At 42.7% G+C, this 144,179-nt stretch overlaps 1 protein-coding gene across 1 annotated transcript; it reads right to left on the reverse strand.

The window, feature by feature from the left end:
- Positions 1–5,771: 5,771 nt before the first annotated feature.
- On the reverse strand, positions 5,772–83,770 carry LOC124804964. Its single transcript, XM_047265355.1, has 11 exons — positions 83,729–83,770; positions 73,173–73,373; positions 67,258–67,322; positions 42,502–42,618; positions 41,747–42,468; positions 17,150–18,101; positions 14,782–17,098; positions 9,246–9,371; positions 8,871–9,131; positions 6,005–6,428; positions 5,772–5,959 (listed from the first exon to the last, which is right to left on the reverse strand). Exons 1-11 carry the CDS (start codon positions 83,768–83,770, stop codon positions 5,772–5,774), a joined length of 5,415 nt encoding a protein of 1,804 aa, XP_047121311.1.
- Between the last annotated feature and the right edge of the window lie 60,409 nt (positions 83,771–144,179).

Genomic DNA, 144,179 nt, shown 5'->3' on the forward strand with positions numbered 1-144,179 from the left:
AGCGTTCACATGTCAAGAATAGTAACTCTTCTCGACCACATGTTTCCGTGTTTCATTTCACAGACTCTCTTCAACAATGTGGAGAAATGTTTCGAATATGTAGACAAGATAACATGAAAAGAAATGAGTTTTATATAGCAGCCGGCAGCAAACTCCACTCCTTTCTACGATAGTTTTCATTATGCGTATTGAACAGATGTAAGAACGTTCAACCAGTGTAGGATTAGAGACGAAGCTATGCAGAAGCGGGCCATTATATTTGTTACCGGTAGGTTTGAACAACACGCGAGTATTACGGAGATGCATCAGGAACTCAAATGGGAATTCCTGCAGGGAAGCCGATGTTCTTTTCGAGGAACACTATGAGAAAATATAGAGATTCGGCACATGAAGATCACTGCAGAACAATTCCAACTGCCGCCAACGTACATTTCGAAAAATTCAAATGTATGTGAAATCTTATGGGACTTAACTGCCAAGGTCATCAGTCCCTAAGCTTACACACTACTTTACCTAAATTATCCTAAGGACAAATACACACAGCCATTCCCGAGGGAGGACTCGAACCTCCGCCGGGACCAGCCGCACAGTCCATGACTGCAGCGCCTCAGACCGCTCGACTAATCCCGCGCGGCATACATTACGCCTGAGGCACACTAAGATAAGATAAATTAGGGCTCGTCCTGAGGCATACAGAGAGTCGCTTTTCCCTTGCTCTCTGCTGCGAGTGTAACAGGAAAGTAAATGACTAGTTGTGGTATAGGGTACACTCCGTCACGGATAGTACTGTGTCGTGTGGAGTATTTATGTACATACGTAGATGTGTCTGCATACATACTCCGTAGACGTGGGGGGTCAGGGTAACCGAAAGATGAGAAGGCGTCTCTCTCTCTCTCTCTCTCTCTCTCTCTCTCTTTCACTCTCTCTCTCTCTGTGTGTGTGTGTTTTTGTTAAGAATTGACAAGAGTTTTGGATGCTTCTCGAACATTTTCCCTTAGATCTTCCTGTGTTTCGGACACTCTTTCACAGACCTGAAGAAATGTTACGTACTGCTCTATTCATTATAGGAGAGAAGCGTTCTTATTAGACTCTGAGCAACGTTATACGGTCTAAATAACTTGTTAAATTACTCACGGCGTAACGTCTTATACAGTGATTATTTCGATGTTGCGATATCAGTAATCTTTTCCTTTACAAGAACGCAACTTGTTTTGGTCAACTACACTACTTTACTTTTGCATTGTAATACTTCCCTTCTTATCGGAAACTGTGAGAAAGGAAATAGAAAATAAAATAAATGAAGGTAACTCAGTCAACTTACCCATTTCCTCGACCGCCACTTTCACTGCCAACTCCCGCTCCATTCTAGGGGTGGAAGGAAAGGGAAAGGGACAAAAACGAATATATTAGTAACGTTATTGACATATACATAAATATTTTGAGAACGACATGTGACCGTGTGACGGATACGCTTAGGGAAAGACAATTATTTAAAACAACAATTGATTTCGTGTCAGGCTTTGAGTCAGCCGTTGAATTTCCGCAAGTGTCTTAGTCCCTGAGATCTCCGTCACACTGGCCACTTACACACAACAGACATCAAAATGACACAGACAGCAGTTCTATAGCAGCTAGTTATAAGCAGTTGTTTGAGCAACCAATACAATGTCTTGCCTTGATATGTATACTATACAAATTGCCGCCAAGAAAATACACACATACAGTTATAAAACTTGTACAAAATAATCTAAAACTAGTTTTCTATTATAAACAGTACTGAGTAGAGGTGTACATGTAAGTTACAAGAAGCGTATATCAAGTAGTATTATTAGCATACTGTCTAATAATTCAGTTTCCTGAGATGGTAACAAACATACTGACATTTCAGCGCATTGCTCTATGATGGAAGGAATGTATAGACACAACACGAACAGTTCCTGTGGAAAACATGGTTTAAAGAGACGGTTTCATGTAAGGACTTATAATTTAAGGAAGTAAGTCATCATTGGAAGTTTATAGAAAGTAAATCCTTACCCTGATAAATTGCTTCAATGTATGGCAACGCTACTTATAATAAAAACCTTAGAAAAATCACAACCTACTGATAAACTTGATATCTCACTGCTATTCCTTTGCGCGGAATATTTATATAAAACGATTTGAAACTGCCTACTTTGAGCTTTTTATTAACAGTAAAAAGCCACTGGAGGGGACTTGAACGTTTCTTCGCTGAATTTTACGCCACGTTCCAAAACTCTTAGTGGCACTATGAGATTGAAATAGTTACGTTTAATGAAAAAAAGTGTTTACTTTCAGCTTACCCACCGTGTAAAAGTGTAATTAGCTATGTCCGTGACTTTAAAAATAAGTAAGAGATTACGAAAATGTTTCTTGTATTCAACTATGTTGTTCAAGTACGAATAGCGGCAAATATGTGCGTAGGTGACAACCTTGTTTTTGGAAGTTACGTATTAAAGAGGCGTGCCGACGGTTAAATATCGTTTTGTATAAACTCCGAGCTACTTATGAAACAAGGGCTGGTTCCATTCACCCAGTTCAATTCGAACACGAGATAAGTAAAGAATTACGCCTGTTCTCTCCTGAGCTGTAGAAGCCATATTTAAACAGAAAAAGAAGTCTCAGGTTGCACTGCATATGAAAAGAAGTTTAATATTTTTCTGTCGAGGGGTTGTGCAAATTTACCATTCCTATATTTAGACACATTGTGAATATTGAAATGAAAGCATACTGCGACTTACTTTTAAAACACCAAATATTATGTCCTACAGGTTCTACTTAATCAAGCATGCTACATTCTACTCCCATTTATTACACTCATGCTATGTAACACTACAAGATCGTTGTTTTGAGAATGACTAGCACACATGGATACATTGTTATTAACTTTATAAGGCTACATTAATTGGCTTTGTTTTCCTATGTGAATCTCCCTTCGTCTCCTGTGCAGATCTGAAACAACGTTTACAGCGGTTAAACTGTCTTGGCATAATTATTAAATTAACAAAGGACACATTTTACAGCATTAGTTCGGCTATATAACCAGGTACGTTGCACTATAAGCTAAACATCTGTATTAGGCACACGAAACTCTCAAAAACTTAAGTCTAAAAATAGAACACTGCAGTAAAAAATTTGCACAACTTGACAGAGCACCATCAATAAATAGCGAAGCATGAAACAAATGAATGCATTTTTTAAGAACACTGGCTCTGCTTAGAGCATTTCTATTTGCATATGGGATCTATTTCATCAAATACGATACTAATTTTTGTATTAGAACATTTGTACGACTCACCGTTTTGTACATCCTCAGTAAAATACGACACTAAGACGCAAAGGGCTGTGTACGAAGCTTTGGAAATTCGGAGTTTAATTCCCGTATACATGGTGTGCGACTATTCGACCGCATTCGATGTCAATATTAACGTAAAAAACACTGATGGAAACAATCTGTATTTCACTACGTTGCTCTTTATTGACATTACGGCTAAAAGCGTGGACAGAGTTCTCAGGAACGTGCGACATTTAATGGCGTGGCAACTGCGAAGAGTGAGTTCTTTCTACTCAGCGCTGTTGTCGAGGAAGACAAGAGTGTTTTGCACCTAGCGGCATAGCTATGTACAAACCCACGGAGCGAACTCGTATCTTGATTCCACTTGGTGTTCTGCCGCCCACTCTGTGTGACGGCACTGTGGTGTGGTGGCGAGCACCAGCTAGCGGCTGCGTGCACTGCTCACGGGCAAACACGCCACCTAGCCTCTGTCCTTCCACGTAGTTCCCTCAGAGAATGCCGTCTGTTATTCTCTCTCACCAAAGTCGGTACAAAAAAGAATCAACAAGTCTGCAGGGTACGTAAAATACTGAAACTTGTGGACAGTTTGTGCCAATATTGAAATACTTAAAATACGGTGTTTTACTATAGGTATCACATATAATATTATTAGTACTAGATACATGAGGATAGCAGGAAGCACCTGCGGATATTAGTGAGATATGTATAACATCACAGTTCATTGATTTTTTTAGAAGACATAAGTAAATTATTCACGTACAGTGACGCCTAGAAGAACGGAAGCATTTCTATCACAAATAATAAGTTATGTTTTATTCTTTATAGATATGTTTCCCGGCATTCCCCATTAAAAGGACATATTGAGCGTCATGAGGTGGTGGTGGTGGTTAGTGTTTAACGTCCCGTCGACAACGAGGTCATTAGAGACGGAGCGCAAGCTCGGGTTAGGGAAGGATTGGGAAGGAAATCGGCCGTGCCCTATCAAAGGAACCATCTCGGCATTCGCCTGAAACGATTTAGGGAAATCACGGAAAACCTAAATCAGGATGGTCGGAGACGGGATTGAACCGTCGTCCTCCCGAATGCGAGTCCAGTGTGCTAACCACTGCGCCACCTCGCTCGGTGCATCATGAGGAATAGCGGTGACCATCATTTCAGTTTCCCTTGAAACAGCGTGTTTCAAGGTATTTGCTTGTTTCTCGCGTCTTCTTCAGAAGCTAGCAATTAAAATTCATTAGAGACTTGGCGAACTATGTTGCCATGTTTCCAAAAACGACGCATTTACATCTTTCAAACATCACTTCTAATAACCAATCCTAGTGGTACACTGACGGCTTTCAGCAGCGTCTGTTACGATTTACGTAGCCGTCGAGGTAAAACTGTATTACGATCTAAAAAGTCATATCTTTACAAGCCAGAGCTTCTCGGTTGTCCGGTAACATTACCCATTTTATTCTTTTAAACTAAAAAATTAGGATGTTATTTTGTTAGCGAGCTCTGGAAGAGTCTTTCTACGCGCTAAAACAAGGTACTAAAAGCAATTCTACGTCACTGGTGCTTGCGTTTTTCCTAGCGAGGCTAATGTTCTGCACTATAGGCAAGAGCGCAGTAAGACTTAAATATTTACCCCTTCGGTCGTATCGAAACCCCCCTGAGTACCATGATGGTGTTTGGGAACCTCTGCTATTTCCAGTGAGGGCTCCGCTGTCGCTTCGCGACCCTCTGTGGAGTCCTGCAATTGTTCAGATTCTCTTACATTCTCCACATGCACTTGAAAGCAACAGTCATCTCAAATGTATACTGCATTAGGCCTATGTTTACCGTGTTACAGAACCGTTTATATAACTACGCCTCTAAACAAACCACAGCGTCTTAGTACGTCGCACGATTGCCACATTCAGGGTGCATGCACTGTACACGGGCTCAAACTTCCTGGCTGCCGGCGGCAGACAGAAAGAACATCAATACACAGAAAACATTTACCTAGACATGACAATAACATATACATTATGTACTAACAACGCCAATACAGTGATACAAAGTTTTACGTGAAATATATGCGAGTACACAAGGAATTTCGTTAAATGCAAATGTTTTGAACTCCACTGCTCAGTGTGCAACGACATATTAATACCGTGCTGGCCACCAACAACGTATCTGTTTACGTAGTTTGGCTACTGTATCGTAATGAAACATTGGAAATTATGGTCTGGCCCACAGTCCTTGTCACGGAAAGAGCTTTGTAAGATTGAACAGCTTCGGTGGAGAACTGCTTGCGATGGCACAGGAGGAGTGCCACATGAAATCTTACCAAAAGCGAACAGTAGCCTAGTTTTGGATGTCAAGGACTTGTACTGCGATCCATTTTTATCTGGCCTGTTATTTGCAAAAGAGACAGACCCCGGTGGTGAGGCATCCACGGGCTGTTTGTGGAGGGCCCGTGACGAAAGCGGCCACTTCACAGGCGCTGGGCGGCAGCAATGCCGACGGCGCTCGGCCCGAACCTACTTACAGAAGCGGCCGTGCTGGCGCACGTGCTGGCGCCCGGGGTCGCCGCGGCGGCCGCTTCGTGTATCTTCTCCTCCGCCTTGCGCTCCTTGAGCGCCTTCAGCAGCTTCCACTTGCTGCCGGGACCTCCCGCCCCCGCTGCCGCCACCGCGGCCACCTCCTCCGCGCCGTCAGCCGCTGCTGGAGGCGGCGCCACCGCCGCTGGGGTGGCGGCAGAATCGTCCACCAGCTGCTCGCGGTCTCGGTCGGCCGCCGTCGGCCCCTCGTACTCCTGTACAGAGACAGGGCCGCGCTCCGCCTCCCTCATTTCGTCGTACAGCATGTCGTCCTCGTCGGGGCTATCGGGGCCACTCGTCTCCCCCGACGAAGACTCTTCGTCGGAGGATCGGCGCCTCTCATCGGCCGCGACTGCAGCTGCCCCTGTGGGCGGCACCTCCAGTTGGTCCTCTTCTTCGGGTCCCCATAGGTCGGAGGCTCTGACCCTGCGAGGTTGCTCGTCTGCCTCCACGAGGCGCGTCTTGAGCCGCAGCTCCTGCAGGACGAAGGACATCTGCTCCTTGATGTCCTCGCCCGGCTCGAACGATGGTGGCTCCGGCTCGAGAAGCACCTGACATGGCCGCCCGCAGAAAACAGAAATTTCAGTGACGCGCTTAGCCCCTCCTCCACATCCTTCCTGCCAATGTCAGCTTATGCTCCTCTGTGTGTGTGTGTGTGTGTGTGTGTGTGTGTGTGTGTGTGTGTGGTACACGCGTGCGTATGTGTGCGCGTGTGCGTGCAAATTTCTGTGTGTCTGTGTATATTCCTCGTTACTGTGCGCTACCACAAAGATTAGAGATATTCACAAATTACTGACAGACAGAGAAGACTTACAGTCAAGATATAATTCTGAATCTTAAAATACAGCCGCCTACTTGAAGAAGCGCATTAAAAAAAAGAAATAAACTCATCCTTGTGTAAGAAGCACCAGACATAAGCATAAATTAAAGCGACTGATTGCCAGAAGCACAATATCCTTTCCCCCCAGGTACCCATAGTTTCAGGATTTCATTAGTCGCTTGCATGTCACAGCAAGTAACTGGCAGACTTGCTATGTGGCTGCCTGCTTAATTAACGTGTTAACACAGTACATGTATGACAAAACACAGTGGCCGTAATCTGGCAGTGAATTATAGATGGTAGTGAACATCCTAAGTGCCTTAGGATACCACTTGGACTTAAAGACAGGAGAATAAAGCGAGATATAATGATGTACTCACTGAAGATGTTACCAATAGAGGGCGGTGAATGAAACAGTGAGTTATTTATTCCCACGTGTTGCCTTCGATGCAACAGAGAACTGAATGAATAAAGTACTACCAAAAGACTAGAATCATTGCTTAAGACAGTGGTATTCGAATCAGAAGACTCATGTAAGAAGAAAACAAGAAATGCAGCTTTCAGGGACGTAGAGGATTTTCATTTCAAAGTAATAAGCAACGTGCATCACCGAGCCAGAAATTTGTTTCTTCGACATGCGAAACATGCTGAAACATGTGTGAATTTCGTATAGTAGGTGGATACAAAGTGTTATCTATTGCACCACAATTTTTTCATTGCAACCAAAACGCCTGGGACAGGTTCCAGTCACAGCAGTTTTTAATGTAAACATAATCATTTACTGAACCCAGTGAAGAACATTTATAACGACACGCAATGTGTTCAGTATGTGTGCAGTACTCTTTTAATGTGTTTGATGAAATGTTGTTTGTAACATAACTTGTTTAAAATATCCATTGTACATGTGATGGGTTAGTAAGTATGTTTTTATTCAGAGATAATATGATATATTGTGAGTTAAGATTTTAGATCTCTTGTTTGAAATATATATAGTTTCATAGTTTACTACGGAGGGTTTCTGTCAGCTCCGTGTCTTCACTCCTTGTATGAGTGACAATGATTGTAGGAAAGAAGGCTGAAGTAATACTCTATCTTTGGTAATGTGCAGTAAATTACTCAGATAATGAGAAACGGGTTGTGCACTATGGCTTAACTAGCTGTAACTTTTGAAAAAGCGATTAAACGATGCGAAGTTATATCGAATATAAATGTGTCAGGAAGGATTTTATGAAGTTATTTGTGTGGAGTGGATCCTAGTATAGTAGTGACTTGCGGACGATAAACAGCTGAGACGAAAAGAGTACAAGTTTTTGAAAGGTGATGCTGCAGATAATTGTTCTAGATTAAATGAGTATATCGGAGAACTAATAAAGAGATGCTAAACCGATTTGGGAAAAAATGAAATTTAATGCACGACTATAATATGTGATCGGTTCGCAAGCAACTGACTGAGGCGTCCAGGGAACGCCAGTGTGGTACAGGAGGGGAGTGTGAGAAGTGACGACGGTAAAGGAAGACAAAAGCTTGTCTGCAACAAGCTGGCTCAAAAGGATACATGTTGCAGTAATTACGGAGAGATGAAGAGACTTGCACAATATAGACTAGATTGGAGACCTGCAACATACTAGGTAGATCGAATAATGAGGAGATGCTGAAACGAACTGCGGAGGAATGAAATTGGTGGCACAACCTGACAAAAGGAAGGTTTTTTTTGACCGGACATATCCCGATGGACCAAGTTATAGTCATTTAGTATTAAAGGGAAGAATAGGGGTTGGGAGGAGGGGGGGGGGAGGGAGGGCGAGCGGTCACGGAAGACAGGAGATGATGAGAGTCGCATTGACTACACTCGCTCTAAAAGCTGTATCAAACAAGTCTTCGCACGGAACACCACAACATCGACAAGGCGACGTCGACAAACAGTACGTGGGCTGGAAAAGGTGTCGACGGTAGAGAGCGAAGCCTGCAAGGGTGGGAAAATATGCAGAGCTTTACACTCCCCAGGAGGCCAGAAGTGAGAAGTGACGGAGCTGTGAGATGAGAGTACGAGCGGATAGTGAGAAACGTGCGAGAGTGTCTCCTAGAGTGTGGTGACCCTAGGCTGCGAGTGTGCGAGGCGGGCCTGGGGCGGCCGTGTCACCTGCTGGTCGAAGCTGTCGCGCCGGCCGGCGACGCCGGTCTCTACGCGGCGCTCCAGCTCCTCGAGCTTGCGCAGCTCGTAGCAGTACCACTCGTCCTCGCTGTCTATGCTGTCCTCGGTGCTCTGTCGGCGCGACGACACGCGCGACGCGCTCCGCCACGAGTGCGTGCTGCGCACGTCGTCGTCCTGCGCCTGCGGCAGGTCGCGGCCCCACGGCACCTCGAGGCTCTGCCGCGGCTGCGGAGGGGGGCCCCCTGGCGTCACGCCCCGCACGCCGGACTGCGAGGGGCTTCCCTCAGCAGAGGGCAACGCCGGCAGCTGCTGGTGGGGTGCTGGCTGCGGCGGCGGCGGCGGCTGCGGCTGCGGCTGCGGCGGCTGCTGCGGTTGCTGTTGCCACTCTGGCTCCGTCCGGGGGGCCGGCTGCGGGGCTGGCTCGTTTCCCTCCTGCATCGCTTTCACTTTCCGCTCCACTTCCGTCTCCTGCTGCTGCTGCTGCTGGTCCTCCAACTCCTCGTCCTCCTCTTCCGAGAACATCTGTCCGACAAACACAACAGACAGACCAATCAAGTTCTGGGAGGGTGCAGTGCGTCTATCGAGGAAATGGCATACAATATCCGGTCAGAAGTATCGAGTCAACCGTATATACACTGAGGCAACAAAAGTCACGGGATACCTCCTAATATCGTGTCCGACATCATTTCACCGGTCTAGCACAGCAACTCGATGTGGCACGAACTTAACACGTCCTTCGAAGCCTCTGCAGAAGTAATGAGCAACGATGCCTCGACAGCCGTCCATAATTGCGAAAGTGTTGCCGGAGCTGGATTTTGTGCACGAATTGACATCTCGATTATGTCCCATAATTGTTTATCTTAATCTTGCCGCTCTGGGTGGCCAAACTATTCGCTAAAATTGTCCGGAATTTTCCTCAAGCACATCGTGAGCTGGTGTGGCCTGTTGACGTGGTGCATTGTCATTCATAAAAATGAAGTCCACGAATATGGACCCCAAGTAGCCGAACATTACTATTTCGGGTCAATGGTCTAGTTGGACCAGAGGAGCCAGTCAATTCCGTGTACAGACAGACCACCCATTGTGGAGCCACCACTATCTTGCACGGTGCCTTGTTGACACTTAGGTCCGCGGCTTCGTGGGGTCTGAGTCACACTCCTACTCTGCCATCAGCTCTTACCAACTGAAATCGGGGCTCATCTGACTAGGCCACGGTTCTCCAGTCGTCTAGGGTCCAGCCGATATGCTCACGAGCCCAGGAGAGGTGCTGCAGGCGATATCGTGCAATTAGGAAATGTATTCGCGTCGGTCATCTGCTGCAATAGCGCATTAAAGCAAACTTTCACCGCACCATTCTAACGGATACATTCATCGTATATATCACATTGATTTCTGGAGTTATTTCCCACAGTATTGCTCGTTTGTTAGCAGAGACCACTCCGTGAAAACGCCGCTGCTCTCGATCGTTAAGTGAAGGCCATCGGCCACTACTTTGACCTTGGTGAGAGGTAATACCTCAAATTTGGTATTCTCAGCCCAGTCTTGACACTATTTGTCTCGGAATGTTGTATTTCCTAAGAGTTTCGGAAATGAAATGTCCCATGCGTCTGGGTCCAACTTCCGCTCAGCCTTCAAAGTCTGTTACGTCCTGTCGTGCGGCCTTAATCACGTCGGAAACCCTTTCACACGAATCAGCTGAGTACAAACGAGAGCTCCGCCAATACATTGTCCTTTTGTATCTTGTAGACGGGATGCTGCTGCCATCGATATATGTTCGTATCGCTTTCCCTCCACTTTTGTCACCTCAGTGTCATGCGAAAATGACGGCTGGATGTGAAGAAAGGCGGACCCCGCAGTATGAGAGTAGGGAGGGAGTTTTGTCAGCAGGGAAGCAGCAACAGCAGAGTGGGCTGGTTAGGGGAGCTCAGTGACTTCACACGCGGACGTCATTTGTGTGCCAATGCGTAACAAATCCACCTGTGCCAGATTACCCCGAGCCCCAGGTACCAGATTAAGTGGGGCAGGGTGAGCCATGTTGCAGTTCTATTTCATTCTAGTGACGATCAGAGGTATTCGATATACTTGCTGTCTCCAGTCGCCGTGTAGATACCGGGAGCGTGCCAGGAAGCAGGTACTCAGCGCCGGCCGCGCTTGCGCAGAAAGTGTTGGCCGTTTCTCGTTTAGGACACTGGACGGCAGTTGGTGGAGTTACACACGGCTGGTCAACAATGTGTGGCTAGCAACTCCACTTCCTTGACGTGAGACAAACTATTGCTTGGACGATTACATGAAACTTCCGGGCCCAAGTCACTCCTGAGTGCGCAGTACGTTTCGTGACAGGTAATCTATGGTCGCTGGTAAGAAGGTGTTCTGGAGTGTTACATGCTGGATTTATGCAGCTGTAACCTGTCTCTGGAAAATATTATGACTGTGTTCACACTAGGATGTTCTTGTAATTTCCCTGGTCGTGCTCTAACATTTATTTCCTCCATGCTAGTTTGCTTACCGAGTAAATTAAAGAATACATTTGATGGCTGGAAAGGAGTTAATTGTTACCAGTATTTCACTGTTTTATGACAATACCTCCAGCAGTCAGTTTCTGAATTCGTGTTATGCTTCACCTACCTTTTAATGCCAATTGTACGGGAACCTGTTAATATTTTATTGTCTACTTCACTTCAGCAATTCCACTACACCACAGTATCTATGGTGAGCTGTGAATACCGTTCTGGTAACTTGCTCTATTTTTTCATGTGTTGCAGTAAGCCGAAAAGATCGCGTGATTCGTTGTCTGTATTAAGCTGGATCCCAGTAACGGGAGGACGAGCGCGTAGGCTGCAAGCAGCGCGGCGCCAATCCTCCTCTTAGTGCTTAACCGATGTGGTTAATGTATTTCTTATTATCAAATTTTCTCCATGTTAATTACATCAAACGTGTGTGTAAGTATTTCTTAAAATCAACTGAAGGTAATGTTTTTCTGGTCTTAAGTCTTATCTGGTTAATTAAGGTTATGTAAATTATTATTGAATATTGAAAGATTCGCCGGCCGCAGTGGCCGAGCGGTTCTAGGCGCTCCAGTCTGGAACCGCGCGACCGCTACGGTCGCAGGTTCGAGTCCTGCCTCGGGCATGGATGTGCGTGATGTCCTTAGGTTAAGTTAGGTGTAAGTAGTTCTAAGTTCTAGGGCACTGATGACCTCAGAAGTTAAGTCCCATAGTGCTCAGAGGCATTATTGAAAGATTCACTAATGCCCATTTGCGTTAAAACACGCTAGAATTTCTTAATTCTATCTTTTGTTTTAGTTGAAAACTTTTGTTTCAAATTAAGATAAAAGCAGTAACAACTGAGCTAAGTACAGTGGTTCATTTAATTATTGCTAACGATGAGTTAATTTTATATCAGTGTTACCATTGTTCCAAATTTCCTTCTATGAAAAGAAACAGGAGAGAAGAATTAAAACGACTCTGAGAAATAAATGTGTTTCAGTTTGACAAAAATATTTCTTTTCTGCCACTTCCACATCCACACGTTTGCTATCCAGGCGCAATTCAATTTCAGCTCTTCTACAGCTGCCGTATACAGCTGTGGGTGATGTGACTTGGTTGCAGAAGCGCGAAGGAACAACCGGAGCCTAGCCAACACCAGACAGACCGGCTGTCTCATATGTGACAGGCAGGGCAGGCAGCACAGTGCGTTAAGCCACGTATCCCTGTAGTCACAGCTAACCGACACTCGAGTCTGACGCCAATGGCCAGTGGATGACTGGAAACGAGTAATTTGGACTGGTGAATCATGCTGTGCCCCAAGGGAGGGTTTGGATTTGGTGAATGCTTGTCAACAGTGAAATAGAGATGATGGCGGGGGGGGGGGGGGGGGGTTCGTGATTAGGTTACGATTACCTTACTGCGCTCGAGAAAACGCTAAATGCAGAAGGATGCGAACACGTTTTGCAACACTGTGTACTGCGTACAGTAGAGTGACAGCGCCGTGACGATGACAGTGCATCCTGGCGTAAGGCTGCGTCTGTGAGGTAATGGTTTGTGGACAGTAACACTCCCGAAATGGGTTGGCCTCAACAGAGAGCCGACCTGAGCCCAATGGAACACCTGTGGGAGTCAGAACGTCGACTTGGTTCCACACCTCGGCGTCCAGCACCACTACCTTCCGTGGATTCAGTTCTGAGGGAAGAATGGACTGTCGTTGAAAGAGTGTCCAGCACTGTTTAAGCCTTCATAATGGCGATGGGTGCACACACACCATGGTAGTACCCACTAATGTTTCTCGGGGATACTTTTGATCAGGTAGTGCACAAGATGGTAATATGTCGAATTTTGAAATATTAAGGTGTTTGGTGTTCTTGTTAAGCAGGCATGACAACAGACGCCGAAACAATTCAGAGACGCACTGCTAGGATCTAATAGTTTGCTATAGCCCACATGAAAGTGTAACTGGAAGACTCGAGGAACTTATATGTTAATATGGTTTTTATTTGCGACCACAGACCTGTAGTACTTAGAAATTACGTCATTTTCTGCCTAGACATTTATTAAATATATTTATTCACCATATCGGTTTCAGCCTGTTGTGCCATGCTCAAGTGCTCACTATGAATTGCGTAAGTGCACAATCTTACCTTTCGATAGGATACTGTCCTCGCATCAACAATATTTACATAATCATATGCATAATAAGAAAGCAGTCTTCGTCATCAATATAAAAAGGACGTAGCATTCTGTGTAACAATTCCTATCCGATTAATATCCATACTACACTCTAAATGTCGACTGTGTGTCCACCAGGTGCGACATTTATTAACAAAACTAAAAAAAATGTTTAAGAGGGCAGCGTGACATGATCGTGATAAGAATTGTTACATCAAGTGCTACGTCCTTTAATAGTCAAAGGTTCTTCCTGGTAGCAGAAATTTTGACACCAATAAATCGCAATAAGCAGCCAGTTTCACTGCAAACGGTACAGTTTTCATTCCTTCCATGGCTGCGAACCAGAATATTTAAATGAGATCATGTTCGCCAACGACTATCCTATTTATTATAATGTCCACAATTACAGTTTCCAGGTTTAAGTCATTTTCAACTAGTTAGTGGGCTGCAAACATCAGTTTCTAACTTAAGTAAAATCTGTGTGAGCCTATATGGCTCATGCCAGCATTCGTCACATACATCACCGGTATATAACAGATGGAAAAAAATCTCGTGGAATTTAATGATGGTTTCTACACACGTCAGTAACGTACATCATGCTCAGAGATTTTTTCCAACAGTTATATACGGATAGTGTATGTGACAATGCTGACATGAGAGATATTAGCTCATACACGTCTCATTTTTTTCCCTGATGTTGACAGCCGCTGTGTTTTCTTCAACCTAAACATTTGAAAATAAGCTAAAAGTCGAAACTGCTATTTTTGAAATTATGATGATTAGTACAGTCGGTGATGCTCATGATGTGAGGATGTTTATCTTGGTAGTATGTCACTTGTCCTCCAGGCTGTGTCACGGTGGAACTTTACGTGTGGAGTAATCCAGATGCATCAATAAGATGTTTTTCGGCAGAGCTTCGTGAACCTCTGTGGACATTTATATCAGATTTGGTAGCATGAATACTCTGTGAGTATTCGCCATTAAAAATGTCGCCGAATGTTGTATAGCTAATGAACAAATGATCATGGACAGCCAAGCAAAGGCTGAGGAATTTGTTTACTTGACCTGGAGTGACTTTTCAAAACCTCCACCACGAATGGGTGGGTGGGTGGGTAGGGGGAGGGACAGAGAGAGAGATAGGGGAGGAGGGGGCGGAGGAGCGAGATGTCACTGCAGTGAAACGAAAACTATCTTCAGCTCAATTGTACCATGATGTTTTCTGAATCTGTGCGACTTTGGGGAAGTAAATAAGTGTGCCGGTAACCACAAACCTGCGACTGGCTGTCGTCGGCCATCTTGTTGGCACCAGTGCCGACAGCGTCCTCGGCCCCCGTCTGGTCCTCAGACACGGTGGAGGACTGCCTCTGGCGGTACTTGCCGAGCGCCCGCGAGACGGCAAACTCGCGCGACGCGCCTCCGATGGCCCCTGGCGGCAGGTGGATCTTGTCGGCGGGCGGCGGCGCGCCGTCCTCCGGAGTGGTCGCCGGCTGCGTCGGGGCCGAACTGCGTTTCACGTCGCCCACCGTCGCGAACAGCGACGCCGACTCGGCCAGGTCGATCGGCTTGCTGCTGCTTTTCGGTATCTCCGCCTTGGGTTCCGGCTGCGCAGCCGCCAAGTTGGACTCTTCTATTTTCAACTGCAGCTGCTGCTTCTCGATCTGCTGTTGCTGTTTGTCGATTTGTTGCTGTTGCTTCTCGATCTGCTGCTGTTGCTTCTGCAGTACCTGCTGCTGTTGCTGGAGGGACAGCTGTTCCTGGTCCATAAGTTGCTGTTGCTGTTGTTGAATTAGTATCGCCTGCTCCTGCAGGTACTGCTGATGTTGCTGTTGCTGTTGTTGCTGCTGTTGTTGTTGTTGTTGTTGCTGCTGCTGCTGCTGCTGCTGTTGTTGTTGTTGCTGCTGCTGTTGTTGTTGTTGTTGTTGTTGTTGCTGCTGCTGTTGTCGTTGCACTTTGACGAATACAGGACCGTGTTCTGGCGTCGCAGCATCGGAGAAGACGCTATCCTCGCTGTCGGATACGACGCTGGTTCGTCCGCTCCACTCCGTTTCCGACTGTTCCGGATCTGACAGCGAGTGGGCGCCACTGCTGCCCTTACGTTTGGCCTTCTGCAAGATGCCCGAGACCGTAGAAACCAGAGGGTTCTTCTTCTTTTTGCGGGGCAGCGTGCTGACGTACTGTTGTTTGGAGGCGGCGTTTGTGCGACTGGTCGCCTTGCCTCCCATCGCCAGATCTTCGCGGCGCACGCCAGCCGGCAGTGAATGGGAGCGGTGTCGCTTGCTAGACAAGTGCAAGTCTGGCAGCCAGCTGCTGACTGAGCTCATGGCAGATTTCAGCTTTCCCCTCTTGCTCGACCGCTCCTCCACTGCGTAGGTTGGATCTTTGATATCGGCTGCTATGGAGATGTAACCAGACTGGGAGACTATCACACTGCTCGGATCGAAGTACTCTGGACCGTCTTGTATGAGGTGGTGGTGCTCGGGAAGGTTCCTATTGCGTAGATCTAGCTCTAAATCTGACCGCTGGCTCCAGGTGTACTCGCGTGGACCACCGTAATCTTCTCGTCTATCCGACGTAGCGTCCTGCTGCCGTCTCGGGTCATACTGTGCCATCATATATGCGTGATCCTGCTGTTGCTGCTGCGTCGTCTCGACAGACCTAATCGAACTTGACGTGTGGTCACGTTTCATAGTCATTCCTGCAACACTGATACTCTGTTGTTGATCCAGTGGTGCCCACTGCTGGGCATAGTTACCGCCTTGTATTTGCTGTTGTTGCTGCTGCTGCATCATTACATTATTGTCATAGCGATTGCTTGTGGGATAATAAGAAAGAGCGTCAGTAATATTGCCGGTGGGGAACATAGTCCTGTACATGGCCGTCTTGTAGCCCTCCATATTGGAAACACCCTGGCTGGGAACAGAGCCCGTCGAATGGCCGCGCTGGAGGGACTTTTTGCTAGGATACTGCTGACCGACGGGAGCGGACGTAGTGGGGTAAACGCTCGTCGATAGACTCCTGGTGGGTGGCTGCCCTCGTGGCTCGGCCATGTAGCGGTAAGAGCTCGGCGTTTCGTTGTCGGGGTAGTACCGATACACCGGCTGGTGCTGCTGCTGATATTTGCGGTCACTGCTGCTTCCTCGGTCGTTGTAACGGTAATTATTTTGCTGCTGTTGAAGGTCGTCTCGGTAGCTGCGGTAGCCGCCGACTAGATTGTTTTGTTCGTTGTTGTTGCACGGTTCGACGAGGTCGGGGAATCCCCCTACGGTAGGCTTGTAACTAGCCGTACCGCTAGTGTAGACCGAAGTGTAGGCCTGTTGTTGGCGGTTGCTGCCCGCTACGGAGTATATGGCCGGCTGCTCGCTGCGGTACAGGAAGTCGCCGTAGGAACTGGTGTGCGGACGGGGGCTGATGTCGCCCGGCTGCGGGAACGCATCCGTCTTCCCCAGCATCAGCGCTTCCGCCGCCGTCGCGTACGAGGAAGGCGGGGTCTTGTTGGACGAGCTCTTGGGCGACCCGGGTGACTTTTCGACACTCGACCAACCGCTCATAGACGACAGCCCCGAATCCGATTTGGCGGTACATATGTTACTCGTCGCCGACACTGCCGCAGCCGCTACCATCGCTTGCGCGGCCGACGACGAAGACGAAGACAACTTGAGCACATTTTTTGGAGACATTCGCGGCGACTTCGGGGAGTGCGGCGTCCTCGGACTGAGCCTACCCTGCTGCTGCTGCTGCAGCTCGGAAGAGAGAGAAGTAATTGACGCAGATTTGGGAGCCGCGAACGGCGCCGGGCTCCCGGGTGGAGGCGGTCTGGAGGACGCGGCGGAAGATAGGGTGTCTTTGCCGGGCAGAGGGAAGTGGTCCGGCGGCGCTGGCGGTGGCGGGCTCGAAGGCGACGGGCTGGGCGTCGCCGACAGGTCCAGGTCCAGCTGTCCGCGCTGGCCCGACGGCGCCGGCGGCGGAGGGGGCGGCGGCGGCGTCGACCCGCCCACGTAGCCGTCCTGCCGCGTGCGCAGGCTGCCCGCCGGCGACGGCAGCTTGTCGTAGTCGTACCGCGGCGGCGCCACGTCGGAGTAGAGGCGGCGGTGCGGCCGGGGCGAGGCCCGCGGCGAGGGCGCGGACCCGGGGGCGGCGCCGGCCGAGCGCAGCGCAGCCGCCACCTCCGGGTCGGTGGTGCCACTGTCGGTGGAGAGGCGCGAGCTGGAGCGCGACTTGCCCAGGTCGGACAGGCAGCTCCAGCCGTCCAGGTCGGCGTCCACGTAGATCTGGCGCAGCTGCTGGTCGATGACGCTGGTGTCGCCGGCGGCGGCGGCGGCGGCGGCGGCGGCGGCCTTCTCCTCGGCGAGCGCCGACCCGGCCGGCGTGTCCAGCAGCAGGCGGTCCTGCAGCTCGCGCAGGTCCCGCGAGTCTCTCTGCAGCTTCGACGTCAGCCGGTCCAGCTCCTGCAGCTTCTCCAGCGCGACCTGGTCGATGGCGCTCAGCCGCGCCAGGTCCTGCTCGCTCACGCAAGGGGAGTCCCCGCGGTAGTCCTTGTAGTCGAGCGCGCTGTACACCTCCACCTCTTCCTCGGCGTCGCCCACGCTGCTACCTATTGCACAGAAACGAGTACGAATCAGAGTAACGACGGACATTTCTGCACTTTCGTGTAACCGCTCGAAACAAAAATTTTCGGTAATTACATCTGTAGAGCAACTGGAGTCACCATCTACATCTACAATGTGTAAACGACAACTGTTTCCGACGTACCGCGGTGGTGTAGGTCGAGTCGAGACGAACGCATCGATACCGGCGAATAAATGCTTCTATCGGAACACAAAATATGCGAATATGTTCCTCTTTATTTAAAAGACTCTGAGTGAAAAGTGGGGTACCAGCTGCCTCATCCTACATTCCTCGGCACCGTTGAAAATTTTCCCAGAAATTTTGACACGCGAACATATTCGCGCTCTTTATAAGATGCAACTCGTGCGTCACTCACACGAGCTTACCCTAACTGTAACTCACTCACAATCAGTAGTCCATCGGTCTTAGTCGTTAGTAACCGGCCACTACCAGTTTCCCTTTCTCCCTCACTCATTAGGCCCAACTCACTATCATTATCCCTCTGTGTCTCTCTGTTATTGTCTCCCGTGTCACAATCACACACCCCTTCGTTCTGTCCTCTTACAGCATCCTCCCACTGTCGCTGTCTCTCTCCTGCTCTCTCTTACTGCTAATATCTCATTCCTTCCTTCCTACAGCTGCCGTCTCTCTTCACTGTCACTATCTCTCTCCGATTCGTTGTGATTGTCATATATTCTGTCTCTCAGTATCACTGACTCCCACCCACTTCCACTTTCTCTGTCTTTTTCTGTTTGTACTTCAACCCACCTCCCGGCACTCCTGCTATCACTCTTTTTCTAGTACTGTTCTGTCACTGTCAGCTATGTTCGACTGCCATTGTGTACCTCTTATTTACCCATATTGAAATCAACGCCTCCTTCGCTCTTTCTATAACACAACTACTGTCTGCTACCGTCATAGGGTTTGTCGACCTGGAAAAAGATTTCGACAATGTCAGATTGTGCAACATGTTCGAAATTCTGAGGAAAATGGGGATGAGCTATAGCAGAAGACGAGTAATGTACAACATGTACAAAAGCCGAGAGGGGATAATAAGAGTGGGAGACCGAGAACGAAGTGCTCGGATTAAAAAGGGTGTAAGACAGGGATCTAACCTTTCGCTCATACTATTTAATCTATACGTTGAAGAAGCAATGGTGGAAATAAAAGAAAGGTTCGAGAGGGGAATTAAAATTCAACGTGAAATAATATTAATGATAGGATCTGCTGATGAGATTTATATCCTCAGTGAAAGTGAAGAAGAATCGTAGGATCTGCTGAATGGAATCAACAGTCTAATGAGTACAGAATATGCACTGAGAGTAAATCGAAGAAAGACGAAAGTAATAAGGTGCAGCAGAAATGAGAAAAGCGAGAATCTTAACACGAGGGTGGGTGTTCACGAAGTAGACGAAGGTACGCGAGGCAGCAAAATAACCCGTGACAGCCGTAGCAAGGACGACATAAAAAGCAGACTATCATCGGCAGAAAGGGAATTCCTGGCCAAGAGAAGTCTACCAGGATCAAACATAAGTCTTAATCTGAGGAGGAAATTTCTGAGAATGTACGTTTGGATCACAGTCTTGTATGGTTGTGAAACACAGACTGTGGGAAGATAGGATCAGAAGGCAATCGAAGCATTTGAGATGTGGTACTACAGACGGCTGTTGAAAATTAGGTGGTCTGAAAGGTAAGGAATGAGAAGGTTCTGCGCAGAATCGGAGAGAAAAGGTATTTATGGAAAACACTAACAAAAAGAAGGGGCAGGATGATAGGACATCTGTTAAGGCATCAGGAAATAACTTTCATGGCACTAGAGGGAACTGTAGAGGGTAAAAACTGTAGAGGAAAGCAGAGATAATTATGAAGAAAAGAAAGAGAAAAGCCTTCTCGGTAACCGCGGCTGAGTTTTGCTATCCAAAAAACAAATTTTTGGGGTGTTTCTCGATAACGGATAAAGTGTTGAACAATTTGCTGCGGTTATTTATTATATACATTTCGCGACAAACCGGATTTTACATATAGAAGTAGGGTAACTTTGAACCTCTGAATCTTGGAAATGGATAAAGATATCAAGAAAATTTTCAAGATTCTTTGAGACCGGGATATTATAAAAACTTTCAGCCATTCGCTGTGCATAACCGTATGCAACCATCGCCTGGGTATTGATCATCTGATGACGGCGAAAATATAGTAAAACAGGCCTCTTCTGCGGTTTTCCACCCATGAACTAATGGCGCCTCCATACGTCCTATCAAGACCGGCGTAGACAACATAAAATGCTGAAAGAACCAACTGATTTGCTCCATTTGCCTAAGCAATTTGTATAAAATTCACGCTTTGACCCTCAGGATAGTGATACTAAGACGATCCTTCTGTTGGGTATACAAAAGGTCCCTAGCCCAAGGGCTATCGAAAACACTTTTATCACCAATAGAACCAGCATCGGAAAATCCCGTTTTTAGGCGCGGCGTTTTTGGACGTATTAGGTACGTATGCTGTCGCATGCTTACCGCTAAGACACTTATGGTTTATCAAGGCAAGTAGACAGCCTCAAACTGGCCTACAAAAGGCCTAAAATCGCCCTTGTATATTACAAATTCCTTGTTCTCGCATTTACAGAAGGTAAAGTTGACGCTTGCGGAAAATTACCTCAAAATATTTTGAATTTTACCTGTGTAGAATTAACAATTAAGTCATTTTGTTTGGCTGTCGTTCTTAATGGGCAACTACGGTGCTTCTTAAGGGTTAAGCTCAGTCGATACGGGCGGCTGGCGGAAGACGTGAAGGCTGCTGACCTTGCTCGCGGGTTGCAAGTGGAGCTTGCAATTTACAGCAGCGTTCCCGAATTGATACAGCCCCTTGGGTTGGAGCCGAGTGAAGGGTCTCAACCAGACTCCGTCGATTCTGTGACGTTCTTGGCTGCAGATTTCTGGACCTGCGTTATAGAATGAAGAATTGTAGCACTCCCCCTTATAGGTCAGACACGCACTACAACCGGCCCGCGACGGGTTTCTACCGCGGCCGGCGGACGAAAAGTGTAAAGTCACTCCTAATCATTTGTCGACTAGGGTTGCCTATCTCTTGGTTGTATTTTGTTTTTGTATTATTTTTCTTATTAATATTAGTAAATAGGTCTTGTGCGTATCAGAATACTGCAACTGTTGAAACTGAAGGTAATTTATAATGAATTAACTGCAATTAATTGCTTTCGTTGGGGTTCATTTTTCCATGATGACATTCAGGGTATGTTACTGCGCACCTTCAGATATCAGTATTTATTTACGTGTCGTGAACAGTGTTTCTTTTTTATCAGGTTTGTAAAATTTTGCAACGGAAATGTTTCAGGCAGTTATTATAAAACGTAGTAAGTAAGGATACAATGTTCATGACGCGTAAATAAATATAAACATTAGTAGGTGGGGTGAAAATAGAATGAATGTTCTCTCAAACACGTATGTTTTGAGGCATAATTTGTTGCCGTGTTGTGCTGGGAAAGGGCTGCCATTCGCATCAGTGCGTTACCCCATAAACATTAACATTACGAAAGATATAGTTGTGACTTTATGCGCAGGGAGCGTTGTGGTCCGCGAACTTAAGTGCGTGAAAGCTAGCCAGTCAGTACGCAGAGACTGAAATGAGACCGCGTGCAAAATAAAGACATTTTGACTGTCAAAATGTTATCAGTAAATTGTCGAAGTATTAGTAACGAAGTTCCTAAGCTTACTGTCCTCCAGGGAAATTGTCGCGCTGAAATTACTCTCAGACCCGAGAGCTGGCTGAAACAAGAAGCAGATGGCTCCCAAATATTTAGTAAGGTACTGAATGTATTCCGAAAAGACAGATTAGACGCCACAGAGAATGTTCATTGAAACCGACAAAAATATTGTGTCTATCGAGGTCGAAATTGACTGACTGTGAATTTATACGGACGCTTTTAACGGGTCCAGATGAGCTCAAGTGAATCATCGGATTCCGCCGCAGTAGTTTTACAATCATTCAAAGAAAAACTGTGTTCAGTAGCGCAGAAATACCCAGATCATGCAATATTAATTGGAGGCGACTTTAACCTACCGAGTATAGTATACTCAGACGTCTATGGAATCACTGTAGGTGGTACGGGCAGGCAGTCTTGTGAAGTATTGTTGAACACGATCCCCGCGAACTGTGTAAATATTTTAGCCTTGTAGTTGCGAAAAGGGCCTCACCATGCTTACTAAAGTTTTAAATCCAAGAAGAAGGCTAGGAGAGAATTTTTGCTGGAAAAATCAGCTAAGCACTTGCTGTCGTGCCAGTTAGGCAATGAATGGACATAATTTATCCCAATAAACTGCCTATTGGCTTCTGTCTCGGGTTCTTCGGCCGACGTTCATCTAATTGCCGGCAATGGAGGGTGAAGCTTTGACAATGCCAGCCACTCGTGCTGGCGAAACGGCAGAAAAATCATTAGATGAACGTCGGCCGAAGAACCCGAGACAGAAGCCAATAGGCAATTTGTCAACAAGTGGCCACGAAAGCCTTAACAATTTTGTATTATCCCAATAAGATGGACGTAGAGGAATTATGGCAAAGTTTAAACGAATTGTAAATCGCACTCTGTAGTAGTACGTGCCGAGTAAGTGGATATGGTTTAAAGGGCCTTACAAATAACGACCGACATAAGTTGGCAGAAATCTTTGCGTCTGCAAAAAGATCTGTGCACGACCCGGACAACTACCACCGATCATACCTTACCAAACGATCTTGCCGAGAACCTGAGGAAATTCTGGTCCATTTAAAATCACTAAGCTGGTCGAAGGATTTTATCCTGCCATCCGTGGCCAGGCTGGTGTGACTGTAAAAGGTAGCAAAAGGAAAACTGAAGCTTTAAATGAAATTGTTCACATAGGCAGATAGTGCAAAGATACCGTCGTTTGACTTCGCAAAGACCCCCATATGAAGAATATAGTAACAGGCATCCCTGGCGCAGAGAAGTAACTGAAAGAGCTGGAAACGAGTAAGTCGTCAGATTCGGATGAAAACCCAGTGCGGTTTGATAGAGAGTATTACGCAGCGTTGGACCCTTGCTTAGCTTCCATTTATCGCCAATTTATCATCTAAAGCCAAGTCCCAAGAGAATCGAAGGCGACTCCTGTATATAAGAAGGATAAAACGACGACCCGCAAAATTATAGACTGATGTCTTTAACTTCGGTTTGCTGCGGAACTCTGGAACATTTTATCATTTCGAATATAATGCATTTCCTTGAAGCAGAAAAGTTTCTGTTCGCAATTAGCATCGATTTGGAAAGCATCGTTCCGTGCGAAACTCAGATTGCACTCTCTTTTCTCGTATGATACCCTGCCAATCATGGATGTAGGGGAACAGAAAAATTCCATATTCCTAGATTTCCGGAAAGCGTTTGACACGTTCCGCCACTGCAAATTGTTAACGAAGGTCCGAGCGTACGGATTAGGTTTTCAGACACGTGAGTGGCACGAAGCCTTCTAGACAACGGTGTCCTCAGGACTGTCACAGGGAAGAGTAATACGATCGTTCTTATTCTCTAAATACATAAATGGCTTGACGAATAGCGTCTGCGGCTTTTTGCTGTTGACGCTGTGGTGTACGGGGCGTGTCGTCATTGAGTGACCGTAGGATGATAGAAGACGAACTGGACAAAATTTCTAGGCGGTGTGATGAATGGCAGCTTACTCTAAATGTACAAAATCTAGGCGTAACATTGCACAGCGATATGAAACAAGATGAGCATGTAAGAAGTGTAGTAGGGAAACCGAATAGTCGAGTCTGAGAGAGATTCAAGAAAGTGTGATACATCTGTAAAGGGGACCACGTATGGAATACTAGTGAGACCATTTCTTGAGTACTATTCGACTGTTTGGAATCGCCATCTGGGCGGATTAAAGGAAGACATCGAAGCAATTGAGAGACGTGCTGCTAGATTTGTTACCGGTAGGTTCGATCTACAGCGAGTATTGCGGAAATGCTTCGTACACACCAATGGCAATCCGTGGAGGGAAGACGACATCCTTTTCGCGAAACACTATTGAGAAAATTTAGTGAACCGGCATTTAAAGTTGATTGCAGAATGATCCTACTACCACTAACATATATTTCACGTAAGGACCTCGCAGATAAGATAAATTAGGGCTCACATGGAGGCATATAAACCATCGTCTTTTTGTCGCTCTATCTACGAGAGGAACAGGAACGGGAATGACTAGTAGTGATACAAGGTACCCTCTGCCATGCACCATATGGTGCCTTGCGGGGTATGTCTGTATATGTAGATGTAAATGTAATTATTTTGTGCATAACGTCTACAAAAGTCTTTTGCTTTCATTACTTTCACTGGAAAGTTAAAATCAATAATGTTAACGAAATGACGTAAAAAAGCGAGTGGACATTGAAAATCTCGCACGGCATGCAGGCGCCGTAGTTAAGTTGCTTTTGTAGACTAACTTGACGTTATTTCCCCTATTTGATAGATCCAAGTGATCTTTATCAAACTGATCGTTTCGACTACACATAGACCACTGTGGTACGTTGTAAACGGTTTCGTTTACATATTGCATACTTCGCAGGCCACGTTTCGGTGTGTAACCGAGCGAGGTAGGGCAGTGGTTAGAACTCTGAACGCGCGTTCGAGAGGATGAAGGTTCAAATCCGCGTTCTACTATGCTGAATAAGCTGATCTGTGACTTCCTTAATCACTTAAAGCAAATGCTGTGATGGTTCCTTTCAGCTGATTTCCTTCCTCATCCTTCTTTAATCCGAGTTTATGCTCTGTCTCTAATGATATCGTTGTCGACGGGGTGTTAAGCTCTGTTCTTCCTTCCTTCCTTCTTTCATTGTGTTGCGAAGGATACTTTCGTACAACGATTCGTGGTACTCTCTAATCTTACCTTTGTAACGGTCCAGTTGTTTCATGTAATCGGCAAAGAATGTCCGAGACGGGTTCCATGTTGTATGCCGAGGAGGCGCAGTAAAATGGCCTAAATCGAACGAACACGCCACTCGTTGTTGTCCCGGAGAAATAAAAAAATCGTGTCATTTTGAGTCATTCCTTGCCTCCTAATCGTCCTGGACAGACCGATATATGTTTTCGCTAGAGCTAGTACAGTTGTAATTTATTTATTTTTAAAGATTGCTCGTAAGTTTTACGTACTACGATGAGTAGTGCCTGTAGCGTTATTGGAAGAGTATACAACAGTTTGTTATTAATCCAGTGGTCAGTCGTTTCCTGTACAAAATGAACTAAAAAGAAACTATTTTAGTTTCAGTCAATTCACAGTATGTGCAGCCCTTTTAATTACTGTGTGAAGCTGAGACATTATTTTGCTTTGTTTCGTTATTTGGCGTTCTTTGGTCGTTAGCGGCTGCCGGAGCACTCAGCCAGATGCATACTCTGGGGAACCAATTATGAGTCTTAATTTAAATTTACCTGCTAATTTTTTTCAGGGCCTTATAGCGGTGGTTCACCAGAGGCAAATTATAAGTCGCATGGAAACGAAAATTATACAGATGCAAAAAGGTAAGTACACTGTTTACATTTCAAAAGTAATCGCAATCTCGGTCAATAAATTTATTCTACTGCGAGACAAGACTGTCAATGCATTCATGGAGAAATGTTTGCATTTACCTGCGGAGCTATGACGTACACCAAGATTTCGATAACGCTGCAGAAGTTTCGCTGGGAAAGCCTTGCGCGTTCTCCACACAGTCCCGATCTCTCCCCACGCGATTTTCACATTTTCGAAGCCCTGAAGCAGACATTCGTGGCCGTCGATTTGCTTCGGACGAAGAGGTGCACGCCTGGGGTACTGCCGTGGTTTCATAGGCAGCCGCAAACGTTCTCCGTGGTTCTTTTCCGAGATACATGTAGGTGAATGCAAGTTATTGGTTGACTCTTCTACGATTGTACGCTCTCAGAACTTTAGGAACAAACCACACAGTGAACGCCTCTTTTGCAGTGTCTGTCACTGGAATTGAATTAGCAGTCTGTGACGTTTTCGCGATTGCTAAACGAACCTGTGACAAAATGCGCTGCTCCTTCTCGGATATTCTCTATTTCCTATATCAATCCTCTCTGATAGGACTTCATGGCCTGTTCAGGCGGAGTTTAGTTTTTAGCTGCCCAACGTCGATCGTCTGCATGTCTTAATACATTTCGCTACAATTTTCTAGCATTGTTACGGTTTTATAAAACTCTGTTGGGGCGTGACAGAACCTGTTTTTTGCGTCTGAAAATTTCTCTTCGTTAAGAACAACACACTGTGCTCTGTTTGCTAGGAACTCTTCAAGTCAGTCGTAGAACTGTTCTGATATTATGTACTCAAGTAAATTGTACATTATGCCACTCTGCAGATCTCTGTCGAATGCCTTCAAAGAACACGGCATCTATCTTGTCGGCGGTATCAACTGGCATCCGTGTCTCGTGGACAAAACAACGAACCGTGTTTAACGCTACCGTTCTATGCAGAATCGTTGTTGATTTCAACTGATGAGATTTTCGGTCTCCAGAAAGGTCACAATATGCCAGCATAGAACGTGTTGAAATACTGTACACCAGACTAACGTCAGCATGGACTGCGCAAGTAGACGGACAACCTATGCGTCAAGACACGCTGCATTGTTGCCAAATTTATTCAAGATGGCGGCGATGACATCATCCAAGATGGCGGCATGTAGCCTTGGCAACATCGCATGACGTTATCCAAGATGGCGGCTTTTGGCGTGAAAATAGGCCAATTGTGCTACATCCACTAACCTAACCTCAAGAAAAAATGGCGTGAAGTTTGAATTCCAACAGGGTAATGCATGCAAAAACCGTACTTATCTTTATTATGATATTGATTATCATTCATTAACATTCATTATCGTTTATTATTGTTTATGACCATTTATTATAATTTATTATTATTATTTATTATTATTGACCTGCCTCCACTAGAAAATTCCATCCAAATTCAAATTCCAATACGATAATGGCTGCAAAACCTTACTTTTATTTATTATTATTCATTATCATTTACTAACATTCATTACCATTCATTGTCATTTATTATCATTCATTATCATTTATTATTTATTATTATTATTATTATTATTATTATTATTATTATTATTATTATTATTTATTATAGGCCTGCATCCACAAGAAAATTGCGCCAAATTCAAATTCCAACACGATAATGTCTCGAAAACTGTACTTCTATGTATTATTATCATTTATAATTTATTCAAGATGGCCCATTTTCTCGGCGAGGAAGCCATTTTTCTTACATCCATAACAAAAATCTATCACAAGTTCAAATCCCAACACCATAATTGATCACACGTACGAACGTTCTCCCTCACTTATGTTTTGTCACTGGTAGTCTATCATAATCACGTCAAATAATAATCTGCTCTTATAGTAACGTAAGTCACGTCCTTCGATTTTGCAGGGGGAAAGGGACTGAAGACTTTATTTCGAGCAGTACGTTCATCACTTGTTCTCCAACACAGTCAGCACACACATCTTTGATATCGCAGTGCAGTCACCACGACGTCCGCGCTCCAACTGAATTACTTCAAATCCTCGCCACCCCTGGCCAGCGCGCGGAGACACTGCCTATGCCTGTCACTTGAGGCGGCCAGCCACTAGCGCAGGGGGCGAGCCCAGCTATCGCTCCCACGTCGTAAACATGTTTTCGCTGGACACGCTAGAACATGTCGTGTTTGACGTCACAGCGGCCGTTGTCGGCTCACCACGTGTATTCGTCGCCTCCGCACGTTTCGCGCAAAAACTGTCTCCCTCGGAGCTGAATCACACGACGGTCGACCGTTCGCTGCCACACTTTTGGCGCCACGTTCAAACCTGTTGACGCCGACCACTCACCGACCATCACGTGTCCCTGTGCGAGCGTGAACGCAGTGCTACACTTTTGACGGCAAAGTTTGCTCGACAGTGGGATCCGCCATGACTATATAACAGCACGTTTGAACCGCACTAGAATGCCCTCTGATTGACTCGCTCTCAAACGCGCGTAATAACTGTACAATCGCTGCACCGCCGTCCCGCTTACGTCACACACCCTCCATACATGCGACGGACATAGCCTTCTGTAAATACATGTAAAATGACTATTTCAGGCACTACGGGCATGCAGGTGTGTCCCAACTGACGTCTCCAAGCTCACACAGCGAAACTCCAGAGCGCAGCTGACGTACGCGCGGCCGGCTGAGCCCGCTTCATCGGCAGCTTCCTGGCGGCTGACGTCTAGCAACCAGCAGTGCCCGCACACTCCCACGTCCAGCGCGCTAGGTAGGCGGCGAGCGCCGCCTCAGGGATGACTTGTAATTTTCACATGTTGGACGCTGCTGTTATACGTATCTGTTTGCTTGTAGGATGTACCAGCTGCTAATAACTATCATTTTTTATATAGACCTGGTGGAGTAATAGTATTATTTCTGACTCGTGATCTGTTGTGATCATTGGGCACTAGACGTCTCCACAGGGCTATATTGGGCTCGTATCATAGAAAGGAATAGTTTTACGATTGGGGTAGAGATAGCTCAGCGTAGGGTGACCGGGGAGAAGGATGTACGTCTGACAGGACGGAAAAGTAAGCGATCTAAGGTTATTGCCCGTTTTTAAGTGCTGAACGTTCCAGTCTTAGGAGTGTATGTGTGGTTATGTTCTCTCTCTCTCTCTCTCTCTCTCTCCTACCGAAACCTTCGATGCACCGATCATGGACTCTAGAATAATACTTTACGCGTGATAGATTGGATGATTGGTTTAAAAATCTGTCGAACTACGTGGTGAATAAATATCGCTCCGTTCTTGTTCTTCTTCTAAACTGTATGCTATTAAATTAAGGCACTTTGAGATCTGTTACTATAGATCGATATGGTGTGCTAAGCTCCAAGACTTGGTTACATTTCGAGAAATGAGGTGCACTTGGATGGGTTTGGACTAGAAAAGCTCTACTCAGTCAAGAGAGGTGGAGTATAGCTGTATTCGTCTGCTCGGTTGAGGAATAATTGGGTAGCGATGTTGCGGGGTAGGTGGGTCAGTGCCGAGGTGAGGATGGTCTTTTAACGTAAGAGGACTAGATAGCTCTGTGACCGCCATATGCAGAGGGATTGATAGAGTACTATGTGTGAGGTCTTAGAAATATGTATAGCGTTGTCTGGTATAATTTAATCGTCTTTATGTGTTCGACAATTAAGTGTGAATGGACGTGCTGAGCAGTCATCTATGAATGGTCGCAATGATACTTGCAGAGTAGAGGATGTATGGTTTAGCTATGATACCGAAATTAAGAAAACAAGCTGTCACATGATTGGCCAGTGTTGGACTGTAAAATTTTTCGCGATATCAGCTGTGATGGCTAATATTACTGTAGATCGGTGGTGTCTTATCCATCGCATCTGTGCATTGGGTATGACGTAATGATTGACTGACAATGCTTACTTGAGTTGGGGGACAAATTTTGGTTGATGGACCGCAACTTCTGGGGTTGCTAGCACCAAAAATGTCCAATCACTAGAAATGGAATGCAGAGTTATAAACTATTCGGTCACTGCGACATATGAGTTTAAATGTAGAGGTGGTCAATCGCTTTCGAGGGAAGTCGCTACAGCGCCAGCAGGCTCTTATATTTTCCTTGTGTTGTGGCTGTCCTTTATTTAAAATCATCCAATGTTACGCTATCGACTGTAAGACTGTGATTTACAACGTGCAAGTTATAGTTTCCTGTGAGAGGCCGTGCATCAGTCCGTGTTAATGTCTGTTTAGAATCAGACAATGACTTCGAAGTCGCGGCAGAAAGACGAAATGCTCAGCAGTGTGCAAAAGCGTGTTAGAAAACACTATTTGAACAAGGGCCAGAGGCAGCTTCTCATTCGCTTAGAGTATGGGTGATCAAACTTTAAAGGGGTCTCTGCAGTGTGTGTGTATATTTAATATGATCTTGTTCATATAGGCATCTGTAGTTTGAGGTGTTGGATTTGGCGAGCTGTTAGGAATTCTTGGGTGGTTGCGCTCTTGAGTTATTCGGGAGGAGTATTGTGAATTCCGTTTGTCCACGCTGGAGGTGGATCGCATTGGTGCCTTCGTAACTTTTTCACTGTTTGATGGTAGAGGATAAAGATGATAGGGTGTTGAGGATCTGTTGTACTTGTACCTAGTTTGAGGCGTACAACATTGCGCGCATTTCCGGCGAATGATCAAAACAAGGTCCTGTTGTACTAACTGAGATCGTTCTGTTTGTAGACGGGTTTCAGAAGGTAATAGATATTTCTCTGACTTAAATTGCAGAGATCAGATGGGTGAAGATAAATGCATACTCATCTATGCTTAGAAAGGGAGAATGCTTTTTTATTATTAAGTGAGTTTTGGCAGGAGTGAATATGATTTTATATATGCGAGTGGAAATTCTGAGCGAAGGGTGAATGACGTCAGGTTTGCTGGCTGGGGGAGACACTGTTTACATGTCCTGCAGGAGATGCAAGGGGGAGATAGAGATCTGCGCTATTCAGGAATCCATTTGTGCACTGTATGTCGTTATACAATAGCTGGAGAGCAGGTATAGGGAGAGCCCACTTCAGCATTCTGGTCCTGGGGCTGAGTGGACAGCTGTTTGGATGGACAGCTGTGTGGCTTTGACATGCCGCCGGCGGCACTCGGACACTCGCTTTGTGAGGCGCTATGGGATTAGTTTGAGCATTTAGTACTTGTTTCGGTGGTTATTGGATTAAGAACTGTAATATTGAAGGTCATGTCCTCAGCGGGACCTCTATGTAATTGAGTAAGTGTTTTTACATATTTGAAGATATGTTTGCCGGCCGCGGTGGTCTAGCAGTTCTAGGCGCGCAGTCCGGAACCGCGCGACTGCTACGGTCGCAGGTTCGAATCCTGCCTCGGGCATGGATGTGTGTGATGTCCTTAGGTTAGTTAGGTTTAAGTAGTTCTAAGTTCTAGGGGACTGATGACCACAGTAGTTAAGTCCCATAGTGCTCAGAGCCATTTGAACCATTTTGAAGATATGTTTCGCGAATTGTGATGTTAAGTTGATGGCGCAGTTTAGCTACCACTGTAAAAAAAATTAGCTGTCTGCTGCTGAAAGAAAGAAAGAAAGAAAGAAAGAAAGAAAGGGATGACCTTGCCCCCAGACCTGATGGATGAGTTATTGATAGCTGAATGATGCTATGTGTTCGGCTATAGGTGTCTCTAAATGGCAGGGCGAGATTTTTTTTAATGTGGAAATTTATGCAAGCTATAGATAGTGATATTCGAGTGCTAGTGACAACAGTTAAGAGCGGAAAAATAGGTACAAATCGAGCGCTGGCAGAATGTTGCGGCAATGGTAATAATATCTAATTAAAGGTGGAAAAGGTGGTAAATATGGACCAGGCTTTGAATATTGGTGTGAGTGTCGTATGTGCTTGATGCTCTGTATAAAAGTTTAACTCTTTAATTACGTTTGACATTTCTGGGTGTGTGTAAAATTAATTTTGCTGTTGAAAGTGCGAGAAAGATGAGTTGATTGGTGTTTAGATAGAGGCTACGTTTCTAATTCGAAAAGAGGGGATGAGAATGGAAAATTGTTTGATGGGCATGGTTTGTGGGTCGATATATGAGTGTCAAGATAGGGTTGAGGACGTTTGCGTATGTTGATGGTGGGACGGGTGTGAGGTTAGATGCGGTGGGAGGTGTAAATTAGATCTTATTTAAAAAAAAAATGTTGTAAAGTAAGAATAATATTGAGAAGGGTTTAGATGGCTGGTCACGCGACGAGGCGAGAGCAGGGATGTGTAGTTATGTTTAGTTAAAGGGCGGTGTAATGTCTTGTGAGGAGCAATGCGCAGTGTGCTACAGTGTCATAGGAGGTAAAGACATGTGCTGCTATGATGTGCCTAGCGTGTAGAGGCTGCGCTTTGGAATTATGCTACGTTGATATAAAGTTGACTTTCACCAGCGTTCGGTGGTCGCGGCTCGGAATCGCAGTCCTGGACGGACGTATGTGTGTGCTTTGACCACTGACGAGCGTGTTGACCGCGCCAACTCACGCTTGCAGAAGCCGAGTAGGGGCTGTGCGAGGCCTGAAATCAGACGGATGGGTGACTTGACGATCCTTTGGGCAGGCTGCGGAGTGGGGGTACCTACGCTCGTCTGCTGAGTTATTTTGCGAGCGGATCTGCAGGCTCTGCTATGCGTTATTAGGATAGTTTACGAGTACTGAGCGTATCTACACATCTTGGCTCTGAGCACTATGCGACTTAACTTCTGAGGGCATCAGTCGCCTATAACTTAGAACTAATTAAACCTAACTAACCTAAGGACGTCACACACATCCATGCCCGAGGCAGGATTCGAACCTGCGACCGTAGCAGTCGCTCGGCTCCAGACTGTAGCGCCTAGAACCGCACGGTCACTCCGGCCAGCTATCTACACATCTGTGTGATGTATTATTTAGTAGCAGTTTGCTACAGTGTGTACTGAAATTATGATTGGGTGCATGTCTGTGGGCTGTGCAACATGGGCCAGGGCACATCTGGGATTGGTGTTTTGTGATAGCGTGATAGATATCCTGTATGATTAAATAAGTTGTTCGAAGAAATAAATAGAGTGTTCTCAGTGAATACACGCGGCTGCAGCGCACCATCTCGGTTGCATGCGAGTAGTGAATGTTTTCCCAGCCTTGTTAATCGTGTTTGTCAACGAGCTATGAGCTATTCTGACAATAGACGTGAAGGCAGATCCAGACCTGAGACGCCGGCGGTATACATGAGAAGAACAATGCAACTTTCACATGTGTCGGCTGTCACGAGCGCTCAGAAGCTGAACTTGGCTAGAGACGCTGGAACCCGCTTCCCCACCGACCGCATGCGCGCGCGGCCTGCCTTGGAGTGTAATCTAAGGCGCATAGGCGATATTAATTTCTCCGGTGATAGGTGCGAATGCGAATGTGTTCAGGTCATGTTTGGGGGAGGCCGAGCAGAGACTTTTGGTCGGTTTGGCAGCTGGTGGTGTTTGGGCGTGTCTGTTGCACTATTTTGCGAGTATGTCTGTGCACTGTGCGGTGCTTTATTTCGAGAGTTTAAGAGTACAGAGCTCGTCTGCTGATATTGTGTACTGCATTATTTAAGAGCTGTTTGCTATTTGCTGAAATTAGGAGTTGTTTACCTGTTTGTGGCCTGTGTCAGATGACTACAATCGGATCAGAGCGGGTGTTTTGTGACAAATATACTCCACGACTAAATAAAAGGGCCCCAAATAAATAGAGTGCAGCCCTTTCTTACTTCCCCGAGCAGCACAGCGCAGTGTGAGCTGTTTTTGTGCAATAACGGCAATCTGGTCAGAATGTGAGTGAGTAGACAAATAACTGGACAAATTTATCTCTAGAGGAGTTACAGGTCTGGATTGGAATGAATATCTTGATGGGTGTGGTTGTGTTGCCAAGTGTAGTGCACTACTGGAGTTCAGAAACTGTCTTATGTCAGCCTTACATATCGAGACCTATGAGCAGTAAAAGTTTCAAAAAGATATGTCGCAAATAAATAAAGTACACTCGTTCCTCCTTCCATTAGCCTATGCACTGCAATTATTTACGAAAATTAGCAGTTGTTTGGCTATTTGTAGGTAAATGTTTTGCATTATTTACGAGCTGTTCGCATGTCTGAAGGCTGTGCTATGAGTTATTTTTAACTGTTTACAATTAGCAAGCGTGTGTCTAGAACATTATAAATGAGATATGTAGGAGTGTTTGCAGGTCTGTATAATGTGGGACATGTCGGTGTGGTACATATACTCCATTCCTAAATAAAGTAAATTCGTTCCTCCATCCATGGACCTAGTGCAGGGTGAGTCCGTTTACCAGAAATATGTAGGAAGAGGTTGAGTGCTGGTGGCTTAGTTTGAAACAATTTTCTTAGGTTGGTGGCAGAAGCGCAAGTGAGCTTTGTTTACTGGCGGATTTCAAACTTGGCGCTGGTTCCTAGGAGAAGGAGGTGGCGGTCTGGTCCTCTAAAAGTAGTTAAAATTAGGGAGTTGAACACGTTTGCATACGTATATGAAATTCTAAATTCAATTATTTAATATAGCGGGGTGGTGAGAGTGAATCAACGAGTGTTCTCGCGACGAGCAAACACGCTGTTGTACCGTCATGGTGAATTCCACTGTCGGTCAAACTCTGGTGCCAAACGTACCCTTTGTCCGGCACACGGTCGACAGGTTCCATCCTGTCCAGCATTAAGTGCTCGCGGGTGCTGAAAGTTGTTTACGTAGTTGGACTCTGAGGCGAGCGCAGCTGACCGTTTGTGGCGGGACCCTGAGGCACCGCTTGCCGCATACCTAGTGCGCTGGCCGTGGGGATGTGTGGGCACTGCTGGTCGCTTGACTTCAGCCAGCCAGGGAGCTGCCAATGGAGCAGGCTCAGCCGGCCGCACGTACGTCAGCTGCGCTCTGAGTTTCACTGTGTGAGCTCGGAGAAGTCACTTGGGACACATCTGCATGAGCATAATGTCTGAAATAAAGAGTCATTTTACAGGCATTTACAGAAGGCTATGTCTGTCGCGTGTATGGAGGGTGTGTGACGTAAGTGAGATGGCGGCGCAGCGATTGTACAGTTATTACACACATTTGAGAGTGAGTCAATTAGTGGGCATTTTAGTGCGGTCCAAACGTGCTGTTATATAGTCATGGCGGATCCCACTGTCGAGCAAACTTTGCCGTCAAAAGTGTAGCACTGCGTTCTCGCTCGCACAGGGACACGTGGTGGATGGAGAGCGATCGGCATCGACAGGTTTGAACGTGGCGCCAAAAGTGTGGCAGCGAACGGACGACCGTTGTGTGATTCAGTTCCGAGGGAGACAATTTTGGTGGGAAACGTGCGAAGGCGACGAATACACGTGGTGAGCCGACAAGGGGCCGCTGTGACATCAAACACGACATGTTCTAGCGTGTCCAGCGAAAACATGTTTACGACGTGGGAGCGATAGCTGGGCTCGCCCCCTGCGCTAGTGGCTGGCCGCCTCAAGTGACAGGCATAGGCAGTGTCTCCGCGCGCTGGCCAGGGGTGGCGAGGATTTGAAGTAATTCAGTTGGAGCGCGGACGTCGTGGTGACTGCATTGCGATATCAAAGATGTGTGTGCTGACTGTGTTGGAGAACAAGTGATGAATGTATTGCTCGAAAATTGTAATTTGAATTTGGCGCAAGTTTCTAGTGGATGTAGGTCTATAATAATAATAAATAATAATAATAATAATAATAATAATAATAATAATAAATGATAATGAATGATAATAAATGATAATGAATGATAATAAATGACAATGAATGGTAATGAATGTTAATAAATGATAAAGAATGTTAATGAATGATAATCAATATCATAATAAAGATAAGTACGGTTTTTGCATGCATTATACTGTTGGAATTCAAACTTCCCGCCATTTTTTCTTCTGCAGGCTTAGGTTATTTGGCATAGCACAATTGGTCTATTTTCCCGCCAAAATTCAAACTTCCCGCCATTTTTTCTTGAGGTTAGGTTAGTGGACGTAGCACAATTGGCCTATTTTCCCGCCAAAAGCCGCCATCTTGGATAACGTCATGCGATGTTGCCAAGGCTACATGCCGCCATCTCGGATGACGTCATCGCCGCCATCTTGAATAAATTTGGCAACAATGCAGCGTGTCTTGACGCATAGGTTGTCCCTCTACATGCGCATGCCTTCATCAAAGAACGACTGCTATCCTGGCTTGCTGTATCGTCCATTGAATATATTTGCAGTATGATTAGGCGGAAGTATGTTCTTCACTGTCATCCACATACCGCTGCTGACGCTTTGCGGTCTATAATATAAACCTCGAGGAGGAGGATTATAAAGGAAAATAGGTACCCCTACGCTCTCTGGAATCAATACCGTGATGTTAAGTGACTGTAACTGTAGAAACGAGTTATTAACACCATAAATAACTCTCAACTTTAGGGATTACGTGCAGTTTTAAAATCCTAAGGATTTGTTCATTCCCGTATGCCTTATATGTGGTATAAAGTTCATGTAAGGTGCATTGTCGGTTAGCGCTATTGTTTAGATCACAACGGAATACTAAGACTTACTTCCCGCGTGGAATTGTAGGATTTCATTTCAAAGTTTACGTTGTTCGTGTTGAACAAACTCGCTAGTCTCGCCAATTTCCCTGAAAAAATTTTAGTACGTGAGGAGGTAACAATCAGGAAGTCCTGCCAGAGGTAGTGCATGCTATTTGGAATACTGTTATATATTTAAGACACTTTTGTTCAGTGAGGGCATTCTGAAACTTTGTAGATAGAAAACAGCGCACCGAATATGTTCAAAATACAAAGAGCTTATATGTGATAGTGACTGTGAACTAAAACATAAGGTTTCATTTCAAAGGACCCATTCAAACTTTCGGCCGACGAAACTCACTTTACACTTTTGTTCTCCGCCACGTAACACATTAGTCTCGAGGTTCAAAATGCTTCAAATGGCTCTGAGCGCTATGGGACTCAACTGCTGAGGTCATTAGTCCCCTAGAACTTAGAACTAGTTAAACCTAACTAACCTAAGGACATCACAAACATCCATGCCCGAGGCAGGATTGGAACCTGCGACCGTGGCGGTCGCGCGGTTCCAGACTGTAGCGCCTTTAACCGCTTGGCCACCCCGGCCGGCTGGAACGTACAGTTTGTGGTAAATGTATTCTTTACATCTAAAAATGTCACCATGCCTTCTTCGTAGTTTTTTGCACAATTACACATGTTTATTATTTTCATCATACCGGAAGCTGTCTTACGTCTTGAGTCAGTATTATTTTGTCTGCAGCGGCAGAGGTCACTTATGCATTTGCTAAAATCTGTCACAAAGGTACATAACGGATACTCCATCTACTGGTATCCTCGCTTTATAATCTGGCTCCTGTTCGTCTATATCATACACGAATAGTGTTCAGTATAAAATTAGTGGATCTATCAAAGTTACTCCTTAATTACTAGTACACAACGCAACGCTTATTACGCTGAGAAGTGTAGCTGGTTAACATGATTCAAAATTATGTCTAATTAATATTCATAAATGTACTACGATGCATGGCTAATATTTAACAGCCACCACAGATCTAAAATGAGGAAATACAAACTAAAAATTTATCAGTGGGTTTATAAAACAAGAAAATGGATATTAAATGTGCGAATAAAGTGACAAAATTACGTAATAATTACCGACTACGCGTCTAGTTCTCGGTGGTGTACTTTTAGATGACTCGTACATTTTATTCGCACATTTAATGTCCTTTTTTTGATTTTATAAACGTACTGATATCGTTTAGTTTATGTTTCCTAACTTTTAGATCTGATGATGGCTGCTAAGCCAAAACTGGTTATCAGTTTTAGAACAGTAGCATGTGACCAAGACATTAACTGCTGTAGTCTAATCCGATAAAAAAGTCGACGGTCTCTCCAGTGGGTCAAATGGCCTCATTTCGTTAGTATGCAAAACACTCTGTGACACTATTTCGTTTGACTTTCCAATGTCATAGAAATATTCGCAGAAAATTTCGCAAAAAATCGTCTCATTAATTACGACAGGAAGTTGTAACTTGCGGAACGTGCCTAGAATAGGTCAGAAAGTGGTGTATTAAGATGTGACCACGATCGGTCTCTGCTTCCTTAGTCAATGGAATGTAAATTACTAGGTTCGACTTCAGCAGACAAAAATGTAGGCCAGAGGCAATCATACCGTCAAAGATTACCCTAACCGAATGTAGTAAAATGGTTTACTAAGTTTTAATTTCCGCGAGTGTGATGCAGATCTTATTTCTCTCATCCGCACAGGCTTCTTTAAAGTGTTTTCTGTCTTTAGCAGAATAATCTAGCCCGCATGATTACGTAGCACTTTGCGCAACTAATAGTGATGCTTAAACGACCTCACTTTTCCTAGTTTCTTAATCTGGTTTCAATCTGTGTTCAAGACACTGGAACTAAAGTTTTGCATGACCGAGATATGTCATGCAGGTATTTTGCTATTGTGACTGCTCCTGTACCGATCGGAAGGTCACTCCTGATGTTGTTCATATACATGTACACCGTTATCAACAGCGGTATCTACGTGCAGAACGCCACACTCGAGTGGATTTAAGCTTTTCAGTTGAAGGTAAAGCACCAATACAGACGCATCAGAGACTTCTGTAGAGCAACAGACTGGACACCCATCATGCCGCCAAGGACAATCGTGACCAGTGATCTGATCCTCATCATCACGTTACACGTAAAAGGGTTGTCAGCAGGGGAAGTTGGCCGACGGTTGCACTGGAGTCAAAGTGATGTGGTGTGGAAATGGAACCGGCTCCAACTGACTGGCATTGTTGAGGACTTACACCGCACAGATCGTTCACGTTCAACAGCTGCACAGAATGATCGATATCTACGACTGTTGAGTCAAAGAAAACGTGGGTTGAGTGCTCCAGAACTGAATACGGCGTTCGAAGAGACTACAGGGGTTGTATCACATCAGACTGTTAGGAGATGATTGCATGATGCAAATCACCATTTCCGACGACCGTGGCGAGCACCGCAGACTCCGTTATAGGTGGAAAAGAAATCACGCAGAATGGACACCCCAGGATTTGCGTCGGGTGTTGTTCCCGTACAAAACTCGGATCTGTTCGTACCCTGATAACCGTAGACAACGTGGTTGGTGAGAACCCGCTAATTTGGAACTCCTTCAACATCATATCCCATATGTGCAACAAGGTGTTGGTGGAGTGATGTTCTGGGATGACTGTTTTTGAACGTCGACAACTGCGACGTACTCTGCTGGACGTATGCAGAATCGTGATTGAACGGTGGGAAAGTCTGGACCACAGATTCCTTGGCGATCTCATCGATGGTATGCCACGGCAGATTCAAGCCCGCATCCGGACAATGGGGCTATTATTGACGTAGCTCAAGAGTGCTGTGAAAAAGCTCCCATGGGAAACAGACGATTTTGTCATTACACAAATGTTTGCTTTTTTGGTTGGCTAATCTGGAGACATTGCAGATGAATGAATATATACGCATGCGTCAGAGCCCATTTTTGTTTTTGTGCCACGAATTTTATAAGTAAGGGATGATGCTAGAGATTTGTTTTAATGAGTGTAATTGCGCAGGTGATAATCAACCAAAGCATTATCTATAGCCCTATTAAAGTTACTTGACAGTTGACGTCTCTCACTTGTCACTACAGTGTTGCCGCATCGGTTGCCGGCAACCGCTCAGTTATAGGAGACAACAAACACGGCGAGTCACTTTAGAAATGCCGATAATGTGTAACGCGGATCAATGTTGGAAGCGGCTACCGCGAGGTACGACAGAAAAGCGAGATGCTCTATCGACAGCTGATTTTAAGTGAACAGTGACTGAACTGCGGCAGACAACTAGTTCTGTAGCCCTGAAACTAAACTCTTGTCCTAACCGAACCACAACCTCGTGGTCTGCAGTGTGTGCGAGAAAAAGGCAGTCAACAGTGTGCGGCAAAAGTAATCTTGACGAGCTTGGTTACTTGAAACTATCCTCACACTGTCTAGACGAGCTGCCGCTTTACCAACTGATGAGCAGTCCTGGTTGTACATTATAGGGGCACACGCAGGCTCCAAACCTAAAAAGAATGATAGGAAGAAAAATAAGAGCAACGATGTTGCATTCGCATATTTATGACCGTGATGACTCAGTTGCTCACGCAATGTCATGCAAAACTTATCTAACGCAAACGGATCTCTATGAGATAACTGGATACGAGACGTTGAGTCGCGTTTTGTACGGAAGAGTACAGTAGTGTTTGGTTGGTGCATTGTATGAAACATGTATTTAGATAACATCGTTGTGTGTGTGTGTGGGGGGGGGGGGGTGGAGGGGGTGGCGGCGTGTGTGTTGTTTTTGGTGTGGTTATCGTGTGTGATGAAATACGCATAAGAGGACCAGACCCAGGATTCGGAATCCAAACACATCAAGAAAGAAAGCCTGACAAAGAACTGGAAGTGAAATGACCGATTTTTGTCGCAGTTTGGCAATGGCGAACGGTTTGGGCGTGATGTTGAGTACTCTCACTGGAGGAAACAAGCTCCAACACGTGAGATGTCGACTATCGAGTAATTTTAATCGGACTGCAGTTTCCTCGAGCTTAATACACTGTGGTGACAAGAATCCTGGTGCAGCTGCGTGTACACATACAGACGGCGGTAACATCACTTACTCCAGGTACTGGCGGAGCTGTCATTTGTAATTCACGTGATTCATGTGAAAATGTTTCCGACGTGTTTAGCCGTATGACGGAAATTAACGACTTTGAACGCCGAATGGTAGTAGAAGCTAATGCATGGGATAATCCTTTCCTAAATCGTTAGGAAATTGGAGTATTCCGTGATCCACAGTGTCAAGAGGGAAAAAAAAGCAAAGAAAAAGAAAAAAACAGCAGCCGGTCATTTTGTCACCTGATGCGGATACGGTGGGGCATGTGGTTAACACACTGTCTCCCAGCCAGCCATTGTCAGTTTTCGTGTCGGGTGACGCTACTTCTCAAGCAAATAGCTCCTCAGTTGGGCTTCCCACTTGCCAACAGCTCTCTGCACAATCGGACGGTGACCCATCCAAGTGCTAGCCAAGCGCGACAGCGCTTAACTCGGGTGATCTGACGGGAACCTGTGTTACCACAATGGCTAGGCCGTTGGCGTCAAGAGTGGTCGGAGAATACAACATTCCGGGCAATACCTCTCATCACGTACAATGCGGGGCCCTGCGGCCTTCACTTAACGACCGAGGGCAGCGGCGTTTGCGCACAGTTATCAGTGCTAACAGACAAGTAACAGTGTGTGAAATAACAGCGGAAATCAATGTGGGACGAACATATCTGTTACTGCAGTGCGGTGAAATTTTGAGTTAATGGGATATTGCAGCAGACGACATCACCTGCAGCTCCTCTCCTAGGCTTGTGACAATACACGGACTCCACGGAAAACCGTGATCTGGTCAGATGAGTCTCGATTTCAGTGGTAAAAGCTGACGGTGGTCCCAAGTTGTCAACAAGGCACTGTACAAGCTGTCGGTGGCTTCATAATAGTGCGGTCTGTTTTTATATGGAATGGACTGGGTCCTCTGTCCCAACTAAACCGATCATTAATTGGAAATTGTTATTTTCGGCTACGCGAAGAACGTCGGTTTGAAGAACATACTGGACAATTCGAATGATTTAGCCACCCACATCGCCCGGCATAAATCCCATCGACCATATACCGGAGATAACAGAGAGGTCACTTCGTGCACAGAAACCCACAGCGGTAACAATTCCGCAATTTTGGACTGCTACAGGGGGAGCACGACTCCATATTTATGCACGGGATTTGCAACGACTTTTCGAGTGCATGTCACGTCTAGCTGCTGCACTACGCGGCCAAAAGGAGGTCCGACACGATATTAAGAAGTATTCCGTGACTTTTGTCACGTCGGTGTACGTTACGGAGCGGAAGACCGACTGTGCAGTTTCAGTTTCACCAGCCGAATATTAGGTTCCTACGAAATTAACACGGACTTTTACTTCGTAAAAGAGATGTCGGTGGAGTGCAAAGAAAGGCGGTTACCTTCACCGGCGCTCGGCTGCTCTTCCTTGGTGGTGACAGTGACGGAAGCGCCGTTCTCCTCCACGTCCTCCGCTTCCTCCCAGATCATGCCGAGCTGCGACGTCGCGATGGGCGGCACGGCGGCCACGTCCGCCGGCGTCACCAGGTCGTCGCGGTAGGCGTTGTTGAGGCTGCGGTAGAAGGCCTCGTCGGGGACGTGCAGCACGTCGTCGGCACCCGACGCCGCCGCCGCCGCCGCAGCAGCAGCAGCGGCCGCCGCCGCCGCCGCCACGGCCGCCGCGCGCCGCTCCGCCGCCCCCGCAGCCGCCGCCGCCGCCGACGGGCCGGCCGACGCCGACGCCGACGCGGTCTGCTGCAGCAGCGACGTGATCTCCCGCGAGAGCCGCTCCGCCTCCAGGTCCTCGGCCGTGACGACGGGCACGCGCTCGTCGCCCGCCTCGCCGGTGCCCACCGCCGTGTAGAAGTCGAGCAGCTGCGCGATCACGGCCTGCTGCTCGTACAGCAGCAGTTCGAGCTTCTCGAGGCGTTCCCACATCTTGAGGTACTCCTGCGACAGCAGGTCGAGCGCCCTCCACGCGTACTTGAGCTCGGTCTCGAGGATGCTGAGCCGCGACCCGAGGCGCTCCATGAAGTCGCCGATGATGAGGTCGACGCTGTGCGCGTAGCTGCCGACGCCGACGCCGACGCCGAGGCCGAGGCCGACGCCGACGCTGGCGGCGGCGGCGGCGCTGCCCCCGGGCGGCGGCGGGGACCCGGCCGGCGAGGCGCCCGGCGCGCTCGGCCCGCAGCCGGGCTGCGCCGTCTGCGGCTGCGGCTGCGGCTGTGGCTGCGGCGCGGTCGCCTCCATGGCTGCCTCCTCAGCTGAGCGCAGCTGCTCCCTGCCGAACAGAGAGTGTCCGTCGCTGCCGACTATCTGCACTGTCGTTCTAATCTCGTTCGGTACTGTCGCACCACGTCCGCATTCGGAGCGGCGGGGGCAATGCGAAGGCGTCTACACACTAACAGAGAACCCTTCGTGTGCGAGGTCGCAAGTTCAGTCTTTATTACGACTTATTCGAAAATATTGTGTTATCAATTATGATAGAAAAAATATTAGCTGCTAACGACTCACCGAGCGCATCGGGAGGCAGACAAAATGAGTGTCCGATAGGCGCAGAGATCAACCTTGTGTGGGACGTATACAGTAAGCTTCAGAAAATGAGTACACACTGAATGAAAAATGACGCGCCACAATGATCCTAAACGTTCGCACAATCGAGTTCAAAGACCGAGTCCTTGCGATTACAAACCGATCGGTACTTTCAACCTGGTATCCACTCTTAAGGGGAGTCGGAACGATGAAAATGACAAAATTAACGTTTTTTGGTATTTTTGATAGTAAAATTATTTCGAGTTTTCTGAATAAAACGAATCAAGTTACACCATTCTAAATGTGTTTTTTATCGCTGCGAAGTTGACGCGCCGCGTAAACGGTTGTAGCGACTCGGTGTGTCACCTCTGACGGCACCGATCGCTGGCTGCAAGCACGATATCTTTGCGGAATTAGACAGCGTTTTGTTTTCCAACGTTGTATGGCTTTATCTCTGTGACAAGTGACTCTTCACATCGCTAAACATAAACGCTATACCGTGTATGTTGACTTGTGGAGTTTGCTTTGTATTTTTTAGCTGTTCAATTTTGCGTATTTGACGAATTTTTCTCGTACCTGTTTTACGTATTTGGTTTGTGGATATCAATATGCCCCGTTTCAGCAATCGAGTGTTTAAGAAAAGGAACAGTGATTGGAAGATGAAATTTTTTGTTGTTTCGAAGGGAGATGCTGCTCAGACTGCTTCACCGACTACTCCAAATGAATGTGATATAACTCCTTCCAGCAAGAAACTTTGTGACAGGAAAGAAAAGTTTGAAAACTATGAAAGTGACAGAAATTATTTGAATGAAATAATTAACATTTCCTTGCTCTCTAATATTTTGAAACATAACGTATTATGCCAAGTTTGCAAAGAAAGAGGACTGGAATTGAAAATAACTTCACACATTGGTTTGACATGTAAAATGTTATTGAAGTGTAACAAATATGCTGCAGAAGTTTCGTTTTCTAATTGTAACAGCATTCCTCGTAGTGGTAATAGTGGAAAGAAGGTGTATGATATAAATGTTAGGCTAGCGTTGCATTGGTAAGGGCAGTGCTGCAAGGACAATGTTATGTGGAACTATGAACTTGCCAAAACCACCAACCAGGTTTGGATTTTATAATGAATTGGTGGGATCTTCTGCTGAAGATATTGCTCAAGCAACAATGAAGAAAGCAGTTGAAGAAGCTGTGACAGATAATGGAAATTGTAGATATTTAACTGTTGCTTTAGATGGATCATGGCAACGTAGAGGTCATAAATCTCTAAATGGAGATGTGACAGCTACCCGTGCAGACAGTTGCAAAGTAATTGATGCTGCTATTCTCTCAAAACATTGTAGATGTAAGGGCAATACGAAGGACGAACATAGTGAAAGTTGTGAAGCAAATTTTCACGGCACGAGTGGAGCGACGGAAGTAAAGGGAGTGAAAGCAATTTTTTCCAGATCACAGGAGTGGTATAATGTACGATACAATAACTATCTAGGATATGGTGATTCTAATGGATATAAAGCTGTAGAGGAACTCAAACCTTCTGGCAATGAAATTCACATTAAAAAACAAGAGTGCATTAGACATGTGCAGAAGTGCATGGGGGCTCGCTTACGCAAACTAAGGCAGACATTAGGATCCCAGAAACTTAGTGATGGTAAGACCCTTGGAGGAAGATTGACAGATGAAGCAGTTGATAGATTCCAAAGGTATTATGGGTGTGCAATTAGGCAGAATACAATATGAGGAGAGCAGTATGGGCATTATTTTTCCATACTGCATCAACAAATGAGCACCCCAACGTGCACTGTGCCCCACAGGTGATGACTCATGGTGTAAGTACCAATCAGGAAAGGAATATGCCCATAAAAACAGTTTGCCAAATACTGTAAGTAAGCCCATATTAAGAGATTTATCACAGCCAAGTTTATTAGAAAAGTGTTTACATGGGAAAACACAAAATACAAATGAAAGTGTAAATAATTTAATTTGGATTAGGATTCCCCAAAGAGTGTTTGTACAGATAAAAACATTGGATTTTGGAGTGTATGATGCAGTGGAAACATACAATGAAAGAAACATTATCAAATGTGATGTGCTGAAACGTTTAGGTTTCCAACCAGGACACAACACCATTTACACAATGCGCCTAATTGATGAAAGACTAAGAGGTGAAGGAAGAAGAGACAAAAGCCTACAATATGCAGCAAAAAGGAAGAAAAGACCAGTGAAAAGAAAACTAACGCTGGAAAAGGAAGAGGATGCTGATAATCCATCATAAGGGGCAGGAATGTATTAAAAACTTTGGAAGCCATTTCCTGTAACTTTAAAATTTTCATCTTTGAGGAACATTTTCTCAAAAACTGCTAAATGTATATCAATAAAATTTATACACTATATTGTTTACTTCTTTTCCTCCATTTTCTTCATTTTTATAATAGATTGTAAAAAAATATTGTATAATTCAAGTGTTGTAGAAGAAAAAGTGCAAAATTAAAAAAAAATAAGCATCTGTTTTTTAAAAAAATTTAAAACAAAAACCAATAAATTTTTCTTAACATGGCATTATAACTTTGTAGAGAAATATTCACTGATCATGTAGCCCAAATTTCAGAGCAAGGTTCGCAGGAGAGCTTCTGTAAAGTTTGGAAGGTAGGAGACGAGGTACTGGCAGAAGTAAAGCTGTGAGGACGGGGCGTGAGTCGTGCTTGGGTAGCTCAGTTGGTAGAGCACTTGCCCCAGAAAGGCATAGGTCCCGAGTTCGAGTTTCGGCCCGGCACACAGTTTTAAACTGCCAGGAAGTTTAATATGTTTAATGGTTTTAGAATCATATTGGTGCAACATCGTTATGAAAACTACTGGAATGTGATGGCAAGAAACCGAATGCGAAACAATCTGCAGTGGAGATTATCGTGAAAGTCGCTATTTCCACTAATACGTTTTAAAGGCACGGAAAAAAACAAATATCTAGAGGCTGAATTTGTCCAGTGGTTCCAGGTGGTGTGAAATGCAATGTCACACACTTCACGGGAGGGATAGTTTGCACTAAAGGAGTATGATTTTTATACGCGGGCCGGAACCAAGAAAAAGCAAGATATTTTGTCCAGCTATTGGTCAAAACCAGTACTCACACCATAGCTGTAGTTTCAATACGAAAATTTCCCACTATTGCTTACTGTGACGTAAATATTCCCTACTGCCCTTACAAGAACACGCACGTGAGAAAGAATCATAGGAAGCAGAGCAACACCATCTTCTTGAAGCATAATAACTTTCCAGACAGTTTCCCATCCGCATTAACAGACGGCATAATAAATACGAATGCGTGAAGGCATTGATGTTAATTGATGATGATATAGCTTTCATGGTACCTCTAATTTCTAGGGTACCTTTCATACACATTTCCTCTTCAAAACCCGATTGGCTGGAGTTGAATACAAATTCCTTATTGAACGATCAGATAGGTTTATCTCATCTACAAACTTTCTGGCCGATTCCGCAGTTTGCTGTACATCGTTAAGTTGACGCTTTGTTTGAAATTTAGTTATCTTACATATTCAAATTCTGTAGCACTTTTTGAAGTTATGCAACCGTCCACTGCTTCTTGAAATATTCAATGCCGCGCTCATTTTGCAGTGCATAAGGTGGTAGGTCACTATTTCTTTTATCCTGTGAATTGTATCGAACATCCTTGAAATACACAAACACTAGTTTTTGTAGCAAGTGCATCTTGTTCCCTCTTGAATATCCGTAGTTCTTATGCACTACACCGGTCATATTGCTGCGGACTTATTAGAAATCTGTTCGTAGTTGAATTTTGCTGTGCTGTAGATAATCTTCCATGTATGTAACTACGTTTAGTGCCCGCTCTTTAGACAATGAGTGACCTTTACAACGTTTCACTTGAGGCGGGATTTGTGGCTTCCTCGCCGACGAGGATGATGAACTACACGGCTTTGACACCTACGTCAATATTACTTTCAGTTGTTCAGCACGTATCGTCATTATTGTACTCGTCATATACATTGTACGCACAGTCGAGCGTGTACGATACCAGACATTCCACTGATTCGTTTTGCAGGGACACTAATATTTCGTCTGCCACTTCTTTCTCACTCTACAAAGTTCTTTGGGTTCCTTTGCGACGAAATCAACTTCGGCAGCTGTTGTTATATGCACATAAAATACAGTGTTTGCTTTGTTTATCGTTTCCATTGCTTTGCTTTGTAGCAATACTGCTAGCACTGAAGTACTGTTATCAGTTACTCGCCCACTAAGCTGTTCAACTACACTCCGTAGCCTCTTGCTGTGCTCACCATTGGATACCTCCAGTCCTGCCCCCTGTTGCCATTAGCAGCCAATATTGTGGTTGCGCGGTAGACAATATGTGGGGCATCGAATGCGATAAACTCGTTGGCCTTCTGGGACCTCGACTCAAGGGTTCCTTTTAAACCAGTGAAGGGCAAAGAACGACAGCCAATGGACAGGCCGAACGTTGATTGTGGTGTCACCGCCAGACACCACACTTGCTAGGTGGTAGCCTTTAAATTGGCCGCGGTCCGTTAGTATACGTCGGACCCGTGTGTCGCCACTATCAGTGATTACAGACCGAGCGCCGCCACACGGCAGGTCTAGAGAGACTTCCTAGCACTCGCCCCAGTTGTACAGCCGACTTTGCTAGTGATGGTTCACTGACAAAATACGCTCTCATTTGCCGAGACGATAGTTAGCATAGCCTTCAGCTACGTCATTTGCTACGACCTAGCAAGGCGCCATTACCAGTTACTATTGATGCTGTAAAACATGTACCGTCAAGAGCGATGTTCACCAATTATGGATTAAAGTTAAGTATTCCCGCAGCTACGCACGTTTTTTGTTAGTCTCATTTCCTTGACCCGTTCCAGACCTCACGCCAGCCTGCGTGAGCTAAAACGCGTGCCTTTCGGTTTCCTCTCATAGTGGGTTGGCTGTCTTGCCAATCCACAACATTTTGGCGACGAGGCCACATGGCGTTCGTAACTATACTGCCCTGATTTACTTGTGTAATGGCTTCGCCACCATCTCCAGATGTACTGTCCGAATTTTATCGCTTATAGAACCAGGAGACGCAGGCCTCGCTGGATGCCCTTGGACAGCTCGTCCAGGGTCAATGTGCAATGCAAATCGATGCGGCAGCCGCCGCTCCACCGCTCACGCAGCCACAACACGCAGTTGCGCCAACTTTTGGTCCTTTTGATGCTGCACTGGAAAGCTGGACGGAATGGTCACGCCAATTTGGATTCCATCTCACCGCCTACAGAACTGAAGGTAACGAGCGGCAGCCTTTCTTATTATCTTCCGTCGGAGTGACCACGTACCGTGTGATAGTCAAATTATTTCCCGGACGCGACGTAGCAACTCTGTCCTACGAAGAAATTTTGTCTGCATTAGATGCATATTTCAAAGAATCAGTCAATGTAGTTGCGAAAAGGTGTACCTTCTTTCGTACAAAACGTACAGCAGGGCAGACTAATCGGGAGTGGGTTGCAACCTTACAAGGCCTTACTAGGGATTGTGCTTTTGAGTGTCAATGTAGACTGCCTTATTCAGATACTATGGTGCGTGATGCAATTGCACAGAACGTTTCTGATGTTCGTATAAGGGAACAGATTTTGAAACTAGTCAATTCCTCCCTTCAACAAGTGATGGACATATTGGATCGGCAGGACATACTTAACTTTGACCAGGAATCATTTGAAACTTCGCCACCCGTGTGTCAGGTTAACCGGCCCGCTGGGCGAGCTGCACGGAACAGTAAACAGCCCTCGCGCCCGATCGCACAGCTGCCACCAGGCTCTCAGCCACGTGCCCCGCGCCGGCGAGCAAATGCAGTGAAATCATGCCCACGGTGCGCTACTAGACATTTGCGTGAGAATTGCCCATCACGCCAAGCTATTTGCTTTTTCTGTAATAAAATAGGACATGTTCAAAGTGTTTGCCAGAAAAAGCTCCACTCAGAAGCTCACAACCATTCCAGGCCCTTTGCTTCGCGCCGAAATCGAACCAAGAATACTCAGGCTCGTGAAACTTCGCCCATGGAAATTCATGTAGTTCATTCCACTCCGCCCAGTGCCACTCTCTCTAACAGTGACTGTGTTCGTCCCACAAATAGTGTGCGTCGACATCGACGGAAATCCCGTCATGTCACAAGTGATTTTGTACCAGTGTCAGTTCACGTTGCACGAGACAGTCGCTCTTGTCGTCAGCAGGACAATAAACTTTTTGTAGACTTGGACATTAACGGCAAAGTGATACCATTCCAGCTCGATACCGGAGCTGCAGTTTCACTGATCAATCAAGACACATACAAACAGCTGGGCACACCTCCGTTGCGTGCCGCAAATGTTACGCTAACTACATATTCAGGTCACGGGCTCCCTGTGTTAGGACAGTGCAGCCTTCTTGCAACATACAAAGGACAAACAAATCTTGTGTCATTTTACGTCCTTCGTTCTTCTTCTGCAGTGAACTTGTTTGGTTTCGATTTATTTCAGTTGTTTAACTTGTCTATAGTCAATCAGGTCCTATCAGTGAACCAGACTGTGCCTTCAGACAGTGTTTCTCGTCAATGTGACGAATTTGCAGACATTTTTGCACCGGGCCTTGGTTGCGCTAAGAACTATAAAGCACGTTTGGAACTGAAAGTAAACGCGCAACCGGAATTTTTCAGAGCGCGCAATGTTCCCCACGCATTGCGTGATGAGGTCGCAAAAACATTACACAATTTGGAATCACAAGGTGTAATTGAACGTGTGCAGGCTTCTCTCTGGGCATCACCCTTAGTAATTTTGCAAAAACCTTCCGGAAAATTGAGACTTTGTGTGGACTTCAAGGCAAGAGTGAATCCACAACTGGTGACTGCAACTTTTCCTTTACCCCGCCCGGAAGATCTTTTTGACAAACTGTGCCCGGGTAAATATTTTTCGAAGTTGGACCTAGAAGATGCGTACTTGCAAATACCGGTGGACGAAGAATCCCAGCGCGTTTTGGTGGTTAACAAGCATCTTGGTTTGTGTCGCTTCAAACGACTGCCATTCGGGTGTACATCCGCCCCTGCATTGTTTCAGCAATATCTACAAACTGTTTGTGCGTCGGTCCCTACTGCAGCAAACTATCTGGTCGATATTGTGATCTCCGGAAAGACGGAAGAAGAACATTTAGCCAATTTCAGAACATTATTTCAGGTCTTGCGACAAAATGGTCTTCGCTTGCGGAAGGACAAATGTGTGTTTTTTGCTCGTGACTTACCCTATCTGGGACATGTACTCAATGCCCAAGGCATACATCCCAGTCCAGAGCACCTCCGTGCCATACAAGACTTGCCTTCGCCGCAGAATTTGAAGCAGCTACAGAGTGTGCTTGGGAAAATAAATTACTATAACAGATATGTGCCACATGCCTCTTCCATTTCAGCTCCGCTTCATCGCTTACGCCGTAAGGGTGTTCCGAACGCGCCTTTCGCCAGTTGAAATCGGCGTTGCTTTCCAATACTTGCTTTACGCCATTCGATCCCCGGAAGCCCCTTTTGTTGATGGTGGATGCATCGGATTTCGGGATCGGTGCTGTGCTGGCGCACAAAGATTGTTCGCACGATCGCCCTATTGCCTTTGCGTCCAAATTGCTCTCGTCTGCACAAAGAAATTATTCACAGATCGAGAAAGAAGCATTGGCTCTCGTATTTAGTGTTACAAAGTTTCTTGATTTATTGTATGGTCGTCACTTTACCATCATCACAGACCACAAACTTTTGACATCGCTTTTTCATCCGACCAAGCCTGTACGTCCACGTACAGCGCAGAAATTCATTCGCTGGTCTATTTTCCTCTCGCAGTACCGCTACGATATCTTGTATCGGTCCACTGCTAAGCACGGAAACGCCGATGCGTTATCCCGTTTGCCTGTTGCTGAGGACAGAGCATTCGATTCTTCCGAACTTGCTTGCATGTTCATTGATGCGGAAACCGATGACGTGGTCGAATCGTTTCCGATTGATTTTCGTCGTGTAGCTACAGCCACAGCTGCCGACCCTGTCCTTGCTACCGTTCTGCGTTTTGTTGCTACTCAATGGCCCTTGTCAAAGTCACGGATCGGGGATCCGTTGGTTCGCTGATTTTTTGCTCACAAGGAGAGACTTTTTGTACGACGTGGTGTTTTGCTGTTGCGTTCTGATAATGATCAGTCCAGGGTCGTGGTCCCACGTTCGTTACAGTCCTCTGTCTTACGGCTTCTCCACCAAGGAAATTGGGGTATAGTGGGAACGAAACAACTTGCTCGGCAGCACTGTACTTGGTTCGGAATCGATGCCGCGATTACGAATATGTGCTCTTCTTGCATGGTGTGTGCCGAACAACAATCAGCACCACCGCGGAAATTCTTTGCATGGCCAAAAGCCACTTCCCCTTGGCAACGCTTACACATCGATTTTGCTGGTCCATTCTGGAATGCTCGATGGTTGGTTGTGGTAGATTCATTCAGTAATTTTTCTTTTGTTGTCCGGATGTCTTCCACGACGTCATCTGCCACCATCCAAGAGTTATCCGCTATCTTTTGCATTGAAGGTCTTCCACCGACTGTTGTTTCCGACAATAACCCACAATTCATGTCCGCAGAATTTCAGTCATTCTGCAAGGCCAATGGTATTCAACATCTGACGTCCGCGCCGTTTTCGCCACAGTCAAACGGTGCCGCTGAACGTTTGGTCAGGACTTTCAAGTCACAGATGTTGAAATTGAAAGAGTCTCATTCTCGGGAGGACGCGTTATTGCTCTTTTTGTCCTCGTATCGCTCTCAGCCCCGCGATGGTCGCTCGCCGGCTGAGTTGCTGCACGGTCGCCCTCATCGCACCTTGATGTCTTTGCTACATCCACCGCATCAGGTTCCTGTGCAGCGGCAGACACCTGCTTTTGCTCCAGACGACGTTGTCTACTATCGCAACTATCGAGGTTCACGGCGTTGGCTCGCAGGGCGCATTCTTCGCTGCCTCGGCCCCGCTATGTATCTGGTTTTGGGGGCCTCTGGTGAGGTGCGTCGGCATCTCAATCAGCTGCGCCTCTGACGTCGCACGGGATCTGCCGCTCCCTGTCTGCTTTCAGCGACGGTGCCGTCCGGTCAGCGCCCTGGGGACCCATCTACTGGCTCGCCTCAGCCCCAGGTGTTACCGACGCTGCCTTCCATTTTGCCCCAAGGCGACGCGCCTCCGCCGCCGCCGCCGCCGCCGCCTGTTCTCCCGCCGGCGACGCCCGCAGTGGACGCGTCGCTGCAACCGCCGGGCGCCTCCCTGGGTCACGCGCCGATCGCTTCCCGTGACCAGTTGTCCTCCGACATGGAACTCTTGCCCGCTCCGGACCATATGTCGTCCTCGCCCGTCGGGTGCCCCGGCCCGATGGAGGTCGACCCTTCGGCCCCTCCTGTCTCTCTACGGGCGCATGTTGAGCAGGTTCTCAGGCGTTTCCTAGCTCCCCTCGGTCCGAATGGCAGGGTGCGGGTGGCACAGCCTCGCCTGTTGTTAGGCTCCCCACCTCGTCGCATACGTCAACATGGGGTCCCTCCCCCGGCGGGCGAAAGCCTTATGCCACAACCGTCCGCCGATTTGAGGGGGAGGAATGTGGTGCCACCGCCAGACACCACACTTGCTAGGTGGTAGCCTTTAAATCAGCCGCGGTCCGTTAGTATACGTCGGACCCGCGTGTCGCCACTATCAGTGATTATTGCAGACCGAGCGCTGCCACAGGTCTAGAGAGACTCCCTAGCACTCGCCCCAGTTGTACAGCCGACTTTGCTAGCGATGGTTCACTGACAAAATACGCTCTCATTTGCCGAGACGATAGTTAGCACAGCCTTCAGCTACGTCATTTGCTACGACCTAGCAAGGCGCCATTACCAGTTACTATTGATGCTGTAAAACATGTACCGTCAAGAGCGATGTTCACCAATGATGGATTAAAGTTAAGTATTCCCGCAGCTACGTACGTTTTTTGTTAGTCTCATTTCCTTGACCTGTTCCAGACCTCACGCCAGCCTGCGTGAGCTAAAACGCGTGCCTTTCGGCTTCCTCTCATAGTGGGTTGGCTGTCTTGCCAATCCACAACATTGATCGTCAACGGTTTCTCATCTTCACCAACCAAAGGGGTTGGGGCCAAGGGATTCTCTTATAACTTTCGGAGATCGCTACCACTTTGTTATTGTTATAAATTAGCGTTTTAATTAGAGTTTCTCCGACCGATATTATGAAGGAAGAAAAGGCGTTTAATAGGTGTCGCATGTGCAGCCTTTAATTTACTGAAAGAGGCGAATCATCAGAAAAAGATGTAGAAGAAGAAACGACGATGGTGGATGACATTTCCTTCAAAAGAAGGGACCAGTGTGGTAGGGCAAAATTAATGACTCACCTTAAAGATCAACTGGAATATGGGTTCTTTCATATTTTTTTCGCAGTGAAAGCTACAGATTTCGAATTGTTTTTCGTTTGTGCAGGGCCTAAAATTTACGAAGATGACACTTCTTTTAGCAGATGTCTTTTTCACAAGTGCACAATATTTTCTGACAGCTCACGTATTTTCCTCCAAGCAGCTAATCTTATCAATTTGCTTTTGCAGACGCGTTTCTTAGGGTCCCATGAACATTCACGTTCACTATAAAACTATATTAGCTTTAATGTAGTCTCCGTATTCCACTCAATACTCCAATATTTTTAACCACAATAAATACACTCCCATTCAGCAGACAATGGAAATCGCTACTGGGTCAACGGATATTCGACCCAGAGTCGACACTAGGACGGTGGTACCAAGCCAAAACCACCATCAACGCTTTCATTTTCATCACCGGCATTCGAAACCGCAACCAAGACGAATCGCTTCGTTGGCTACGATTTCCTGCCCGTACACGCCAAACAAATCTCATCAAACGAAGCGATCGGTTGTCCTCATTGGCCTTCGTTGGTCAAGTGTGTACGCGCCTTAAGAGGACAATGCCCTGTGCACATTCGCAGCACTATCAATAAGCAAAGTCCTCGCTGGAAACACGAACCATAACTAGGACTTAAGGGGACCAATGTTGGCAGTGCACGCTACACCGTCCGTGCCTTCTGAAATGAATGCCATTAAGCAACTGCGACTTTTGCTGCCGCGGAGGTAGTGGGTAGGCGCTACCAACCGCTAAATGACACCGATTCTTCGCTTGTGGCAGAAAAATGGTTCAAATGGCTCTGAGCACTATGGGACTGAGGTCATCAGTCCCCTAGAACTTAGAACTACTTAAACCTAACTAACCTAAGGACATCACACACATCCATGCCCGAGGCAGGATTCGAACCTGCGACCGTAGCGATCGCGCGGTTCCAGACTGTAGCGCCTAGAACCGCTTGGCCACCCCGGCCGGCACTTGTGACAGATGTCGACATTGTCACATCATTTCGGTCTGCGCTTTTGCGAAGTAAACATTACAGCGTCATTCTCCATTTGCAACAATGAAAGAGTTCTGAAACCCGTCTTTTGTGGTTTCGAGGCTTGCCAATAGCTGAAATCCAGACTTGACTTTGCGCCGCTGAGGCCGGAGAGAGCGGTCGTGTATGCATGGGCGGTGGGGCCGCTGCCTTGTTTAATGTGTGTGTGTGTGTTTTCTTATCTTTTCTGAATAAAGCTCTGGCCGAAAGCTCAGTGCATAACAGTCTGCAAATCAACGTGCCATCTTTACAGCGAGTAGCAACCTATCCTTTTCATAATAACGTTCATACTCCAACCTGGACTTTCCATTGTTTAAATAAATGTTGATAAAATCAATCATTTCACGTGTGCTGTTGGGTCAGTCACACTCTTCCTCCAAATCCTATTGAAAATCATCCGGATGGACGGAGTAGCCGCGTGGCTTAGGGCGCCTGGCCACGTTTCGGAAGTTCGAGCCTCCTCGGGCATAGGTGTGTGTGTTGTCCTTAGCGTCAGTTAGTTTAAGTTAGATTAAGTAGTGTATAAGCCTAGGAACCGATGACCTCAGCAGTTTGGTTCCATAGGAACTTACCACAAATTTCCAAAAGCCTCCGCCCTCTTCTTGCTTTAAAAAACCCGGTAAACGTTATTGAGGAACATTCGTATATCTGTGCGGACCACGAGTCAAAACTTCCACCTCGTTTGCTCATGACTGTCGTTACGATTCTTGTCTGTGTCCTGTTGTCGTTTGAGCTGTTTTGCAACTGATACGTGTAAGATGCAATTGCCTTAATATGTTTTCAGACTCCAGTTTGAAACAAGTCGCCCTATTTTCTTTTTCTGTCAAAATACATTCGAGGAATTCTCCACTTTCCAATTCATAGTGAGGGAGAAAATCATGAGCCAACATAAATTGATTTGTTTGGTGCTTATTGATTAACACCTTTGTAAACTCATCGGGAGGATTATCAGTGCATGTGTCTCAGATCGAACAAAACGTGGTCATTTGTGCTGATTGCCTACTGTAGAACGACAAGCTTCTGTAGGGTTTGTCCGAACACTTTAGAGGTAAGCGACTACTGCTCACGATTTTGCGATAACAGTCGAGGGGCTTTAAATTTACTTCGGCAGGGAAATAGCGATTGACTGCATGCTAGATGGAATCTGAAATTGCTGGATTCATGTAGACAAGGATCTCATGCCAGTGCTTAAGCTGTTAACCTTCATCGCTGCGTATACTTTGGTTCAGACATCCTTTTCAAGCAAGTGTACCAGCTTCAAACTGTGTCAAGTGGTTATACATCCAAGAGCTTTCAGTCGAGACATGGAATTTGACATTTTACGATTGGAGCATGTCATCTAGTTTGGAAAATCCCTTTTTGTTCATAATAATTGTCAAAATCGCACTAGATGGACTGCAAACACATTCCTGGTTTCGACTCTTACGAGAAAGATACAGGAAAGACAAACTGCAAAATTACTTTTACTTTTAAAAACTAAAGAACTCAAGATGAAGGGAAAATAAAAACATTTACATTATTTTGTTACAGAAGCAGTATGTCGAATAGTCAAGTGGCGCCCACCTTTGTCATTTGACAACTACTGCAGTGCTTGATCATGCGTTGTACTTGTGCATCAGCATCTTTGGCTTAACTATTCAAAAAGCATTTTTTGGTATTTGATAAATTGTACTCCCAATTACATACAAAACAGATGTATTCATTTCGTAGTTATCGTACGAGTGGTCCCCAATGGTCCAGTAATCGTTTGTTTTAGTTTCTTTAAATACTAGAAAATATGGTTTTTATATATATATATATATATATATATATATATATATATATATATATATATATACGTTATACTTTTTTAAACATGAACACAAATTGAACTGTACTATCCACAGATTAAGTCGCGTTTGCTGATGCGCCTTCTACGAACATAACTGTTCCATTTTTACAAGTATGGCGCATGAGCAAGAACGGCACTTGTCAAGTCAAGTGACCCAAATGGGCATCAATTGTATGTTCGACTTCCTGTTTTCACTTTTTAATTTCTCATTTTAATTTTTCCTTTTTTCTTCTCTGTATTTTTAGTTCTAATGAAGACTCATAAGATTTTAAAGCGGTAAATTATTATAAGTTGGAGAGCTATATGTAGAGAGGTAGATAACGTATGGTTCTTGAAGAGAGCCAGCAACCTTCTGAGCAGTTACAGGGGAACAGTCTGGATGATTGGCTCATCTTGCATTCTAACATTAGCCTGTATGACTTTGCAATGTTTGTACTACGAACGGCTGAAAGCAAGGGGATTCAGATGTATTTCTCAAGGCCATTGAGTTCTACATTGTGACATCCTCTCATGTAAAATATTCCGGACGTAAAGTAGAGGGGCGTTCAATACGTAATGCAACACATGTTTTCCTCGACCATTCACGGCTGAAAAAATGCAGAATTTGTTGTGATGCATCGTGGAATATTCCCGCTTCATTCCCTATAGTTTGATGGAGTTCCGATAGGTGGCGGCGCTATCCGTAGTCTTCAAAATGGTGTGTGTAAGAGATGCGGTCCAAATAGTGTAGTCATTGTTTCTTTTGGCGGAAAACCTGAGCATCGCAGATATTCTTAGGCACAATTGGAATGTCTTTGGAGACCTGGAAGTGAACAAAACCACGGTGAGTCGTCGGGCGAGGCGTCATCATGGTAGCCAGGGCACGCAAAGCGGCCGGCCGCACATGGATACGACTCCTGCAATGTTGAAACGTGCGCCACAGAAATACAAACGAACTTCTCCTTCTCCATGACAAGACAAGGCCTCACACAAGTCTGCGCACCCGAGTGGATCTCACAAAACTTAGTTGGACTGAGGCTTCCTATCCATCTCGCACCCTCCAATTTCCAATGAAGGATGCGCTCGCGGGAAGCAGTACGTGGACGACGGGGAGGTTATTGCTGCAACAAGACGTCGACCAGTAGAGTGGTACATGGCGGCCATACAGGCCCTCCCAGTAAAGTGGCGTAAGGCCGCAGCATTGAACGGAGATTGTGTGGAAAAATAGGACTCTGTAGCCAGCAGAGAGGGAATGACATCGTGTATTGGAATCTTAAATAAAAGCAACCAGCTTTCAGAAAAAAAGTGTTGCCTTACTTACTAAATACCGCGCGTAGTTCACCATTCGGATCTCTGGGCGGAGGGTTCCTGGGGAAGGTGTTGTCGTTGGGAACAGGCTAACAACTGCAAGGAAATCGTATCTGAAGAAGAGAAATTTTTTTAACATCAAATATAAATTTAAACGTTAGGAAGGCTTTACTCGAGGTATTCGTGTGGAATGTAGACTTGAACTGAAGCGAAATGTGAACGATGAATACATAAGACACGAAGAGAATAGAAGCTTTTGAAATGTGACGAATATTGATGATCTGATGGGTAGATCAGATAACTAATGAAGAGTTGTTGAGGGGAGAAAAGAACAATATGGCACTACTTGACTTACAGTGAGGATCAGTCGGTAGCACACGTCATCAGGCACCCAGATATCGACAACTTTGTACTGTCACGAAGTTTAATTTTGCGGGTTTGGCAAAATTTACAGAAGGAGACCAAGGTTCGATACAGTAAGGATGTACGTTGCAATAGTTATTCTGAGCTACAGAGACTTGCTTAAGATGGACTATACTTTGTTTATCATACGGTTAAAACTGATGGAAACAAATGTCTGCTCAGGACGATCAGCACGTCAAAACGAAGACTGGAAGATGAGCGGCGGGCTGTGTAGTGGAAGACAATGAGCTTGGGGGCCACGTGTGCCGCCTTTTGAAATGCGTTGCGAAACATTTTGACGATATATGACTTGAGTGTTAGTGTGAATTGGCCGAGCGGATACAGAATCGCCAATGCCCGCAATGTTATGTGTACTGGAGCTAGACAGATGAAATTTTTAACGTATGTGCATTGATATGTTCTAACAATACTGAAACGCATAGATTTTAAATTTTCCTTAAGTAAATTTTTCCATCACTTTTCACCACATTATCACCTCTAAATCTTTCTTAAATCAAGTAATTCAAGAATCATTGTTCCAGTATGTATTAGAAATCAATGTGACTATGTCGTAAAAATTTAAGATTTCTAGGTTCAACACTAGCTGAGATAATGTTCCTAGAAGAAGTAAAAAATAAACCTACGTAAAATGAGAAAGAAGATTAAAACATTCCTGATCCACAGTTAATACCTTCTTCACAGTCTTCATAATCATCTTGATTTTGGCACCCCTTTGCACATGTCTTGCTTTTTACACTAATGTCTTGATTATGTTGTCTGCATACCTTAGTCTGTGTCAGGTAAACTGAGATCCCGCGATCCACTGAACGTTGTTGGCTGGGGTGAGGAAGCACGCTTCTGACGTTTGAGTACAGCTATTGACATGGTACACATGTACCGTTTATTTTACATTTTATGCGAGTTTTTTGCCCTTTTCGGCGTTCTGTATTAATGTTGGACCATGCGTCTTTAAGCAGTTTGTAGTTTTAGTGTGTTTCGAAGATGGCATGGTTATTCGCGCCGAAACCTAGGTCAGTATCCGGTTTCTATTTGCAATCGAGGCAGATTCTTTATAATCATTAAATTCTTCACGATTGCTGATGTGTTACAATGTTAAAAGTTCTCATGTATGGTATGTCATTTGAAAGAGGTTGGTTGGTTGATTTGGGTGAAGGGGACCAAATAGCGAGGTCATCAGTAGTAAGTGGGTCACTTGGGCGCACTCACGGATTATTTACAGACTTCTTTTCATTTTGTTATAAACGGATAGGTTGAGCACACTAGCCACTTACTGACATTTTTATAAATGGATCACTTGAGGGTGCAAATCAACACACCCACAAAAATAAAAAAAAGACACTTCAAAAATTTTCAACCAAAATTTTGTGCTGTGGAGCATATGTCAAATTCTTTTGCTGTACATTACTACATACATAAGTGTATCTTTCGGAATTTTTTCATTAAAAGTTCCACACAACTTCATTGTTGTTTTTTTAATAGCTAACACATACATACTTATAGAAATATTTATTACAAAGATAGGATAATTTTGAATAAAATTGAATGGACTCTTAGTAACATCACCATTCAACTGCATAGTTCTCTTAATATCAATGAAAGCATCATATGCTTTTAGATACTTATTTGGCGGAATTAGATTCCACATTTCTCGAGGAAAAACTTCATTTCTCCCATTTTTCAAGTATATATTCTGTAATTTCACATTATCGAATAAAGAAGAGTCAACTAACTGATTACTTTTCCTTTTTGTCTGGAAAACAATAAAGATGAAATAAGGCATGTCAATTTCTACAGAGTTGAAATTTGTAATATCTGACTCAAAATTTCTTTTTTCATCCAATCCAGAAATCTCTACAGTTTGTGGCTCAAAGAAAGATATGGGAATTTTTGGTTTTTTAAGTCTATCTTGTTCTAATTCAAGTGAATATTCTGGTTCAAATTTAACAACAGGAAGACGAATTTCCATTGACTCTGCAACAATTTTTCCCCCTTTTGGAAGTGTGGTCACATCTTCAACTCCAACTTGGGTACAATCTGACAAACAAAGAATAGAATCTTCAGCACTTGATGACCATGTAAAAATTACTGTTAAATCTCCTTCCCACATTGTTTTTTTTATAATCTTTAAAAAATCCACTGAATAATTCTAATGGATAAAGTAGTTCATTTTTCTTAATTGTTATCTTTCCATTATTAAGAATATGGCCTTCCATGTTTAGCTCATTGGCTAGAGTCAAAGTCAATCGAATAAGAACCGATGAAGAAATAAATGGAAATTCCGTTCTAGACCAAATTCTGTTACCTTTCTATATGGTGATAACATTGAAAAGTTTTGCTACATAATTATCGAATAATTTTTATTGGATTTTCCATCATAAGTTGGATAATTTGTACCATCTTTTCCGATAATACTGAAGTTAATGTATAATTTGGCATGATTAGGATGAACCCAACCATATCCAATATTTATATTAATCTCTGTTTTCTTGTTGGGGAGATTCAAATAACTGATAACACTCAACCTTGTTAATAATTTACTTAAGAATAAAAATATTAAGGAATTTCTAAAAAACTGTTACACAAGTAGCATTAAAGTCGATCAAATTATCATTTTCATCAGTTATAGTAATTTCTAAGTCCTGAATTGAATAAAATATTGGAATATTTACAGAATAATTCGGTTCATGAATTATTGGTCCAACAAATTCTGCATTAAGCTTTAATGATGCAATAATATTAGCTTCTCTGTGAAAATGATCAGTATGCTTCACAAACATTCCATCAGTGAGATTATAATTTATGTTCATTAACTCAAATGGAATAATTTGAGGCATATCATTACCAACAGACTTTTCATTAGCTTCAACAATTTCATCACTATATCCTAACACACATGCAATATTATCTTCTTTTATATCTATATACAACTTAACATTACTTTGAATAGTAACTCTATTTAAAATTTCATCCACGTTAATGTGAATATTAGGATTTTTAGAGAGAATAAATTTTTCCAAGTTTTTCAAACTATACTGACCTACAGGAATTTCTATTGTTTTCCATCACAGTAAAGTTTATTATTTTATGAAGTAATGTTTGGAGTTAAAAAGGTTGTATAAAATGCAACCAGTGCAACATTAGTATAGCTATCTTGTATGGGTACAGTAAATCTTTTTTGAGCACTGATGACTTACCACTCAGTTGAAACAATCTGCTCATTTACTATTAAAATTTTTTATTAATAAATGAGCATAACTGATGGGGAAAAAATAAGTCTTCCAGAAAAGAAGTCGAAAAACAAACATGGTAGGCTTTTACCAAATTCTCTTTGATGTGCAATAATTGGTCTGAGTGGATGTGGAAAAACAACATTAATGATTGATAATTATATGGCTGGCCGGAGTGGCTGAGTGGTTAAGGGCACTACAGTCTGGAACCGCGCGACCGCTACGGTCGCAGGTTCCAATCCTGCCTCGGGCATGGATGTGTGTGATGTCCTTAGGTTAGTTAGGTTTAAGTAGTTTTAAGTTCTAGGGGACTTATGACCACAGCAGTTGAGTCCCATAGTGCTCAGAGCCATTTGAACCATTTGATAATTATATTTTAGCTCCAGGATGGCTGAATTGGAAAAAATTGATCATTTGTATGTTTATTCAAAAAGTTTAGACCAACCAAAATATCAAGAATATATAAAAAGAATGAAAAAACTGAAGATAAAATTAATGAAAAAATTGTTAGTTTTACTGAAAATAATGAAAAAATCAATCTATTAGATAAATGTGAGAGAAATTCAGTTGCTGTATTTGATGACTTCATTCTTGAGAACCAAGATATCGTTAGAGAATATTTTACTAGAGGTAGATACAAAGGAATAGATTGCTTTTACTTAACTGAAAAGTACTCAAAAATACCGAAACAGTTAGAGATAATTTAAATTTTTTAAATATCTTTAGACAGGATGAAACAAATATAAATTACATTTATCACGAGTTTGTTGGTGGTCATTTAAAGTTTGATGGTTTTAAAGAAATGTGTAGTATATGTTGGGATGAGTTCAGATTCTTTATGACAGACATGACTAGAAAACCAAATGAAGGTAAGTTCAGAAATGAAATACATTTCATAACAACATAAACATTAATGTAAAATCATCAAACATAAATGTTGAACATATACATAAATATCAAACATAAATGTACATGTCAAACATAAACATAAATGTTAAAGGTAAAAACATTTTAAGTAATGCTTTTTATTCTTAATATATGTTTGCAAAATACGACACATAAATCGTTAAAAAAGCCAGACAGAACAGGAGAGTAAAAGAACAGTTAAAAGAAGAGTTTTAAAAATGGAAAAAACAACCAGTTATCGATGCCATTGAAGAAGTCAAACATGGAATTAAAGGAGTAGGTGAAAATGTTTTGAAAACTATTGAAGAAAATAGAGAAGTTGAAAAACAAATGGCTCCTTATTATTTTGATCAGTTTAACGATATTCCACCATTAAATATTATGAAAACAATAAAAGAGATAATACATTAAGCAATTCGGAAATAATGAATTTTCTAGAGAAATATGATGAAGAACAGAGCAAAGATGTCAAAAGAATAAAGGAGAGTGATGTTTAAAAAAATAAATATAAGTGAAACAATGCTAAAATATGTGAGCCATAGTGAAGATATTACTTTTGGATTAAGGCCTGTTGGGCCTTTTAAATATATAGGAAGATTTCCAGTAACATTTAGAGGAGATAAATTAACAGTTGATGGAGAAACATATGTAGGAGCAGATGGATTAATGGGTCTTTTACTGAAAAACATATTACTATGGACAATATGGGTGAAAAGTTTAATAGGGTGGATTTATCAAGTTATGCAGATATATTATACAATTCAGAAGCATTGTGTTCTAATAATACTACAAATAAAGTGAAAGCAAGTAGAGGTAATAAATATAAATGTAAGATAAAACCAATTGTTGAAGACTATTTCCCAAACTTAAGAAGACCAAATATAGATTGTAGTTCACCTGAGCAAAAAGGGGAACATTCAGTTAAAAAATATACAAAAAAACCAATTGAGTATGTTTGGATGGATGGTGTTCTGTAATAAATCAATAGATTAGCAGTAATCTATGGCAAAGAACTAGCTGAGACTATAAATTTTCATAATGAACATGTTATCATAATGCAGATGGTGATGAACAAATTTAGTGACTTCATCATCAACAATCCTATGGGGGATTTTCTAAATGATCAGATTTTTTAAGTATGTTCCACACACATTCTGGGAAAGTGATAAATATAGAAAAGGATTAGTCTATTGGGCTTTACATTTACCATTGTCAGAGAAGAATCTACTAGGATATAATTGGTGTGGACCATACACTGATGTTGAACAAAGACTAGCACATGGTGATCAAGGAAATAATCAACTAGACGAGGCTTGTAAACGACATGTAATTGCTTATTGTGATCATAACGTTTTAGAATCTAGACATCAAGCTGTTAAAGAACTTCAGTTAGCTGCAAATGAAAGAATGCATGTAAGTGATGCTTCATTAGGAGAAAAAGTTGTAGCAACTTTAGTTAGAGGAATAGCATTTGGGAAACGAAAATTAGGAATGGTCTTAGACGTGGATGACAATGGATGGGGAGTATAAAAATTTCATCTCATTAAATTTTTAATCTGTATAAATGAACAACTTTCAGATCAATTATACTTTGCTTCCAAGTGGCAAGACTAAACCAAAATCAATTAATTTTGACATGAACCACAAAAACGCAAGAAAGAGAAATCTGGACGAAACTTGCTTGTTACATTAGGTATTCCTGTGGTGAAAAAGGTCATTGAATATCAAATACAAAGAAGGAAGGAAAAGAACTAACACAAAGGTGGATTTCTACCATTACTTTTCGCTGCAATAACAAATCTAGCAGCTATTGGTTCACTTGCTGGAGGATCTGCAGCAATCGCAAATGCAGTATTAAACAAGAAGAAAGCTGATAAAGAATTAAAAGAACAGAAAAAAAACTTAATCAAACAATGGAGATGAAAGTAGGTACTGAACTGAAGAAAGCAAATAAAAAAAAATTTCGAAGAGCTGATCAAAAAATTTAACAGTCCTTTATCTAATTTTGACATAGAAAAACTTGCTAAACAATTAACAATTGAAAACTAAACACTTTTGTGGTGTATACATAATTTATGAATTACCAAATAAACCATAAAAATTTAATTGTGGAATAGTAAATTTAGATACTTCTGATCACACTGGTACCCACTGTGTTTGTTACTATAAAAATAATGACAAAAAATTTGTTTTTGATTCATTTGCTTGTAATATACCAAAACAATTACTTAACTAGTTGGGAAAAGAAGAACTACACTGCAATACTGAGAGAATACAGAATTTTGATGAAGTAATAAGTGGTCATTTGTGTCTATTTGTTTTAAAATTGCGAGAATTATAAGTTTGATGATATTTTGGATTTACTAAGTGGACATTTTTGGAAATAAGATGGGTCAAACTGAACGGCTTAGCACTACTGCATTTGATCTAGAAAAATTCAGAAGTGAAATTGATCCAAAAATAGAAAATATGATTAAGCAATTTGAATCATCAAGAGACGCAAAGATAGCCATTGTAATTAAACAATTTAACAAAGAATTTAATGGATCCAAAGTTATCCAATGTAATTAAACAATTTAAGAAACAATTTAATGCTATTTTAAAGTAACTGAAGGCTATATTGCCTTTAAAGGTAGAAGAAAGGATACAGTGAACAAATATTATTTCGGTAATGAGTTATCAAATGTTGTTACAAAGTCTGAATATGCACGTTTCTGACAAAATTCAGTAATTATTTCACTACAAAAGACTTTGATGAATGTATGAAGCAGAATAATGAAGATGTTTCAACAAGTAATAAACAAAATTTAACAAGCATTCTGACACTATTCGATGATTACTTTAACAAAACAGAAGTAGAAATACTTTTTACAGATTATGTTAAATATGTAACCCCATACCTGAATGAGATAAGTAATCTTAAAGATAAAGTATATGTTAGACAAATAATTGAATTTATGTTCATGACTGGAGGAGAGCTAAAAATGCACAATTCTGACAATCATTTCAGGCTTAAAAGAGTTATTGTTGTCAGTAAGAATATAAATAGAGACTTGAACTTTGATGATTTTAACATCACTGTAAGTGTGGGAGATAAGTTAACAAAGGCAACCAGTCAATCACAGTACACAAATCAAATTTTCTAACTGTAAAATTGAAAGATACAGTTATAATCGTTCCTGTAGATGTAAAGTTAATTATATTTGGTGAAATAATTCAAATACTTGATAAATTTTGCCTTTATGAATGGATAATCATGATCGTGCTTTGCACTCAGCTCTTCTGAGCGATCATGCTTTGCACTCAGCTCATCAGAGCGATCACTTCTACTGTTTGAAGTGCAAAAAGATTGCTGAAACACATAATCCTCACAGAGTTACAACAAAAAATGGATGACAGAGGCTTCAAGGTCTTTGCACAGTGTTGAAAAAGAAGAAAAGTAAATTCGTAAAAAAAAAATTGTAGGTGAAGGTTGGCAATTCACCACCCCTTTCTGGCTGCTCCAATCTCGTTCATACAGCAGGCAATGAAAAGGTGGGTGAATCGCTTCGTGAAGAAATCTTTAAATCTTTAATGAGCTGCAAAAACCAATGAGAAAAAATTTTACATGAAGAAATGTAATTTCTCTTGGTATAGATGATTTATGGCAAGCTGTTCTAGTAGAGATAGATTCACATAATTTGAAAGGAATTTCAAAATTAAACAAAGGATATAATTATTTATTGACTGTTATTGATGTATTTTCAAAATTTGCTTGGGCTGTTCCTGTTAACGATGTTGTTTGAGGTCTAAAGAACATAAGTGCTGCTTTGAACTATGCAGAAATTGTAAACAAGTAGAGGAAATTGAAAATCATGTATGTTATACACAACCTGTATTGCAAAAAAGGTGGTATCCATGAAAGAAGATTTGGTGAGGATTTTATATTGCAAGGTTGCCCAAATTGTAATAAAGAAGGTTGCTATGTGAATGAAGAATTCAAAGATTTTTATATTTACCAGTGCTTCGAATGTAATAAAGTAGTCGCTGGTAAAGAGTTTAAATGTTGTGAAAAAGGCTTCCATAAGAAAGTGGTTTATACCTATCTATACTGAGAGATATGTGTGGTTCGGCTATGAAGGAACCCTAAAAACAGGAACACATATTCCAAATCTCGTAAATTTCCACAATTTTGGAGGTGATACTGTTTATAAATTTAAGCCAAATGATGAATTCTGTAGGTGGATGATATCTGAAAAGAAGAGTTATCATACATTCATAGCTAACTACACAAAAGATTATGATTTGCAATTCATTTTGAAGCACTGTGTTGAAAATACAATAGGAGCATATACCATCTACACAGGAACTAAATTTATGTTATTGGAGATCAAACTGTTAGGTATAAAAATTATAGACAGCAGTAACTTTATCCAAGGACCAATCAGTAGTTTTCCAAAAACTTTTGATTTGAAAGAGTTGAAGAAAGGCTACTTCCCACATTTATTCAATACGCCAGAAAATGTAAACTACATAGGACCTATTCGTGATACTGAATATTACTGTGTTGACATTATGAAGCCAAAAGATTGAGATGCATTTCTCAAATAGCATAGCTCCAGACTTAAAGGAAATTATGTGTTCAACATGTAGAAAGAAATTAATGAGTACTGTAATTCTGATGTAGATATACTGAGAAGAGGCTGGAACTAAGAAAATAATTTCTAGAGATAGCTAACATTGATCGATTCTGTTATTTAACCATCGCTGGAGTTTGCATGGCTATTTACAGATCTAAATATTTACCGAAAAATACAATTGCTGTATTATTATAATAAAGAATCCATAGCTTGGTTAAATAGGAACAACTTTCAACTTGCTCTTAATGGTGGCGAAGATAGCTGATGCAAAAGAAGATGGGTTTGATAAAGAAACTAATACTGTTTATCAATATCATGGCTGTTATGGGCATGGATGCAAAAAATGTTTCAAATGCGAGACGATTAGTAATAAAAACAAGGATACGATGGGTGACCATTTACAAAGGACTTTGAGAAGCACTGCAGAAATACGAAAAACTGGATACAATCAGGTAGAGATGTGGGAATGTGACTGGCTGAACTCAGCAGAGTATAAAAGGCTTAAGAAATGAAAGCAGTAGCCTGAAATTATTGTTGAACTGTTCAATCTAAGAGATGCTTTTTATGGTGGCCACACAAATGCAATAAAATTAGGAGCTAGTGCAGATGGTGTTACCTGAAAAATAAAATATATTGACGTATGCAGTCTTTGTCCTCCTGTGCAATTTCATGACTTTTATCCTGAACAACATGAGAGAAAAATTAATAGACTGAAATATTATTCTACAAATTGGTATGGTTCAATAAAATGTAAAGTATTGGGTCCTAGAGGATTGTATCACCCTGTTTTGCCTGTACACATGCAAATCGATAAAAACGAAAAATGTTGTTTCCTTTGTGTGTCAAAAGTGCTCAAGAAAAAATAGATAAGTGCAATCATAGTGATGATGAAAGAAGTTTTCCTGGAACTTGGATGACTGATGAAGTGAAGAATGCTGTCGAAAAAGGATATGAAGTTTAGGATTTTAAAAATAATGGCAATATGCTGTTCAAAAATTATGTGAAAGATTTTCTGAAGATAAAATTAGAGGCTAGTGTACATAATTTTGAAAGTGGTGAAGAGTATATCAAAACAGTTAAAGAGAAAATGGATATTGACTTAGATCATGACAGAGTAAAGGAAAATCCAGGAAAACGAGCCGTTGCTAAGATATGTCGTAATTCATTATGGGGAAATTTGGGCAAAGGCAAAATATCAGTCAAACAGAATATGTGTCCAATTTATAGCACTTTTATCAGATACTGCTGGATGACCGATTAGATAACTTAGATATCAATTTTATTAGAGAGCAGATGGTTCACATGATATATAATTTCAAGGATTATTATGTGGAAAATAATGCATCCACAAATATTTTCATAGCTGCATTCACTACATCAAATGCAAGACTTGGATTATATGACATGTTAGATAAACTAGGAGAGTCTGTCATGTATTTTGATACCAATTCTGTAGCATATATTGATGATGGTGAAAATACTGTGGAAACAGGCTGTATGTTAGGCAAATGGACTGATGAATTGGGAAATACTTGGATTACGGATTGGGCTTCAATATGCCCAAAAAGGAACTATTATGAGAATAATGATAAAAAGACAGAGATGAAGAAGGTAAAGGGCTTCACTCTAAATTACAAGAATATTCAAAAGTTGAATGGCGAATAAATGAGATGACTAACAGAAAATGAAGTGAAAGAAAAGATACAGCTAGAGTACAATCAGATAACCAGTGATGTTTATACTAAAAATCTGGTCAACAAACAGTTTAAGAAAGAATTTTCATTTCAGTGTGACAAAAGAGTTGCTCTAGAAAATTTTGATACAGTGCCCTATGGCTACTGAATCTCTTCTAATGAAAAATAAAATTCATACCACATTCTTTATACAAATAATATAAAGTAGTTAGTTGCATTTTGTTGTATTTGTGCTATCTAGCTTTTTGGTTATGGAGTGAGAAACTTTTCAAAATAATGAATAACCTTTCAAAAATTTTTGTAATTTTGTAGGGAAATTATTAATTGGCAAATTAAAATCCACTATTGCTTTATGGTCATAAAAAAGAGAGAATTGGAGTTTCCTATTTCCTCCCATTTTTCTGTATCAGTGTCCTCATACTTATCAAAGTTCTTTTCGTATTCTTCTCCATAAATTCTCTTTAATACACTAACACGTTCAGTATGTTTCTGACTTCTCAAGTGATCTATGATTAATGATTGTTTAAACTATTATTTGCAAGTATTGTACTCAACTTGTTTCTCTATTGGATTAGTACTTCTCTCGACAAAGATGTCAAATTTATATCATCCCACACATTAGTCATATTTATATAGATTTTAAATTTAAAAGATTATTAAAATTTTGTTCTACATAAATGGACGCTCTACTGAAGAAGCTCAATAATGCAAGAAATTCTAATTTGTTTAGAAAGATTAGTGAGCTTCAGGTAAATGAGTGGTATTACAATACTGATTGCGAACGTTTAAAACCCAGATACGGAGAGCTCGATGATAAATTTACAATTATTTTTCCAGATAGGTTCAATAAAATAATAGATAACTGGGACTTCCAATTTTTAAAGACTGTGACATTACACTGAAATATAAAGGAATGAAAAAGACTAAAAATAGTGAGAACGAATTTCATGACCTGGAGTTCGTTGTGTGACTTTTGGATGTGCTGGTTTGCACACTCAACTGATCCGTTTATAAAGAAAATGTTAGTAAGTAAGTGTTTAGTGTGCTCAACCTATCCGTTTATAACAATGTGAAAAAATGTCCACTTAGTACTGTCATCCCCTCGGATTGGGGAAGGAAATCTGCTGTGTCCTTCCTAAGGAAGAAATCACGGCAGACCTAAATCAGAATGGCTGGAGGCGGGTTTGAACCTCGTCCTCCTGAAAGAGAGCCCAGTGTGCTCATTTTAAAGAGGAAAGTTAGAGGAATCTCATAAGTCAATAAAACGAAAATCCGATTCCATATCCCCTACACAGATCTAAACACTGCGCTGCGGATTCCTCTACTTTCGATGTTGCATTTTTTGAGTCTCCTCCTCGCGGAACGTTAAGGCCGCCTGTCGAGTACAGTCCCGTACGATTATTACGGCACTTTCGCGCTACACCCTCGCAGTTTAACACTTTACCTCACTGGCGCATTTATCCTGCAGTCCACGCCTCTGGGATCCGCTCCACGCGAGGATTAGGCTATAGCTGCAGCGTTAATGTATCCTAATAGCCCAACAACAAAACGTCAAATTCCCTGTATACGTGCTTCGCAAAAACGACGAATTGCAAGCAAACAGTGTAATTTCGAATTCAATTCAGTGCTCTTTGTAAGGACAACGGATTAACGTAGATAAAACACTGTAATACGCTATACAAGGAATCAAGCGGAAAGCGAAGTATACTAGACATAACGAGCAGCAGAAAAACCTTATGCAAACATAGGATAATACATCTGCGTGAGGTATATCTAAAGTAAAAGTGTAATGTCGAAATCTGAATTGTAGTCACTTTTCATTTGTTGTTGGTCGTCGGGCGCACAGCAACTGCACCACATGCTGTGATGGTTCAAATGGCTCTGAGCACTATGGGACTTAACTTCTGAGGTCATCAGCCCCCTGTAACTTACAACTACTTAAACCTAACTAACCTAAGAAATCACACACATCCATGCCCGAGGCAGGATTCGAACCTGGGACCGTAGCGGTCGCGCGGTTCCAGACTGAAGCGCCTAGAACCACTAGGCCACACCAGCCGGCCATGCTGTGATGCCTCTGGAAATATAGCCTACTTATCTATCAGTTGTTGTTTTTGTTACATGATGGCAACCATTTCGTTTCATTATTTCTGTTGTTAAAATTCATAGTTTCATAATGAATGACGAAAGATTAATTGAAGCTGTGAGAATTGTACGATGGGAGTGGTAGGAAGTAGTCAAACTCTGTTAGAAACGAAGCGTTAGGGAACAAATAATTAAATGTTTTGGCGTCTGTCTCCTAAACATCTTAAACCTTTTAACATTTGTGTTTAATTATTATGTGACACAAATGGTTTTTGAATGGCACTTTTAAATTACGTGCCCTCTACTAAATTTATAATGCAGATTTTTATACATATTAGAATTTAATATTTTAAAATGAAATGGGTGGCACTAAGGCTGCAGCTTAAAGCTCAAGAAGTACTGTGTGTAGAATCTGATTGATTAGTAAGTGGCATTTATTTGGATGTTGTCAGCTGTTTGAAATGTTTGGTAAAAAAATGGACTGAAACCTTCAGACCCGGCAACAGTGGAAAAGTACTTTTTTGTGGAGTATACATCAAGTAACTTATTAGAGTTGTTCGTTGAAATGTGTATTTGTGGAAGGCTTATATATTGCGAAGGAGCTGTGCTGCCTGTGTGGATTGTGTGTGAAACAGTTTTTCGGATATCAGTGGTCACGAGCTAAGTCCAGTGCAAATAAGGCACTTGAACTATTAAAAGCTAAATATCAAATGTAAAGAAAACCTGTTAATACTGAAGGGAAAGGTATTGAGGGAGATATGGCTATTGCATAAAAATTTGTACTGGAGTGGCAACTAAACTCCACCTCAAACAAATCAGTTTTTTCTAGGGTGTGATGGCAGCTCGTAACACTGTGTTTCTATTCGTAATTTTGGGTGCAATTTGACGAAGCAATTAAAAAAGAGTGGTGCTTCGAGATTCTGAAGTATTTACAAAATACGGATTCCTCTTCCTCGAGTTCGTTGTAGTGTGTGTAAAATTGCTCTTGTGTAGATTGTAATGACATCATTTTTCGGGCCCACACTCTTTTTTTGAGTTTTTCCGCCCTTTTGTCTTCCTTACAAGCTAGCCTGTCAAGCTGCTAGCCATATGAATACAATAAATGTCATTTTAGTAGAAATGTGGACTCTATCATTCATGTATATGAACGGGGCTTATTTCAATAGTGGTACAAGTCCATTATCTCCACTTTTCTATCTATAATGGTTCTGAAATTAATGATCCAAACAAACAGAAAGAAAGGTTCATCTTTAGCAAGAAGCCATATGCTTCAATATTTCTGATATCTCAACTGCAGATTTTTCAGCGTTGATTTAACTTTAGGACTCTCTACCTCAAAATGAACAAAAATGGACTTGTACCACTGTTGAAATAAGCCCTTTATATAAGCTGTCGCATTGTGTACGTGCACTTCCCGCACAGAAACAGTTGAGCATTCCAGTGAGAAAACAGCCGTGTGGGTTGAGATCATGTGACGTGACGGACAGTGTGAATACAAGACACAAAGGAATTAATGTCATTAGATTCCAGTGCACATTGATTTGTGTCAATGGGACACGATGAAAATTTGTGCCAGACTTGGATTAGAACCTGGGTTCCTGCTTACTAGACAGATGCACTGATGACTATGTCAGCTGGACACAGTGGCCAACACTCTGCACGGACATCCCATGCATGCCTCCCGTCTCCCGTCAGACCAAAACTCTCAACTTATACCACACACTACTTTTGGACATGTATGAAGGTACAGACACCACATTTATACTTAAGTCTCCGTCAGGCGCCAATAGCGGTCGTGTGGGATCTGATGGAGCGAATGGTGCACGTCTGTCGAGCCACACCTCCGAGCAGGCCACTGCAATGTGGGATGGCCGGCCCCAGCCACACAGCCACTCGTACTCGGAGCCTATTTGCTATGTCATTCTACGCCGACATTATCGTTCGTGATTTAGTTCACAGATCCCCATCCTCGTTTCTACTGTACGATCTGGACTTTATTTCTAGCTGCATTATTTATATGTGTCGTCGTATGCTCGGAGAAGTATAAGTTAAGTGCATCTTCTGGTAACTCGTTTGCTGATCATTTCTGCTCCTGTCCAGGTTTCCACGGCAAGACGTTGTACACAATACAGGCGGTGGTGGCCAGCGACTGCTTCCGCGCAAGTGCACACCGAGCTCGAACTCTTCTCAGATCAGTGAGATGCGTACACCGCTGAGGCTAATGTGCAGGGGCCCTACATCAGTAGAATATTGACAGGGTATTCTGTGCGGTCTCTGGAAGGCGCAGTGATCAGTGCATCTTCTTAATAAGCAAGAGATCTGGGTTAAAATCCTGGCCCACCGACATAAATCGTTGCTGACTGCCAGCTGATGTCATCATTTCCTCTGTGTCTCGATTCGACGTTGCTGCAGAATCGAAACTGTGTCTTCTTTCGGATCGTCCGAAAGAATAGACATCACACCTATTGTGCGAATACACACTGATGAGACGGTGCCATTACGGTAGTGTGGACTGCCCTATAACATTACCATTAACAAATGACGGTAGTGTGAATTGGCCTGTAACCTTGCCATTAATAGGATATAGGGCGGAGAGCTGCATCGAAACAGCGTTTCGGCTGGGGAACAGAGTGAGAAACGCTGGATGACTCACTTGGTAGAGGACCAGCCGTCGGCCAGGGCGAGGCGCGCGGCCGGCCGCTGGTGGCCGGTTGTCTGCTGGCCCGGGCTCAGGCGGCTAGGCGGCGCGCACGAGGCTCAGGCAGAGGGGCAGGCAGTGCGCGCGCGAGCGGCGGCCGCGTCCGGGGGTCGCAGCTTGCGGGCCATCGCGTCGCGTCAGGCCGCCTGGAAGACTGGCTGGCGGCGGCAGCGTCGGGGCCGGCATGCTCGTCACCTGCCGGCAGGAGGAGCCGGCCGTCAGCGGCAGGCAGCGGCGCAGTTCCTCGCGCGCGCTCTACGCAGCCCGGCCACACTTTACTACTGAGCCCCGCCCGACGATTTCAAACCGTTCGTCGACGGCCAAGTTGCATACGTTCACGTAAACGGCGCTCAACTCCTTTTTTATGTACGACTTTTCTCAAAAATGACGTACCACACTCACAACGGCACCATTCACACTGGACCTCTACAGTTCTTTTTATACTTACAGGACTGAAGGTCAGTGCGTGGGCATCAATTTCCTGCAGCAGTACGATGCAAGAACACGAAAGAAATCGACATTTATGTTTACGATCGCTGCTAAGTATAATTAATGTAAAATGTATAACTGACAGCATAGCATTTTACTCTTGTAGCCACGGATTTGCTGGTTACATTCTCACTAATCACAAACTATTGTTGTACTTTCACTGTAATTACGTATCTATTATTGAATTTAAATGTTAATTAACAAATACTGCTTCATACTTTTCAAAGCAAAGACAAGAAATTATTATTTTTAATTAATTAATTAATAAATTAAATTAATTAATAAATTAAATGCTTAATAAATTAAAATTTGATGCAGAATGTCTTAGCTGTTAAATATATAAGCGCTGATGGCTTACTCTTGCTACACGTACGTGGAGGTACTACCTACCTAAAAACATACTACTCCTAATGGCTATGATTGTCAGTCTGCAAATTTCATAAATACTGATGTAATGTTCACTCACCAATAAAAAATCTGCACTTATACCCGTTACACCCTTTAGTATTATGTTTCTATATAATTTTTTGTAATATCTAAAAAAAAAGTGTTTTATTTTCTATTTGATGTTCCGCATTTTTGTACTAAATTTCAGTTTATTATCAATATTCGCATCTTCGTGACATTAATAATGAAAAATTAACAGATGAAATTTTTACTAGAAAATAACGATTCTATATTTGTTAATGAACGTTTCAAATTGATAAAAAATATAAATTCAAGTAAAAAAAATTGCGTCTAGCGAGAATCGAAGCGCCAACCTCGCAATTACAGCAATACAACGTTAGGGAAATAAGTGGGTCTGTTTCAAATATATACAGGGCGTCTCTACTAAGAATTGCCAGAAGCATCTTCGCCTGCGGTAGTTCGGTAGATATTTGAAGTTTCGTTTTTGCGGAGTGTAGCTGGAATCAACCCAACCCATATACCGTTCGTCTTGTCTTTCTTGCGACGACAGAAAGCGATGTTTTGTTTCCCTTTAGAAACTAAATTATTATTAAATCGGAATTTTTCGTGCTCATTCGATAGAGCGGTCTCAAAATAGTCTAGTGTGATGTGTTGACAGGAACAGTGAAACACAAAGAACAACCAGTACTCCAGCAACAACAGCCTACGCTGGCTGCTAGCGCGATGCCGCAGCGCTGCAACAGTACTGTTTATTCATCCTGTTTCATTGTCCCTGGACTAATAAAAGACTCCTCTGTCGATTGGGCACGTGAAATTCTCATTTCAAAATAATTTTGTTTGGAATGAGAAACACACTTGAGGCTTTCTGTCGAAACGACACGTCGCGTGAGAGAGTTATTTATTTATTTACACGTCAAGTGCCGTAGGACCAAATTGAGAAGCAAATCTCCAAGGTCATGGAAGATGTCAGTATATGAAATTACAAAATAAAAGTAATAATAGATAAAAATAAAATGTTTATGAACCCAAAAATGTCGAGCCACAAGTTACAGCAGACGCAGTCCACAATATACCGTAAGAATCAGCTTAATTTTTCAAGGAACTCCTCAACAGAGTAGAAAGAGTGACCCATGAAAAAACTCTTCAGTATCGGTTTGAAAGCGCGTGGATTACTGCTAATGTTTTTGGATTCTTGTAGTAGCTTACTGAAAATGGATGCAGCAATATACTGCACACCGTTTTGCACAATAGTTAAGAAAATCCGATCCAAATGGAGGTTGGATTTCTGCCAAGTATTAACTGAGTGAAAGCTGCTTATTCTTGGCAATAAGCTGATACTGTTAACAAGAAACGACAGTAAAGTATATATACATTGAGGGGCCAATGAACCTAGACTAGTGAACAGGGGTCGACAAGGGTTCGTGAACTTACACCACTTATTGCCCGAACCGCCAGTTTCTCAAAACAAAAATATCCTTTTAGAATGCGAAGAGTTACCCCAAAATATAATACCATACTACATAAGCGAATGAAAATAAGCAAAGTAGACTAATTTTCGTGTCGAACGATCACTTACTTCAGATGCCGTTCGAATAGTTGAAATGGGACCATTAATTCTTTGAACAAGATCCCGAACGTGGACTGTACACGACAGTTTATTATCTACCTGAACACCTAAATATGTGAACTGTTCAGTTTCACTAATCATATACCCATTCTGTGAAAATAAAACGTCGGGTTTTGTTGAATTGTGTGTCAGGAACTGTAAAAACTGAGTCTTACTGTGATTTAGCGTTAGTTTATTTTCTACAAGCCATAAACGTATGTCATGAATTGCACTCAACATCCTTTACTACCAAACTAGTGTCATCAGCAAACAGAAATATTTTAGAGTTACCCATAATACTAGAGGCCATATCATGTATATAAATAAGGAACAGGAGTGGCCCCAAGACTGATCCCTTGGACATCCCCATTTGACCGTACTCCACTCAGACCCCACATAACAGCCATTCTCAACACGTTTTGCTGACTGTTGTTGAAGTGAACCGATTGTGAGCTACTCCCCGTATTCCGTAATGGTCCAACTTCAGGAGCAATATTTTGTGATCATCACAATCAAACGCCTTAGTTAAACCAAAAAAAATATGCCTAGCGTTCGAAACCTTTTGTTTAACCCATCAAGTACCTCACAGAGAAAAGAGAATATAGCATTTTCAATTGTTAAGCGACTTCTAAGGCCGAACTGTACATTTGATAGCAAATTATATGATGTAAAATGATCAATTACCCTCACATACACAGCCTTTTCAATAACTGTAGCAAACACTGATGGCATAGAAATAGGTCTAAAATTGTCTACATTATCCCTTTCTCCCTTTTTATAAAGAGGCTTTACTACTGAGTACTTTAATCATTCAGGAAACTGACTATTCCTAAAGATAAAACTACAAATATGGCCAATTACAGGGGTAACATGTGCTGCACAATACTTTAAGATTCTGCTAGGCCTCCATCATATGCATGAGAGTCCTTAATTATTGACTCAATCTTCCCCTTGTCAGTATCACAGAGGAGTATTTCAGTCTCGGTAAGGCATTTTCCAAGAGTGTTATATGATTACCTGTAGAAACTAAAGTTTTATTTAATTCACTATCAATGCTCAAAAATGATTGTTAAATACTGTACATATATCCGATTTATCGGTAACATAAATATTTTTCCTACGAACTAACCTTATATTGTTGACCTTGCGCTACTGATCAGACACTACCTTCACAACTGATCATATGGTTTTGATTGTATCCTGTGTATTAGTTATTCTATTTGCGCACCACATACGTTTTGCCTTTCTAACAACATTTTTAAGCACCTTACAATACTGTTTGTAATGGGCGACTGTAGCTTGATTTATACCACTTCTGACAGTTGGATATAATTCCCGCTTCGTTCTACATGATATCCTTATCCCACTAATCAATTCTAGAGCATTATTTGTCTGGGTCGATTGTATTGTAGGAAGGAAATTGATAATATCTGCTGAAACGCCAGAGAAAATGCGCCCTTGCGCTTGACTGCTCCATAGGAGACACACAGTTTTTTTATCAGCGCTCTGATGTTAACGTCTTCATAACCGAAATTTTCGCGTGTTTTTGAGGAGCGAGTCGAAATGGTTAAGAAATTTGATGTTTGGGCCCTGTCCGTCTAATACTTTTAAGTAGAAAAGAATCTAAGAGGGCTTGTGCACAAGATCCTATAGTGCGACTCGTCGGATGGTGCAAATACTGAGAATGTGAAATTGGTTCAGGTTAAAAAAAACTGAAAACGAACTTAATAAATTGTTACACGAAGTCAAGTTAACGAAGAATTATCCAATTGTTTAGTTTCCAGGCAAATAGCCAGCTCGTTATTCAGCTAGTAAGTCGATAGAGAAACATGACAAATTTCCACATCGGATATAATGATGAAACATTACGCTGACGAGAGATTGCTCCTCTTCGCCGCAGATTTAATGTGCCGGATGGATAGAACACGACGCGCTACTTGCCTCACGAATCTTCCATCATCGCCACCTTGGATACCTCGACGCACATCCGTAATTATATAAAACTTGGGACATTGGAGATTTCAGAAGACATGGCTCCGTTATATACTTTCGACAGACCATTAAAGTGCATAAGCTCATTTCACTAATAGGTTACCTTCTGCCACTTATCTAAATGTATATACATTTCACAGCATAGGTCCTTTTTTAATATTAATGCTGTCGCAAAAGAATTATTTGTATTTACATGCACGGAGTTGCCTTGTAACTCACACGTGCCTCAACGTAATTCCTGATCTGTCGTCCAGATAAAGGGATAATACGGGTGTTATGATTAAAATGTAGAATCTGCGCTGAGATTCAGTCCGTGTGAATTATTCGTTCTGTTGCTCCGAAATAGACACTGACAAACAATTTAGTACTTCTCCAGAAAATACGATAGTCTTCTTTCGGAAAGCAGTTTTTCATGATTTTAATTAGAAGCCGGTCTTTCACTGTCTACTATAACGACCTGTCTCCACTTTTTCTGAAAATAGTTTGTTCTCATTTACTTACAGCTCACACCTTTATTGTTTCTAGCAAAAGTAAACAAAACCTCATATTATCATTTAAGGTAGTTGGTATTAACTTCTATGGAAATTATGGAAAAACCAAAAACGCCAAGGCTCAGTTGTCTCGCTACATTAATGACATTACTGAGGACACAACAGAACTGTCGCCAAAGGAACAATAACTGTCTGGTGTTCCCATTCAATAAATTTTCATGAGGGATGAGTGAAATATTTTAGTAGTAAACTCCAAAACATATTTTATCGACGGAGTTCTCTGTCTGAAGTCCAACTTTCAGACAGGAATTTAATGAACGTTTGAGGATGCTGAAATACTCTGCAATAGCGAGAGAAGAAGAAGTAACACATGAGTGTGACTGCGTTTTATTTTAATTACAACATTTACATGGTATTGGCTCGTTTTTCATGCATGGAAACATTTTTTACACCAATAACATTACAAACATTACATGTATTTATAGAATTTCAAATACAGTGGTATATTATCTCACATTAACATTAAGTCATTGGCAGTAGAAGTAATATATAACAAGGTAACTGATTTTCTTAACGATTTTAGAAATTTACATATCGGAGGACACTAAGTAAACAGGATATTTGAAAATGTGTGTGTTATTTGTCAAATCAGTAGTTGCACAGTGGAAGCGTCTTATTAAACCTTATAGACCTGAACAATGTAAAAATCTGGAAATTTGTGGTAAGTTCCTATGGGACCAAATTGTTAAGGTCATCGGTCCCTGAACAATGTAACAAGAGAGTGCAGCTTGGATATGATACATCTTCACAATGTTTGAAAACATGCCTATATAAATACACTACAAAATCATGCCACCTAGTAGATTAGGAAAGAAAACATGTAAGAGCAGAGGAAAATCGAGAATTTGTTAAGGACTCCATCACTCAAATACGAAGAAAGAATGTGGCAAGGAGGATCCATGCGAAACAGAGCCACCTTCATAGCTGATTAGCGTTAGTAACAAGAATAAAGTGATGAGACATAATTAGTTTTACCATAGTTCACTGCATTTACTACACTTCCAATGTCTTATTTAAACTGAGTCGCATGTAATGGGATCCCATCTTCCATTCATGCTGGATGTCATAGAGGTTCGTAAACTGTACTCGAACTTCAAACTAAGAGAAAGGAGAAGCGTGTTTTATTTATTGTTTCAATAGAAAGCCCACGTACTAAGTCGCACATCATCATCATTTATGTGAAAGAGTACACGCATCAGATTTCAGAATTGTAGTAGTTTGTGGCTGATGAAGGTAGCTGACGAATCACCAAGGAGCAGGATTGGGTGTGTAGCACCTGTGACTTCTGCAACGTCCACTTCACGGAAGTTGTACGACTTCTGTGCAGACGGTACAGGGCGGTGAGGTGCGATCCTTTGAACAATAATTGTCAATGGGATTGCTACTTCGTTGTTCAAGCCATTGCTTAAACTCTTCTTGATGACGAATGGTCTCCAAGATTTGCAACCACAACATTCTTAGAATTAATTTGACACTATACAATCACTACACAAGACGCGAATTTATGAAGTCACATCACTCACCTTAGTTAACGGAAATATTTCAAATAATTGAAAGTTTATGAGGCCTGAGCATTCATTGTGAGTTTTGTTCTATGTACATTTGCAAATAACAGTTTACATAATGCATGAAAATTGTTTACAACTGGTTAAGTAGTGATTATTTTATTTAATTATGTACAGTTTCTTGTACAGAAAAATATTTACAATAGTTAAACAAATAATTAAAGCACATAAAATTACACTAAGATGTGGATAGGTAGAAAGAAGGAGACGCAAAGTCTTGCTTACACGTTACTATTTAAAGTAACGCAGGACTGGGTGTCGTACTAAAGAATCGCAGTTTTAATGGTAGGGCTGGTGCAAAAGCACGTTGCGCCCTGGGGTTCATGCTTCATAAGGTCTACGAGAGGTGTAAGTGGCAAGTCATAGTCAAAATACTTGTTTCGGGGTAATGATTGAGTAATGATTGGTTCAGTACAGGTTAGCAACAAGATGCAATGATCACCTGTGTGAAAGGAAGTTTTAGATTAGGTAACACTCTGTTCCTTTAGACGTTGAGTGCCCTTCGATTCATACCAAACGTCTGAAGTTCATGCAGACTGTGACTTTAAAAAGTATTTACCCTTTCTTTGCCTTCTGTTTTCACAGCAATTTGGAGAAGCTTTGACTATTTGCGTTCCAGGGGCCTCAGTTTTCGTTTCGTAAATGATCTTCTGTGAAGAATACCAGAGTTCATAGTTCTCTTTGGAGTAACTTGAAGTGTGGCTTTACGATATATCTCTGTGCCAGCTGCAACATGTAGCACAAAGTGTTAAAAATAAATTTTGTCTGTCATTCGGAGTCCCTGAGTGCAAGTTACAGATATGCTCTGATACAGAAGTACCAGATGGATATCATTGTCATTTCTCTCAGACTGCAGGTTAAGAAGCCTTGTGGAGATGTTACATGTAGAAAAATCTCCTCACATCAATTAAAGAAAAAACTGCAATGAATATTCGTAGTCACAAGCCAAGCAACAGTGGGGCTACAAATACCATGGGAGTGAAGTAAATGGTTGTCCCATGTAACGTTATGTTTTCTGTAGATACCCCAGGTACTCAATTGACTCATTGCCACTATAAAAATAGTCACGAAGCGCCCGTATTACACCGCACACGCGACCTCAGTTAATCGTCTTGTCTCCAGGTGTCTATCGTCATTATGCACTGGATGTCTTGTACCTAGTGTGACTTAAGAATTTATTTACCTAAAATAATAAAATCTTATTTTTATTCCTCGAGAAACAGTTGCAGCATCCGTGGAGCTTTCTTTGTGCCACACCAGACTTCGAACTCCTCCCATGCCTTTCGCAGGAAATGTTATTGACTGAACTATCTAATGCACAGCTCACGAGCCGCCCTCACACCTTCAGTTCTGCCAGTATTTCTCTGCTGCTTACCAAACGTCACAGAATGTCTCCTGCATACCTTGCTACAGCGCATTTCGAGAAAATGGATATCATGGAGAAAGGGCATAGTCACAGCCTAGGTGAAGGGAAGAATATTAGGGTTTACCCATGACGTTGAAGTCGTTACAGACGGAGCTGAAGCTCGGTAACTGCGCGGTCAGTGCGACAGACTACCAAGTGAGAGGGACCGAGTTCGCTTCCCGGCCGCGTCGGAGATTTTCTCCGACCGGGGACTCACTGGCCAGATGGCTGATTAGACACATCCCAAAAACCAATAAATTAAAACAAAATGCTCGGGAATGGCCGGCCTGAGTGGCCGAGCGGTTGTAGGCGCTACAGTCTGGAGCATTTGATAATCTTTGGTGGCCAGCACTGTTTCAGAGGCTAAGACATCTGGAGATACCGCAATCACTGTACAACAGTTTTCTGGACTACTGTAAAGACCGAGTAGTCGAATGGCAGATGGACAGCCGGAAAGTAATTAAAAGAATTACCAAAGTCTGTCCTCAAGGGTCGATCTGCGGCCCCATCTTCTGGGACATAACAATCGAACCCCTCCTACAACTTCTGGATGGGGATGACAGGTCAGGCGGAATTGTCGCCTACACAGATGACCTATTAGTTGTAGTCACTGCAAACAACAGAGCCCAGTTAGAAGAGAAAGCCAGTGGATTAATACAAACAATTACTCAGTGATGTCACAACAACAAACTCAGTATAGCCGAAAACAAAACAGCATACACTTTACTGAAAGGATCACTGCAAAGGAATCCTTCGGTTAAAATTGGGGACACAAACATCAAACGAGCACGCATTACGCGCTATCTTGGGGTACACATAGATGAAAAATTGAATTTCCACGAACACATAAGGCTGACAACAGACAAAGCAGAAAAAATACTCCACAAACTGGTGAGGCTAAATTCAAAACAGTACAGACTACCTCTACCAGTCATACGTACATACCACTGTGCGCTCTTCGTATCAGTACTCAGCTTTGCAGCTAGCACGTGGGCACATAGACTGAACATGGTCACCAACAAAGCATCCGTCAGACGAGGGCAGAGAAGTGTCCTACTTAGGCTATCTGGAGCCTTCGGTACCACCTCAGCGGATGCACTGTGTGTGGTGCTCGGAATACTCCCCATAGATATCACGATCAAATACAGAGCTGCAAGGTACTGGTTAAAGGTGGGGAGACTAGATAAGGTACACACAATAACCGGTGTGCCCATACAGACGATACGTCACCTTAAAAGTTGGCGTTTGGATACATGGCAAGGTGAGTGGGATGTAAGTGATAAGGGACGTAGGCTGCACGACTTCCTCCCTGACATAAGGGAGCGGTTGAGAATGAGACATATCGATCCCAGCCGCGGTATGGTACATTTCTTAACCGGGCACGGACCTTATCCCACGCACTTAAACCGCGTGAGTCTGAGGCAGACACCTACATGCACATGCGGGGAAGAAGGTTCCCCAGAACACACTGTCTTTTCCTGCGGGCAATACGCGAACAATAGACATACACTACACTTAGATTACACAGATACAGACATAGATATATACACAGCAATAAGAGACGAAGAACAATGGGCACAATTAAACGCACTAACAAACAGTATTTCAAAAACAACACATGAAGAGTATATGCGGACACGACATCACAGACATGCCTATGTGCAGCGTAACAGAAATCTCCAGAGAATGGACAGCGATACCCACAGTGACAGCGAAAATAGAGAAAATGAGGAGGAACAGGAGGAGGAAGCTGAGATGTGACAGTAAATAAGCAAATTGCTGGCAATCTAGCCAAGAAAACACCAAATGCTGTACAAGGATGCGCACCTAATGTAGTTAATACATAGGATCAGTAACAAATAGGATAAGAAACATTATTTCTCTACTAATAACCATTTGTGTGTGTGTGTGTGTGACTGGCTGTCAACGGCTCGATGAAACCATTCCGAGGTATTCACCGTCAGTCACACTCGGTGATGGTACTAACATATCTCTCATCTATCCTATCTTCTTTTTATATTCTTCTTAAAAACAACAAAATTTTATTTATATTTCAACGTCAAATTATTGTTATTTTGAATCATTCTTTGTAAATGTTGTAGATAAAACAAAAGCAAAGAAAACTGTAAAAAGATGAAAAACGAAAATTGTAAGATGTACGACCTGTTTTAAACATCAGGTAACAGGTCTATAATTTGGCAATAAATAAATAAATAAAACAAATACAGTCTGGAACCGCGTGACCGCTACGGTCGCAGGTTCGAATCCTGCCTCGGGCATGGATGTGTGTGATGTCCTTAGGTTAGTTAGGTTTAAGTAGTTCTAAGTTCTAGGGGACTAATGACCTCAGAAGTTCAGTCCCATAGTGCTCAGAGCCATTTGAACCATTTGCTCGGGAATGACAAGGATGGGTGAAAGAAAATAGACGAATTGTTTCCAAAAGAACCATCACCACATTTTCCGTAAAACGGTTAGCGAACACGAGGAAACTCCAAGTCTGTATGTAAGGACGGGGATTTCAATACAGATTTCCGAATGCGAATCTAAGTCTTAACAACGGCACCAGCTTCAACTCTGAGCGATTCTGGACGTACCGGGATAGCTCCGTAGTCTGGTTTAGTTTTCCCGTCCGACATAGTTTTAATGTGCCAACAAATTTTGAAATAACTTGATTATCACAAATTGTGAGCACTATGGGTCCAAAAGCTTCTGACTAATGCCCACGAAACGAACGTTTTTGATAACGTATGTTGCAGAAAGAGAAGAATTGCTCGCTTCAGTTGTGTCAGGAGATAAAGCATGGGTTGCAAAAGTCAATGTGGAAAAACAGTCAGTAAAAAAAACACTAGTTCGTCATTGAACGACACCAAACATTTTCTGCGAAGAGATTGATGACAAATGTTTTCTGGGATACAACAAGCATACTCCTTTCCGATTTTATGGAAAGAGGCAGTATAATAAACTCTAAAAATTACTGTGAAACCCTAAACAAGCTCAGAAGACCATTCAGAACAAAAGGCATCAGATGCTGTTGTTCACGATAACATCATTCTCCGTTCTGTCACGATTTGTCGTCCAGTGATTTTCACCTTTTCCGAAGATGAAAGAAAATGGGTAATGTCACAGTCGTTTGAAGGTTACGACGAGTTAAAGCCGTGTTAAGGCATAATATGGCTCACAGGTGGCCGAATTCATCAACGAGGACACAGGAAAACTCATTCCTCGAAATCTCAAGCGCCTTAACGTATTAGACAATTATCTAGGAAAGTGGTTGTGGTTTTAGCTTTAGGTTGTATATACGCTGACGGGAAAAAATCTCAACACCAACAAATAATCAATGCAGAGTAATGAAATTTCGGAAATACTTCTATGTAGGCAACATTTGTCAGTGATTAATATTGCAAGATTTCAGGAAGCGCGAGATGCGCCACTGCAAATGTGAAATGATGGATCATTAATAACCGGTGTAGCCGCCGAAAGTTGAATGCAAGCATGCAAACATGCATGCATTGTGTTGTACAGGTGCCGAATGTCACTTTGTGGGATGCAGTTACATATCTCTTGTACTTGGTCTGTCAATCAGGGGCGCATAATGTTGATCATGTCCCACATGGGCTCCATTGGAGACAGGTTTGGTGATCGAGTAGGCCAAGGCAACATGTCGATAGTCTGTAGAACATGCTGGGCCCGAATAGCGGTATGTGGGCAAGAGTAATTCTGTTGGCAAACACTACCTGGAATGGCACAAGAGGTCGAATCACTAGATTAACGTACGAATTTGCAGTCAGGATGTTTGGGTAGAGTGCTGGTGCACCCCATACCATAACGCCACGTGTTGGTCCAGGAAACAGACAGGATGGTTGCTGGCCCTCAACCGGATTCCTTCTAACCAACACACGGCCATCACTTGCACCGAGGCAGAACCAGCTTTCATCAGTTAACACAACAGACCTTCACCTTGCTCTCCAACGAGCTCTCCCTTGACACCACTGAAATCGCGGGGTGAGTGGAATGCACGCTACAGGAGGTCTGGCTGTCCTTGAAGTAACCGATTTAGGACAGTTCGTTATGTCCCTGTGGTGCCAACTGCTGCAGATGCAGTACGACGTGCCAGAGCCCCACGCCGAACATGATGTCCTCCCTCGTAGCCGTCCAGACTCCGGTCTTCTTGCGATAGCACATTCTTGTGAACACCGCTGTCGACAATCTTGTACAGCGGCTACACTCGTGCCAAGTGTTTCTGCAAAATCGCAGAAGGCACATCCAGCTTCTAGTAGTCGTACTACAGGGCTTCTAAACTCAGTGAGTTGTTAATAACGGCGTCTACGTCGCCTTAAACTCATTCCTGACTAATGTCAGTTAACCACGTCCCATCTCAAAGGTAACTGCCGCTCACGACCGTTACAGCGTGTATTTAAAGCAAACCTGGTTTGCATCCTCATTGTGGCGCTACTAGTGCCACTCTCACGCAGCTGGCGCGATAACTGAATTGACATCAGCTTTCAAATGTAAAAACACGCCTACCAGTTATCGTTTATGTCGCAAATCTTCTCGGTGTTTCTATCTTTTTTTTTTCCTGTCAGTGTACGTAAAAACATACTTAATCTATTGGAGTCGTTTACAAAAATTAAAGGAAGTTATTTTTCGAATAGCCTTCTGATTAGACGCCTAGAGGATGTCTTCTCGTTTATTGCCCGTGTACTGCTCAGTTACAGATGCGAGAGGATCTGGCGTCATACTGCGTAATATCGACGGCGGACGCCGCGCGTATCAGCAAACTGTTCTTAGCACGGTGTCTTGCGGCATCTAACTACTTGCTTTGCGGGGAAATGATTTTGTTTGGATTATCGGCGTTGCAGCCTCTGAAGGAGAAATGGCCGCTTTATCGGCGTGTCCTCTTTGGGAAGGTCGAGTTAATTAGCGGACTTTTTGCAGCGACGCGTGCGGACCACCGCGGGGGAAGGGCGGAAGGCGGCGCCGGCCGTTAAGCTGATTACGGCGGCGGCGGTGAGACGTTAATTGGAAAGCCGGCGTCTTTCTTTGGCCGACTCGGAACGTAATGAGCTCGCGGCAGCGCCCGTCTCGTTAGCTCTTCACGCATGCCTCTCCCAGCCGTCAGCGGACCGATTGCCTCCCCACCTGCGCGCTCCTCCACACCGCCAAAGCGAGTCCTTGCAGTCTGAAGCAGCCGCGTCGTCCGAATGAACTGTGACCGACTGCACTGCTGCTGAGCGCTGAGCGGGAGGTCACTTCGTCACGTATCGTTCACAAGAACTTTGCACTTAGCCACAAAAATAAATGGCAACGTCTCGTCTAACAACTAACCAATTACACGATGATATCAAAGTGGATGGCAAAATTGTTGGGCAGGAAATCTAAAAAGGGGGCCTCATGGACTATCCCTATTAGATTTTCTTCATTCGTATAGGATTTGACCATCAGTGTCCGGACATTAATATCGTAAAGTAGTACGATACATTTAAAAAAAAACTCGAAAAAATCGATTTTGAAGATTAGATTTCCGAACGCTGTTAAGTACAAAACATTTGCAATTTATGAGCGAATCTGCGGAATGTAATAAGATTGTAATAAAAAAGTGGCTGTCTAGAATCTCGCGATTAGCGGACCCTTTCTTTTTAACTCCATATTTGTTAATAAGTAGAAGCGATAATTAACACATGGAAAAAATGGAAATGAAGTCCCATGCATCTTTACAGAGCGTAGGGGAACGATGCGGGAGACCCGCACCGCCGTTCTAGGCAAGGTCTTAATGGAGGTGGTTTGCCGTTGCCTTCCTCCGACCGTAATGGGGATGAATGATGATGATGAAGACGACACAACAACACCCAGTCATCTCGAGGAAGGAAAAATCCCTGGCCCCCGCCGGGAATCGAACCCGGGACCCCGTGTTCGGGAAGCGAGAACGCTACCGCGAGACCACGAGGGGCGGACAATTAACACATATGGAATCAAAATTTTTAATGAAAGCAATGTTTTATATTCAATTACTGGTCATTGATACTGAGGACATACAAAATATTGTTTGGCGTTTTATATATATATATATATATATATATATATATATATATATATATATATATATATTTGTGTGCGTGTGTGTGTGTGGGTGTGGGTGTGTGTGTGTGTGCGTGTGTGTGTGTGAGAGAGAGAGAGAGACAGAGAGAGAGAGAGAGACACTGTACGTGGTGAACCTGATTAACGTTTAAAAATCCCTGAAGCGACGTAGATAACACTGAGACAATCAATTTAATATATAACACATGTTTCCACAAATGTCAGGAGACACCCAAAAACTGGATGACTTAATGCCGAAAATGCGACGTCACCAGGTGACGTACCTCGCCGTTCGTGCAGCGATTGGGCATGGCAAACCTTCACTCGCCTGTAGGGGGCAGTACTACACATAACTCCACTAGCCTACTCTGTTTCGAACACTTTTTGTAAATGTGGTATGTTGTTTTATCACTCACAACGTGAACGACAACAAACGAACCGACATTAACACTGTTACTGTGCAGAATGAGAAACACTCATAACTTCAGTTCAGTTTACAAAAGTGAAGTCTAAATAATGCAGCGCAAGAAATATTGCAGACTGGCAAAACTGTCAGGTGCATATATGAATCCAAGTCTTTCAACGTCAACATCTGCTAGCAAGTAGGAAAGAAGCAGTGGTTTGGAGAAAATGTAAAGTAACACCGCAAGTAACTTGCAAAACAACTACATAAACAAAACGCAGCTTTTAACCTAAAACAACCAAAACCGTACAAATGTATGTATCCAATTTCCAGAATAAATACGGAAGATGCTTCATAAATAAAGGCGAAACGCGTCTTGTGTAATTTCTTTGATTAAATTGCAGTAAGCTCAAGACGAAAAACCAGTAATAACTGATTTTAACAGCTGCTGCGAAAGATAGTTATGCAAACAAAGCTATTATTTGATTTCCTTTTTCATGCTTCATATTTTTGTACTAAATTTTAATTTATTGTGAGTTCTTGCATTTTAGTGCGAGTGAAACTCGTTAAGTCCATCGACAGGCCCTGGTGGGTCCACCAGTACCGAGCGACCACTGTGTCTTCCTCCGCCAGTGACTTTCTGGACGTGGTATGGAATAGCTCTCCCGGCCGTTGTCAATTTTCGTGACCTGTAGCCGCTACTGATCCTCGAAGCAGCGCCTCGACTGGCATGATGAGGCTGAGCGTACCGCATTCCATTCCTCTCACCAACGAAAAATCACAGAGAGTGCCGGGAATCGAACCCGTGTTCATTGCATGGTAGTCATCCAAGCTGACCACTAAGCTACAGAGGAGGACTTAGTGTGAATAGTAGTTAAAATCGAGAAGATGGTAGTTTTATTAAAAATATGATTGCGCATTTATTAATTAACGTTTCTATTTGTTAACAAATATGGAACTGAAATAAAGCAGGCTACTAGCGGAATTCGTCTTAGGGACTGCTTAATTCGGCCTCGTAAACCGACATACGGCCGGGAGAGCGGTGTGCTGACCACATGCGCATGCTCCATATCCGCATTCAGTGACGCCTGTATGCTGAGGACGATATGGCGGCCGGTCGGTACCGTTGGACCTTCATAGCCTGTTCGGGCGGAGTTCAGTTTCATTTAGACTATTTAGTTACAGGCTGAGCTACTGACGAATTCGGTAATAAACTACAAACGTTTTGTACTTAACTGCGCTCGGAAATCTTCTAATCTTCAAAGGCGATTTTGTGGAGAGTTGGTCGTACTACTTTAGGAAATTGATGTCCGGACATTGACCAACAAATTCTATGAATATAAATATAACAGAAGAGACGTAATGTCCGCTTGTAAGTCGAAAGGATATTTTTGTCAGGTAATGCCGTTACAGGTTCGATTACAGGTTTCTTGTGTACAAAATCAAACTTTTAACCTCGGTAAAAGTGAAATAAATGATAGTGTGGCATTGACGGCCGGGAGGCCCCATCCGGGGAAGTTCGGCAGCCGAGTTACAAGTTTTACTTCAGGTGACGCCACACTGGGCGACTTGCGTGTCGGTGATGATGAAATGATGACGACAACACAACACCGAGTCAGGAGCGGAGAAAATCTCCAACCCGCGTACCGAGCACGGGCTCGCTGCGTGGTAGGCAAGAGCGTTATCACTCAGCTAAGCAGGTTATCCCTTTTCTTCAGGCACTAATCGTGAAAGGAAGACTCGAGGGTTAATTTTAATAGTTAAGAATGTCTTACGTCATTGTAGTTCTCGGTATCCGCGTGTGTAGCCGAGTTTTTCAACTCATGCCAACATGGGTGGCGGTCGCCTCGGAGAATGCAGGTCCGAGAAATTTTTGCGCCATTATTTGGTCGGCAAGAGAATAGAAGTGGTGACGTAAAGTTCCTTATAATCAACTTCGCTCCAACATTTGCATTAAATAGGGTGAGGGTATGTGACCCCGTTGATAGTGATCAGTCCGGCGTATGGGGACGTTCAGTTCGGCGGCCCTCTTGGGGCTATTAGGGACGAGTAGTTTGTGTGACAGGACGGGGTTCCGCCCTCTCCCCCCCTTACCCTTCTGCAACACACACAAAACACGACAGTACAGGCGCTTGCATTACTGTCACATACACTCTACAAACGCACTGCGAGACAACTCTCACACACGGTGAGGATAGTGGCCATTGCTTGTGTAGACAACAGAGAAAACCTTTTACAATTAGGCGCCTGAACCCAGCCCTCGGGCTCTCCAAACCAACAGTGTCAAACAACTCTCTTTTTATCCGTTGCAGTAATAGCATTTTAATGAAATTACGAAACCTGCTAGCGGTAACTGCTAGACAGGGTTAAGTGCAGATACTGAGCTGATAGTGCGTCCTTCAAGATGTCTCACTCATACGCAAATGTACCTCCAGCTAAAATCGAGCAGAAAACCATTAAACATTGTGAGCTTCCGAATTAGTTTTTAATATGATAAGGATAGAAGTAGAAGTAATGAATTAAAATTTGCCGGCCGCGGTGGCCGTGCGGTTCTAGGCACTTCAGTCCGGAACCGCTTGACTACTACGGTCGCAGGTTCGAATCCTGCCTCGGGCATGGATGTGTGTGATGTCCTTAGGTTAGTTAGGTTTAAGTAGTTCTAAGTTCTAGGGGACTGATGACCTCCGATGTTGAGTCCCATAGTGCTCAGAGCCATTTGCACCATTTGAATTAAAATTTTTTCCAAAACATGAACTTCAAACCTGGTCTCCTGCTTACTGGGTAGATCTGCTATCCACCATCCTGGCATTACGACTAATACAACGGCACAGAATACCTAAGCCCAACGCCTTCACTAACACCCCAGCACATCATAATTTTCCCCTTCTTAAATCGTCAGTATTGCTGAGGCTTTCCTATACTGCAATAGCACCCCAGCTTTGTATGTAACAGGAAAACCCTGCCTGTACTTTAGTAACGGGTGATGTATTGATCTGAAGTAATTACAGTTTCCGGGAGACATAATGATAAAGTTGAGAGCCAGTATATCTCCAGGTAAATGTAATCACTTAATACCTGCACTACTGGCCATTAAAATTGCTACACCACGAAGATGACGTGCTACAGCCGCGAAATTTAACCGACAGGAAGAAGATGCTGTGATATGCAAATGATTAGCTTCTCAGAGCATGCACACAAGGTTGGCGCCGGTGGCGACACCTACAACGTGCTGACATGAGGAAAGTTTCCGACCGATTTCCCATACACAAACAGCAGTTGAGAGGCGTTGTCTGGTGAAACGTTGTTGTGATGCCTCGCGTAAGGAGGAGAAATGCGCACCATCACGTTTCCTATGGCGATTGCGATTTATCGTATCGTGACATTGCTGCTCGCGTTGGTCGAGATCTAATGACTGTTAGCAGAATATGGAATCGGTGGGTTCAGGAGGGTAATACGGAACGCCGTGCTGGACCCCAACGGCCTCGTATTACTAGCAGTCGAGATGACAGGCATCTTATCAGCATGGCAGTAACGGATCGTGCAGCCACGTCTCGATCCCTGAGTCAACAGATGGGGACTTTGGGAAGACAACAACCATCTGCACGAACAGTTCGACGACGTTTGCAGCAGCATGGACTATCAGCTCGGAGATCATGGTTGCGGTTACCCTTGACGCTGCATCACAGACAGGAGCGCCTGCAATGGTGTACTGAACGACGAACCTGGGTGCACGAATGGCAAAACGTCGTATTTTCGGATGAATCCAGGTTCTGTTTACAGCATCATGAAGGACGCATCCGTGTTTGGCGACATCGCGGTGAAAGCACATTGGAAGCGTGTATTCGTCATCGCCATACTGGCGTATCACCCGGCGTGATGGTATGGGGTGCCATTGGTTACACGTCTCGGTCACCTCTTGTTCGCATTGACGTCACTTTGAACAGTGGACGTTACATTTCAGATGTGTTACGACCCGTGGCTCTACCCGTCATTCGATCGCAGCGAAACCCTACATTTGAGCAGGATAATGCACGACCGCATGGATACAGAAAATGTTCGACTGCTGCCTTGGCCAGCACATTCTCCAGATCTCTCACCAATTTGAAACGTCTGGTCAATGGTGGCCGAGCAACTGGCTCGTCACAATACGCCACTCACTACTCTCGATGAACCGTGGTATCGTGTTGAAGCTGCATGGGCAGCTGTACCTGTACACGCCATCCAAGCTCTGACTCAATGCCCAGGCCTATCAAGGCCGTTATTACGGCCAGAGGTGGTTGTTCTGGGTACTGATTTCTCAGGATCTATGCACCCAAATTGCGTGAAAATGTAATCACATGTCCGTTCTAGTATAATTTTTCCAATGAATACCCGTTTCTCATCTGCTACTGTAGTGGACGTTACAGATTACACAGTCCTAATGCCCACTGTGAGGTTCGCGCACGCGAGGGGTTAATGAGCATGTACTTTCCTCAAATGGTGTGGTTATTTAAGTCAGTTATGTTCATACAATCCATAATTCTAAAGTGCCCTGTTTTGCGTTTTATCTGAAGGACAATGGAGCGCAACGTGAAGAGGAAGTCATCTCATTTTACTCAACGGTGCCTCGAGATGGCGACTTCCGACAGCAGCTCTCTTGTGACGAAACCTTTACCGCGCTGCCGCTTTCTTTCTGCACAGAGCGGAGCGCTGTGAGCCGGACCGCCGACTTGTCCTGACTGCAACCATTCCGCACCCGTAGCCTACCAACCCTTCATCGAAGGTTATATATACTTCCCGCGCCGCTCTGCAACCTTCGGGATCACTTGTCTATGTGACTTCCAGTGAAGCTGTTGCTCGCGTAAGGCGCCACTTCCTGTGAACAAGCGAGACGTTCTAACAAGCAGATTTCAGGCTCTGCGTAGTCACAGACGTCATATCAGTGGACGTCCTCGCCGTACCTATGATGGTATTATTATGGTTTTTTTGTCTTCTTACACTAAAAAGCACCAATCCCACTGTTTTTGCTACCACCATATCTTTCATCCGTGAACGCAGCAGGTACTACCTGCGTTGATAAGGGGTCATTATCTGAAGGAACAGCAATGTGTGAGAACAAGACTGTATGAGCATTGCTGGAATGTCTCGATACGTAATGAGTTCGAACGCCATACGTGCGATCGTTGAACATTGCCTTTTACACACACGTGAAGAATTTCCTCTAGGATGGAGTGCTGGAGCTTAATGTCCCGTGGACTACGACGGACTTATTTGGTGCACTATCTCGTCATCTGCCCGAAGCTATGCAGAGAAACCGTGAGACAGCTAAACTAGATTGCCTTTCGACTGTTTCACTAGTCTCGCAACTGTTTTGTAATTTTGTCATTATCTGTTCTCTAAGATGTTTTGTTGGTCACCATGTTACAGTAAATTTGTGAGAACGTTATTAGCCGTAGTGCGATTTTCTTTCGCAATTTATTGAATCCCAGTTGTCTCAGTACTGACGAGGAGGACGCGACATTTGTCATAATCAGGTTACCCTGAAATTTCGCTCAGTGAAAGAGGGTCAAAATAAATGAACGTGTCTAACCTCAAATACTCGACCGTTTTTGAGAAAACGACGATCAAAGTTTTCAACGTACAGTAAATGCCTTTTTAGCGCGCTGTACGTTGATCGTACAGTTCTTAGCGTCACGGTATCAAGATTTTCGCGCGCCGTGTTTGAAACCCGTTTGCTACTTTTATTTTTGTTTTTCACTTACCCATACCCGTAGAGGAAGTTAGGTGAATCTTTCTTATACGTTACGTGATAAAAGGGCGCTATATAAATCGTAAAGTAAGTACTGAGTTTCACAATAAAAGGCTTTCATTTATTATATAATATCTGTGGGTTTGGTGTTTCCAAGTGTTGCAATCTTTTTGAATTGTCATGTTCTTACATTTCTTTTTTGTTTCAATTCTTATATTAATTTCTTACATTTTATTTTTCTGTTTATTATTTAGAAAGATTTGGTACATTCCCTGGATAAACCAATCTTTGAAACATTTGAAATATGGAGATTCGGAATACACGAGCATTGCACCACGCCAATTTTGTCCCAATGACATTCCTTCATATGAGTCTCACTCCGGACAGAAACGTCGTTGACATGCTGAAAAATTCACGTGTTGGCAGTAATTTCGCGGCAAACCACGCTTAACGGACTTTTTTGCGCAAACTGACGCATGCAGTTGGTTATTCCTCATTCATCTATGTTTTTTTTTTAATCATTCAACGGACAGACAACTGGTATACAAATAATAACAACGTTATTTCAACATACACTGGTAAACATTCGTGCAGTTATTTTCTACGGACAAGAAATAGAATCGTGTTTCGAACACGAGTCGAAAATGAGAGAAGCCGCGACGCTGACCTGTGTACCATCGTTTTGGCTCAAGTTATTACCCGCTAAAAGGCAAGTACAGTAACTCGAAAACTTTGACCGTTGTTTTCTAAAAAACGGTCGAATATTGACGGATAAACCGAGACGCATGTTCGCTTATTTTGATGTCTCTTCCACTGAGAGAAGTTTTTCGGAAAAGGTTTCATGGCATTTGCCGTATTCTCTTCGCAAGTATATAGGACATATGTAACACACTAACGCCTGCAAATACTTGTTTAGGCTGCTGTTTCCTTTGGAAACACAAATAAATTTGAAGCTTCAATGAACTGTCGTCAGGCTTTTGCTTTAAAAGTTGTGTTTCAGGCTGTTTATAAGGCATAGGGCATATAGTATATGAAAAAAAAAGGAACCTATTGGTTGCAACACTGCTTCCATTGTGCACCGCATGCTGTATTCTCAAGAAACTAAAAGCTTCCAAATTTGAGACGAAGTACGAAAAACTTCGTGAGCCAAGATGTGCGTTCGTTAGGAACAGGTCGATACACAAAACAGCAATTTTATGATGATGTTTGGTTTTTGGGGTGCTTAACTGCTCGGTTATCAGAACCCGTACAAAGTCCCAATCTGTACACAGTCCAATCTTGCCACGCTCATGAATGATTATGAAATGATGAGGACAACACAACCACGGCATCCTCTGGCAGAGAAAATCTGTAACCCTGCCGGGAATCGAACCCGGGACCCCGCGATCCAGAGGCGGCAACGCTAGCCACTAGACCACGTGCTGCTGACCAACAGCAATTTTAGACAAAAAAAAAAAACAATAAAATAAATCCGCAGAGAGCGTTAAATGGTTGGATTTGGATTCTTTGACTTTCAAAATACCTTTGATTCAGGAATTCACTGACTCGTGCTAAAATAAATATGTACCCACATAGCACTTAGGCGGATTAACGACCTAGCAGAGAATTTTTCCACATACGTAACGCACCACGTTATGCTGGAAGGAGAGTCTTCATCACAAATATTTTGCGTTACGGCTAGTAAAATGTTTCCACAGGAAGGGTGGATACAAAGACAGAAAGCAACGCCACCTCTGTACTACGATTATGTAGACGAAAATGTTCAGCGGAAGTACTCCTTTCTTGCTGCAGCCTAGAACGTTGAGGTTCTTCTCCGAGACGGTGCTGTGAGGTAATACGTGGAGTCGAGAGAACTATTTAACTACCTATTGTGGTGCTCTTTAGAAAACATGAGTTCCTACGCCGCACCTTGAGAAACTCCAGCTAAGGGAGAGTCTCCCACGTGTGCACTGTTTGAGAAGTTTCCGAGGAAGTGCTGGGGAAGCTCTATAAATGCAGTGACGTTGACGGAAACTGACGGCATAGAAACTTTTACACACCGGTACACTAAAAAGCTTTTGTGTTGTTTCTGCGACGAATAAAACTCGTTTATAGCTTCATAAATATTCTTGCAATGAATCGTGACCGAGCTGTCCATCATTCAGGGAATAATTCTTATTATCCTATCCGTACTTTCCTGTTACCGTGTAGTTCAAAATGGTTCAAATGGCTCTGAGCACTATGGGACTTAACATCTATGGTCATCGGTCCCCTAGAACTTAAAACTACTTAAACCTAACTAACCTAAGGACAGCACACAAAACCCCGGTGTAGTTGAAACTGGGATTAATACCCATGTAGTTCTTTTTTTTAAATTCACAGCCATCATCTTCACTCCTTTGGAAATGCAGTTACGAAGTGTTAAGTTGAAGCGCACGCTGAGTATTTTCCATTTCGGTCACTTTTCATCATTTAAGATCCTTTACTTACTTACTGAAACTTATTTTGTGAGAGATTAAGAGAGTTTACGTATTTTTTGGAAATTTTATTCTTTATGCCGGAAATGGCGGTCGATAGTTGAGTCATCTAACGCATCCCAGCTCACGGCATCATAGAAGGGAGAATTTTACTGATTTTGAACTTGAAAGTATCCATTTGAGACAGACTATTAACCTAACGACACAAAATTTCGCTCTCGGTAATCCGATCTGCTCTAGGTACTTTTATATTTACGTTTATAATTTCATTAAAAGTTTTAATCGAACGTCTGCTTTTGTACTTGGTCGAGCTGTTTTGTTCATATTCATAACCATTTACTGGTTTTTGGTGCCGAGTCCTAACAATGTAACTTTGTGAAGTATTAGGCGCAGAGCAGTTGTTCGTGTTGTGAACCACTTTATGTGAACAGAGGCGCTAAATAATCTTGTGATGAATTCTGGATTCCATGCAAATATTAATTAATGATTGAACTTTAAATATTAACATTTTCAGAGGTAGTAGAAAGAGAGAGTTTTTCCCTTGAGCGGCATTACAGGGACAAAATTGATTTAAGAAGGCTTATCTTCTGAAAATTGTTAATGATTTCAGACTGAGGTAGAGTGAATTTTGCGTTTTGTGGAAAGAATGTAGTTTACTTAGAAGTTAGGTAAATGTCTGTAATACCATTCTACAGGAGCCAAAAATGTATAAAAATGGTAATATTAATTTCTAATTTTTTGTAGAATGACTGATTCATCTCTGGAAGACATTGTGTGTGCCAGTGTGTATCACTGAAATGTGTTGTAGTATTTAAAGTAAGTGAAGGTATAATGCATCATTACTGACGATTTGTTTCGATTGTGTATGTCAAATAGTACTTGAAGACCACTTCTTGGTATTCAGTGTCATGGTAATCAATTTATGTCTAAGTTCTTTTCGATATTACCTCTTTGTGTTTGACGTTTTTACATTCTGAAGAGAGTTATTATTTGAAGAGGTGGTAATAACTTATCTTAATGTTTCTCCATCCTCTTGCTAGTTATGTTTTGTAATTACCTTGCAGTTTTCATCTTCTAAAGAAAAACTTGCGGCATGTGTACAAAGTTAATGAGAAACACTGTAACAGACTGCGAGGGTCTTGATTTTCTGTATTTGGACAATACGTCAAAATTCGTTTAGGATAATGGCGAAAGAAATGCAGTACTTTTTTGCAGTTATTACACTAGACTAACTACTAAGGCTCCTGAAACAGGTTATAATTTTCGCTTTTTAATCCACTCTTCAAAATTAATAAATTTTAAAAAAATTGACGTAAGTCTAGGCTTTTTTTCCTTTTTTTCCCGTTTGTGTCACGCTAGATCGAGCAAAATATTAATCTGAATAATAGTTGTACAGTTCTAACTACAGTGAAATTTTGCAAAACGAGAAGAGTGGGCCATGGTAGACGGAAGTGTGGGTGCACCCAAACAGCTGCAACTTTCCTGGTAGGCTGGCAGAAAACGCCGGTTTGTCGGTTCTTCAGTTATATATCATTGTCACGAAAGGCCATTTTCAAAGTACTGATTGTGCGAATGTAATATGAAGACAAAGTATTACTGTGATATAGTAGACGTACACGATAATTTATTAATGGTATATCCGTCGCTATAATTACAAAAGTCATGTACTCATTTTACGACACGCGCTTCGTTTTATTCCCTTGAAGCATCGTCAGTACTTAAAATTTTGTACCGACCTGTTTGCACATTTTCCAGGTACTTCTACGATTTGACTGATGGTATTAGTCTGATTACAAATTGGCTCGCAGTACAACAAGTTTGTTGACGTAAAACACGGAAAAAACGTTTTGCCGCTAACATTATTTACGTTCTGGCTGACAAGTGGACGTAGGAACTTCCCCTCACCGATTTGATTCACATTGACTGGACATGTAGGGCATGACTACGAACTGAACACGTGTAAACAGGAAGACGCAACTTTAAAACGTTTTCGAGAAAACCGAGTTTGAAAATTTTAAGCATATTTATATATTTTGTTGTTATTGTTGTGGTCTTCAGTCCAGAGACTGGTTTGATGCAGCTCTCCATTCTACTCTATCATGTGCAAACATCTTCATTTCCAAGTAACTACTGCACCCTACATCCTTCTGAATCTGCTTGGTGTATTCATCTCTCGGTCTCCCTATACAATTTGTACCCTCCACACTGCCCTCCTATACTAAATTGGTGATCCCTTGATGCCTCAGAACATCTCCTACCAACCGATCCCTTCTTACAGACAAGTTGTGCCACAAATTTCTCTTCTCCCTAATTTTGTTCAGTACCTCATCATTAGTTACATGATCTACCCATCAAATTTTCAACATTCTTTCGTAGCACCACATTTCGAAAGCTTCTATTCTCTTCTTGTCTAAACTATTTATCGTCTTCGTTTCACATCCGTACGTAGTTACACTCCATGCAAATACTTTGAGAAAAGACTTTCTGACACTTAAATCTATACTCGATGTTGACAAATTTCTCTTCTTCAGAAACGTTTTTTTTGCCATTGCCGGTCTACATTGTATAGCCCCCCTACTTTGACATCATCAGTTATTTTGCTCCCCAAATTGCAAAACTCATCTACTACTTTAAGGGTCGCATTTCCTAATTTAATTCCCTCAGCATCACCTGATTTAGTTAGACTAAACTCCATTATCCTCATTTTGTTTCTTGTTGATGTTCATCTTATACTCTCCTTTCGAGACACTGCCCATTTCGTTCAACTGCTCTTCCATGTCCTTTGCTGTTTCTGACAGAATTACGACGTTATCAGCAAACCTCAAAGTTTTTATTTCTTCTCCATGGATTTTAATTCCTACTCCAAGTTTTCCTTTTGTTTCCTTTACTGCTTGCTCAGCGTTAGATTGAGTAACATCGGGGATAGGCTACAACCCTGCCTCCTTCTCTTTCCAACCACTGCTTCCCTTTCATGTCCCTCGACTCTTATAACTGCCATCTGGTTTCTGTACAAATCGTAAATAGCCTCTCGCTCCCTATATTTTAACCCTGCCACCTTCAGAATTTGAAAGAGAATATTCCAGTCAACATCGTCAAAAACTTTCTCTAAGTTTACAAATGCTGGAAACGTAGATTTGTCTTTCCTTAATCTATCTTCTAAGGTAAATCGTAGGGTCAGTATTGCCTCATATGCTCCAGCATTTCTACGGAATCCAAACTGATCTTCCCCAAGGTCGGCTTCTACCACTTTTTTCCATTCGTCTGTAAAGAATTCGTGTCAGTATTTTGCAACCGTGAGTTATTAAACTGATAGTTCAGTAATTTTCAAACCTGTCAACACCTGCCTTCTTTGGGATTGGAATTATTATTTTCTTCTTGAAGTCTGTGGTTATTTCGCCTGTCTCATACATCTTGCTCACCAGATGGTAGAGTTTTGTCAGGGGGGGGGGGGGCTCTCCCAAGGCTATTAGTAGTTCTAATGGAATGTTGTCTACTCCCGGGGCCGTGTTTCGACTTAGGTCTTTCAGAGCTCTGTCAAACTCTTCACGCAGTATCATATCTCCCATTTCATCTTCATCTACATCCTGTTCCATTTCCATAATATTGTCCTCAAGAATATCGCTCTTGTATAGACCCTCTATGTACTCCTTCCAACTTTCTGCTTTCCCTTCTGTGCTTAGAACTAGGTTTCCATCTGAGCTTTTGATATACGTACAAGTGGTTCTCTTTTCTCCAAAGGTCTAATTTTCCTGTAGGCAGTATCTATCTTACCCCTAGTGAGATATGCCCCTACATCCTTACATTTGTCCTCTAGCCATCCCTGCTTAGCCATTTTGCACTTCCTGTAGATCTCATTTTTGAGACGTTTGTATTCCTTTTTTTCTGCTTTATTTTCTCCTTTCATCAATTAAATTCAATATTTCTTCTGTTACCCAAGGATTTCTACTAGCCCACGTCTTTTTACCTACTTGTTCCTCTGCAGCCTTCACTATTTCATCTCTCAAAGCTACTCAGACTTCTTCTACTGCATTTATTTTCCCTGTTCTTGTCTATTGTTCCCTAATGCTCTCTCTGAAACTCCCTACAACCTCTGGGTCTTTCAGTTTATCCAGGTCCCATCTCCTTAAATTCCCACCTTTTTTCAGTTTCTTCAATTTTAATCCACAGTTCATAACCAATAGGCTGTGGTCAGAATCCACATCTGCCCTGGAAATGTCTTACAATTTAAAACTTGTTTCCGAAATCTCTATCTTACCATAATATAATCGATCTGAAACCTTCCAGTGTCTCCAGGCCTCTTACAACCGCAGACTACGCACTAATGAAACAAAGCGCATGCACTCTTGGTTGCGGAAACTTTGATTACTTTCTCGAAAACTGTTGAGATTTGCGTCTTGCTATTTACATCTTAAATCCTAGTCGTCCCCTACACAATTGTCGATGTTAATCAAATCGGTGAGGGAAGTTTGAGCAGTTCCATTTTAATAATTTTAAAATCGCTGACGATGCTTTAAAAGAACAAAACTAAATGCGTATGCTAAAATAAATACCCAATATTTAGCTGTTGAAGGAACGTATTTCATGTAACTTTATAATCACAGAGCAATCACTTCATTTACTTGTGCCTTTGTTTGACGTTTTTACTCATTATTACGTACAATTAACTTCGGGTGCAAAACTTACAGCTACTTCTGATATTATGTTGATAGTTCTTCATGTTTTAAACGTAGCACTCCATAGAAATGAGTACAGGATTCATTTGATTGGAAGTATGTAATGGCCAGACCTCAATGGGGTATTGCACAAAATATGGTCTACTGTGACTGTACTGTAGTTACGAAAACACGAGTATCCACAATCCTAAAATTCGTCACAGAGAAAAAAGTTTTGTTTGTTTTACGAAATCTTAGTTTTGCAACAGATCGTGAATCTCATTCACGAATGTGTCGACTCTAGTTCGGTCGCTACTGCTGAACGAAGAGAGCAATACATTACTACTGAAATGACTGGAAACATCAATTACAGAGTTTAAAAATTGTTATGCTACATTCAATGGGAACCAGTTACTAAATTAAAATTAAATAAATATACTCTGCTAGCGACTGGGTCTTTTAAACCAGAATAGACGTAGTGTATGTGACTTTAGTTCCATTTCGCTTTTTTGTCCAAGCGATTCCTTGTTTCACTTTACTTTGTTTCCTTCCACACGTGCTCTATGATAGTGTAACCATCAGTGTCTGAATTCCTGCGGTCTTCATATCTTTCACTTACACCAGTAGACCTATTTCTTACGTATATGCATTACTAATTATCTAGTAAATATTTTCTCCATTTTGTTTGTAAGTGGGTAGAGTGGCTCAAGGCTATGAGCGTACCCTTTCCTAGTTACGAATTTCGTTTCATAAGGTATATTCAAGGTGTCTCAAAAGAAATTTTATATTTGAAAAGCTCTCTGTGCATGCGCAAAACATCGAAGGAGAATTGGGAAGGGGGGGAGGTATGTTCATCGTTTTCTTGGTCTTTAGGAATTCAGTCGATATGGAGAGCTTATCGGGAGCGGATCGCGCGGTCTTTGTGCGAGAAGTTTACAAAAACGGTGATTCGGCGACTGTAGCTGCAGTGATGGTGGATTGCATAATGTAAATGATGCTCCAAATATTGTCCTCATCGGGAAATGGATCAAACGACTTGAGGAAACCGTCTCAGCACTGGACAAACCGAAAACCAGAGGATCAAGGTAATCAAGAATGGGCGATTCCGTGGAGTGTGTAAATCGATCTGTTCGTGACGATCATAATCTCTCCATCCGTAAGCGTGCAAGTTTCTTGAATGTGGATAGATCATCACTGTACGGAACTCTACCAAAAGATCTTAAAAATTCAATTGGTGCAAGAATGAAAGCCTCAGGATGTCAAACATAGGCTTCAGTTCGTCATTGATATGACTGTGTGCCGTTCATTTCACATCTTGTTTTCTAACGAGGCTCATTTTCATCTGAACGGTCACGTCAACAAGCAAAACTGCCACTATTGAAGGGAAACGAATCGTAAACATAAGCGTGGAAACCCCTGCATTTGCAACAGTTATTATATGGACTGCGAGGTCGACTCGAAGAATAATTGCGGCGTACTTTTTGGAGGACTAGAGCGGTGGTGCAGTTACACTGAATTCGGAACGTTATGTGACGATGTTAAAGGACGTTTTTGTGTCCGAATTGCAAAACTTTCCAGGTTGTAGCCAAAGCTCATGGTTTCAGCAAGATGGAGCCACAGCACACACGTCCAATGTGTATATACTACGAATTCGTGTATCCGGTAGGAGCGACAGTCATTGGGCCCCCCGTAGTTCAGATTTTAACCACGTGGTTTGCTTTTTTATGAGGATATGTCAAATCCAAATTGTATGTCAGGAATCCGAATTCTCTACAACAATTGAAAGGAAATATCCATAGCAAAATGGCACACATCCCAGTGTCTAAAGGCTGAGCCGTCATGAATAATTTTGTTCATCTTTTAAAATAATGCCGTAGGCGTGCTAGATTGCATTTAACTGACATTATTTTTAGGAAGTAAATTCCTAAAATGTATATTTCAATAACAAATAAAGATTTTGTCGATTGACTTAAAGCTTTGTTTTATTTCGACAAATCAAATATAAATTATTTTGAGACACCCTGCAGAAAAATTGTGGTTATAAATTAGGTCGGTTAAAAGACAAAGAGAAAGTACCCGCTCGGGACTGTCGGTCAGATGAGTTTATCAGCAGCACTACAGCACGATAACGTCACTGTGTGTGTGTGTAGGGAGAACATCCGAGAAGGAGCGTTGCGTTCATTAATATTGCAGGCGTTGTCCCTGGTGCTCGTCCTAATAGGGTGGTGGGTGGCCGGTTGCGGAGGATGGGCCTCTGAGTAACAGGAGTTAATGCGCCGTGGCGGCCAGCCTGCCTTGCACCAACGGACGGCGCTTTCATTAAAACTTGAGCCTGCGCTCTCCGGAGCCAAGAGTAACGCACAAGACAAAGGAGCGTTAACATGAAAACAATGGAAGCAACTGCCAGGCGCAAAGTTTCCGCCGAGAACGACGACGCACTGCGTCTGTAAGGAAATGGGAAACTGCTGCTTTAAATGGGATAAAAGTAAGTGATTCGCAAATTCTGATCCGTAAGTATTCGTGACGTCAGTTACTTACATTAAACACACATTTAATTCTTTTCTGTACGTGTCGGTCGTGCAACAAGCACGTAATGCAATCATCAACTTACAGATAATGCAACAAGCTGTAATGTTGAATGTTTGGTAATAAGTTTCGTAATTAATTCATTCAGCGCATGAAACAGTTCTTTCAGAACTGCTATTTTCCATGAATTTGTTAATTTGAAATTTGCTGTTGGGTTGATATACCGCACAACTTCTCGCCAACACATCTCGGCTCCCTTTCTTTCGTCTCACGCTCGGGCGTTTTGGTGACGCACCTCCTGCGTCGATGAGGATCTTTCACATTGCCTTCAGTTGACCAATTTTCTTCGTTACGTTCTATATCGTACCTTGTAATTTAAACGGCACATTTTGATCATAGTAATTATGAACAGTTTCCGTTACCACTATGACAAGAACAATAAAAATTAAGAATGGTTTGTGTTGTTTCTTTATGAAGTAAAGCTTTTCCTTACGTTGGAATCTCATAAAAATCTGTAAATTTCTCCGTTTTATGTATTATACCAACGAATAGCGCATTGTTGTTCGGCAACGCAAGGACCTATAATAGTCCCAATAATTAATGTCTTTTCCACTTATGTCTGCGCTTGCATTGTAATGGTCGTGTTGTGTTTATTTTGTAACCTTTCCCGAACTATGCGTAAGTAACGTACTTTGTGGCAGACCGTTTCTTTGTTACCCTTCAACTCATTACTTTTTGTGATAGATGTAAACTATAGGAAAACATATAAAGTAGTATTTTCCAGATTTTGAACATTTAAAAAGCAAAGTATTTCGAGATGATAGATTTTAGGGGAGGAACATGACGTTCGCTAGTGAAAGATGAAGTATTTTTCAGCCTTCTACTTTTGTAATTTTGTAATTATCAGAGTCGCTGAAGGGGAATTACGCAACCAATCAATTTCTTACGAAAAACCACAGCTGCTTCGCTTTTGTATTTTTTTTTTCAGAATTATCTATACACCTCTTACGTTTGATTACATATGGGCGATGAAATGCAAAAGGTAAAGAATATATGCTCATGCACAGATGGATGGACGCTGTTTTAGGTATTATTACGATGGAAAAAATATTACAGTGGAACTTTTATCTCCTTGGAGACAAATAGTTTCAGTGTAATGCAGTAGGTTGCAGGTTGTTGTGCCAGACTGATTATATCGATGGTTGGTTTGTTGGTTGGTTGGTTGGTTGATTTGGGGGAACGGATCAAACAGCAAGGTCATCGGTCGTATCCGATTATGGACGGATGGAAATTAACTCGGCCATGCTCTGCCAAAGGAACCATCTCGGCATTTGCCTGAAGCGATTTAGGGAAATAACGGAAAACCTAAATCAGGATGGCCGGACGCGGGTTTCAACCGTCTTCCTACTCGAATTCGAGTCCAGTGTGCTAACCACTGTGCCTCCTCGCTCGGTTTATGTCGACGGAATTACATTGTAGGGTAGTCTACCGAAACATTCAGTGTAATTTAAGCAAAAACAAGTCTGATACGGAAACGATAGTTTGAAAACCGTTACGAAAGCGTCTAGCGGAAGACTGTTTTCGTCCAGCTAATATATCGCAAGTAGGCCTAGTACTTAGGAAGGATCTAGTTTCAGAAAAAAATTTCTGGGAGGGGTTTTTAGTTTAAGATCTACATATATGTTTCAGCTATCTACATTCCCTACCTAGTAGTGAAGGTGAAATTACTCTGATAGAAGCTGTAACAGAAGCATGTGTCCTTCTTCGGACGCTCCAGATGTGAATGGAATCTGAAGAGAAATTGACAACTGTCCAGTTAATAATTACCGCCACCGAGGTGCTTATAGTGACTGTTGAAGTGTAAATGTAAAGTAGTTCAGAAGGAACAGTCGCATAAGCGTTTTCAATGAATTTGCTGCTTGTCTAAGTAACAAAATCATCATGGGTTTATTAAACACCACACGTGTCAAACACGACACCCTCTATTCACAGGCGATATCTTGAAAATATTAGATGAAGGGGAACAAGTGTACTTCGTAATCCTAGATTTCCCAAAGGCGATCGCCAATGTACAACATTGCCGACTAATAACCGAGATACGGTTATAACAGGAACTTGGCAAACATGTGACTGGTTCGAAGATTACTTGGCTAACAGAGTCCGGTACATTTTTCTAGGCTGCACACCAAGGAAGCTTAGTACGATCATTATTTTCTTCTAAGAACAAAAATGGTTTATAAGAAGAGGTTAGCAGCACAATCAGATAATTTGCTGAAAATGTTCTAGTCTACAGGAATATATCGACATCGGATGAGCCTAAGGAAATACGAAAATATTTGACCAGAATTTCCACGTAGTTTAACGAGTGACAACTCTCTTTAAAAAAGGACGAGTTGAAGATGAGTAACAACAAAATTATTCAGGTATGTGACAGCACTGTCAATGTGTAAAAATTTTCCGACGTTTCAGCCATTGTAGCCTTCCTTAGAGTGTTTTGATGACTGATCAGTTAACAGTGGCCGAAACGTCGAAGAAATTTACTTTTGACAACACGGTCACGTATCCTGAAGAATTCTTTTTGGCAGTGCCAACGGCTGTGGAAGCCTACGATTACAAAATACTATCTGATTACGAGATTAGTGCGAAAGTGCTAAATCCCTTCTTACCTTTACACATTTTGGATTAATACTAATAAGTGCCATAATGGAAAGAACACGTAACTTTGTAACTAGGGAACGCGAGTACTAGAGTTATGTTCGTTGGAAGGGTTTGTTGTCAATAATTCTAGTATTTTGCTCCAGTGGTTGGAGTCCTTATCGAGAAGTGTGGCAACAGACATCGAACGAATTCAGAAATATGCGCTAGGGTCGTAAGAAGTCGATGTGACCGAAATAGAAGCGTAACAGACATGATCAGTGAACATAATGAGAATGCTTGGTAGAAAGGCTCCGTTGCTCTCGCGAAACCCTGTTAAGTAAACTTAGACAACCAGCAAACTGCATCTCGCCTAAGGATTATGAGAAGAAGGTGAAAGAGATTAGTACGCGAGTAGAGACTTACAGACATTTTCCTTGATTTAAATAATGAAAAACTACAGCAGTTACTTATTTTTTCATGCTTAGCCCAACGCATGTCGAGAATTTATTCTCACTTTCGAGTAAATCTGTTTACATAACTATTTTTATGATGTTCGAATCTGTGACTTTCCGCCTCTCTTGCACTGAAGTTGACTTTTTGAGTCTATAATGTGATCAGAAAATAGGACAGATGTATCTCGGAATGTATTTTATATTCTGATGTTAGATACTGTGTTTCTGTTTTTCTTCCAAGTATTGTGCCTCCTCCATTTTACAGAATATCGCACACACAGTTTATTTTTTAATCAAGACATGTTACAGAAAAACAATCCAAGATTCGTTTGTCCGTTTTCCCGATTGCACTATGTTCTCAAAAAGGCAATTACAACGCAAAGGAAGCAGAAACTGATATATGCAAACATAAAAAAATGTAAAAAATGCACATGGTAATCGCTAATACTGATACGAAGTGCTTCCGCTGTGGGCTGTACGTCGTATTGTGGAATAAAGATGTAGGTGCAGAGTAATTAGTTAAATGAGATCACGACCAGTTGCCTGTTCCCATGACTTCTCAAATGTGTGTGAATCCCTAAGGGACCAAACTGCTGAGGTCATCAGTCTCTAGACTAACTTACGCTAAGAACAACACACACACCCATGCCCGAGGGAGGACTCGAACCTCCGACGGGAGGGACAGCGCAATCTGTGACATGACGCCTTAAACCGCGCGGCCCCGTGTCCTGTATACTGAACTAGAGTTCTTCGTTGATGATCCTTATGTCGAAATCTAAAATCTGGCACCCTATTGTGCTGCATGGGGGGTAAGGTGTGGGATGCGTCACCAATAGCCTCTCCCACACAAATGTCAACCTCACCGGCACGTGGTATCCCCTGCTACGCTAACGAGGCTCTGGCGACCGAGTTTCTCCCGGGATAAGGAGAACCCTCTACTAAGCCAACGACCTTCTAGAGGGCGGATGAGCTGGTAGAGCAAGGGCACCCTCTTGTCCTTGGAGTGAGAAATCACTCCTAAAGACGGAAGAATCACCAAGGGTGGTCAACGGCATAGGATGCTGAAGGCAACGGGAAACCACAGCATTAAAGATCCAATGGATATCCCCAGGAAAACTCATCATGGCAGGGTTCAATGTCAAATTATCCGGAGTTTCAACTCCCCCACTCGGATCTCCGGGGGGGAGAGCCTTGAACAATGCCACAAGTAAATACAAAAATAATGCAACAATAGCAACTTGGAATGTAAGATCATTATACCAACCAGGCAAAGTAAATAATGTTATACAAGAAATGAAACGCCTAAAAATTAACATTTTGGGTGTAAGTGAAACAAGATGGCCTGACTCAGGAGAAATGACCATTGACAACATGAAAGTATATTACTCGGGAAATTCTGATAGCCAGCACAGGAATGGGGTAGGAATAATTTTAGATGAGTATGCTAGTAAATCTGTCAAAAGCATTTTACCAATCTCAGATAGAGTAATCAGTCTACATTTACAAACGAAACAAACAAATATTAATTTAATCCAAATCTATGCTCCAACAGCCGACAAAGACCAAGAAGAAATAGGAAAATTTTATGAAGAATTAACACAAGCAATAGGAACCTCAAAAAGCAGAGACATTATTATCATCATGGGAGATTTTAATGCCAAAATAGGTGAAGGAAGTGAAGGTGATCTTATTGGACCTTTTGGTTTAGGAACAAGAAATGAAAGAGGAGATTTGCTGTCACAATTTTGCCAGGAAAACAATCTGTCTATTACAAACACATTTTTTAAACTCCCTAAACGAAGACTTTATACTTGGAAATCACCAAGAGACTGTAATGAAGAAGTTTGCAGAAATCAAATTGATTTCATACTTATAGACAAGAGGTACAAAAATTCTATTCATGGTGTGAAAACATATCCAGGAGCTGATATATTTTCTGATCGTAACCTTTTAGTAGCAAAGTTCCATGTGAAACTGAAAGCCATACAAAAGAAACAAAAGAAGGACTATATAAATACAACTATTCTAAGAGACCCCTTGACTAAACAAAAGACTTCTGAAGAGATTAATAAGGAATTAGTTAGGATAAAGAATAATCAAACAGAAGACATTGATGGCAAATGGGAACTTATAAAAGACAGATTAAATAATGCATGTAAAAACACAATGGCGACCAAACGCGACAACATGAAAAAGAAGTGGATGACAGAGAAGATATTACAATTGATGGAACAAAGAAGAATACTTAAAAATAGAGATGAAAGCGAGTATAAAAGATTACATGCAGAAATACGAAAAGAAACACGGCGAGCAAAAGAAGAATGGTACAAGGAACAATGCTCTGAAATTGAGAGTTATGAAACAAGACATGATAGTTTCAACTTACACAAAAAAGTTAAAGATTTAGCTGGACTTAATAAAAAGAAAAGTACAAGTTTATTGTTAGATAAAAATGGCAAAATAATTCCTGATGTTAAAGGTAAACTGGACAGGTGGACAGAATATGTCAAAGAACTATTTGAAGATACAAGAAAAGATCAAAAATTTTATGATAACATGATCGGAGAACGAGGACCAAGCATATCGAAAGAAGAAATATTACATGTTATCAACAAATCAAAGACAGGAAAAGCCCCTGGACCGGATAAGATACCAAATGACATCCTGAAACTCATAGGAATAGACCATATAGATATATTTGTACAATTGTTTAATGATATTTATAATTCGGGAATTATTCCTAGGGATTGGTTGACATCTACCTTTGTTACATTACCCAAAAAGGCTAATGCCAAAACTTGTAATGATCACCGTACAATAAGCTTAATGAGTCACACCTTAAAGATATTTCTAAAAGTTATACACCAACGAATATACAAAAAAGTAGAAGAAGGTATAAGTGAAACACAATTCGGTTTTAGAAGTTCCCTCGGTACAAGAGAAGCATTGTTTGCTTTTAATATATTAGCGCAACGATGTATGGAGGTTAACCAGCCACTATATGTGTGCTTCCTGGATTATAATAAAGCATTTGACAAAGTTCGTCATGATCATCTCATAGAATTGTTAGAAAAGAAAACACTTGATAAGAAAGACATCCGCATTATATATAACCTCTACTACAATCAAACCGCAACCGTGAAGGTAGAAAATGAGTTAACGAATGATATAGAAATAAAGAAGGGTGTGAGACAAGGTTGCGTTCTCTCACCCTTATTGTTTAATATGTATTCAGAAGACATAATCCAGGCAGCTCTATCAGATGAAATAGCTGGCATTAAAGTGAATGGGCTAAACATTAACAATGTTAGGTTTGCTGATGACACTGCACTACTAGCTGGAAACCTCAAAGATCTACAATTACTTCTTGACAAAGTCGCAGAAAAAAGTGAAGAATTTGGCTTGACTCTTAACGTAAGCAAGACTAAGTTCATGGTGATATCTAAAACACACCAGCAAGAAAATCTTACAATCAATAGGGAAAGAGTCGATCAAGTACGTAAATTTAAATATCTCGGAACAATTGTAAATGAGGAGATTGAAAGCTCAGAAGAAATTAAATCGAGAATAGGACAGGCCAGAAGTATCTTTAATAAGATGAAAAATGCATTGTGTTCGAGAGACATTTGTTTAAACACAAAAATGAGGTTGCTAAGATGCTATGTATTCTCAAAATTATTATACGGAATGGAAGCGTGGACATTGAAAAAGAAGGACATGAACAGTTTAGAAGCTTTTGAAATGTGGGCATATAGAAGAATACTTAGAATTAGTTGGGTGTCGAGGATTACTAATCAAGATGTCCTAAGAAGAATGGGAAAGGAAAAAGAATTAATTAAAATTATTAAAGTAAGGAAGCTACAATATTTAGGCCATGTTATTAGGGGAGTAAATTACAAAATATTGCAAATAATACTAGAAGGGAAAATTTGTGGGAAGAGAACGAGGGGTAGAAGACGGACATCCTGGATTGACAATTTAAAAAATTGGTACAACTGTTCAACGTCAGAACTCCTTTATCAGCCAAATCAAGATCAGAAATTGCCATGATGACAGCCAACCGTCTTAGAGGAGACGGCACATGAAGAAGAATTGTGCTGCATGTAAACCTCGGTCAGTACACTGATTGCGCCTGTCGTGGGAGAGGGTCTTCCAGAACACAAATGATGGTTCAAATGGCTCTGAGCACTATGGGACTTAGCTTCTGAGGTCATTAGTCCCCTAGAACTTAAAACTACTTAAACCTAACTAACCTAGGGACATCACACACATCCATGTGCGAGGCAGGATTCCAACCTGCGACCGTAGCGGTCGCGCGGTTCCACCTCGGCCGGCTCCAGAACACACACTTTTGTTCTGTGACCCTTGATCGCAGTAAAGGTGACTACATATATACTCCGTTAGCCACCAAGCGGTGTGTGGCGGAGGGCACTATTCGCGCCAAAGTTACATCCCCCCCCCCTTTACCACTAGCGGATCGCTCGAAGAAAAGACGACTGTCTGAACGCCTCAGTACGAGCTCTAATTTCCCTTATCTTTGAACGGTGATCATTGCTTGATATGAAAGTTGGTGGTAATAATATACGCTCTACATACTCGGCGAAGATTGGATTTTGGAATTTAGTGAGCAGCCCCTTCCGTTTAGCGCGACGTCTATCTGCAAGTGTGTTCCACTTCATACTTTCTAGAAGATCTGTAACGCTCTCGCGATTGCTAAATGTACCAGTCACGAATCTTGCCGCTCTTGTTTGGATCTTCTCAACCTCTTGAATCAGACCCAACTGGTAAGGGTCCCATACAGACGAACGATACTCTGAAGACTGGACGGACTTAAGTATCGTAAGCAATTTCCTTTGTCGAAGGACTGCATCGCTTCAGGCTTCTACCAATAAACCGCGGTCTAGAGTTCGCCTTACCCGTTACTAGTGTAATCTGATCGTTCCATTTGAGATCGTTTCGAATAGTCACACCCAGATACTTGACGGATGTTGCCGCTTTCAAAGACTAGGCATTTATATTGTACTCATATATTAATGGGGATTTTCGCTTTGTTATACGCAGTATGTTACACTAACTAATATTGGGAGAACACTGCCAGTCATTACACCACACATTTATTTTCTGCAAATCCTCATTGATTTGTACACAACTTTCATGTGATACTACTTTCCTGTAGACTACAGAATCATCGGCAAACAGTGTAATGCCGCTGTCAATACCATGAACCAGCTCGTTCATGTAAATCGTAAAAATCAGCGGACCTATTATACTGCCCTGAGGCACACCTGATGTTACGCTTTATTCTGTTGAAGTCTCCCCATTCAGGACGACATACTGGTCTCTGCCTGTTAGAAAACTTTGTGTCAAACCGCATATGTTATCGGATAGACCGTAAGCGCGCACTTTTTGTAGCAAGCGACAGTGCGGAACTGAGTGAAACGCCTTTCGAAAGTCGAGAAATATGGCATCAACCTGGGAGCCGTTATATAGAGCCTGTTGTATATCATGAACAAAGAGGGCCAGCTGTGTCTCGCAAGACTGCTGTTTCCTAAAACCATGCTGCTTTCTGCAGATGAGCTTCTCAGAGTGTACAGAGGTCATTATGTCTGAACACAAAATATGTTCCATGATTCTACAACAAATCGATGTCAGTGAAATTAGCTGGTAATTACGTGCATCCCATTTTCTACCCTATTTATAGACTGCTATGACCTGGTCCTTCTTCCAGTTCCGTGGAACTTTCCGCTGTTCTAATGATCTCTGACAGATGATGTATAAGAATGGTGCTACATTTGTAGTATAGTCAACATAAAATCTTGCGGGGATACTGTCTGGCGTCTAAAGATCTTAACTGTTATACAATCCCAGATACACTGAACACTATGTCAGCCATCCTTGCGTTTCTTCGATAATTGAAAAGGGGAATGGTGCTGCAGTCCTCTACCGTAAACGAGTTTTTGAAAGCTAGGTTTAGAATCTCGGCCTTCTGTTTATCAGCAGGAGAAGGTATTGAATTATTTGTAGCGCTCACAGACTGCACGTACGAGAAAACTTTTTTGGGGCTATTTTTAGAATCTGGAGATAAATTATCGCTTTCAAATTCGTTAAAAGAAACTCTTATTGACCTTTTGACAGCTGGTTTCATTTCGCATAATTTCTGTTTGTCAGCGAGGCAGTGACTACGTTTAAAAGACTGTGCAGAATTCTCTGCTTTCTCAAGAACTTCCTAATATGTTTGTTGAACCAAGGTGGATCCTTTCCCCCCCCCCCCCCCCCCACCCCTATATTTTTGCTAGGCACATATTTCTGTAACACGTGGTGGACAATACCTTTAAATTCCGACCAAAGGTAATCAGTGTCTTCGTGTCCCGCGGTGAAAGCGCACTTACAGGATGATACAACACGGTCAGTTAGAAACAAGACCTTGTTGTTCGATCTCAACGACTGTGCAAGCAGAATATCTAGAGCGCTGTATAAATAGTGCATGTGGCGACTAGATTAAAGGCGGCAACGAGCACAGGCGACAAATGATTCAACAGACAATGTTAGCGAGACAGATGACAGTAGTAGCGGTAGTAGATCAGACAGCGACAGACGTATAGTAAGGACTAAATGTAAAGTCACTCAAGTGCCACGAAAACAAATGTCCACAACATATTAATATTATATTGTAAGAGAAATGTAGAAATGGAGGACAATACACGCTGCCGTGTAGAGTAACCGAAGACAGGTGTAGAATAACGCCATCTGACAGCGACAGGCTGCAAGTATTGCTGGGATTCTCGCCCTTGGACGGAGAATAGCAGAAGATGGCTCTGCGGTTCCCCAGGAGCGAGGTGTACAATGCCTTTCTGGGATACTCTCCTCGACAGCATCGCTGGTGACACTCTATAAATCTGAACTCTTTTCTATCTCCGTATTTTACTATCTTCTTAATATATGAATTGTTCATTATAAGCGTTTCCGTTTCCTAATTACTTATAAGTTTACAAATATTAGAAGCTGCAACAAAAATAATAAGAAATCAAATAAGCTTTATATTATGTACACTCAAAATTTAACCCTGTGAAAACAAGACCTCTCCTAGTCATTAGGTGGCATGTTACTCGTATTTGTAAATGGCAGCAAAAAAACCAGTATTGTGTTCACAGGATCAATTTACGCCTTTATTTGCTTTATTTACTGCAATTTCTGTATACTTCGGCGATGGTAATGGTAGCGAAGGAATAGCGTGTGCGTCACTGTCAGATGGTACACCTTTTAACGTGACACACAGAGGTAACGATGTTTCGTAGTTGAACTTGTCTCTCTCTCTGTCTCTCTCTCCCTCCCAGTATGTGCGCGCGTGTGTGTGCTCCACGTGGATGGTGTACTGTGTGCGGAGGAAGCGGTGAGGGCAGCTGGGACTTGCGCTGAATATTTGAGTCCCGGCGAGGTTTCCGGTAAAGCAAGTTTGTTAGCTGGCTAATTGAGTTTCGCTGGGAGAGTGTGTACCGCCATACCAACGGAGTGAATACATGCACGCCGGGAAGGGTGGGGCTGGAAAGAGGAGGGGCTGGGGGGGAGGAGGGATGAGGCAGGTTGTGTACATCGCAGCCGCACTCACTCCTGGACGGAGTTAGGGTGTCCTTCCGCACCGTACGACACACGAATCACTCTAAACAGGTAACCTCACATCTTCATCGTTCTTTTCACGTTGCACGGAAAAACTTTATACGAAAGCGTTGTCGCTACATTCAAACGCTCCAGTCTACAATTCGGATGCAGAACCTCACCCACGATCAAAGCGATAATATAGTCGGTATTCAAATAACAAGAATGCATTTTAGCGACGTCCTCGACAACTGCCAATACTTCTACGGCGAACAACTTGTCATTTTCTAGACACACATAGCACTAGAGATCGCTCTGCATCGCAGTTCAAACCATCGCTGGGAAGGGCTACGCCGACAATGAAATCAAAAGACGGCGTATGCACAGGGACAACACCCATCGTAGATAACTAACGTCAAGGCGTGTAATATTATTGGGCTTTCCGTCGTATGAAAACTGTGAGTATCCTTGGAAAAGCATTCACCTAGCTGTGTATGCTGTGTATTAAATGATCAACTTATCAGAGGATACCTATTCTTTGAAAGACATTTGTTTTACATAATTTACGCAACTGTAAAGATGCGCCTCTAGCGCGGACGCTAATACATCGATTGCTCAAAGAAACATTTTAACAAAAGCTGAACTGAACGTTCCACTTCAATCCAAATAAAAAGTATGACGGTAAAAAACCTTTGTAGATCTTCAGATTTTATCGTACTTCTGCTGGTAATGTGCAAGTTTAAAGAAGGTCGTCTTTAAGCCATAAAAGTGAGCGGTCTTGCCAGCGTGCAGCCAACAGTTATTAATTAATAAAATTCGAGTAATTTATGTTCGATACTGTAAACCGGCAAGTTATTGTTATGAAGGTGTTGAACGGTGCAAGAATTGTCTGGAAGGAAGGAGAAAAGTAATGACAGTAATTTGTGACAAAAACGTGAACCAAGAAGCTAGCACATGACAGGCCGAAATCTGATCGCACCATTCAGTTAGAAAATTACTTATGTAGGTTATACTGTTTATAAATAACCCTTAATTGCTTGTGAGAATTATTTGAATATATTTGGTGTTTACCAGAATTCTTATTCTATTATTTTCCTTTTTTTACCTCCGTGTCATATTATTTTTATAAATGTCAAACAGTTTTGCTACAGCAGAGAATACTGCGGCATCCTGGTCGTAGACAGAAGGCCGCTCATTGTCTTCTATACAATTCATATCTGCCCCATTTATTAATAATTTCATTTGCAAATGCAAATTTTTTATTGTTCATTCTTAAAGGTCCCTTAGGTAATTATAAAATTCATACTGATTACGTAAAGAAATACGGATTGTTCTTTTCCAAATAACAGAAGCCTTTGCGTAAGCAAAAACTAGCCTCCTTCTGACAACGATCAGGAGCCGACCAGAAGACGGACGTCTTCGACCGCTTTCGTGTTTCCTGTGCCAAAGCTGTGCCAAACTGGGAACACGACAATCTAGTATATATATATTAAAATTGAAAAAATTGAAATACATTTAACTTATTTTTTTTCTTTTATCATACTAGAGGCACAACTAAAGATGACAAACGTCAGGCGTTGTCGACAGTAAATTATTAACCAACAACCAGTGAGCGAGTAGCGCTAAATGTCTTGCTTTGCCTGGGTCAAACAACGGAGAGGCTGAATCAGCGCTGCTTGTTCACTTGGTGTTCACTACCGACAACTTGTGGCAGTGGTCACTTTTGTTGAGTGGCGAAGCTAGCCGTTTAGTGTATGTTGTTTCCCTGCATATGCCTTTAATCAGTATACGCTGTTATTTGATTTTATGGGTGGAGTAGTGTCATATATTAACGTTGTAATAACTTGTATATTGTTGAGCTTAAGGCTGTTGAAAGCCAGCAGGGGCACTCCAAGACAGGAAATCATAGACACAGTACAGACAGCAGGCAAAAGTGGTAGCGTTTGGGCTACCGGAGGAAACTGCTAACGCTAGAGCCCTGGAACTGCAGACACTGTGTGCGGCTGTCGTAAGGGAGACGTTTCACTTCAGAGAATTAAGTGGTGACTCTGTCCACCGTCTAGACGCTATTGTATGGCGTCACAGGAGAGGATGGTCAAGAAAACGCTCGTCTTAGCAGAGAGGGCTTGATACTTACCACTGAGAATCGCAACGTCAGTGGGTTTACAGAGGTCCTCTTTCACGAAAAGCCTCTAGGCGGGACAAGATTTTGCAAAACACTGTTGCTGTTGGCCGTAAGTGGGAGGGCAATGACGTTTAGCTTTTAGATGAACGCTGTTCCTACCAATTTGGGAGTTTGTTAATGTAAAGTCCAGAAACATCCCTACCTATCGAGGAGGCGGAGGGGTAGTTGGCCACAGGCATCAAGGAGGTGCAGAGACACTAGTCAGTTTTGCCGAAGCCTGTAAAGTGCCAGCTAGAGGAAAGGAGAAATAGTGCGCCCCCACAATTCATTCTGTTTCCAGACAGAGCTCTCAGTCACATCATTGGGGCACAGACTCTGTGTCGGTTGTTGCCGGCCTCAATAAGCTCCAAGAATGTTTTTATCGCTTGGAGTACTGCTCTCGAAGTTTATGCTTTAAAATGGTGCTAGTGATTGCTTTTTCTGTTAGCTCTCACCCCATAGGCTCAGACACTGACTTATGTAGTTCAATCAGTTGCACTCTTTGTTTTTTCTCATGTTTGCAATTAGCCTTCACTGTAGTAGGTACTCAATTGCATATAAATAATGTTAATCAGACCCATGAGTATCCTTACGTTTACTGCTGTTTGTATTCTACTGAGCTTCAAAATCAGCGCCTCTTTTAGGTACCCTGAGTCAGTGCTTATCGCTGCTGCAAGCAGTTAGCAAGCTATCCATCACTTGAAGTTTGTCTTGCCTGGCTATATTTTCATACGTTATTTGAACATTATATGCGCTGCGACAAGCTCAGTTTCCCAACGTCGAAATCGCAACAGCTTGTAGGAATCTCAGGTGGCACCGACGCTACAGCCTAAACTAATGACATCGACCTGATTATCACGGCTGATGTTTGCCGCAAAGCCTTCATCACTCGTGTTGCGCATGCGCACAGAGCACTTTTCGTGGCCCCAGCACACCATAGAGCGGACTTCTCGTGGGGCGATCGTAGTAAACGCTCTAAGCCTTTCTTTATCTGGGCAGTCCCATAAAGAGTGTTCCGAACATTTACGTTCAAAACTGTACAGACGGTAGAGGATACTTAATTCAGTTTTTTTAGTTTAGGAACCAACTGTCAGAAATGAATATCTCAGTCCCTATCAGGGCCTTGAGTGAGCACTACGTGCTAGGCACGTGTCTTTAAGCTTCTTATGTTCCGTCATAAATAATTGCCTGCCTCGTCGACTTAGGTGCAGCTACCTTCAAATACAATACACAATCGTCTGTGACGTGTCCAGGGTGAAATTTACGACTGTTTACATTTGATGACTAGTTGTCAAAGATAAAAGCATTACTCGGCACAGGTGCTTACTGGCATGCAGTTAGTGTGGGGTGTCGAGAACGTAATGTCTGGACAGCCGAACGAATGTGCACAAGAATAGATTCTCACCGGGAGTCTTCCAGTTCCAAAGAAATTTGTCACCAAAAATAAAACTAGGATGATCTCGACAAAGAGTTTTTTCCATAGTATAATTTGAGGAAATTGTGTTGGATGGTGTGGGGGAAGTTTTTTAATAAGCAACTGTCAACGTCCGCGTGAAACGCACACATTGGGAAATAAACTCTGCTGGTGAAGCACTAGTTATACACTTTTTATAAACAAAGAGAGAAAGCAGTGGGGTCGTTCGATTGTGAATCGAGAGCTCAGTTCTGTCAACGAATTTTCCTGACCAGATCTGTAGTGCTTTACATCGTACAGTCCATATTGTTCGCGGGTGAACGTGTTCTATCCGTCATGGTGTTATCAATTACCGCAGTAGCCGCTTTTCAGGGTAATACGTGAGTCTCGGATCACTTTCAGTGACTGTTATCTGCCTTCGGGGTGAAATTATTCAAGATGATTTTTAGGATCTTTTTTACTGCGACTCCATTTGAACGGCGCATGTTACCTGGTGTTGATTCGAGACGTGGTGTCACCTCTTGTGCTAGCGACGCTGATGCCGGTGACAGCTGTCACCAGTAAGCACACCCCTAGTTCCTTAAGGAATCCAACTCCCGTGTATGAAACAGCTTCTAACATCTGATTACTTTACTTTGCCGGTAGATGGCTGCGTTGACGTAATGCTTCATCTGATATCAGCAAGTAACAGTTTCAAACGGTTTGAAATTATGTATAAAGTGTCTTGGAGGTCGCTAAGCGCTTTCATTCTCAAATACTGGATGCATACTGTCTGCGTAATTTTGCCGTCATGCGTTAAGCTGCCTCAAGCCTTACACACTGTTTGTTATTTTGTGTAAAACTTAACGTGAATTTATACCTCTTAATCACTAGGTTATCACAATACTCTAAATTTTTAAATTCGGTCAATAACTATATCAAATAATGAAAATCAAATTTTTTGCCACTGCAAGCCCTTAAATAGGCACCCAGAAACTGGGATTGTGTGACCTTTTTAGCCGCTTAGCAATGTAGATACTGCGTATATTAGATCTGAAAATGTTCTAAATTCGGTTACAACCAATCATAGCAATAAAATATAGACAGTGATTTATTTGTAAAAAAACTTGATAATTAAATGATGGAGAACCGACATCAACCTGCTCTTCGAGAAGCTGTTACGCCTCTACTTTTTGACGGCAGTAGTTGGCAGTCGTCCCAGGCTTCAATACTGGATTAAAACATAACCGAGCGAGACAAACCAAATAGTGTTGTGCTAGATGCACAGAAAGTGTATCGGCCCACTTCTCCTCCCACAGACTGAAATGCAGCTGTATCACATGATTAGTGATTATCGAACAGAGCATTTAAATTGTATTTCTAATTGCAGTATTAATTGGTGTTTCATCTGCATAATTAATGCATTCTTACAGTCGTAGAGAAAAATTTAGAGGTGTCTTGAAGTCGCAGTTTTGGTTGAACGCTGCAGTTCTTTACTGAAAATGATCCTATTTGACGTCCAAAATGTCTGTTAGCGTCCGAAAGAATGTAACTGAAAATGAAATCCAAAACTTTATAAGCTACCTAATTTAACGAAATGAAAATGAATGAAAAATACAGAAAATTTGTAACAAATGAAGAGGACTTAACCTCGAAAGGATTGTTCAAGTTTTAGTCTCCGAGAAACTAGCCGCTGACGCAGCACAGAAGATGTACCGGCGCGCGACGCGTACAGCGGCACTGGGGCGCGGGCCGTAGCTTCTCTTCACAAATGGCCGCCATTGTTCCCCGGATGGCATGACACAGTAGGACGTAACACAGAAGCTCCTGGGAACTGCAGGGTTCGAACGCAGCGTGCGGGGGAGAGAAATGGATGCGGGACGCCGGTTCCGATCCGACGCTGCCCCGGCGCAGTGTGGGCCGCTGGGCCGCATTACCCTCCGACGGAGACGGATGGCGGCCGGCGGCCGGCGCGTGAATGCGCCACGCCCCACCACCTGTGCTGTCTCCCGTGAGCCACCCGAGGCCCCGATCCCGAAAACATGAAACGTTCATCTTGAGCTTTCATCTCAAAGAGCCAACTGTTTATCGTTCGTCCGAAATATGTGTACCTGACTGATCCGTCTTGCTATCAGTACAAAACCTCAGTACTAACAGCTGAGTTATTTGTACATTTGTAAAACGACCATAAGGTACAACAGACTATCGTAGGTAAGTGTAGACTACGCTAATTTTATTAGTAGCTTTGGTCAGTTAAGCTCGTAGCTCCGTTACCTGTACTTTACGTGTGTTGCGTATCTATCGGGCGTTAGTTCATAACTATCGCTTTCTTTACGTATACGATCAATGTCTTATAAGATTCCCCTAAAAACTGGAAGCGGTGAAGCGTCCAGAAACTAGGTGATTATATAAAGGGCCAGGTAACCTATGGAACATTTTTGTTCTACATAGTTACCCTTCTGCCTGTACTTAAAAGTAAACAATACTTATAGAAAAAAACCAAAATTGACAGGATTTGATTTAGGTTTCGAAAACTGTTGATAAGAAAACAAGACAGACCCATATATAAAACGCAATTTCCACATCAAAAAGGTAAAAAAATAGCAAAACAAAAATATATCAAACATCGCTTCAATACTTTGTCGAACTTACATAAAACGTCATTCATAAACAACTTAACGCGTTTATCAAAAATAACAAGAAACTTTTGCCTTTGATCATGATGAAGAACTTTCTATGAGTATTGTGTGTGTGTGTGTGTGTGTGTGTGTGTGTGTGTGTGTGTGCATGTAAACTGTACTTGCATCAAAAGTAATAGCCGTAGTTGCATAAAAGCGCAAAAGGGTTACGCGATCAGCTAATTGTTATTACTTATAAAATGCAATTTATGTTCTGTAAGGATATAAAATACACAAAAGACCAACAGTAAGTGATGTTCGGTTCAAATTATGTACAGAATAAACAACCAAACAAAAACAAAATCGCAAAGAAAAGTTCTCGGTGCCCAGTTTCTCTCTCACACATTCATTTATATGTCTTTCCCTCCCAATGCTACCAATACTGCCGGTAATCCTACCTACCACTTACTGCATCATTTATGTAATGCTCCAAAACTACCGAAACATAGTTTTGGTACAGTGGAACTCTAGTTATTGACATCTTAAATGCCGCACTATATCCAACAGAGCTGAAAGTCGACAGAGTCCTGATCTGTACAGATCCAATAAGTGCCCAGTGTTCACTGAAAGATCATCGCAGAAAACAGCAAAATATCTATCATATGACATCTTACGAGTTTCAAAGACTGAAAATCGATCTATTTCCAGTGTACATCAAGCCAAATTTACATTACGGGCAATGAACGCGCTGACCAGCTTGACAAAAACATGCGACAAGTCACACACACTATAACATTCCTTCCGCAGTGATACTGCTATCGAGGGCTTCCAGGTAAGGAAAAAGGAGGACAGTCGTCGTTGTGCAATGAGGACATTAACTTCAAAGGAACTTGGTACTGGATATACCCCACGGTTTCTTAATTATGATCTTTAGCGTAGGAAACTGTCGTCATTAATAGAGTAAGAGGAGGACACAAGGCTACCAAAATAACGAAATCTCTGTTGATGTTACTAGCTTCTCCAAACTGCGGTCACTGGACAGGGAACACTCTATGAAAAACATGAAATTGCCGATTACTCCTCATTCTAAGGCTGTATGTGTATTCGTAAATTAGAGTATTTGAAAGGAATCTTTAATGGGATTTCCACTTTGTACTTAAATCCTGCTTAGTTCCATAGTTCATTAGTTTATGGAAAAGCTTAACTTTAAGTGACACACTGTTTAATGTGTTTGTAGTTCATGAAATCAAAGTGTACGAATGTTATTATTAATTTTCAAAATCACTGTGTTCATCAAGTAAACACAATTTAATTTTCGCTCATTTTCATGAATCTTGTATTTGGTTGTATGGGTCGTTTCCAATAAGGCAATTCAGTTAAAACAAACAGGTAAATAACTGTTTTTTTTCTTGGCGGCGAATACTGGAATTAACAGAGCTGTCGATGGTCGGTAAGGGAACAGGCATGTACTAGCGATTTATTCGCTTTGACTGTAGCGCAACAGTTTGTTCGTGTGCTCGCTGAATGTCTTCTACATTTTTTCGTTAGTTAATCTGAATGGAGACACTCCCAAAGAAACTGTTGAAAGTGATGTGGTGGTAGAGCAGGATGTTTGTTTGCTATGTTCTTAAGTTCGGTAAAGAATGGAAACAGAAAGTCCTGATGTCTAGTCACAGAAAATTTATTACGTTAATTAGTTGCAGGAACGGCTCATTCCAAATAGCCGAGGCGGATCCACTGTCGTGCGTTGCAGTCACCCAGATGAGTTCAAGAACATAAAGCCGCCATGATATACGTCAAGATATACGACTCCATACAGGGCTTAGAAGCATTATTGCTAAGTAACACGTCTGTACTTGCTTCTTATAAGCGTGTGGTATGTACGCTTGTATTTCTCCAGTATCAATAATGTTTGAAAACGGAGTGTTCCTGCAGTCTCCCTCCCCCCCCCCCCCCCCCCGGCCTTAACGGTGCCTGGTTTCTGTGTCATCGAACACCAGCACTCTCGCTGTCCATTGGAAAAGGTATGTCAGGTAAATAACACGTCGGTGTTTTCTTTATTAAAAATACACACATATTTCAGGGTTTTACATCTATTAAAATGCTCTTCCATCTAGTTCATATTTCCCATAAATTTTTCGTCACTGTTACGCCATCCACAGTGGATATCTGTCTGTTTTGCTGTGCAAGATAAATATTTGTTAGACACATAAACACGTAAATGGAGGCCGGATTATGGTCGATGTTTCCAGTGGCACTTCTTACAAAACATATATCTGAGAAACAAGTTTGGCTGTTCCTGTTGTTGTCTGCCCACTTTATTACAGATGTTATTTATACACAAGTTGCTTTCTACAGCTCGTCGTTTTTTTGAACACTTTCTGTGAAACGAGAAGACAGGACTCCTATACATGATCCAAAATATATGTCAAAAATAAACTAAACATAATTCTAGGAGTAGTTTTCAGAAGAAGTTAGTAAATGACCATAACAGAAACAGTAAAAAATGGTTCAAAAACCTTTAATTTCACATTTAGGCCTAAAATTTTGCTTCATAGAAGGGATGCCACAGCTAAAAAAATTATTAGTAAGACATAAACTGTATTGGAATATCGCTGATCGTAAAGAGGGCACGTAGATCGAAATATGATGTTAATTTAAACGATTTGTACAAACTGCCAGCGAAATTGGCCACACTGATCCCTCTTCTATATACGTCCAGTATTATATCATACAGTACGTCAAGGAAATGATCTCTGATGATGGTGCATTAGCCTCGAAATATATAGGTCAGGACAGCAGCGAACTGCAACAAGTGGGGTCCTCAAATGGTTCAAATGGGTCTCAGCACTACGGGACTTAGCTTCTGAGGTCATCAGTCCCCTAGAACTTAGAACTACTTAAACCTAACCTAAGGACATCACACACATCCATGCCCGAGGCAGGATTCGAACCTGCGACCGTAGCGGTCGCGCGGTTCCAGACTGTAGCGCCTAGAACCGCTCGGCCACACCGGCCGGCAAGTGGGGTCCTCAAACGCTAATGACAGTAAATGGCATCCCTACAATGTGCACTGAAATTTTATTCTTTTCACGTAATTCTGCGAACTCATAACGCAAATGAAAAAACTGGACTGAATCTCGTTGTTGCTATCCGGTATTTTGTAAACTTTTACAATGACGCGATAATTTACCTGTTGTACAAGGTTTAGTAATATGTTTAGGGTGTGGTGCTATGGTGAGGTGTTTTTGTCTTCGTTACTTAGAGCAAGAACGAACTTCAGTGCAGCTGGTTGTAAAATTTGATATCTAGTTTTATCGATAGCAGTAGAAATCTCTTTTCATAACGTTAAGTTCAACAATCCGTTCAGTAAGGAAGTTGACGACTGGATTAGAGGAATAAATGTAAACAAGAAACGACGTTTCATCGATGCCAGTATCAGTTTATTGAAGAGATGTATGGGCGTGCGTTCTGCCGTGTATGTTTTCATGCGTTTCATCGTTGTAATTATATGTAAACTGGTTTAATGTTTCAGATAGTAAAATATAAGCAGAAGAAATTGATTTTGCACGAGGAAAGATAAATGACAATGTTTGACAGCCGAGAGATGTTATTCTCTCGGAACGGTAGGTTCTTATGAAATAGATGAGAAATGAGTGGAGACTGCTTTCTGCTGTTGCGCCTCCTGACCGCCGTGCTTTTGACTGACCCGTGAGAAGCGAGCGTTATCCGGTGGCCTCGCGCACTTCTGCCGGCCCTCGGCGCCCCGAAACGTTTTGCTTAGTTGCGGCGGGAGCCAGAAAGTCGCAGCGGCCGTTAACAACTCCGGCCTGACAAGGGGAGATAAGGTGGCTGCCTGTGGGCTGGGGTGGGGGGCCGGGGAAATCCTCGCACTAATTCGCGAGCTGCTTCTGCCGAGGGACGCCTTATGACGCCACTTTGTCCACGAGGGAAAGCCGATGCTAGTCCCGACACGGGAGATTTGTCTCGGCGCTTGTTCCATCTCGAGCAGGGTAATTCAATGTCGGCTATCTAAATGAGCTTTTCGGTTAGCAATAGGTGTAGCTAATTTATATATAGCACATACATTCCTGTAGAAAAATTAGTACACGCTTTTAGAGGTTTCCAAATCACTCAGTATTTATTGTTGCAACAAAATGATTACATTAACAGATCAATAGGATAAGCGGTTCTGAGGTACCAGGTGCCGACGCATGCTAAAGCAAACATATTAGTACGGGCGGCCGGCAATGTAGGCGCTCGCTGTGGCATCGAGGCGATCGTACAGATGGTGAGTACTATGCTGTTGGAACGGCACGTCACCTTCCTCTTGCAAGAACGGCAAAATAACGGGTCTAACAACATTCTGCAAGTGCCTAGGACTGGTTAGCGTCCCCTCGAGGAACCGTACGTGAACGAGAGTTGTAGCCTACCGCACCCCAGACTATAAGGTCTGGAGCGGGACGAATGCACTCTGCGAGACAGCAGTCACCAGGTACATCGTACTCGAAAACGACAGTCACTTGGGTGCAAACAGAAGACGACGGTGCGCTATGCAACTTCCGCGTGATCCTCTGGGGGCACCAGTCGAGCCGCGCACGTCGATGCTGTGGCGTGAGTGGAGGGCGGGCTGCTAACCGGGTCACTGGTCGTGCTACTTGCGCTGCGGTAGCTCTACCGTCTGCCACTGCAGCCCTTACAGTAAGACGATCCTGGCGGACGTGTGTGCTGTATGGGCGTCCAGGACGTCCTGTAAGGTTGTGAGAACGTTCGCGTGACAGCTGATACCAGCACCGTTGAACAGCTGACGCGGCACGTCCAACTTGTGTACCAATTCTTCGAAAGGACCATCTTCCCGCCGGCTGGAATGGCCGTGCGGTTCGAGGCGCTACAGTCTGGAGCCGCGCGACCGCTACGATCGCAGGTTCGAATCCTGCCTCGGGCATGGATGTGTGTAATGCCCTTAGGTTTAAGTAGTTCTAAGTTCTAAGGGACTGATGGCCTCAGAAGTTAAGTCCCATAGTTTTCAGAGCCATTTTTTGAACCATCTTGTCACTCGGAAAGCCACAATTTGATCCCTTTCAAAGTTGCTCGGTTGGCTGTAGAACGCCCGAGTGCGTGTCTCCGTGGCGTGGTTGGCTGCTCGCTTCATACGTTTGCATCACACTGAGCCTTCTGGCTGTGCGGAACAGATGGCGTGGCGCTCTGGTAGCTGTTCACTACGATATCCGCTGTCGGACAACGTCGGAACCACTCTCAAGACATCTATTATCCCCCATGCGTCGATCAAAATTGACGTTGTCTTTCCAGGTGTACTTTTTTCCGGCAGTGTACATCCTGGTACTTAGTGGCGATTAATTATTGTATGAATAAGAATTCCAGTGAACGAATTAGTGGCGGTTCTAGATTTGACTAGTGGAGACATCGGTTAGTTACAACATTCGAATCACTTAATCACAACACTAGAGTGCTTTCATTTATAATCAGAATTGAAACGTCTTAACATTGAATTTCGTCCGGCAAAATCATTTCTAAAAAAGAAAAAAAGGTATTTGCCTGCAGTGTAGCGTTGAACGGACACGAAACGTGGTTAGTTTATTCAAGAAGAGAATAGAAGCTGTCGAAATGTGGTGTTACAGACGAATGGTAAAGATAATTAGATCGAATAACTAATGAAGTATTGAATGAAACTGGGAGAAAAAGAAATTTATGGCACAACTTGACTATTGGAAGGGACCGGCTGATACGACATATCCATAGACATCAAGGCATAGTCAGTTTTTGTATCGGAGGAAGGTGTGTGTGTGTGTGTGTGTGTGTGTGTGTGTGTGTGTGTGTGTGTGTGTGTGTGTGAGGGGGCGGGGAGAGGGCTTACAAATCGGTTAGGGAGAAGGTTCAAATAGATGTATAATGCAGTAGCCATGCTGAGATGAAGAATCTTGCACAGGATACACTAACGTGGTGGAGAGCTGCATCAAACCAGTCTTCAGACAGAAGAGAACTACATCAAGAAGCTGTCCCAATGCTTTTGTACAATGCTTTAAAAGCAGTAAATTTTATATTTCTTATATAGGTTGCAGCTCTAATGTTCTGTACGACTTTACTGTATATCCACCACCTCATTAGAACAGATGAACTTCTGGAATACTCTCATTTCTCACCCGTCGTGTGGTGCTTCCAAGCAGGAGGCTCATGATCTACTTCAAGAGGTTTCCTCATGTCTCGTCTCCAGACAGTGTGTGATTTCCTGTGCAGAAAAATTTTTCTCATGCTTTGACAATACTTTGGGGAGTAAGTTTTCAAAATTACGCATTAACTATTGAAAATGAACACTAACGATTATGACTATGGAGTTTATTAAGTAAAGGAGTAGTAGATCGTTACGTATTTCTCGATTTTTGGTATGGATACTGTTGGTTTTCTTATGTTTTGAAGTCCAAGATAGAATATCAGGCAACATTGAATGCTTCGTATCAGCAGGTGCTGAGAACAAAGATTAGATTTGTGGCTTGTGCAGATAGATGCAAGTAAAACGAATCGTCTCTATTACATAAACACATAATTATTTCAGAACGTTGTTTTGAAGTTAATAAACTTAGTAGTTCTGTCATCGAAACAATTTTTTTTTTTTTTTTTTTGCTCACTTAAACTAGAAGCATCTCCGAAATTGTGTTCTCTGTACATAGCATTCGTTTTCTCCCAAATTTACACGATTTTATGCATTTCAAAATCCTCGTTTCACATTTGCTGACTATTCCATCTTAGTTTCCATGTGCACAATTTTTAAACATTTTTTGGGTGGTACGTTTTTTAAATTTTACTAAGAGAAATACACATACTTATTGCAAAATAATTGATGATTACGATAAAATGTGTTTGAGCGATAAGAATGTGATCAATTTGGAGGTACGACTACAAAAGCAAATGGTATTCCATAATACCCGTACTTAATCTTTTTACTCCATTTTTAATCACTGAGAAATCCAGTATTTGCTCATCGGTATAAGGAAGTTTGAAGAGCTTTGTTACCAGGTTAGACGAATTTTGTAATATTTCCATGTCATAAACAACTTAAAAATTTTTAGTTGGCATGGCAGAAGTAGTTGCAGCCCAATGGTTAAGTTCATCTGCATTTTCTGGAAATAAAAGTTCGAAACGTCGCCAAGATATCTTTCCATAAATCATTCTGTTTACCTTCTACTGGGTGAAGAAAACCTGCCACGCTTGGTCCTTATTTTCATGTTTTCATGTTCTGATTCCGGCGTTTCTCCTGTCACTCAATGAAATAATTCCGCTGGAGCCACTTACAGTGTTGCTAATCGGATTTTGCCACTCATGCAGCACATTCCTGCGCTTTCTCTACTGAATTTCTTGGCACTGCAGAACTGGTACACTTTATCCACTTTGCCAGTGACAGCGCATTTTTGATTGTTGAACTATTTTTTGCGATCATAACGGAATACTTCACCTGCCAAACAGTAATTTCACGAGAGACTGATGCTAGTCTGTACAGTGTACAAGTTTTAAAGAAGAGCTCAGGGTCGGATTCAGAAATACGACATTGTGCTGCAAACTTGGCGAAAGTTGGACAGCTGGGGAGGAGTGCCGTGTATAGGTGTGCCGTGAAGGGGGCAGGAAGGGGGGGCGGACATACCTGTCAAGTTTCCTCCCGCCTAAGGCCGCTATTACACTATGATATTTCTTTGTCAAAGCTGATATATCAAATATTTATGTCAAAGAAACTTGATAGTGTAATAGGGAACTCCGTCACATCTCGCCTTTCGTCGAAGAAATACGATGAAATCTATGGTGTCGCCGTAGATTTGATCATAAAGCACGTTCGTCTTGTGCACACTGCAGTGTGGAATGCAGCCGTTGGCGCGCTGGCAGCGCTGCAGCTACTGACAGCTGTGTCCTGTGTTTGTAAACAGGTTGCGGCGTTCCTTCGACTATTTACAATAACCTTTCTTCGACCAGTGTGGGGGATTGACTAAGGGGTGTTGGTGGTGCTGCAGGTGACTTCAAATCCACAATTACAGCTCAGCCGTCCACCTCTACGTCGGGGAACACAAAGGCAGCTTTTCAGCAAGCAGGGATAGAGGACGATGCACTTTAAAATAAAAACAAATTTCTAAGCTCTCCATTCTTTGTATATTTTTGAACTCTGGATGCCACAAGTTAAAAAGCGCTTCATGTGTCTCGTGATTTTCATTAATTTTGTAGTAGTTGGAACACTAATTCTATTAATTAAACTATTCAAAAATAAAGATAGTTCTTAATGTTCAAATAGTTCATTAAACAGTTATTTATCTTCAGATATTCCTCCTTCAGTGCTTTCTAAATCACATCACACGTTTCTGGAATTATTTTGGTTAACGCTCACTGTGGTATTCGAGTGCTGTATAGTAAGTTAAGGTTCTCCTGTAGCAAGAAATAGCAGTGTTATGGTGAACCTGTTCTCTGCACATATAACATTACGCAAGTGAGTATTCTGCTTTGTAATATTACGAGTCACTTTACGAGTAAATACTGAAATTTACTCTCTTCCATTAGTGAGTAATTTCTATAAGACTGATGTGCTCCACTTGCAGGTCTCGTAACAAATTTTGCTGAATGCTTTTATTATATCGACGTAAGACCCACGGCTTCACCCAAGTATGTTTCCTTTTTTTCTGCCACTTCTCTTCCAAATGCACACACAATGCAGTTGTGGTACAAGCAACTGCAGCGCATAATAGCCAGTTATTTTTATTCGCCATCTTTACTTTGACGAAAAATACGATGATAGTGTAATACCCCACTTTGGTGCCACGTCAAAGAAATTTGACGAATATTTGGTCATATCTCTTTGCCAAAGAAATATGATAGTGTGTACCAACTCCGCCTCCTTTGGATAATGGGGCACCAGCGCTCACGTATAAACATTAAAATACACAATGCCAATAATTCTGTCCGAGACCCCTTGTCCAATGTGCGTAGAAAGTGTTCTGCTTACGTTATTTACCGTGTGCTATGGTTTGTTTCCTTTACGTGAAACAGCTGAAGAAGTCACGCTTCACTTGGTCTTCATTTTCTATTTTTTTTCTTAGAACATAACAGACCTCTCAAGACCGTTTGACAACATCGTAACAATTAAATTCAAATAAATCGCAAAAATGTTACTATTTAATGCTCAAAAATACTCTTTAATGCTCAAAATCACCCTCAGGTACTTTTAAATCCACTTAAATGTTTAGAAATACCTTAATTTCGTGACACTGGATTGAAATGATGTTCTTCACTGTTTATGAAAGTAGCAGCACATTTTGTCATTTAAAAACAAGCAATGTACGCTCTCGTATTTTGTAGAAAATGTTTTAATTCCACAATTTCTCCAGTCATGTAATATAATAATTCTGGCGGACGCACTTCCAGAGGTGCTAACAGATGTTTTTCCACTCGTGGGACATACTTGGTGTTCCTATACCGAACTTCTTGGCAAAGGAGAATTGACACACTTAATCCTTTTTACCAATGAGATCTTGTTTGTGTATGTTGTACACTTTAGGGAATCGTAACGGAATGTTTCACTGCCAAACTGTAATCTCTACTACTTCTGCTTTGCACTTCTGGTACACTGAAGTTTTGTTCATGCGCTTACGAGTGTTGTCTTTCACTAACTTCACGCACGTAATCTTGTTTCTTCAGCTGTTTGTCTCTGTGTGCTTGCTGAATCTCCCACTAGATACTTTCCTCTAATTTCACCCCGATGTGGATCTGTTAAGTTTTCTCTCAATTTATTCATTCTCTTTCAATATGAAGGTAAACGTGCATCTCACTCCCCATCCGTTTTCTTCTTTTCAGTTCATCACTGACAAGATCTTCTCATCACCTGCTTTTCGGCATCCTGTTAAACGTTGTTTGAAAAACAATCTCACATTTCAAAATATGCTTTTACCTCAGACGCAGACGGATCGGGTACACGAGTTCTGTCCCGGGTGGAAGGGTGGCATCAGAAATCAGGAAGGACTCTCGGCCACCCACAGCAGTCACTTAAATTGCCTCAATCCCGTAGTTGAACAAGACACGGCAAGAAGTCGATGATGAAGAAGAAGTCGATGGTGATGAAAAAGATCATTTTAAATATTAATATTGAAGTCGATGATGAATAAGAAGAAGATCATTATAAATATTAATATTACTGAACACATAAAAAATCCATTAATATACTTCACTATTCCAGAACGTTCTCGAATCCTCTGGTAGGTTTATAACACTCTCTGCAACGTTCCTCAGCATCCTCGAGGGTTCTAGAAGGAACATTGTAGCCAGCCTTGTCCACTTGGGTACTCGATTCGCTGCTGCTTTCAGCTTCCCATAATATGCCCACTGACATTCGTATTTTCGAACTGAATCGCTGCAGTTCCAAAATGAAATGTTCATGGATGGAAGATGGAGCGCCAGCACACTGAGGGGGGTGCAGAATTACAGCGGCGTGCATAAGCAAAACACGCATGTATTTATTGTATGTATTGATTGATTTATTGTTTTCAAATTTACTTAATTCAAGCTACCAGAAGACTTACTGTCATTGATCCACTGTGGTTGTATCGTCTGCGAAATTATGTCAGTTCGAAATGTAACTGAAATTATAAGTGCAGTTTGACGTATATAGGTGATAGCCCCCCATGAACCATGGACCTTGCCGTTGGTGGGGAGGCTTGCGTGCTTCAGCGATACAGATAGCCGTACCGTAGGTGCAACCACAACGGAGGGGTATCTGTTGAGAGGCCAGACAAACGTGTGGTTCCTGAAGAGAGGCAGCAGACTTTTCAGTAGTTGCAAGGGCAACAGTCTGGATGATTGACTGATCTGGCCTTGTAACAATAACCAAAACGGCCTTGCTGTGCTGGTACTGCGAACGGCTGAAAGCAAGGGGAAACCACAGCCGTAATTTTTCCCGAGGGCATGCAGCTTTACTGTATGATTACATGATGATGGCGTCCTCTTGGGTAAAATATTCCGGAGGTAAAATAGTCCCCCATTTGGATCTCCGGGCGGGGACTACTCAAGAGGATGTCGTTATCAGGAGAAAGAAAACTGGCGTTCTACGGATCGGAGCGTGGAATGTCAGATCCCTTAATCGGGCAGGTAGGTTAGAAAATTTAAAAAGGGAAATGGATAGGTTGAAGTTAGATATAGTGGGAATTAGTGAAGTTCGGTGGCAGGAGGAACAAGACTTCTGGTCAGGTGACTACAGGGTTATAAACACAAAATCAAATAGGGGTAATGCAGGAGTAGGTTTAATAATGAATAGGAAAATAGGAATGCGGGTAAGCTACTACAAACAGCATAGTGAACGCATTATTGTGGCCAAGATAGATACGAAGCCCACACCTACTACAGTAGTACAAGTTTATATGCCAACTGGCTCTGCAGATGACGAAGAAATTGAAGAAATGTATGATGAAATAAATTATTCAGGTAGTGAAGGGAGACGAAAATTTAATAGTCATGGGTGACTGGAATTCGAGTGTAGGAAAAGGGAGAGAAGGAAACATAGTAGGTGAATATGGATTGGGGGACAGAAATGAAAGAGGAAGCCGCCTGGTAGAATTTTGCACAGAGCACAACATAATCATAACTAACACTTGGTTTAAGAATCATGAAAGAAGGTTGTATACATGGAAGAACCCTGGAGATACTAAAAGGTATCAGATAGATTATATAATGGTAAGACAGAGATTTAGGAACCAGGTTTTAAATTGTAAGACATTTGCAGGGGCAGATGTGGACTCTGACCACAATCTATTGGTTATGACCTGTAGATTAAAACTGAAGAAACTGCAAAAAGGTGGGAATTTAAGCAGATGGGACCTGGATAAACTAAAAGAACCAGAGGTTGTACAGAGATTCAGGGAGAGCATAAGGGAGCAATTGACAGGAATGGGGGAAATAAATACAGTAGAAGAAGAATGGGTAGCTTTGAGGGATGAAGTAGTGAAGGCAGCAGAGGATCAAGTAGGTAAAAAGACGAGGGCTAGTAGAAATCCTTGGGTAACAGAAGCAATATTGAATTTGATTGATGAAAGGAGAAAATATAAAAATGCAGTAAGTGAAACAGGCAAAAAGGAATACAAACGTCTCAAAAATGGGATCGACAGGAAGTGCAAAATGGCTAAGCAGGGGTGGCTAGAGGACAAATGTAAGGATGTAGAGGCCTATCTCACTAGGGGTAAGATAGATACCGCCTACAGGAAAATTAAAGAGACCTTTGGAGATAAGAGAACGACTTGTATGAATATCAAGAGCTCAGATGGAAACCCAGTTCTAAGCAAAGAAGGGAAAGCAGAAAGGTGGAAGGAGTATATAGAGGGTCTGTACAAGGGCGATGTACTTGAGGACAATATTATGGAAATGGAAGAGGATGTAGATGAAGATGAAATGGGAGATACGATACTGCGTGAAGAGTCTGACAGAGCACTGAAAGACCTGAGTCGAAACAAGGCCCCCGGAGTAGACAATATTCCATTGGAACTACTGACGGCCGTGGGAGAGCCAGTCCTGACAAAACTCTACCATCTGGTAAGCAAGATGTATGAAACAGGCGACATACCCTCAGACTTCAAGAAGAATATAATAATTCCAATCCCAAAGAAAGCAGGTGTTGACAGATGTGAAAATTACCGAACTATCAGCTTAATAAGTCACAGCTGCAAAATACTAACACGAATTCTTTACAGACGAATGGAAAAACCAGTAGAAGCCAACCTCGGGGAAGATCAGTTTGGATTCCGTAGAAACACTGGAACACGTGAGGCAATACTGACCTTACGACTTATCTTAGAAGAAAGATTAACGAAAGGCAAACCTACGTTTCTAGCATTTGTAGACTTAGAGAAAGCTTTTGACAATGTTGACTGGAATACTCTCTTTCAAATTCTAAAGGTGGCAGGGGTAAAATAGAGGGAGCGAAAAGCTATTTACAATTTGTACAGAAACCAGATGGCAGTTATAAGAGTCGACGGACATGAAAGGGAAGCAGTTGTTGGGAAGGGAGTAAGACAGGGTTGTAGCCTGTCCCCGATGTTGTTCAATCTGTATATTGAGCAAGCAGTAAAGGAAACAAAAGAAAAATTCGGAGTAGGTATTAAAATTCAAGGAGAAGAAATAAAAACTTTGAGGTTCGCCGATGACATTGTAATTCTGTCAGAGACAGCAAAGGATTTGGAAGAGCAGTTGAATGGAATGGACAGTGTCTTGAAAGGAGGATATAAGATGAACATCAACAAAAGCAAAACAAGGATAATGGAATGTAGTCTAATTAAGTCGGGTGATGCTGAGGGAATTAGATTAGGAAATGAGGCACTTAAAGTAGTAAAGGAGTTTTGCTATTTGGGGATCAAAATAACTGATGATGGTCGAAGTAGAGAGGATATAAAATGTAGGCTGGCAATGGCAAGGAAAGCGTTTCTGAAGAAGAGAAATTTGTTAACATCCAGTATTGATTTAAGTGTCAGGAAGTCATTTCTGAAAGTATTCGTATGGAGTGTAGCCATGTATGGAAGTGAAACATGGACGATAAATAGTTTGGACAAGAAGAGAATAGAAGCTTTCGAAATGTGGTGCTACAGAAGAATGCTGAAGATTAGATGGGTAGATCACATAACTAATGAGGAAGCATTGAATAGGATTGGGGAGAAGAGAAGTTTGTGGCACAACTTGACCAGAAGAAGGGATCGGTTGGTAGGACATGTTCTGAGGCATCAAGGGATCACCAATTTAGTATTGGAGGGCAGCGTGGAGGGTAAAAATCGTAGGGGGAGACCAGGAGATGAATACACTAAGCAGATTCAGAAGGATGTAGGTTGCAGTAGGTACTGGGAGATGAAAAAGCTTGCACAGGATAGAGTAGCATGGAGAGCTGCATCAAACCAGTCTCAGGACTGAAGACCACAACAACAAACAAGGTGATAGCCCAAATCAGCTGGAAAGAGGATGAGGACAAGAAGAAGATAGTCTAAGCACATACAGGATGGTCAGAAAAAGCTTGTGTTCCAGGGTAGGTTGTGCTGAAAAAAAAAGTTATTAAGAAAAATATTCGTTACTTTGAGCCGTTTCCGAGTCTGCGAGCACTGAAGTTCGCAAATTTAAGTCGCCAAACGTGTTCTTCGTTTTGTTTCCTCAAACCGAACAAACGAAGCTTTTGCGCACCTGGCTTAAATTTATCAATTCAAAAAAGGCACATTTTAACTGTAATGAGTATTTCAACAGTCGTTACTCACGGACCGACAAATCTCTGTGCATTTTAGCGCGTGCAAGTGCTGAATATGCGCCCGCAGCGATCTGATAGGCTAAATTCAATGCTAAATAACTCGGAAACGTCGCAACGTATTGAATTTCTCGCCACATCCTCTTCTGCAACACCTTTAAAACCTTTTCAGACTGTTTCTGACCACCCAGTATGAAGCTGTGAAATTCCATTATTGTCTTGGACACTTCACATAAGAAAATCGAATTTCACGAAGACATACTGAGAAAACACCCTCGGCTTACTTTTGTTTCACTGAAGCGATGACCTTCTTGGTCATTACGAACTTTCTGAATAGAGAAAATTGTACGTGAACTCAAAAGTTCATTTCAGGTATTGTCTGAGAAAAGTGACCAGTCTATCAGATTACTCCAAAGAGTAAAGGGCAGTTGTATTACCATCAATCAAACGTGTTCCATACAGTCACATAGAGGAACAGCTTTTAGTGTCACGTAACTCAAATCAAAAATCGTAAGAAACTGACATGTGGCGTAGCTTTACATTTTTTATAATGTTATATTTAAGTTTTTTTTACAATAATAGTTGTTAAGATATGTGACTACAGTGTACGGACCTGCCGTTCTGTAATCTAACTGCCCTTCAGCCTGTAAGCAATCTCATACATTTGTTACTTTTCTCAGAGAACAGCTAAAATGAACTTTTGTATTCGTGTATGTTTTTCTCTATTCAAAAACTTAATAATTTCCAAGAAGGTCGATACCCGCTGCGTTCCAATGAAATAAAGTACTTTTATGTCCGGAGCCTGCGGAATTCTTCCAGAACGTCTTTCATTAAATTCATTAAAGCTGTCAGCGACTGCTGTCATAAAACTTAAAGAAACTCGAGTTTTCTTCTATAATCTTTACCGGAAGACATTGATAAATAGTAGTTCGCGAACGTTAATATTAGCAGCGCCGGGCGAACCACTTCAGCAGCTAGTGCCCCATCTACTGTGGAATGCTTGGGACGCTGGCAGGAGCATTTGGCGGTGGCAGACGCGCAAGAAGTATGGCGGTATGATGCCGGCGCCTCGGATAATGTACGACGTCTGAGATTTGGCGGGGCGGTGGTGACGCCATCAAACCACCATCAGTCAGCGGCCCGCGGGAACAGAATTTATCTTTCCCGTCGCTCTGCCGACGTCTGGCAGCGCCACCAGCAGCTACAGGTATCGCAGAGTGTCATTTCGCAGTTGTTTGAGAACGAGCAAAGGGAACAGCGAATCTCTCAAATCGAGGAGTAAATAGTTTTACGTTCTTCAAACGTACAACATGTATAATATACCGTCATAAAACTGAAGCTGACAGTGGAAAGCTTTCGCTCATTTCTGTTAGTGGTATACAGAGAACTTGCCAAACAAAATATGGGCGTACGGAATATTTGACCAGGTTTGTGATTCTACTAAAGAGTTCCTAGCAAATACACGGTGCAGTCACATTAATGTGACCGCCGTCTATGTTGTAAGACTTAGTGCAATAAGCACTCAAAGACAGCAGGTGGGATCACTACAGTAGAGAGTATATAAGGCGTGTCGAGGGGGGAAGCGGAAAACAGTGCAGTTATTGTCGTAATGCGGAAACGAAGCGATTTATCTGACGTCCAGAGGGGCACGATCATTGGCCTTTGGGTCAAGATGGAAGTATCTCCGAGACGGCTATCGAAATTCGGCGCCATTGGCCTGTGCGGCTGAAACGTCTGAAACCGAACACCCTGCATGCATTATGATCTAGGGAATGTTTTCGTGGCATCAGTTCGGCTGATACTTGAGTACTGATCTTCAATCAGGATTGATAGAGGAAATGAGGAGATCCATAGAAGAGCGGCGCTTTTCATTGCAGGTACGTTTATAAGAGCGGAAGCATCACAGGAATGCGCGCACAGCTCCAGTGACACAGCGCTACAAGACACATGTTATCCATCACGTTGTGCTTTACTGTTATAGTTACGACAGGGTACGCTTTTAGAAGACTAGAGCAGTACGCTACTTCCTCCTACGTATATGTCGCAAAAAAGCCATGAAAGTAAAGTTAGAGAGATTCGTGCTTATACGGAGGCGTACCAGTAATCGTCCTTCTTGCGCACCATTCGCAGCTGGAACAGGAAAGGCGGAAGTGACAATGCTGCACAAAGTAACCTCGTAGCACACTATAAGGTGGCTTGCACTTTATAGGTGGCTTGCACTTTATAGAAACGGAAAGTGTGCTTGTACCAGTTGGATCTCAGAACGGTCAAAGCCTTACGCAGTATCTAAGCTGGAGTGTCACCACCACCGTGTCATTGGGTTTCCTATAGTACAACTTTTCAAGATATTAGTAAAAAATTTTAGTTTGCCGTGTAGTTACTATGAAAAGATCACCGCCAATTTCCCTTCTCATGCTCATCCATTCCGGGCTTAATTCCGTCTACATCATCAGCATCTACATCTACATGCACCTTATGGTGTGTACCGGATGGTACTTCGGGCAGGACCTAAACGTCCCATTCAGCCTTTTCCAGTCGTTTGACGTTTGTCTGTTGTAAAGCTGATGCCAATGTTGATTTAGTGTTGAAGGATATCAAACAGCTAAGGTCGTCTGTTAATTATTCACCGCACCACCCCTACGTCCAGTGTACCCAGGCTACCTGCCTAAAGAGTAAATTGCGTGAGCAAAAGTGAGAAAGTGTTCGAAATGCTTGGGCAGCGTGTGTCTGGAGCGGAACGTGGGAATCAGTCCGGTATTCACCTAATGGGATGTAGGAAACCGCCTACAAACGACATCCAAGTTGGCCGTCATACTGACTCATCGTCGTTAATCACCTGGGCGGATTCGACCCGGGGCTGGCGTACGTCCCACTCCCGGTAGCTGGCGCGCTAACACGCGCAGAGTTGTAAAGCCTTCGTGCAAGTCGAATTTCTCTGAGTTTACAGTCATGATCATTTCGCAAGACCTATGCCGGAGCAAGTAATGTGTTCTCCAACTCCTCTTGGAACGTGCGCTCTCCGTATTTCAACAGTAAACCACTCTGCTACGCTACTGAGAAACGAAGGAGTATCAGAGTTTAACATCCCATTGCCAGTACGGTTATTATAGATGGAGCGAATCCAGGATTACGAGAGAGTAGGGAAGAAAATCGTCCATTCCATTTTCAAAGGAACCATCCTTGCGATTTCCAGGAACAATTTAGAGAAATCACGGGAAACATAGATCTGGATGGCCGGACGAGAATTTGGGCCGCCGTCCTTCCGAATGCGACTCCAGTGTGCTAAACACGGCGCCATCTCGCTCAGTCTGACAAAACGCTTCTCTTCGTAGCGTCTGCTGCTGAAGTTCGGTGCGCGTCTCTGCGACGTTCTTGCTCTTACTAAATGAAACTGTGACGGAATACGCTGCTCTTCTTTGAACCTCTGCTTCTATCTCTGCAAATCTTACCTGACAAGGGCCCCAGACTGACGAGCAAATTACGTCATTGATATTTCGTAAAGAACAGCAGTTAGCTGCTGTTTTAACGTAAGCTGTGGACCGTCCATTACAGGAGCTGGGCAAAAATATGGAAGAAGCAAAAACAACACAATTCCATGCCTAATATGGTGTAGGAAACCATCAGCATTCAAAGCAGCTTCCAGTCGTCTAGAAATAGATAAATACAGGTCATGTATCGTTTTCAAGGGTCTCATATACCACTCTTCCCGCAAAATAGTGACAAGTTGAGGTAACGTCGGTGGAGGTGGCTAGCAATGAAGCACCCTTCACTCCAGAGTAGACCACAAAGGATCAATAATATTAAGGTTGGTGAATTTGGTGACCACGAGAGGTCCGACAATTCAACCGGGTGTTTACAAAACCAGTCCTAGCTATGTGAATAGGGTCGCTGTCGTCTTGAAACACAGCATCATTATTGGAAAACAGACAATGTACCATGAGGCGTACCTTATCAACCAAAATTATCATATAATTCCTGGCAGTAATGCAACGTTGCAGAGAAACCATGTTTCACTCTTGGGACTAGCCTCGACGTGAAGTTGGTAGCAATGTGAACAAGATTCAGCCGATCAAATGACTTTGTTCCATTGCTCCATAGTCCAGATTTTTGGCTTAAGTACCACGTTTCCCTGTTAGGGGCATTTGCATCTATAATGAGTGGTTTTGGAATTACAGCTCGTGCTACAGTTTCCTGCTTAATGAGCTCCCTTCATGCTTCATGTTGTTTAAGTGCTGAATGGTTCGCCAGAGCGAAATTCAGTTCTGCACTGACTTTTGCAGTGGTCATGCTCTTATTTTTCCTCGCAATTCTCTTCGATGGTCCTCTACCACGATCACTCGACACACATTTTCGTCCACGTTGTCACTTACCGAATGATAATTTTCCGCTTTCCCTGCATAATGTATAAATATTCGATACTGTGCCACTTGAAACGCCAAATACTTGGGTTACGTTCGCTGTGGAAGCACCCACCGTGTGACCACGAACAATTTGCCCACGTTCGGATTCACTTAGCTCCGACATAATGCACTCACAACTACACGAAACACTGTTCTGAACTCGACTGACACTTGCAGCGTATTGAGAACTTTTCACAGGTGCCGAACGTGGTCGAACACAACAGCGCTACGTGCAGCGTCTGCTTTATGTGCCAGCATGCATTTTTCCTGGTGTTTTCACACTTTTGTTCAGTCCCTTTTGTAACTGAAGTATAATATGCGTGAGTTTCTGCATAAGAGGGCAACAAGAAATTCCAAATGCAGCAGAATAACCTGGCAGATCACACATTGCAAACATCTTGCCTAAAAATATCATTACATACGATAAATGTACTTGATAATGGGATAGTTTCACTAAACGCATCGTGCAGAAAATAAATGAAGGAAAGTTGTGGCCTGCAGCAGAAAATGTTAATTTATAAAGAACAAAACAACTGTTGTAATAGTTAGCACCTCATCGTGTCAGTTTCGCTGTCGTGGTGCCTTAATGAAGCGGTAGAAAACAAAACGCTGCACAAACTAGCGGCTTCCGTATGTGTGAAGGTCTGGGGAGAATCGGCGACCGCAGTTCGATACTGGGCCGGTGATTACTCCAAAGGCCGGTACGCGGGCGATCGACTCGCAGTAGTGCTGACTGGGTCATCAGTGACCACCACAGGTCATCAGGGACCACCACAGTGGTGGGCTGACGGACAGCAGTAGCATGCTGAAAGCGTAATCTCAGTATTATACTCACTTATACCGAGTCTGTGGAATAGTGCTTTAGGCATTACAGTCCACCTTATTTAAAACTTTGTCACCAGGTGCGACTAAGATTCTTTTGAATGCCTCTGATATCGAAACTAAAGTACGCAGGCAGAAAGCAGAAATTTAAAATTCTGCGTTTAAGAAAGAATTCACTCAAGAGAATATTACTACTGCTTTACAGACTCTCAAATGAGTAATATCGATATTAGCGTCCCATGATATTGAAAAACATGTCTGCTTAAAGCGAACAATGCACACAAAGCCTGTAGGAATTGCAGTTAGATTTTATGTTGGATACACCGAGGAATTAGCTCCTTTGCTAAATCCTATTTATCGAGAACAGTCCTGTGTGACTGGTGAAGAGCAGAAATTACTTCTGTTTACAGGAAGGGGAATATGTCAAATTCGCAGCATTACAGACCAACTAACTGTCACACTCAACTGTGCTCGCATATCGGTAGTATTGTTATTACGAGTGATGGGCAATAAGTAAACTACCGTACACGGAATAACGTCAGCTGGCTTCACATGTCTGTTGGCAGAAGCATAGCTGGTGATTTGCGCCCCGCTTCCCATCTGCTCCAATACACTCTGCGGCAAACGCAGTGGCAGGAGCATCTATGCATCGTGCGATTGAAGTAGCTGTAGGCTATACGAAGTGTTTATTATACAACAAGCCTAACAGTTTTTAACGTGCCTTAAGTTTAGTGACATAAACAAAAGATGTTCCATTCCCTGCGTCACTTCTCTGGAGTCGACTTTCTTTTTTAACTTTCTAAAGTACCGTATATTTTTCCTCAGAGTTCAAGCTGCGTCTATACCAGATTTGAAAGAAATCGGTTAAGCGGTATGTAGGAATGTGTGGTTGATCTGTAAAGCAGACTGCATATAGGACGCTAGCGCGACCTATTCTTGAGTACTGCTCGAGTGTTTGGGATGCGCACCAGGTAAGATTGAAAGAAGACATAGCAGCAATTCAGAGACGAGCTGCTAGATTCGCCACAGGTAGGCTCGATCAGCGTGCAAGTGTTACGAATCTCCGGAAGCTCAAATGGGAATCCCTGGCGGGAAGAAGACATTCATTTCGATGAACACTACTGAGAAAGTTTACAGAACCGGCATTTGAAGTTGACTGCAGAACGATTCTTCTCCCGCTAACATACATTTCGCGTAGGAACCACGAAGATAAGATGCGAGAAATTAGGGCGCTTACGTAGCCATATAGACAGACGCTTCTCGCTCGCTCCATCTCCGAATGGAACAGAAAAGGAAACGACTAGTTAAGGTAAAGGCCACCCTCCGCTACGCACAGTAAGTTGGCTTGCGGAATATGTATGTAGATGTACGCTATGATGGATGGAGAATGTTCCAGAGAAATGAAATTAACATTAGGTGTGCAGCAAGGAACGTAGCACTATCCATTTTACGTGAAGTGTTTATTAGATAGGATCGGAAGCACTATAAGGTAACAAAAGAAAAGAATGGCATAGTATGCGATTGGAACTTCAGTGACGAACAACGTAAGCATGTGACATCGTGTAAGCATTGAGGGGTAATACTAAGAATCAACGTGGAGTGGCACAGTCTCGTAAAATCTGCGTTAGCCGAGTTGAATGGAAGACTTAGATTTGTTGGAAGGCTCAAATGGCTCTGAGCACTATGGGACTTAACATCTGAGGTCATCAGCCCCCTAGAACCTAGAACTACTTAAATCTAACTAACCTAAGGACATCACACACATCCATGCCGGGGCCGGATTTGAACCTGCGACCGTAGCGGCCGAGGAGAAAGAGCGGTCAGCCGGCGTGGCGGCCTCTCCCAATTACAGGACAAGGGCGCCGTTAACGCCTCCCGGGCTGCGCTGCTCTGTATTCAGCCACGTCCCTGGCACACCGGCGACGGCGCGCTTGTACTTGCAAATGGACGGCCGCGCCGCAGCGGAGGGGACGACGTCTCACACACGACCACACGCGCACCTGCTAGCAGTTATTCGTGGTACCTCACTGGACGCACGAGAATCTTCATCGCACGCGCTCTAAGGTGCAAAATCGTCGTCGTATTCACACATTCACGAGGCTGCTGCTCTTCGCGCTTTCCCGATAGCGTGTTCAGTATACAATGAGGAGACGAAAGTCTTAGGACGGCGATACGCACATGTACAATGGCGGCAGTACCGCGCACGCGAGTTATAAGAGGCCAGTGCATTGGCAGAGCTGTCATTTGTACTCAGATGATTCGTGTGAAAAGGTTTCCTACGTGACGATTGTCGCACGACTGGAACTAACAGACTTTTAATGCGGAATAGTATTTGGAGCTAGACGCTTGGGGCATTCCCTTTCGGACATCGTTAGGGAATTCAATATTCCGAGGTCCACAGTGTCGAGAGGGCGCCGAGGATAGCGAATTTCACGCATTACTTCTCACCGCGGACGACGGAGCGGCCGCCTGCCTACACTTAACGAGCGAGGGCAGTAGCCTTTCTGTACAGTTGTCAGTGCTAGCAGGCAAGCAACACTGCGTGAAGTAACTGCAGAGATCAGTGTGGGACGTACGACGAAAGTAATCATTACGACAGTGCTGCGAAATTTGTCGTTAATGGGCTATGGCAGCAGGCGAGTGACGCGCGTGCCCTTGCTGACAGCGCGACTTGGCCTGCGGCGCTGCGCCTCTCCTAGGATCGTGACCGTGTTGTTTTGACCCTACACGACCCGAGTACTGCCGACACTAGTTTTGTATGAACGTTAATTAGAACATTTTTCTGTGGGTGTTAATTAAGGGCAGATATTATCATCGTATCTATGAAGCTTTATTCGAAGTTTGTATCATCTCCTCCACCGGTCTACCTTAAAGAAATTGCGTTTACCGTCAGGTGTTATGCTATTGTATCAAGAGACACAGAAACACTTTCTTTGTGTATTACAGAAACTGTCCGACAAAAAGCGCTCAGAAACTTTACACAAACATTAAAAACAGAAAAAGAAACAAAATCTAAAATGCTGTTTCTCTGTCGTGTCTCTGGCACTCCGTTTTCGCACATCTTTGTGTGGCGGAGTGTTTATTGCAATATGTAGCAGGCAGTGTAACGGAGTCACAGGGAAGCAAAAGCTCAGCTATTTACCTACTGCCGTCAGGAGTCGGATCTGGCATTCCGCATTACCACAGGTCCGCGAGCTCACGCAGAAAAGTTACCTCGGTGAGCACCGGCACGGCGCGCAGTAAAAAACAAGAAGGAGGTGGTGGGGTGGCAGGGGGGAGGTGGTGGAGAGCGAGTGTAGGTGAGAGAGGGAAAGAGAGGGAGAGAGCCAGTTGGGGATGTGGGAGGAGAGAATGTAGCGTAAAGAAGGGTGCGACACGTGGGGCTAATACACTCGCACGGCGGACTCGTTAAGGGCACTGGGCCAGGTGGAGCACGTGGTGAGCGAGCAGGGCCGTCCGCTGCACACCACTCCTACACGACGCAGCTACCCCTCTGCACAGAGCCGTACGGCACGGCCGAGGGCAGTTGCCGAGCGTATCGCTGATCACACTTCAGCAGCCATTCACAACCCAGCGTTACAACTATCCTTTCGTTTTCTATGAAATTCTCACTAAATACCATTTAAATGCAATAAAGTCCCGGTTAATCCAACTCTTGTCAATCGATGTCCGGGTTATCCGAAACGCCTCTTAACAAACGATGTAGGAGTAACCCACTGAATTACAGACATATGTCACTAACGTAGATTTGCACTAGCATTTTGGGACGTATACTGTGTTCGATCATCATAAATTACCTCGAAGAAAAGGCTTTTTTGTCAAATAGCACCGAAACAGAAAAAATAGTTCTCGTGAAACACAACTAGCTCTTTTTTTCACGAAGTAATGAGTGCTGATTCCATATGTTTACATTCCAGAAGAACGCTTGACACCGTTCCTCAAAAGGGACTCGTAATTAAATTGCCTAATTGCCTATGTAGTATCGCCTCAGTTGTGCGGCTGGATTCGTGATTTGCTGTCAGAAAGGTCACAGTTCTTAATAACTGACGGAAAGTCATCGAGTAAAGCAGAAGTAATATCTGGCGCTCCTCAAAGAAGTGTTCTTCCTAACCTACATAAACGATTTAGGAGACAAATTGAGCAGTCGTCTTAGATTGTTTGCAAATTAAGCTGTCATTTAGCCTCATGTAAAGCCATCAGACTGAAAACGAAAGTTTATTGAATGCTGTTGAAGTTAATCACAGTGTTGGTGCTTTTGTCACTTTGCAATCGGCGAAGCCAAAATTTCTGGAACAAGCCGTGAAAAATCTTCACACTAAAACACTGAAAACATGAGACTTTTGAAAGGTAGGATAGATTTTTTTTATCTTTTATTCACCCAACAACGAGAAAAATCTTGCCTTTCAGTGGCCGGACAAGGCAAGGAGAAACTTTGATGTTCAACTAGCTGTCAGGCGAGGAACAAACAGATTTCAAGTTCGGCTTACTAAGACAGATTTCAGACTAATGTATCTGGTGAAAAGCTAACTGCAAGCCAGGATGCAGTTGATGTCTTAGAAACAGAGTTTGAATATTGCAGCCGAGGCTACACTAAGGACCGTATCTACAGTGTTGACAGAACGATTGTTATTATTGAGATATTTTCAACAAGACCCTTAGCTTCCTTAAGAGACAAAATGAAAAAAAAGCTTCTGGCACTTATAGGCCGCCCCCAATACGTATCAGGGAGTTGAAAAACCTTGAGCATTGAAGGATGTTCCCGAAATACATTACCATGTTTTTGTGTAAAGACCAAAAAAAGTCTTGGATGTCTTGTTAACTCTTGGCCGAATGTTTTAGTGAGCAGTGCAATCGAAAGTTGAGAAGTTTTCAACT

Source organism: Schistocerca piceifrons, chromosome 7 (genome assembly GCF_021461385.2).
Source record: "Schistocerca piceifrons isolate TAMUIC-IGC-003096 chromosome 7, iqSchPice1.1, whole genome shotgun sequence".
Classification (NCBI taxonomy): Eukaryota; Metazoa; Arthropoda; class Insecta; order Orthoptera; family Acrididae; genus Schistocerca; species Schistocerca piceifrons.

Bases quoted from the DNA above. Each gene is read 5' to 3' on its own strand.
- LOC124804964 (XM_047265355.1), bottom strand. From the start codon at position 83,770: ATGTCGGACGGGAAAACTAAACCAGACTACGGAGCTATCCCG. The intron at 67,323-73,172 runs GTGCGCGCCGCC...CATGTTGTTCAG, and splicing joins TGCCCCTCTGCCTGAGCCTC to GATAAAAGTCATGAAATTGC. The intron at 42,619-67,257 runs GTAACACCATCT...TCTGTTCGGCAG, and splicing joins CAATATATTTTATTTTTCAG to GGAGCAGCTGCGCTCAGCTG.